The sequence below is a fragment of the Magallana gigas genome, chromosome 1 (assembly GCF_963853765.1).
Source record: "Magallana gigas chromosome 1, xbMagGiga1.1, whole genome shotgun sequence".
Lineage (NCBI taxonomy): Eukaryota > Metazoa > Mollusca > Bivalvia > Ostreida > Ostreidae > Magallana > Magallana gigas.
The window spans coordinates 44874766-45018944 of NC_088853.1; the positions used below are offsets into that span (position 1 = coordinate 44874766).

Consider the following 144179-nt stretch of genomic DNA (forward strand, 5'->3'; position numbering starts at 1 on the left):
TGATAATTTAAATAGTTGTCAACAAATGCTTGTATATACTTTCGAGGGGATTGAAGTTCGTGGACAAGGGTTACCCACAAAAGCCATGAACATCGGTGCCCCACGACAAATGATGATTCCACATTATTTAGATTCGTATTTTAGACGTGTACACATGCATACTGTAGCTGATGCCTATAATTAAGAGTGAAGATAATAGAACAATACAAATACCGGGTTGATATGATATCCTCAGATAATTGTTGGTAGAGTCAAATTAGAGCATAATGCTGTCTGAAAATTGCTAGAAAAAGCAGGTTTTCTGAATTATACTATGCTGGCACTGCATTTATGAAACACATAGAAAAGAAGGGGGTGAATTGAAATACATGTATCAGGAGGCTTTAACTATTATCACCTGTAACAGACAAGATATATAGAAACTTTAAAAATATATATTTTGTTGAGCTTCTAATTTATCACATGTTAAAAATTACATTACATTATAATAATTTATCTTTTTTAAATGATGTGGATATTAGTTATTTCTGAATTTAAAAATACTCAAAAGATAAGTTTCACTGGAATTTATAGCGTTATAAACTTCTTAGTGGTAACTGTCGGAACGTAACTGGATAATTGGGCGTTTATTGTAAAGTTTAATTAAAAAATATAAGTACTTGCATTAAAGTTTGTATCAACTATCGCTTCAGAAGTAATGAAAATCTTACAAACCATATAAATGTACAAGTTTTTAAATTCATCTACCATTTTTTGTCTTTTGAAATACTTGTATTAAAATGTTCAGATACATTGTTTATGTGTTGCACATCAATGCATCATGGTATAACATTGAAACGCGGTGATCTTACATACATAAACAAGACAAGTAACGATTTCAATATCTATAAAATTGTATAAAATAAATGGAAATAATACATAATGTAAATAACTTGATCATTTGATGCATATTTAATTTAATCAAAAATGAGAAAAAAATTTACATAAACGTCGATGAATTCTACAAGCAATCTGTGTTTACTGAATATTAACGGTGATCAAAAAGTAAACACCTCAATCGGCTCATAAGAGAGGAAACAAAAATTTAAAAAAACTTGAAGGGAATACCAGGTCAAATGTATACGAAAATAAAGACATTGTACTGCTTAATACAAAAGTTATTATCGCCACAATTAAAAAACTTATATGAATGTTCGCAAAAAATGTACCGAAATAAAAACATTAATAGTAACACTGTACTAATGAAAATGAAACTTTTAATTGCATCTAAAACATTCTATTACTTTTCACTTTAAATTAATCTATTCATTGTGTTAGTAATATATCCCACATTGTTTTCCTTACAAACCGCTTTAAATAATTCACACACAATAGATATATACATGTAAATATATATATAAACAATAAATGTAATCTATGAATTTCCTGTTTTGCGTACTTTTGCTAATTCATTGAAATAAAAGATCAATCATGCGTTGAAGGATTTGTATCATTGCATATATTTGAAAATCTTGCATTAAAATGTTGGGGTTTTTTGTAAAGAAAATCATTATGTACATTCATATGAATTCTATTTATACATACAGGTAAATTAATAATGTAAAACACTTGCATTTCGCTTGCCATATACGATTTCGATTTTGTAAATAAATTAAAATTAACAGCTAACTTTTTGCTCATTTTGGAAATATTCCATCACTTGGACCGCAGCAGCTTACCCGCACGCTAACATTGTATCAAATTTCTCTCATATAGCTGCTGTGATGCTGGCCTGAGATAGTTTTATGAACGAAAATGGAAATGTATGCTGTCGCCTATAACTTTATCAAATCCTGACACGAAGTTGATCAGCATAAGATAAGATATTTTGTCAATTTTTAAAACCCTTTTATACCTTTGATAAATAAATATAGCTACATACATTTTTCACCGATTCAAAATGCAAATTATTTTAATAAACATCAGATCCATTTTCAGTCAAACAATTGAGATCAGCCCCTGCTTCAACTAAAAGATCAAACACTTCCAAATGTCCACCCTGAGAAGCAGCAATCAATGGTGTAAACTCACCAGTTTCACCTGCTAGATTCACATCAGCCCCACACTTTAACAACACATCTACTACTTTTAAATATCCACCTTGACATGCAGCTGCTAGTGGCGTATTTTTTCGTCCTGTCATATTGACATCAGCACCAGCTTTTGTCAAAACATCAACTAAATTCAGATGGTTGTTCATGCATGCAGCTATTAAAGGTGTATAATCTCTATCATTGCTTTGTAGATTAACACCGGCCCCAGCATTTATAAAAACATTTACCACATCCAAATGCCCAGCAACACATGCACCTATTAGTGGGGTATATTCACCACACTTTCCTATTAGATTGACATCAGCTCCAGCCCTTATCAGAACATTGACCGTTTTCAAATCATTTTTTTCACATGCTGCTATTAGTGGGGTATACTGTCCATTTTTTCCCGTTAGATTTACATCGGCGCCTGCTTTAATCAATGTTTCAACTATACTAAAATGTCCTTCATAACATGCAACTACAAGAGCTGTCTTATTAAAAGTCTGAAAATTGACTACAGCTCCAGCATCTACACGAGTTTCAATTACATTATTATCATTACATGCAGCTGTTACTGGTGTATCATCTCCGTCTTCGATATTGACATCGACCCCAGCATTTATCAATTGTTTTACAACATCTAAATGTCCCTCATAACATGCAATGATTAATGGTGTTTTGCATCCACTCTTTAAATTGACATCAGCTCCTGCCTTTATCAATTCTTGAATTACATACAGATTACCATCATCACATGCTGCTGTTAATGGTGTATCATTTCCATCTCCTAAATTGACATCAGCTCCAGCATTTATGATCATTTGAACTAAAGATAGATTTTCGTAACCACATGCAATGATTAATGGTGTTTCGCATCCACTCTTTAAATTGACATCAGCCCCTGCGTTTAATAACTCTTCAGCTACACTAATGTAGCCACTGGAACATGCAACTGTGAGAGGTGTTTCACCTTTATGTTCAATATTAACATCAGCCCCAGCTTCAACTAACACTTTAGTTAGTTTCACATTTCCACTTGAACATGGGACCATGATTGGTATCGTATGTTTATCTTTTAAATTAACACATGCCCCTGCGTTTATTAGCTCGTCAACTACTCTTGAATGTCCTCCAAGCAGTGCGGCCGTTAAGGGCGTTTTATCTCCGTCGAGTAAGTTTACATCGGCACCAGCTTTTATCATTTCTTTAACAACACTCAAATGTCCCATATAACATGCCACAACTAATGGTGTCATAACTCCATCTCTTAAATTGACATCGGTTCCCGCTTGAATTATCTTTTTAACTTCTTCCAATTGTCCTTTCAAACATGCAATAGTTAGTGATGTTTCATGTCCACCTTTGTTAATGGCTTCAGATCCAGCTTTTACCAGCAATTCAACTATCTGTGAATGTCCATGATCAAATGCAGTCATTAGCGGTGTTTCCTTTTTATCAGCTAATGTTATATCAGCCCCCGCTTTAATCAACTCATCAGCAACTTTTACATGTCCTGCTTTACATGCCGATGTAAGAGGCGTTTCATCTTTATCTCTGAGATTGACATCGACCCCAGCATTTATCAATTGTTTTACAACATTCAAATGTCCCTCATAACATGCAATGATTAATGGTGTTTTGCATCCACTCTTTAAATTGACATCAGCCCCTGCCTTTATCAACTCTTCAAGTATAGTCAAATCACCATTATCACATGCTGCTGTTAATGGTGTATCATTTCCATCTCCTAAATTGACATCAGCTCCAGCTTTTAAGATCATTCGAACTAAATATGAATTTTTCCAACGACATGCAATGAATAATGGTGTTTTGCCTTTACCCTGTAAATTGACTTCAACCCCTGCTGCGTTTAATAACTCCTCAGCTACACTAATGTAGCCACTGGAACATGCAACTGTGAGAGGTGTTTCACCTTTATGTTCAATATTAACATCAGCCCCAGCTTCAACTAACACTTTAGTTAGTTTCACATTTCCACTTGAACATGGGACCATGATTGGTATCGTATGTTTATCTTTTAAATTAACACATGCCCCTGCGTTTATTAGCTCGTCAACTACTCTTGAATGTCCTCCAAGCAGTGCGGCCGTTAAGGGCGTTTTATCTCCGTCGAGTAAGTTTACATCGGCACCAGCTTTTATCATTTCTTTAACAACACTCAAATGTCCCATATAACATGCCACAACTAATGGTGTCATAACTCCATCTCTTAAATTGACATCGGTTCCCGCTTGAATTATCTTTTTAACTTCTTCCAATTGTCCTTTCAAACATGCAATAGTTAGTGATGTTTCATGTCCACCTTTGTTAATGGCTTCAGATCCAGCTTTTACCAGCAATTCAACTATCTGTGAATGTCCATGATCAAATGCAGTCATTAGCGGTGTTTCCTTTTTATCAGCTAATGTTATATCAGCCCCCGCTTTAATCAACTCATCAGCAACTTTTACATGCCCTGCTTTACATGCAGCTGTAAGAGGTGTTTCACTATTATGTATGCCATTGACATTGACCCCAGCATTTATCAATTGTTTAACAACATTCAAATGTCCATTGCCACATGCAATTACAAATGGTCTACGTAATTCCCAGAACAGATTAGTATTTGCCGAAGCTTGAAGCAATTCACTGGCAATTTTATCGTATCCATATTTGCACACAATAGTAAGGGGATCCATTTCCCCAGTCCGAAATTCTGAATAAGGAACTGTTTTTATGATATTTTCAATATCTATGTGCTGTAATAGTATTTTTACAGTGGTATTATCAGCCGAATAACAACCAAGACAAAGCAGGCGAAATTGTTCAACATCTTTTTTGTAGGAATTTTTAAAAAGATCATTGACGTTTCCATTTTCTGTTAGAATTTGATCTATTATGTACTGCAATATCTGATTATGCCCATGATATATCACCCAGTAAATTGCTCTAACGCGTTTTCCTTCGTGCAACAAAAGCTTCCAAATCTGAAAACTTTCAAATAATTGTTGTGAATTTGTCATTTGTGGCTGAAAGAAGGATGGATACATACCTTTATCTTCCTTCAACTCAGAAAGAAATATGGAATAAAGTTCTCTATACGACTTCCTCGCCATTACGTCAATGAAAGTCTGAAGCACAGACGGATGTTTCAGTGTTTTATTTTGAAAGACAAGCATCTCACCATTTTCTACGTCTCTAAACAAACGTTCTGCAAGCATCTGATAATGTGATTCTGAAATTATTATACACAAACCACTTGCCTTACGTTCTGTAGATTCTTCATTTTCACTTATTCTATTTTCAGATTCGTTCCCGTCTACTTTGATATAATTAGCAAAATAATCACTACTCATGTATTGTATCATAAGCTCTGGAAACTGACGACCAAAATGACATGCAACGATTTCAAACATGGAATCGTGAATAAAAGTGTACTCACTATCAAACTTGTTTGTATAGGTCCCTTCCATATCCGACAATGCATCAATAAATCTAAAACTGTCTGTTTCGCGGTGTACCTTACATCGTTTCAGTACACTGATTTTTTTCCCCTGAAAACTACTAGATCTATTGCTACTTCTATCATCGTCTAAAAAAGATTCGGATAGTTTGCTATCATTGAACATCAACAAAACAAGAGAAGCATACTGTATTTTGTTTCGTTGCTTCATTTTGTCCATTTCATCCAAAATGCAGGGATATGGGGTCATGAAAAAAGATGCTCCATAATTTCTAAATTCCTTTTTATACAATTTACATAGAAATGGAAACATTTTTGATGTTAAGGACAAATCGATTGAAGACAAAAGTTTTTTATCTAAATCGTACATGGTAAGCATATTGCATTTGTCTTCCTCAGTTAATAAATTCTCGTCGCTGTGAAGTTTGACTACATTCGCGCTCTCTGATAAAAATGTGTTTGTTAGATATTCATTTCTATAAACCACTTCTCTACATGTCATAAGAACTTTCGTTTCTTTCATCTCAGGCTTTTTAATTATACTTTCGTACTTACATAGTTTATTGAACTCAGACTCATCTAACCCAAGAACTCCTACCACATCATCAATAACAAACACTTGTAGGATTTCTGGATTACAGTGAGTTTCAATTTCGCATATATCTTTTATCGGTAGGATATCATATCCTTCCTCCTGTAGTTTCAGGGCTATATGACGAGCCGTGACCGATTTTCCCGAGCCTGGGACACCAACAAATGTCACGTAAGGTTTATCGACCACCTTGTTAAACATTGCTGGAAAGTTGTGAGTTTCCAAAAAAACTTTATCATCTTCTTTCCATCTGGTAACTTCTCTATCAAATAATTCTGAAAATTATATTAATGGTTTTTAGGTATGATATTTTAGATAATGGTTCTGCATATTTTGGAAGTCAAATCTGTTTCATTAATGTTTAATGAATTTAAAAGTTGTCAATAGATTTGAACAATCATAATCGACGAATTTATTTAACATGGTCAGAAGGTACATAACGTGATTCTATGAAAATAAATGTATCATATTGAATCAGTGTATGAGCTCAGAATTATGAACCTTTGTTTTTATAAAAATTATAATTTAGAATTTTTTAAAACAATTTTAAAAATAGATATACATTGTATGGCTCAAGTAAAGAATAAGACAAAAGTAGTTCTTTATTTTTGCGTAGTAATTTAAATTTAAAATTGATCGTGTTGATTTGTGTAGCAATACAAAAAATAATTATAATCATTTTTACATCATCATTTTTGCGTAGTGATACGTTTTTTGATAGTTTTTATGCAGTGATTATTATTGAAGGTTTAATTGCTCATCTAAAAGATTGAAGGATGAACCGGTCAATAGGTTAACCGATGGACGAGTAGACAGGTCAGCGGGTTGACAGGTAGACAGGTTGAGGGGTCGACGGGTTGACAGGTAGACTAGTTGACAGGTCGACCTGCCGACCGGATAGTACTGGATAGTACTTCAAGGATCATATTTTATATAGACAATAAAATGGGGTGAACGATTTCCAAGAAGTATTAAGGTGGAAGGCTACATCGTCACAATATGTCTGACGTCCGTTTGAAACGCAATTCCCTTCGTGATTAAAGCTTTCAACTAACATTGATTATCAGCTGTTATGTACAGAAAACGTGAAATCGAAATAATGTACTGTTTCCCTGCTATTGGCAATACATATTTGTCATGTCATCTGCAACAGACGATCACAAATATGTGACGGATGATGATAAAGGTGAGCAGATATAATATTTTCACTTGAACCATATATGCATGATTAATTTAAAACTAAAGTTCCGTAGTACCATCTCTTGTATTAATTGATCCCAACTTCCCAAATTTAAAACATTTGAAGTATAAGACTTGCATTGAAAGTTTGACACTTAACTAATGTATTTTAATTAAAATAGATAGAGCTAGGTAGCAATAGCAGTGGAAGCCCGGATTTGCAAGCCAAATGAGGGAACGACAGAATCTTGAAAAAGAGCATATTTTTAATTACCACACGTACATGTGTATCACTATGGACATCTAATGTATGTATAAAATATGCATATAGTTGTTATACCCGCACTTTCTAAAGAGAGTTCGGGTATATTGTTGTTACTCTGTTCCGTCCGTCTGTCACGTTTTACTTTCTCAAACTGCTCTTACATCTTATAAACCAGCAATCTAAACTCTTAGAGTTTGATTTGGGGTGTCATGTTGTTTTGTAAAAAGGTTTCAAAAGTTCTCTGGTAGTCCTGGGGGTCAAATCTACATATAAAGACTCAAGCTAGAATTTTCTTCCCCAAGGATGATTTGTGTCAATGTTGGTTGATACTGACTAAATGAAGTTTGAAAAGTTAAAAATGTTAAAACTTTACATCCATGTACGGATAGACAAATATACAGAAGGCACGCAAAAAATGATGAAAGAGTACTTCTAAAGTTCAGCTCTAGTGAGCTAAACTATTATATATGACTGTTCGGTGTTACTTGATCTCTGTTTTTCATGTTTAAAAGAATTGTTTTGCTGATACAAAAAATGTTTCTTACCTTTTCTTTTTTTGCAGACACAGGTATTTTCAATTTTTACTGTCCATCAAAAAGAAAATGTTTCTGAATTATCATTAAAAAAAATAGTAACAACTGCCATCAACAATAAGGTCAGAAGAGTTACACATCTTAAAGTTTGAATGTAATTACCTGATAAGTCGTCAAGTTTTTTATTCAAGTTCAGTAGCTGTTCAATATATTTAGCTTCTTGTTCTGGGTCCATGCAGCACATTGTTATTTTCTTCACCTCCTCCTGATAAACAGTGCACGTCCCTAAATACATTTCCAACTCTTTAACGATATCAAAAATAGCTTGCCATTCTTGATTAAAGTCAGAGCTTGAAATTGATATACTCGAATGATGGCCTTGATATTTGTTTCTTAATAAACGAATCCTTTCTATGTTTGCTGATTCGCTCCTATCTCCTGGATTAGGAACATTTCCCCATTTATGTGAATGTTGTGGAAATGTGCAAATATTACGAAACAAAATGTAAAGTAAAGTTAAGTCAAAGTCCGAATATTTTCCTGTATACACGATCTTTTCTTGTTCTTTGGTAAATGGAGACTTTTTAAATTTTGCCAAAAAAGTTTTAACTTTGCTAGGCAAGTCGGACGGATTCATATTTTTCTGAAGAACATCTTGAAGTACGTCAGTGCAGGGGCCTAGGATAATTCGGGCTAACCGAGCAAGATTTGTGGTCTCCACGGTTGATCCATACTTTGAGAGAGACATTTTTGTCCCGTTCACAGCATTAACAACTTCTTTTCTGCAATGAAAAAAAACCAAAATGAAGTAAATAAACAAAGACAAAAAATCATAAGACTGAATCAAGAATTATTTTTCGATACATTGCATATGGTATTGTTTACATTACTTTTAAATAGATGCTTATATAATAATACTAATTTTAAATTTTATTAATCGATGAACACAATAATTGCGAGTTCCACTGAGGATTATGGTCAATAACCACTATTGTCATGTTTTCCCATTTGTGACCACTCATATTAAAATGTTCCCCGACGGGCTCCTTGATTTTCTTGGTCTTTATGGTCGAGCGATGTTTGATGATTCTTCTGCAGAGGTCACGTGTTTCCCCAATGTATTGTTTAGAGCAAATCATACAACTGATGAGATAGATGCAGTTGTCTGTGCGGCAAGACGTGTTGCCCAATATTTTGTAGGTACGGCCCATATAATGAGGCTTTTTAAAACTGTCTGTGTTGATGCTGTGCTTGCACAACAGGGATCTGGTGTCTGAATAGGTTTTTAACCCGCTATTGGGCAACGGGTTATCTTATCTCACCCTAACTACTATGTCTGTTAAGAACAATCATGTCTACTAGAAAACAATGCAAGTAGGTAAAAAATGTGGTAGCAAGCCTCAAGAATGAACCGAATTTTATCATAGCTTTAAAGGATACCTATTTAGATTCAAATATAGGATGTTTGTTTTTGCACTGGTTGCATCTATTTATAGTAACAGCGCGTATTGCATTCTGGTTAATTTGACTTTAAAATCCAGAACATTTGAGAGAAAAAAATTGTCAAATTAGTAATTAATTATAAAATGTATCAACAATATTTGAAGGAAAAAAGCCTATATTCTTAAAGAAGTTCCAACAATTAATTGTTGCATATTTTGTTTCATATAATATCTATATACAAAATGATGACCCAGGGCGCGATTGTTGGTGGGATGCCAAGAAGTGATACTCTCATACGTTTTCTTACTAATATATAAATTCCACTTTTGGACTTTCAAGAACTAAAAAGAAATTCACATGTAAATTAACAAAAGCATTCCAATTTCAAATGAAATGAAAATGTGGTCGTTTTTTAAATTCTATTTTCCAAGCGATTTTCATCCACTGAAGTCAATATATATAAATAAAATTAAAAAAAAATACTTATCATGCTTTAATTTATAAAAAAAACCAATAGTTGTTTTCACTGTTTCCCATAAAAATCTTATTCATTACAGTTGCATTTCATTACTATTGTTAGAATTGTCTCTCCTGTTGCCCTCTTCTCTAATGTAGGTAAACACCTAGTCACAATGTTGACATAGCTAGAAGTTCAAGTTCAGACAGAAAATTTGGAAATGCTGTAAATGTTTAATGTATATTAATTATGTCATTGAATGGTTTTAATTGAACAGAAATTGTGCCATTTTGCTGAGTTATTATTAGACACAGTATAAAATATATAGTTTAATAATTTAATGTTTTATAAAAAGTTCATTCCCTAAAACGAACCCGTAATGTTAGAATTTAGGGTTCATCTATTTTACTTATTTGTTTTATACGATATAAAATAGTTTGGGGCAATTTACGCTTTATAAATCGCGGAGTGGTTTATAAAAAAGCGTAAACTGTTCCAAACCATTTTATATCGTATAGAACTTATAAATATTGAATTCATTGCTTATAATTTAATTTTTTTACTCTTCATTGTAGATAAAAACGGTCATTTGACCTTTAAAATGACGTAAAGTTGTACAAAATTCAAACGTAAGATCAGGCGTATTTATACCTTTTTGACGTTAGTCTTACCATGACGTAGGCAACATTCTTAATACGATGTAGCCAATCAGAAAGCGCGTTACAACCAGAATTAAATTATATTGCGTTAAAAAGTTTCACCACGTAAAATAAATCTTCGAACAAAAAAAGTCCACAATAGACTGTATATCATTATTTCTTTCTTTTTCAATTTTGAATCGTTAGTTACAAAATATAAAAAAAATATGTTTTTGTTGTTTAAAGCAGAGGCATAGCATATATACCAACAAGCCATGGCGTTAATCGTTTTGACCCCCCCAAAAAAAGATTGAAAGAAAGATAAGCATACAGTTATTAACTTTTCATGTATTTCTGTTACATGAGTACAATGTATAATGTTTTTATAATTGTTTCAAAATTTCTATACGTTCTTAACTTATTTTCTTGCGTTGTTTTAGATTTGGTATTTTTACTATAAACTAAACTCTTTGATTCTTCTTTTTACGTATTCAATTTTACGGATGATACCTTTTTTTAAGTAGAGGGGGTCCAGGGTTATTTAGTTTTTAAGAATGTAAGTATATCAAATATAAGTAACGAACTCTTCTCCATACCCCTCAATTAGCAGTTTACTTCCTCTTGGCAAATACATGTAGTAAGGTTGTATTTTTTCTTAAAATGAAATTAGAAGTTGTAAAGGTTAAAAGAAGGTATAAAGGTTCCCCCACCCCATCCGATCTTCACCTGCAGCATCCGGATATAGATATACATGTATCATAAAAAAATAATCCAAATATTAATATAAATTTTGTGTGATAATTATGGCCCCAGGTTCATGAAGCAGTCATCTAGACTTAACTCAAAATTTTTACATTGTCTTAGCAAAGAAAAAACGGTTGAAGATGGATCGGTTCAAAAGCTTGCAACTTGTCGGTAAAAATTCATCAAATTTACCCAATAAATGTATTTACATGGGCATGGTATGCAGATATTCAGTAAAGGGAGCTACGACATTAGTTCACCGTTTTACCGGTAAATGTAGTTTGATAGCACATTTCAACAAATATTCAATGGCAGTACCTCTCCGCTGGCAGACGAAGTAAGCAACCTTGTTGCATTTTACATGTATGTAGAGGTGGTGTGCTTTTTTTGTTAAAATGTTTGTTATAAGAAATTTTTTGCAATGAAGGTATACATTAGATTATGAATATATCATGAAAAATATAAATAAGTAAAGTCCTGGGGGTCTAGATACGTGGGGATGGGGAGATGGAGGGGGAGGGTGGTCGTAACTGTCATCAAGAACCTGTGCTAGAAGCAGTGTTAATTGGTGACCTTAATATTCCTTGATCATGCTGACTGAACAGAATTTGACAATACTTGTTCTTTTAAAACCGAACACACACGTAAATAAAACGCTTAAAAATGTTTTCATTCAACATGCACGATAGTTACAATATGGCGCCGTTTTAACAAGGAAGTATACAATTCATAGGATGTGGAGATATATATATATATATATATATATATATATATATATATATATATATATATATATATATATATATATATATATATATATATATATATATATATATATATTTATTTATATATATATATAGAGAGAGAGAGAGAAAGAGAGAGAGAGCAATACCAAACATTTTCTGCTTAAAGGGGGTCGTGTAAGGGTCCTTAGTTGCCATTTACATGTACGCGGTATTATTACTCCTCATTGCGCACAGAAATATTAATGACACTCAACTGATGCACTTCATCTTATAACAGAGCCTGCAGTTACCTAAAACAATGACTTTTCTGATGAGTTTTCATTTTCTGATCAAGGAAGTAATTTTGAGCTAAAACTAAAATAAAGCCCGTGTGCAGATTGAAAACGTTTGCTGCAATATCAATTGTTGATTTACATTGGAAGTATTCCTTTATCATGCTTACTGCACACATGTTGATACTACTTGTTTTTTCTAAAACAGAACACACACGTAAACAGCCATCCATCTAAAATAAAACGCTAAAAACGTCAAAGTAAGAGAGAGAGAGAGAGAGAGAGAGAGAGAGAGAGAGAGAGAGAGCAATGCCAAATATTTTTTGGTTCAAGGGGGTCACTTAAAGTTCCTTATTTACCATTTACATGTATGCAGTATAATTACTTTTCATCTTGCACAAAGATATTAATGACACTCAAATGATGCAGTTCACCATATAACAGAGCATGCAGTCTAGCCTGCCTCAAAACAATGACTATTTCAATGAGTTTTCATTTTCTGATCAGGGAAGTAATTTTCAGCAAAAAAATAAAATAAAGCCCGTGTGCAGATCGATAACCTATGCTGCAATGTTAATCGGTGACCTAAGTATTCCTTGATCATACTGGCTGCATAAATATGGATACTATTTGTTTTTCTAAAATAGAATACACATAAAAAGTCATCCATTTATAAAATCAAACGCTCTAAAAGGTATTTCATTTAACAGGATGGTTTTATTAGGCCGCCATTTTGACAAGGAAGCATACAAAGAAAATGTTTTTATCAAAAACCCTTCAAGTTCAGAAAGAGAGAGAGAGAAAGAGAGAGAGAGAGAAGGAGAGAGAGAGAGAGAGAGAGTTTGTATGTGTGAATGTGCGTGCATAAGCGATATCTACATATTTGATTACATAGTATACACAATCATACTACTCACAGTTAAAGAATAATATACATTCATATGCCCAAACGAACCCTGGTCGTTAGTTGATTTCGTTCCTTACAGTAAGCTATTACGAATTATCATTATTTCCTAATTGATGTGGTAGCCTTGATGTTGCAACGGAACATCTTAGCAAACCTGTAAAGAAAACAGATAATAACCATGTGATGAACATGTTATGTTAAAAAACAAAGTAAGAGATAAAAGTTATTGAATTTTAAGGATAGATCCTATTCGTTTTTAGGCGTACATTGAATTGATTTGTGTGTTACTTAATAATTACTTTAATTGAAGTAAAATGCTTGCTTATTATATATTTAGAGAGAGAAAGAGAGAGAGAGAGAGAGAGAGTATGTAAAAATGCCTACATTTTTAACTAAAGTTATAGTTCATATTATTGCTGATAAAAGAACAAGATATTTACACCCAACCAAAAAAAACTTACTTGATTAATTGTTTGGAACCTTAACAAGCAATTACAGTGCACAATCCCCTAAACGGAACAACAGCGAACCTGTAAATAAAAAGCTAATGATCATATGACCAACCTATGTTGCGGAAACCAGTCAAGAGATACTTAAATAACCATTATAAGTGGATTCATGAACTTTTCACGTGATGTTGTTCAGAGAGAGAGAGAGAGAGAGAGAGAGAGAGAGAGAGAGAGAGAGAGAGAGAGAGAGAGAGTTAAACATTGCCTTCCTTTCATGTGAAAGGTCGTCACTTATAGTTTAACGAGGCCGGGTCTAATTTGTTCTGCCCTAGATTTTTGAATGAAATTTTTTACTTTAATTTCTACTGATATAATTATTAATTTTAGATTAAAAAATAAGACATTTACCATACCGTTTGTTTAGGGGGTCATCTCAAAGTTTGTTAATTTTTAACATAGGACCCTATGGGATTTTGCTTGAAATGTATAAATTTTGAACATTTTTTACATTTTTTAAAAACTTCTGCCCTAGGGATTTCTTTTTTTGTTCTACATATTAAAGTTATTACTAAAAGGCATCAAATGGTCAAATAAAAAAAACCCTTTTACCTCCTGGTTTGTTCCAGGGGTCTTATCAAAGTTGTTTTTTGTATGCCCGATTTTCCAGTTTAACTGAAGTTTATTGAAGTTAAACTGCATTATTCTCTAAAAGGTGTTACAATCTTAATGTCGCAAATGGAACAAGAACCCTAAACCTCTAAATAAAAACCTAATGATCATGTGACCACCCTTTGTTTCGGAAACCAGTCAAGAGGTAGAGGAATGAGCATTGTACGTGGATTTATAACTTTTTCACGTGATACTGTTAATATGCACAAGGGTTGTTAGAAAAGTTCGCGGACAAAGTGAATTGCGGCAAAATTAGTACTTGTAGGATGGCGTATGTTTTATTAAATGACTATCAATTGAAAATAAGTATGCAAAAATCATATGATTTTAACATTTTTTTCAAAATATACAGCGACTTTTACTTTGCATGAATTACATAATTTTACGGAACACCATTTCATATTTTCACGACGTCGGGCACGGTGTTGGTGTTAATTTCGGTAACGTCAAAAACGTCATTTTCACTGATAACGTAATGATACATTTCATTAAGTACAGCATACGAAAAATTAAAAAACAAGAACTTTATATTAATTTTTTCTACGTTTCAGAGATTTTGTATTTAAGTATGCAAAAAACCATATAGATTGGATTTTTTTTTCATAAAAGATACAGCGGTTATTAGATTTTAATTTACTTGAATTAGATTTACGGAGCACCATTTCAAATTTCCACGACGTCAGTTGACGTCAAACAACTGCAAGTAAACCCTGTTACTCTTTTTCAAAGTAAACACCTTTGAGTTCCACACACGTTTTTTTAAGCCATTTAACTTATTTATAAAATGCATGTTCATACCATTATTTGTAAAGTTTTTGTACATTGTCTTTTGCGGAATACCGTTGAACATTTAGGTTCAAAAATCTCTACTTTAGATTTAAGGGAAAAAATCCATAGGTGCAAGGTCCGGGCTGTTTGTGGGGGTTTTGGTACTGCTAGAGCTCAAAATATCAGTTCTTCTATCTTTAAAAGTCTGTGATTTTAAGTGTTAACCTTTGTTTTAAGAAATAGCAGCATCTAAGGACCTTTTGGTTTCCATCGGAGATTTTCCTGCGTTCAAAATTAAATGAAGGCACGGCGCTTCAAGATGTCCGTTGAGGACAACGTTTTTGACTCATTTTTTGAGCGTTGTTCGTACAAATTAAGCGATAAAACGGTCATGAATTTTCCAATTTAATTGAAACTTTAAGAAAACGCCCTTCATAAGAAATATCGTTCATTTTTCTGCGCTCAAATGGTTCATTTTCTTAATAGGGAGAAATGCGTACAAAATATAAAAAAATAAAATTCTGACATGCTCCGTGAAGCATATCTTTTCAAAATAATTAAGCTGTATATTTGTTATGGTGCATTTGAAACATACAAATCTTTACGTATTTCATAGAAAATACGTCAAGTTTAAATCTAAAAAGTTTCGCTGGTATCATTCAAATAGTCCGCTCACAATCGAACTTGTCCGCGAACTTTTCTAACAGCCCTCATATTTGTGTTACTGTTACCTGTCCGTCTATGAAATTGATGAACCAGAAACAATAAGTTATGGCATTAAAAAGATATATTTTTGACGTAATGTAAATGTAAAAGTAAGTATTAAATGATATATTTTTGACGTCGTCGTGTCAATAGCTGCCGTCAGGGGAAAAGACAAATTGAATAACGCGCCTAAGCGCGTTATGATTATTGTCTGCTCAACTGAATGTAGTTATTGACACGACAACGTCAAAAATAAATCCTTTAATGCTAATATTTACATTCCCTTACTTTTGAAATCAATTACTTGCTTAAATAAATCAATACAAATTACAGATCAGGGAGGGAGTGAATTAGTAACAGGAAAAACAGCTGTTTTATAAAATTGGTTTAAACTGGCTATCACATGGACTTTTGCGTTGAGATCGATAAGCATAAAAAATGATCCATGAAAAAATAACTCTTGAAATTTAGCTCATAACAATAAAATCAATATTTTTGTTGAACAATTGTAAATCATGATGTTTTGACAACATGTAAGAGATATATTCTTTAACCGAAAACATAGAAATCATCGTTTGGAAACTTCTTATGTAAATTCAAACGCAGTAAATAGTTGTTGCATTTAGAGGCATATAAAGATCACAAAATTTAATGAAAAACACAATAAACTTCTTAAGTCTTAATACCTAGAGAACAGCTAATACAAAGATACGTTTTTAAATTCATGAACGGGAAAGGACAATTAATCTAAAAATAAAAGGACGTGTTTTCACTATCAAAATGATGCCGTTATATCATATTGGTAAACTTAGCAGCAATGTCTCTCTGAGACAGAAATCATTTTTGACCATACTGGCTGAATACATGTTGTTACTATTTGTTTTTTCATAAAAGAACACAAACAAGAAACAGTTATTTACCTAAAATAATGGATGCTTATACAAAGAACTAAAACACGAGAAACTAAAATATTGTTATGTATAATTTCGTGTTTACTTCTTTTACACTTCCTGGTCATGATTACAAATTAATACGTTTTCCGTTTTATATTTTAAGGAGCAAAGTTTTATACTGGAAGTAAAAAAATGTTTGTAAAAGATGTTTACCAGAAACTGATGTACATTTACAAAAATTAAGTTAAAGAACAAGACATGTGCACACAACCAAAAGAAAAAAAAACTTACTTGTTTTGCATTTTTAAAAGCAGCAATTTTGCCTAACAGATGGTGCAACCTTAATGTCGCAAATGGAACAAAATTACCGAACCTCCAAACAAAAAACCCATTGATCATGTGACCACCGAACGTTGCGGAAACCATGACGAGATACACGATTAAGCATCCTCAGTGGATTCACTGTCTGTTCACGTGATACTATTAACATGTATGTGTGTTACTGATGCCTGTCCGTTTATAATATTCATAAACCAAAACCAATATACATCTCATTTAGCAGCATAATTAAATGACACAACTACGAAAAATATTTTTTCAAAGGCCATCTATTATTTTATCGAAACGGAAAAAATAATAAAAGTTTCAAAGTGTAAGTTGCCATTGAAGTAATAGTATTACTCTCCGTCTATAGAAAACTCAAGGAAAGTGTTTTAATCGCAAAGTTATCCGTCTAGTCTAAGTGAAACCAAAACTTCTTAAGTCTTAATATTTAGTTACAACCAATACAAATATACTCTGTTTTAGTAAATGAACAGGGAAGTTAAATTAAACTACAAATGAAATTATGCTTGTCTTTTACATCAGTAACCTAAATTGCAATGCTAATCTTTAACCTTAATAATCCTTTATCATATTGGCTGAAAATATTTGGGTACTGCTTGTTTTCTATAACAGAACATACAGTCATCCTTTCAAGATTAAAAATAAAATATTTTCATTTATCGGGATGGTTTCAATTGGTCGCCATTTTTCAAGGAAGTAAAGAAAGGAAGTGAGTCTTGATTAAAAAAAACCCTTAAACTGTACAACCGCAGAGAGAGAGAGAGAGAGAGAGAGAGAGAGAGAGAGAGAGAGAGTATGTAAACAATGCCTACATTTTAGTTAAATATAAATATCGTATTACTGTTGAGGAGAAAACAAATTACTGTTGAGGAGAAAACAAAATATATGTTCAAAACCAGAGAGACATTTACTTGTTTAAGTGCTTTATATATTTACATTCAGCTTAACTGCTTATTCTCTAATTGGTGGCGCAACATTTATGTCGCAAATGGAACAAGAACAACCTCTAAACAAAAAGCTAATGATCATGTGATCACCCTACGTTGCGGAAACCAGTGAGGAAATACAAGATTGAGCATCAAAAGTGGATTTATGATTTTTTTTACGTGATATTGTTAATTGGTATGTGTGTTACTGTTGCCTCTCCATCTATGAATTTGATGTACTGGAAGCCATTCATTATAGCAATGAATTATATATTTTTGCCGTCTTCGTGTCAATAACTGCCGCCAGGGGAGCAGACAAATTGAATTACGCGCGTTAGCACCTAATGATAGTTTGTCTGCTCAACTGACGGCAGTTATTGACAAGACGACGTCAAAAATAAATCATTTAATGCCTATTTTTACATTCCACTTTTGAAAGCAATTACTTACTTACATAAACCAATATAAATTGCAAATCACGGACGGGGTTAATTAGTAACAGCAAGAACAGCTGTTTAATAAACCCGGTTGAAACTGGTTATTGCAAAGCCTTTTGCGTTGAGATCGATGAGCATGAAAATATAATCAACGAAAAATAACTCTTTAAATTTTGCTTACAACATAAACATCAATATTGTTGTTGAATAATTGTAAATCATTGTGTTTTGACAACATGTATACAATATATTTATTATAGAGGTTCGCTCCTTAGGTTTTGGGTAGCCATTTTGGGTAACCTCTAGTCTTAAAATTCTGCATCACATATAAATTCTATTTGAATATCTTTGTTTTACAAAGTCAAATATTTTTATATTAAATAAAATTGTTTTAAAAAATTACATTTTTACAGAGTTTAGTAAGGGGCTTTATTTTGTGACGGAAAGTTTTCAAGAAAGAAATGAACAATTTTCATAACTCACTTGTTTTAGAGTATTGTTACTTTAGCTTCATAATTCTCAGCGCAGACCAAACATCTAGATAGTTTGTGTATTACAATATATTCATGGTGTTCTGAAAACGTATTTAAACAATATTTCGATATTTCTATCGATATATTTTGACATATTTAGCTAACTTTTCACAGAAGTTAAGAAAAAATTAACTCCAATTTTGGTCTAAAATTAGCTTATTTCATGCTATATCTTAAATTTTCTAGATGTGACCCCTATTTGTTTTACTTTTAAATGAGACATTAAAGGTATGTCTATTTGTATGCAACGTTTTGGAAAGATGACATTAACCTATCTTTTTTTATTTGTGTTATGATAACTCCAAAATTTTGTAATATCTGTTATTGTGTTTATCATGTACTGGCCTCTAAAGCCACCAGTAAAACAAAAAAATTTAAACTTTGACCTCGATTTACTTTTATATTCACTACATGTGTTCAACGTCATACTGTATTAAAATCATAGCTAAATGATAGTTCAAACTTTAAGCATTTGTTTGATTTATTCAAATTATCAATTTCCATGTCAAAATTTAGCAAAAATGTCAGGAAAATTATAATTTCTGTTTGGGGCCTATATTTCCAAAAAATGAGATGTGACATGGGTCACAAATTAAATAAATGAACATTGTAGGTTCCCATCTTTATAGCCAGGTGGTTTTTTGGATGATTGACATTACTATTTCTTGAGGTGCCAACCTCCTTTATCGATAACATAGAAATCACTGTTTTTGGAACTACTTATGTAAATTATATGTAAATTCATACGCAGTGATTACATGTAGTTGTTGCATGTAGAAGCATTTAAAGATCACATATTTTAATGGAAAAACACATTATAATGTTAACACATCTCAGTAAGCAACAAAATTTTAAGACAATAATACAAAATAAATATAGTTTAGTCAAAAGCCTTCAAGTGTGTGTAATCCTTTAATATAAAGAGACAGAAAAAAAGTCTAAGTTGCCATTCAAGTGGTATTATTACTCAACGTCTAAAGAAGACTCAAGTAATGCGTTTAATCCTATCACAGGGCATTTTGTAGATAATAGCTAATACAAAGATACGTTTAAAAATTTATGAACAGGAAAATACAATTCAACTAAAAATAATAGGACGTGTTTTCATTTTCTAATCACCGAAGCAAGATAAAAAATAAAATGATGCCGGTACGTCACATTGGTAACCTAAGCAGCTATGTCACTCTGCGACAGAAATAATTCTTGATCATACTGGCTGCATACATGTGGATACTATTTGTTTTTTCATTAAAAAACACAAGCAAGAAACATTTGATTACCTCAAATAATGCTTATTCAAAAAACTAAAAGACGAAAAACTAAAATATTGTGATGTATAATTTCGTGTTTACTTCTCTTACCCTTCCTGGTCAGGATTGCAAATTGATACGTTTTCCGGTTTTTTTTAATGTGCAAAGTTTTATACTGGAAGAATGCAATGTTTGTAAAAGATGTTCACCAGAAACTGATGTACATTAATAAAAAATAAGTTAAAGAACAAGATATGTGCACACAACCAAAAAAAAAAACTTTCTTGTTTAATTGTTTTGCATGTTTACAAGCATTATCCTGAACAAAAAACTAATGATCATGTGACCACCGTACGTTGCGGAAACCATGACGAGATACACGATTAAGCATCGTCAGTGGATTCACTGTCTGTTCACGTGATACTTTTAACATGTATGTGTGTTACTGATGCCTGTCCGTCTATAAAATTGATAAACCATAGCCAATGTACATCTCATTTAGCAACATAATTAAATGACACAACTATAAAAGCATATTTTTTCAAAGGAAACGGAAAATTTAATATAAATGTTTCAAAGTCTAAGTTGTCATCAAAGTGGTATTATTACTCTCCGTCTATAGAAAACTAAAGGAATGTGTTTTAATCGCAGAGTTATCCGTCAAAGCAAAACTACTTATAAGTTACAACCAATACAAAGATACTCTGTTTTAGTTAATGAACAGGGAAGTCCAATTAAACTACAAATGAAATTATGCTTGTCAGTAACCTAAATAGTAATGCTAATCTGTGATCTTAATATTCCTTGACCATGCTGGCTAAATATATTTGGATACTGTATTTTTCTATAACAGAACTAACAGTCATCCTACTTATTAAAAAAAAAAATTTCATTCATCGCGATCGTTTCAATTAGTCGCCATTTTAACAAGGAAGTATACAAAGGAAGTGAGTCATAATGAAAAAAAAACCTTCAAGTGCACAACTGCAAAGAGAGAGAGAGAGAGAGAGAGAGAGAGAGAGAGAGAGAGAGAGAGAGAGAGTTATGCAATGCCTTCATGTTAAAGGGAGTCACCTAGGGTTTCTTTGCCATTAGGTTGTATTATTACTCACCTGAACAGAAATAAAACGGACTGCAAATATTCATAGACTCAAATACCCATAGAATACAATCTAGATATTTCGTTTACCTAACAAACTGATGTACATTTACAATGATTTAGTTACTTTTACTCAGTATTTTCAGTCAATTATTCAAATTATTAAAACACAGATGTGAGAATGATAAAAATAAATCTTCTTTTTAATGATTCACGGGAGTTATTAAAGTAGCGTTTATTGCAGAATAAATCTACTTAACTGACTTAGTTACAACCTTCATATCTCGCATGAATCACCAAATAGAACATTCTATCGATTAAACATATATATGACTTTATTAAATCTATTTCTGTTCTATTATGATTTTCAACTATAACAACCAAATGAGGGGACTTGGAGACTTTTTATAGAAAAAGGGTTTTTTAATGTTAGGCCATAGTTAGCTTGAGTTGTAATTTAAATATAAGTGTAAAAAAGCACAATTTTCACAATATAATTCATAAACCATACAAATATCCCTAATTATAATTTACACTTAGATAAGACTTTAACATATTAAATATTTAAAAAAGAAACATTTCATCTATGTATGCGATATATATATTTCTAAATTATATTTACGTATCTTTATTCATTGATTAAAAATGAACATGATTATTCAAAATGATACGTAATCATTAAACGTATTTTTAATCATTGATAAAAAAAAAGAACACGATTATTCTCATTGATTTGTAATAATATTAATTCATTATTCATTCAACGTATTTTTTATTATGATAAAAAGAGCATGATTATTCACAATAATTGATTTGTAATGATATTCATTCATTATTTATTCTACGTATTTTTAATCATTGATTAAAAAAAAATCATGATGATTCATAGTTATACGTCACGGTATTCAATTTTTACAGATGTATATACATAAAAACTTGATAGAAAAACCGAGTTTGGCTGTTTGCGTTACATTAAAGAACATAAACTATTAAAAACCAAATTTCAATTTAATGACACCGTCTAACATGTTACTGTATCTAATGTTGGGTTCATACAGTTATGACCATCATACTCTTCTGAGAGTACAACAAAAATGGTATATCATACCATTATATAAATTGCATTCAATAGTCACGTTGGTTTTATGATACTTGAGTCTAGATGGTTAAAGGTGCATTATTCATAAACTTATTGTTCTACAACCTATTTCTGATTCATGATCATGAAGTGCATCATCTTTGTTATCTCCAATCAGAAGAGTGTTTGCTGGAGAGAGAGAGAGAGAGAGAGAGAGAGAGAGAGAGAGAGAGAGAGAGAGAGAGAGAGAGAGAGAGAGAGAGAGAGAGAGAGAGAGAGGGGGGGGGAGGGGGGTATCGATGTTTAATGACTATGATAGTTTTTGTATAATATTGCCTTTATTACTTTGTTCCAAAATGGTAAAAATTTAAATAAAAATGGAAAAAAGCTTTAACGCTAAAAGTCAAATGTATCTTTTTTGACGCAGTTTGGATCTCTAAGCAACTGAAGTGACGATCCCTGAATCAGCGTACAGTCTACGTATTTTTCTAATCACTATTTCTAACACAAGAGAAAAAACAACCAATCACATGCTTCCATGTTGCGTCCAACTTATTCACTTTTACGACCAAATGCATGTATCTGGGTCGCAATGAGCGGCAGATATTGACTTATTTCTAGATCCTGCAATGGTTACCTTACGCATATCAGATTACATTGGAATCTAATCACATTGCTACCGAATTCCTCAGAGCAAATAGTTAATTCCACAGAACTTAAATTATGATTACTAAACATTGAGATATACATGTTCACATCCGGCTGATAATAGTTTTCTCCTTACATTAAATCAAATATTCCAAGTTTTATTTGGGGTGAAATGGTCAATTTCAGTCTAAAAAATGCTAATAAACTATCATACAGTCAGTTCAAACATTTCTTTTACAACATACACCATAGCATAGCATAGCATTGGAATCTCATAGATTCTCATTCGTCATAGTATACCATAGCATAGCATACAACATGATTTTAACTCAGTTTTAATTTTTTTCATTTGAAACAATAAATGTTCATATTGCAGATCAATAGTAAACTTTGGCTTCGAATCATTTTACTTCAAAATATGCGGAACTATTCTGTGTATGGAGGCGTTTTTGTTCAAATCTCATAGCATACCATAGCATAGCATAGAATACCATATCATTAAGCCCTTCATTTCAATTTCACATAGCATTGCATATAAATCTCATTGCAATGCATTGAAATCTCATGGCATATCATCACAACTGCATACCATAGCATAGCATGAAATTGTAAAATATATGTATGAAATGAATGTATTAATGAAGTGCAATGAACCAGGAACTCACCTAATTTTATCATATTTGACATAATTTCAAGGTCGACAAAGCTTTATTTTTTCCTCATATGAATTGGTTGTTCTAGGTAAAATTTTAGTAACGGAAGGAACCTACATGTTTCTGAAATTAAGAAATTATTTTTTTTTTCATGATGCTTAACAACAATAGACTTGATACAAAGAGTAATAAAGGCATACTATTTAAGTAAACTTTCTTTTAATGACTAACGGTAAGCGATTTTACGCTTTGTATTTTAATTTACTAAATGCGGGGAAGGGGGTTAAAAAAGGCAGGTCAATGACCTACTATTGAGTAAATGGTCATTGAATATTTTTTGAAAATTTAGAAAAATGAATATCTAAAAAAATTCAATTCAGTAAATAACAGCAAAAGCACCTGCGGGGTTCGAACTCGAGATGTACGGATCACAAGTCCGACACTTTATCTACTCGGCTAAAGAGTAAGTCGCATACTTTGTCGAGAAAACCATTTTAATAAAACGAAATGTCGTTTTTGATCAGAGGGCAGCCAATTTGTAATGATGTGTTATTCCACCTTAATGTAATATTCGTGAAAGAGAGGGGGAAAGGGTATATGTAGATTAACTTCCCTCCACTCAATATCTCAAAATTAAATGAAATTAAAGAAACGATAGACAGAAATGGGTTTTGTAAATAATTCAAAAGGTTTTGGGTTGGGGTTTTTGTTGTTGCATGTCAGAAATATTTCATCAATAATTATTTAGGTGGTAAAGAACTCTTTTTTACAATTTATGGGATAGTCGCAGCGAGAGAAACGGGGGAAGGGGGCATAATCTTTGTGCTTTTTGTTCCCTCAAGTAGAATGAATTTTTCAGAACTTTAAACCTTTGTTCGTTTTTATTGTTTGACATATTAATTTTAGAATTATGACTACGCATTTGTGTTGATACAGTCAGTAATTATTATAAAAAAAAAAAATAAGAACACATATGATTAGGAGAAAATATACAGTATTATGATTATCAAATACCGTGAAAAAAGGAATACTGTATTTTACTAGATCGATTTTCAAATTGCAAACACGTACACGGTCCCGCCAAAACGCTAATAGAAGAATGTACAAGAATTAAGAATATAAGACTTCAATTGCTGTAATATTGATATAATTCATGAACCTTCCATTGTTCTGACTATGTATTCTGCTCAATATGTCTCGATACTATTAGTTTTATAAGTTTTAATTTAATTTATAGATTAAATCAATCATATCTACCATTCTGTTATCTCCAAAGAGAGAGAGAGAGAGAGAGAGAGAGAGATAGAGAGAGAGAGAGAGAGAGAGAGAGAGAGAAAGGGGGCGGGGGCTTTTGTGTCTCTCTTTGCTGTTTAGCGGCATATTTGTTTGTTTCTGTCGTCAATATAACCTGAAGCATTCGGAATCGAATATAAGATTAAAGAAGTCTGTTTCTTTTGCGTCTAACCCGAGATCATGTTTAGTAGTGCATAAAAATAGCGGTACGTCAATTTCTCTAATATCTGCTTTCCAGGTAGGTGGGATGTCATCGTTTCCATCATTTCCGTCGTCGGAAGTTTCCGAGTCGTAATCAAATGGACTCTCATTGTCGGTCTCTCCTTCATCTGAGTCTGTGTCGGATTCACAAACAGTCATAACAGGCGTCTTTGAACAAATTCTGCTGAGACTCAAAAACCTTACAGGCCCCGCCGCCACCAAAAAATTACCGTACTCAGCCTCAATTCTCAACTCAAGTGTTGAGGACGTCCTCAACTGAGAAAATTCTCAAATCGCCGCCACCAACTACATTGAGTATGTACTAAGTAGAGTAGGATTTTTTTTTAAAAGTTCTCAACTCTATTGAGTACATACTCAGCTGATTTTTTTCATTGATTTAAGCGGTTTTGTGAAATGCAAATGGAAACAAAATATACAACGTATTGTAATTGTTACGTATGAAATGAATATTATTGTCTGCTTTGTTTATTTCTAAAATGATGGAGCTTGTGGAAATTCAAACGGCAAAAGAAACGAGTTTTAATAAGAAAAGGGGCACCAATTGGACCCCAGAAGAGGAGATACTTCTAATTGAAGAAGTATTAAAGTATGAGGAAACTCTTTTCGGCAAAATGAAGGGTTCGGGGAGTAAAGGGAAGCATGGTCAAGTGAAAGAGTCGACCTGGAGATCAATCGCCGAAACTCTGAATTTGTAAGAGCTTCTATTGTATGATATACCATTAACAGTATTTAGTTTTCTCAATTTTAAAGGAAACAATATCTAAATTCAACCTTACCGTTCCGTGTACTTGATGTTTTGGTGTCTAAATTAAAGTAATCTCCCCTGATTTAAGCAAAGGTGACGTGTCATTTCGACTCATGACCTTCTGAAATCGGACTTTTCGAACTATATATTTACTATATAAGTCTATTTTGTGTACGTTTATGATTATAGTATGGAAAATATACATGCTTTGGAAAACGTTTTAATGATATACTGTCTTCTGTAATCGTAACTCGAGCACTGGAAGTTCATTTAAATAAATATGTGCATGTTTGTTAAAAAGTCATACATGTACATGCTAAATACAATTATATATTTACAACAACTTCCACGGAACTTACTGAATGGTATAACTAATCTCGGCGTTAAAATTTTTTTATGCAAAATTGACTTTTTAAATTAGAAATTACAAGAACGACAGGGACAATAAAACAATTAAAAAGAAGTTCAACAACATCAAACAGCGAGGTATAAAATTTGTTGATTAAAAGTTGTTCTTTTGTTGTTCTTGCATGTTTCAGTTTATTCTGCTTATTGTAATGTTGTCACCGTTGATACGATTTCTATTTTACATGTACTATATTTAAATTTAATTTTTTTGTGTAATGAAACAAACAACCAATATTAAAAAGTAACCATTTGCTGTTAAAATTATCTTCGGTAAGAACTATTTAATTCTATTTTATTATGCATTCATAACAATATACATCTTCGCTAGCAAAGGGTTTTCTGTCTACTTTGGTTTATGGGGAACGGAGTGGACCGAAAACCCTTGGCTTGTGAAGATGAACATTATATTTAGAGAGAAAAATTGATTCGTTTCTAATACTATTATTTAAAAATGTGAAAAAAAAAATACAAGGGGTAAAGTGAACTTGTATCAGTAAAACTGACTTAATTACAACACTAACAAAATATATTTAATTTCTTTATGCATACAAAAAATAAAGTTAAATGCTAAAGTTTATTTTAAGTAGATGTAATTGTGTAGAGTTCAAAACAAAAATAAAATAACGAATTAAATATTATTGTTAAAAACGAATTGATACAGGCATATAGAAAATTGACATGATGCGATCTTACTGTTCTTAATTGATAAGGGTTTTAAGAAATATAAACTTACGCAGGTAAAGAAAAAATCAGTATGCTTAGAAGGCCTAAGACAGGAGGAGGTCCAGCCCCTCCTTCTTTAACAGCATCGGAGGACGCACTGATGCAAGCATTTGACGGACGGCCACAGATATGCGGTCTGACGGACGGTATCGACACTGACGCCAATGACGGTAATATGAACAACAAACTTCCAATTTTAAAATCATCTCATTACTTCACATTTACTCACATTCATTTTTTTTTTTATAAATCTATCACCGTGCAAAGTTCACTGTTTAATTATAACTTTATTTTGGACTTTTCTTTTAAAATTCAACATCTGTTTCGTAATATTTTCTCACAATTTATTTCTTACAAAGTTACTTATTTATTTAGTGATTTACACTTTTCGGACTCTTAATGTGATTTCAAAGAGACAGAGTGTCATGTCTCAAGGACTGTTAATCTCTTAAAACAACATTGTGCAATTATCAGTTTTTCATATCTTGGACATCAAAGACTCATCGAGTTTATTTAATTATTTTATATCTGTAAACCTTTCACTCAGCTTACTTATGTCATCACTTGTCAATTTATACTCATTGTTCAGATTCTTATAAATAATTATGTACAATTGTCAATCGGCAGTCTGGAATACGGCGGCCAGCCTCGGCCACGTCCGACTCACCCAGAGTCTTGAGTCCGGAGGCCACTACTGGCCATATCCGACTTGTTTGTAAAATGTCTGTCTGTTAAAATGTTTTAATGTTGCCATCGTTGAATCTCGGCCAATAAATACGGAATCCTTCATCACTTGGTTTATTTGTCTGGAACTGTATACTGGTGGACCTTTGGGAATACGGCAAACCTACCCTTCGTTATTACCCTACGGCCCACAGCGCGCCTACACCTTATACCCTTTTCGCCAAAATTCCCTCACCCGGTTCGTACTGCACACGACCGATGCAGATCCAGAAAAATTCCCTAGCACCGTGCAAATCTACGCGGTCACAATTGGTGGATGAATCCTAAGGGTAATTACAACGCCCGGGGCTGCTGCATATATTTTGCAGTAGTCAGATTCTGGACCTCTTCAGCCAGCGAGTTCCCCCATTGAACATCTCAACGTAACAACGATGGACAACAAAAGTTCCAGCCGCCATGAACTATGCAGACAGTTTTCTCTGTTCATCACCAGGAAACATCGGTCATCTGTAAAAACTTCAGCTGTCCTCAAACGTCCGTCACCGGTGTAAGAAAATCAAAGAACAGAGGAAGAAATGTGATATTCCATTCAAAACACGAGGACGTGTTTTCCCCGGAGCGGTGGGAAACTATCACCGTGCAAAATTCACTGTTTAATTATAACTTTATTTTGGACTTTTCTTTTAAAATTCAACATCTGTTTCGTAATATTTTCTCACAATTTATTTCTTACAAAGTTACTTATTTATTTAGTGATTTACACTTTTCGGACTCTTAATGTGATTTCAAAGAGACAGAGTGTCATGTCTCAAGGACTGTTAATCTCTTAAAACAACATTGTGCAATTATCAGTTTTTCATATCTTGGACATCAAAGACTCATCGAGTTTATTTAATTATTTTATATCTGTAAACCTTTCACTCAGCTTACTTATGTCATCACATGTCAATTTATACTCATTGTTCAGATTCTTATAAATAATTATGTACAATTGTCAATCGGCAGTCTGGAATACGGCGGCCAGCCTCGGCCACGTCCGACTCACCCAGAGTCTTGAGTCCGGAGGCCACTACTGGCCATATCCGACTTGTTTGTAAAATGTCTGTCTGTTAAAATGTTTTAATGTTGCCATCGTTGAATCTCGGCCAATAAATACGGAATCCTTCATCACTTGGTTTATTTGTCTGGAACTGTATACTGGTGGACCTTTGGGAATACGGCAAACCTACCCTTCGTTATTACCCTACGGCCCACAGCGCGCCTACACCTTATACCCTTTTCGCCAAAATTCCCTCACCCGGTTCGTACTGCACACGACCGATGCAGATCCAGAAAAATTCCCTAGCACCGTGCAAATCTACGCGGTCACAAATCACAGGTACTTATATTCAAACGAATATATATAGGCATCGATTATAAGCATATTGCTGTATTGTATTGACATTTTAATTTTCGCCGATTTACGAACAATTTCAAACACTGTTTCATTTATTAGTCCCCTACCGGTTTCATCGGAGGGGACTATAGCTTTCCTCTGCGTCCGTCAGTCCGTCTGTCCGTCCGTCCGTCCGTCCGTCCGTCCGTCTGTCTGTCCGTCCGTCCGTCCGTCCGTCTGTCTGTCCCACTTGAGTTTTCCACACTTTTTTTCTTTATGCATTTGAGGAATAATATGAAACTTGCTGAATAGCTTCAAAATGTCACACTACAGATCAAGTTTACACTTTTATAGCGTCTGATTGACATATTTTCGAGAAAATTAATTTTTTATATTCCAATTTTTTAATGTTCGGGTTCGTTATCGGGTTCGGTGTGTACTGAATAAACGAGGCCAGTATGTAATTAGTAATAATATCGTGCGTTACTTGTACCATTCCTTTTATCATTTCTAACAAACAAATAAATTCTGTAAAATAGTGTCAAACATTGTGTTGTAAATTTAATCGGCAGGGTTGTTTTTTTGGTATTATTACAATCGGGTTCGTTGTCCGGTTGGGCTGTTTAACTGTTTGGTTTGATTTGGGGTACAGAAGACGGTAAGAAATGATATTGTGCATAACAGTGCATTGTTTTCACAAATATTTACCAGCGAATACAGAATAGACTTGGCGAAATTACAGGAGATGAAATAAAGTATTATTTTACCTATTTTGTATATAATTTCTATATCAGCTATATAGTTTTAATTTCCTCTGTTCTTTTATCTCTGATTAAAGCATGACATCTCGTTTACAATAGCTCTGAAATAGTTGTGTGCTTGGAAGCTTTCATAGAATAATACAAACCGGTAGGGGACGTGTATTGCTTATGCAATACTCTCAGAATGCTTGTTATGTTTGTGAACTAATCTTGTGCTTTGTTTTGCTAAATTGAATACAACGCTGTATAAATGTAAGAAACCACAGAATCTGTAAATGACTTCTTCATTAATAATACAGTCTCAACTTTTGATTATTATCTTTTAAGAAGTGAACAGGCATAACCTACATTTGCCTGTCCACTTCTCAAAAGAGAATAAACTCTTGACCTGTATGTAGTGTGCGAGTTGAGTCTAAACAGAGAGAGAGGGGGTTTAGGGAACAATGAGAGAGAGAGAGAGAGAGAGAGAGAGAGAGAGAGAGAGAGCTATTATTTGCGTGGACCCTGAGGTCCACGCAGAAAATATGTAAGCGAGGTTAAACCGGATGCTATGGGGAAAATGCAACCTGCGCATGAGCCAGCCTGGTTACTGTGCGTAATGGGTAGCTTAGGGAACCAGGCTTGCACACGTTTATCTGAATCGGGATCGGGATTCCGTTCCATATGCACACTTATATAAGGACACAGACCACAATTATTTTTCCCTCTTATTCCTTTATACAAAAATAAATCATATAAAAAAGTCCACCGGCTCAAATGAGTTCAAATACAGCATACCTATAGAATGACACTAGTCCAACAACATATCCAAACTACAGGAATATCAATCGAGAGGGGACTGAGATATGGCCCCTAAAATAACCCCTACCATGAAAAATTCACTTTCACTTTGGAATTTGTGTAAACATTGGCCTCTTTACACCCTTTCTATTGCGCCTGTAAAGATAATTTTTCTAAATTTTTTCCTGCCTGTATTTTTTTTCAAACCTTCTTCTTTCCATCCATGCCATAAAAGGAACCAAATTCGACCATTTAGTACCCCTAGGAATTTTTGAAATAATACATACATTTTTAGAATGGAACTACTTGCGTGGTCAATGAGCACGGGGTAAAAATAGTGGTATGTGACCATAAGTTCAAAATTGTAAAGTTGTCGGTGAACAGTACAGTAACAAAGTATTCCTTTTAAAGAAATGATCGGCATGTGATATGAACTGTCAATATTATGAAATAAGTAAATGTTATGCCGAAACTAACAAGCATCAAATAGTATAATTTGCAATGCATTGTTGTTTTCCGAATACACATGTAACTTAACTTTACTTTTATAGTACGCGAGGCTAGAGTACTTCCCTATTAAAATTTATTACTTCCCTATTAAAATTTATTAAGCATTTAAGTATGATTGAATAATTATGTTACTGTATAAAATTTTAAATCTCAAGAAAAATGCATTAAAATATGAATTTACACAAAGCTGTCCCTGCATAGTTAACAAAGTAGTGCGAATCGTAATTTGTGAGCAAATAGTAGAATTCACCGAATGCCTGATACTATACATGCAAACTTCATTAATAGACAGATCATGATATTATTTAGGAGGTATGAAGCCTTTTAATTCTGAAATAAAAAGTCAGGGCTATAAATACATGTATACGTAAACAACGTACAAATTTAGTGGTTAAAAGAAGGAGGCTAGAGTCGGTGGAATCTCTGATAATCTTAAGTTATTATAAGGCTTTCACGTTTTCGTTTGAAACACACAAAATGGTCCACGTATTGTAGTCCTTTTTTAAAGGACAGTAACTTGTTTTACTTTTCTAAATATGCTAGGGTAACTATATCTAACTATACTTGTTCAAACATCTTGAGCAGGACTGTTTACGTAAAATACGTATCCACGATGTGGTTTCTAATGTTGACACCATCACCAGCTACGATGATGTTCCCGTTTCCACCGCGAAGTTGTACTTGATCTTGCGTAGAATCTACGACGTCACCCCTGTCTACACCAATATTGTGCAAGATTGCACAGGCAATGACGTATTTTGTTGCTTGATTTGGATCTGTCCTGTTTAAAATTATTGACCACAATATTTATAATTCCGGGTATATGCCGTATTTTGTTGAAAATATGCATTAAGGTGTAATATCCCTCTGCTATTAATTTTGCCATAAATTTTTTAAAAGTGTTCTTATTGATTTTCATCAAAGTCAATATCAGTCGATTCATATGAAACAAATTTTAAGTGATGAAGCGCTGCTAGATTTTTCAAAAATTGATAAAATGTCTAATCATGATATTAAGAAAACTAGACATAGTGATAAGGAAAAACAAAATTTTACCATCGCAGCATAAAATTAAAAATCCAAAATGTATATGAAAATAATATATAGTTATATACATTTTCAATTCATATTACAAAACATATTGAAGCGCTGCATTTTAGTTCAGAATAGCACTTTGTTGTATAGGTTTGCAACTAAAATTGCTTCAATCAACAAGAGTTATCTTTCTTTATCAGAGACTATTGAAGGTTTGACATACATGTTTTACATACAGTGCAAGAAAAATTGCCACAGTTTCTTAAATTTCAGAAAAGGTTTTCTTTTTTAAATTTGGATAAGATAATAGTAAATAGATATATATATTTAAGAAATCCTAAAAATGTAAACCAGAGCATTTTGTTATGTAACACAAAAAGGGGATCAAGTGAATAATCTTCCAGTAATTGGTATGATATCAATACAGGGATATACTGTCTTGAATCAAATGAGCTGAGATATTAGGGTTTTTTTTTCAATTTGTTTTCCCATATCTGCTTCCTCAGAATAGAAAAGCTTTATTCAATTTTAAACATTTGAAATGTTATAAGTTATAATTATACGATTTCAACTAAGTCTAGAATTTGTAATTGTCTAGGTCACATTTTTCCCAATTATAATTCATTCAGCTCTGCGAACGAGCTATAGATAGAGAAATAAAAATATTCAATCCAAATATTCTCTGGCCTAAAACATCAAACATGTACCGTACATGTACTGAACAAGTATATAAAATTTAGTTATATTTTAAAAAAAAGAATAAATCCATCGGGAGGGGGGAAGGGAGAGGGGGAGGAATAGTCATGTAGATATTGCCTCATAAATACTTTATCATTATGATACATTTCTTGTAATATTTTGTAAAAGTTTTCTTTACTTTTTTGCCCCCCTGCTTCAAAAGAGCCATGGGGTTCAGTTCTAATTTTCTTTTTCTATCTTTGAATTCAAATAAGTGTATCGCCTTCCAACATAAATTGGGACCATGCACCGCCTCCCTTGTTGTTACATGCATTAATAATTGTGAGTTAACAGAAACAAAGTGATATTATTTTCTACAGAAGTTATCTCTCTTATCAGAGGGACATTCCACCTTTTTTTTAATTAATTGCAAAACATGATTAATATCAATTCATGAAATATATATTTAACAATATGAATTATTTATATGAAACAAAGATGCCTGTATTTGGATATCTAATTACAGACTTTCGTATACCTAAGCACTCCTTGAAGACAAGAAAATCTGCGTTTCAGAATTCCAAATGTCTGTTCCACCATTACCCTAGTTTTACAGAGGGATGCATTAAACCTTTGCTGGGGGGCAGTGGACGGGTTTAGAAAAGGTGTCATTAGGTACCTTTTACAAGGATAACCAGAATCTCCCAAAAGAAATCCACTATGAACGCCTGTTCGAATGACATATTAAATTATTAACTCATTCGTATAGCTTTTGAATTAACTATTCTGTATTTGCATGTATCTGAATTATATATTTTCTTAGCCTAATACCATTCTCAAACTGCTGACACAAAGTCGACTCCACCCATGCGCGGATCCAGAAATTTTTTCCAGGGGGGGTCCGAAGGATAATTGTGTTTGCCAGGGGGGGGGGGTCCGAGGCATATTTTCGCGATAATTTTACTATGTAAATTTAATAAATTTTCATTTTCCAGGGGGGGTCGGGACCCCCCCGACCCCCCCGACCCCCCCTCTAGATCCGCGCATGCCACCCATTTCCGACTATCGTGCACGCTATCCGGGCCATTTTGCGCAAATACTTGTAATCTTATATTTGGCATCGCACACGGCCTGCAAACAAATACTAACATTGTTCAAAACAACATGTATTTCACTGTTATTCCTTCTTCATAGTGTACTAGTAATTTTTTATAAATTGACTCTACGCTTAATTTATATGAAAATAAAAACTCATTGTCATTGTAAATATAATTGCATGTACAATACATGTAACAACGGGAAAAGCTCGTATATGTAAAATATTTTTCACTGGGTGGGGGGGGGTACCTGTACATTCAATGAATGGAATCCTTTACGGTTGACGTAATCTGGCTCATTCTCGCTAGGAGCAATGATTCTTATAAAAGTTCCGTCAACGCACCCCAGAACATTGGGGAAGCCTATATAAGAAAAATTAAATAAAGTAAGACAGGTGTATGATTAAGGACCGATACACGTGATTAGAAATCCAAAAGATGGAACATATTGATTTCTAAGGCATCTGTGAACCATTGTTTATTTTTTTCTTATCAATTATTTTATAAGTTAACTTAAAGGAAATAAATATTAAACAACAAACACATTTAGGCCTACATTGATTTAAAATTGACATCTTGAGCTTATGATTTTTTATACCTTATAATATTAATTTTTACATGCATTGTACTTATGCTAACTTGACTGCCGTTATAAAATAGTTGCTTGTTTTTTTTTAATATGAAAGAGGGGAGTGAGTATGTATGGGAATAAAATCACTAGTTTATAAAGAAGAACATTATTATTAGTGCTTGTAATTTCGTGACATGTACATGTATGTGTTTGATCAAATCTTGATAGATCTGTAGGAAATCTATCATTGATAGCAGTACTTTGATTTTCATTGAAGAGTTATCTGTTCATTGCCAGTTGTCTTTCTTTATTATCAAAAGAGAAAGTACACTTAAGACGAGCATTGGGGACGAACTATAACTGTTTATATCTGTGAAAGGATGCATTTTATACCTGCTACTGCCAGAAATTGTTGTTTTATTTCCCTGGCACAATTACCCGTTGGAAAAGTGATGGAGTTTTTCAACAGATTAGTAATTATGGAATCTGTAACAGAACGGCAACATCTTCCGGTTGTTGTCTCTGATACTCCAATGCTGTCCCCTACCAGTCTGTGGTATGCCCCCGTTGCCAGAAACCTAAGGCAGGTAAGTAGCTGTAGAGTGGGTGGTAAGGCACAGTTCTTGGCAGTGTTGTGTACAATTGATGGGGCAATAGAGTCCAAAATGTACTGAATGGTTGCGGGACGGAACCTATATCTGTCAAAAATTTCATCATCTGAATACTCTTCTAGCGGATTTAACCTGTCTCGGATGACTCTTCTTGAAACTTTAACCTCGTCTAACATTTGCCGACGTCGGGCGGCGTCGCATATGTCGTCTGTGGACAGCCATTTTTATTGCTTGAGTATTTACTTGAGATAGGTATCTAGCTATCTCAAATATTTTGAGTACGTACTCAAAATTTTTATTTGAGTACGTACTCAAATATTTGGTGGCGGTGAATTGAGGCTGAGAATAGGGAGTTGAGTATTTTCTCAGAGTTGAGGCTGAGTTTTGTACTCAACTATGTTTGGTGGCGGCGGGGCCTGGCCGAAAGTAAAAAATATTACTCTGTTCACTTATAGATTCGCATTTTATCTAATGGATTAGGCAATCTAGCATTGAATGCTTGAAAAATAACAAGCTCTAGATCCATACATCAGCCAGGAGTGTCGCATAATGAAATTAGAATGTTACTGTGTTTGATCCACGGTAAACAGACAGCTTGTAAGTGACAGGAGTCTGGAGGTGCATATGTATACATTATGGCGGACATTACATTTTATATGGAGTATATAATGATTCGACATAGCCAGCACTGGTAAACATATATGTCACATATACACATTAAAATATTTATAAACATTCATAGTAAGCACAATGGCCTAGCGCATGCGTACCAATGGTATCATGGATTAATCGGAAAACCTTGGCGAGTACGGTGTTTGCATCAAATTCTATGTAATCGACCGAGACTTTCTGAATGCTATCAAAAAAGGCGAAGGCGAAAGTGCGAAGTTGCGAAGGCGAGAATGCGAAGTTGCGAAGGCGAAGGAGCGATACTACTATCGCTCCTTCGCCTTCGCAACTTCGCACTTTCGCCATCGCATCTTCGCGCTTCGCCGTCGCATCCTCGCACTTTCGCTCCTTCGCCGTCGCACTCTCGCACTTTCGCCTTCGCAACTTCGCACTCTCGCCTCTTCGACCTAAAGGCGAAAGTGCGAAGGTCGAAGTGGCCCCATCGGAACACCATAGTATCATCAGCGTGTTGAAACATTAAAGCCACCTTGTCAGACATTGGTATATGTATTCCTTTTATATTTGTGTTACTTCTCATTGCATGATACAAAGGTTCTGCTGATAAAACATATAATAAGGCAGATATTGGACAACCCTGTCTGGCCAATTTTTAACTGGAAAATAATTTGTTACAAAACCATTACATCTGACACTACTAAAAATGTCATGATAAAATATCTTTATCCACCTTTTAAAATAAGGTCCAAAACCAAATGTATCTAAAACATCAAATAAATAATCATGATTTACTATATCAAAGGCTATTTCTTGGTCTATTTTTACAATGTAGCCTTCCAAATTATCCATTTCTACTAAATCAATAATGTCTCTAACACTAACAATAGTATCTGCTATATCTTTTCCTAGTATACATCATGTTTGAGCATTTGATATAATATTTGGTAAAACAAATTTTAATCGATTTGCCATAACTCTAGAGCAATGATCTTATAATCAACATTAAGTAATTAATATATATATAAGCTAATGGGTCTATAATTTTTCAAACATCTTTTGTCTCCCTTTTTCTTGTACAATAAAGTAACAAGTTGCTGTCCTTTAAAAAAGGACTACAATACGTGGACCATTTGCATGTGTTTCCAACGAAAACGTGAAAGCCTTAAGATTATCAGAGATTCCACCGACTCTAGATCTGCTTTTAACCACTAAATTTGTACGTTGTATTACGTATACATGTATGTATAGCCCTGACTTTTTATCTCAGAATTTACAGGATTCATACTTCTGAAATAATTATGATCTATCTATGAATGAAGTTTGCATGCATAGTATAAGGCATTCGGTGAATTCTACTATTTGCGCACACATTACGATTCGCACTACTTTGTTAACTATGCAGTGACAGCTTTGTGTAAATTAAAAATTTCATATTTTGATGCATTTTTCTTGAGATTTAAACTTTTCTAGTGACATAATTATTCAATCATACTTAAATGCTTAAAAAAATTTAATCGGGAAGTTCTCTAGCCTCGCCTACTATAAATGTAAAGTTAAGTTACATGTGTATTCGGAAAACAACAAAACATTGCAAATTATGCTATTTGATGCATGTTGTAATTTCGGCATAACATTACCTTATTTCATAATACGGATAGTTCATATCACATGCCAATCATTTCTTTAAAATGAATACTTTGTTTCTGTACTGTTTACCGACAACTTTACAATTACAGTATTGATTTGAACTTAAATGTGCATATGACACAGAATCCCGATTCCGATTCAGATAAACGTCTGCTAGCCTGGTTCCCTGAGCTACCCATTATGCACAGGAACCAGGCTAGCTCATGCGCAGGCTGAATTTTCCCCATCGCCTCCGGTTTAACCTCGCTTATATATTTTCTGCGTGGACCTCAGGGTCCACGCAACACCCATATTCATGCTGTGTGATAACGATTCTTTTGTTTCTATTTCTTTATACAATTTAAACAAAATATCACTTAGATAAAACATTTTGTAAAATTCAACTGTTAATCTATCTGAGCCTGGACTATTGTTATTGGACATTTCTTTAACTGCTATTATAATTTCTTCATTGTTAATACAGTTTTCACATAACTCAAAATCATTCTCATCTAAACTTTTATCAACAAATGATAAAAAATGCTCCTTACTTTCTTCTTTAATACTGACAGAGGAGTATAATTTTGAGAAAAACTTATATTGAATATCTAGTAACGCTTCTGTATCATTTTTAATTACACCATCATCAACTAATTCTTTAATTGAATTGGATTTTTATCTAACTTTTTCCAAATTCAAAAAAATATTTTGTACATTTATCTTACTCATTTGCCCATTGAGCATTTGACCTTAACATTGCACCTTTTTTCAATATCAATTTTTTCTCCATTTGCAATATTCTCAGATAACCTTTTTATTTTGTTTTGTAGAGTAAAATATTAAACGAGGTACATGTAATGGTTTCAATTTTTTTTTATTACAATGGTTTATAAATGAAAAGGCATCACAATACAACTATGAAACAAGGTAATTACATTTGAATGTATAAACAAGAAATGGAACAATTTCAATTTCTTTGCAATTGTATAAAAATCAACAAGCATAATTAAGTTGAAGATATTTGAAACATATTTGATTTAATAAAAAATAAAAAATAAAAATGCATGTACGTAAATGAACTCTACAAGCAAACTTTGTTCATTTAATACATGCTGTAATCAAAGAGAAAACATAAAAATCAGTTTATTAAGAAGAAAAAATAAACGACAATCAATGTCACCATGCTATCAATGGTATTGAAAGATCATCTTAATGATACTTAATGCACATTAGATTTGAAATGTTTTCACATTAAAAATAAACAACATATTTTTGTTTGCATCATATTAAAAAAAATGGACAAAATAATCATCCATGTACATGTTAATAATCAGCTGGTGTTAAAAATGTTTTACAATAATGTTCAGGTAAAATGTAACTCCACCTTTCTGACTAAAAAAAACCTGAAATAATGTAAACTACTATTTCACATCAAATTATATACTGTGGATTTTTTTTTTAATCGATGGGGTCGATGTTTGTGAATACTCAATTTTTTTCTGGTTTGTGAAGACGTAATTTCGATGGTATTGTACTCATGATAATTTAAATAGTTGTCAGCAAATGCTTGTATATACTTTCGAGGGGATTGAAGTTCGTAGGCAAGGGCTACCCACAAAAGCCATGAACATCGGTGCCCCACGACAAATGATGATTCCACATTATTTAGATTCGTATTTTAGACGTGTACACATGTATACTGTAGCTGATGCCTATAATTAAGAGTGAAGATAATAGAACAATACAAATACCGGGTTGATATGATATCCTCAGATAATTGTTGGTAGAGTAAAATTAGAGCAAAATGCTGTCTGAAAATTGCTAGAAAAAGCAGGTTTTCTGAATTATACTATGCTGGCACTGCATTTATGAAACACATAGAAAAGAAGGGGGTGAATTGAAATATCAGGAGGCTTTAACTATTATCACCTGTAACAGACAAGATGTATAGAAACTTTAAAAATATATATTTTGTTGAGCTTCTAATTTATCACATGTTAAAAATTACATTACATTATAATAATTTATCTTTTTTAAATGATGTGGATATTAGTTACTTCTGAATTCAAAAATACTCAAAAGATAAGTTTCACTGGAATTTATAGCGTTATAAACTTCTTAGTGGAAACTGTCGGAACGTAACTGGATAATTGGGCGTATATTGTAAAGTTTAATTAAAAAATATAAGTACTTGCATTAAAGTTTGTATCAACTATCGCTTCAGAAGTAATGAAAATCTTACAAAACATAAAAATGTACAAGTTTTTAAATTCATCTACCATATTTTGTCTTTTGAAATACTTGTATTAAAATGTTCAGATAGATTGTTTATGTGTTGCACATCAATGCATCATGGTATAACATTGAAACGCAGTGATCTTACATACATAAACAAGACAAGTAACGATTTCAATATCTATAAAATTGTATAAAATAAATGGAAATAATACATAATGTAAATAACTTGATCATTTGATGCATATTTAATTTAATCAAAAATGAGAAAAAAATTAACATAATCGTCGATGAATTCTACAAGCAATCTGTGTTTACTGAATATTAACGGTGATCAAAAAGTAAACACCTCAATCGGCTCATAAGAGAGGAAACAAAAATTAAAAAAAAACATGAAAGGAATACCAGGTCAAATGTATACGAAAATAAAGACATGGTACTGTTTAATACAAAAGTATGTTATCGCCACAATTAAAAAACTTAAATGAATGTTCGCAAAAAAATGTACCGAAATAAAAACATTAATAGTAACACTGTACTAATGAAAATGAAACTTTTAATTGCATCTAAAACATTCTATTACTTTTACTTTTCACTTTAAATTAAGCTATTCATTGTGTTAGTAATATATCCCACATTGTTTTCCTTACAAACCGCTTTAAATAATTCACACACAATAGATATATACATGTAAATAAATATATAAACAATAAATAAAATCTATGAATTTCCTGCTTAGCGTACTTTTGCTAATTTATTGAAATAAAAGATCAATCATGCGTTGAAAGATTTGTATCATTGCATATATTTGAAAATCTTGCATTAAAATGTTGTTTTTTTTTTTGTAAAGAAAATCATTATGTACATTCATATAAATTCTATTTATACATACAGGTAAATCAATAATGTAAAACACTTGCATTTCGCTTGCCATATACGATTTCGATTTTGTAAATAAATTAAAATTAACAGCTAACTTTTTGCTCATTTTGGAAATATTCCATCACTTGGACCGCAGCAGCTTACCTACACGCTAACATTGTATCAAATTTCTCTCATATAGCTGCTGTGGTGCTGGCCTGAGATAGTTTTATGAACGATAATGGCAATGTATGCTGTCGCCTATAAATTTATCAAATCCTGATATGAAGTTGATCAGCATAAGATAAGATATTTTTTCAATTTTTAAAACCCTTTTATACCTCTGATAAATAAATATAGCTACATACATTTTTCAGCGATTCAAAATGCAAATTATTTTAATAAACATCAGATCCATTTTCAGTCAAACAATTGAGATCAGCCCCTGCTTCAACTAAAAGATCAAACACTTCCAAATGTCCACCCTGAGAAGCAGCAATCAATGGTGTAAACTCACCAGTTTCACCTGCTAGATTCACATCAGCCCCACACTTTAACAACACATCTACATGTACTACTTTTAAATGCCCACCTTGACATGCAGCTGCTAGTGGCGTATTTTTTTTCCCTGTCATATTGACATCAGCACCAGCTTTTGTCAAAACGTCAACTAAATTCAGCTGGTTGTTCATGCATGCAGCTATTAAAGGTGTATAATATCTACCATTGCTTTGTAGATTAACATCGGCACCAGCATTTATAAAAACATTTACCACATCCAAATGCCCAGCAACACATGCAACTATTAGTGGGGTATATTCACCCCACTTTCCTATTAGATTGACATCAGCTCCAGCCCTTATCAGAACATTGACTGTTTTCAAATCATTTTTTTCACATGCTGCTATTAGTGGGGTATACTTTCCATTTTTTCCTGTTAGATTTACATCGGCGCCTGCTTTAATCAATGTTTCAACTATTCTCAAATGTCCTTTATAACATGCAACTACAAGAGCTGTCTTATCAAAAGTCTGAAAATTGACTACAGCTCCAGCATCTACACGAGTTTCAATTACATTATTATCATTACATGCAGCTGTTACTGGTGTATCATCTCCGTCTTCGATATTGACATCGACCCCAGCATTTATCAATTGTTTTACAACATCTAAATGTCCCTCATAACATGCAATGATTAATGGTGTTTTGCATCCACTCTTTAAATTGACATCAGCTCCTGCCTTTATCAATTCTTGAATTACATACAGATTACCATCATCACATGCTGCCGTTAATGGTGTATCATTTCCATCTCCTAAATTGACATCAGCTCCTGCTTTTATGATCATTTGAACTAAAGATAGATTTTCGTCACCACATGCAATGATTAATGATGCTTTGCATCCACTATAAATTGACATCAGCCCCTGCCTTTATCAACTCTTCAAGTATAGTCAAATCACCATTACCACGTGCTACTGTTAATGGTGTATCCATCTCATAAATTGACATCAGCTCCAGCTTCTAAGATCATTTGAACTATATATATATTTTTCATACGACGTGCAATGATTAGTGGATTTCCTACTCCACTCTTTAAATTGACATCAGCTCCAGCCCTTATCAGAACATTGATCGTTTTCAAATCAATTGCTTTACATGCTGCTATTAGTGGGGTATACTTTCCATTTTTTCCTGTTAGATTTACATCGGCGCCTGCTTTAATCAATGTTTCAACTATACTCAAATGTCTTTCATAACATGCAGCTACAAGAGCTGTCTTATCAAAAGTCTGAAAATTGACATCAGCCCCTGCCTTTATCAACTCCTCAACTACTTTCAAATCACCACCATGACATGCTGCTGTTAATGGTGTATCATTTCCATCTCCTAAATTGACATCAGCTCCAGCTTTTAAGATCATTTGAACTAAATATAAATTTTTCTTACGACATGCAATGATTAGTGGAATTTCTACTCCACTCTTTAAATTGACATCAGCCCCTGCCTTTATCAACTCCTCAACTACTTTCAAATCACCATTATCACATGCTGCTGTTAATGGTGTATCATTTCCATCTCCTAAATTGACATCAGCTCCTGCTTTTATGATCATTTGAACTAAATATAAATTTTTCTTACGACATGCAATGATTAGTGGTGTTTTGCATCCACTCTTTAAATTGACATCAGCCCCTGCCTTTATCAACTCTTCAAGTATAGTCAAATCACCATTATCACATGCTGCTGTTAATGGTGTATCATTTCCATCTCCTAAATTGACATCAGCTCCTGCTTTTATGATCATTTGAACTAAAGATAGATTTTCGTCACCACATGCAATGAATAATGGTGTTTTGCCTTTACCCTGTAAATTGACTTCAACCCCTGCTGCGTTTAATAACTCTTTAGCTACACTGGTGTAGCCAGCTGAACATGCAACTGTGAGAGGTGTTTCACCTTCATGTTTAATATTAACATTAGCCCCAGCTTCAACTAACACTTTAGTTAGTTTTACATTTCCACTAGAACATGGGACCATGATTGGTATCGTATGATTATCTTTTAAATTAACACATGCCCCTGCGTTTATGAGCTCTTCAACTACACTTGAATGTTCTCCAAGCAGTGCAGCCGTTAAGGGCGTTACATCTTCGTCGAGTAGGTTTACATCGGCTCCAGCGTTTATCATTTCTTTAACAACACTCAAATGTCCCATATAACATGCCGCAACTAGTGGTGTCAGCACTCCATCTCTTAAATTGACATCGACTCCCGCTTGAATTATCTTTTTAACTTTTTCCAATTGTCCCTTCAAACATGCAATTGTTAATGATGTTTCATGTTCACCTTTGTGAATGGCTTTAGACCCAGCGTTTACCAGCAATTCAACTATCTGTGAATGTCCATGATCAAATGCAGTCATTAGCGGTGTTTTCTTTTTATCAGCTAGATTTATATCAGCCCCCGCTTTAATCAACTCATCAACAACATTAACATGTCCTGCTTTACATGCAGCTGTAAGAGGTGTTTTACTATTATATATTCCATTGACATTGGCCCCGGTATTTATTAACGCTTTGACAACATTCAAATGTCCATTGCCACATGCAACTACAAATGGTCTACGTAATTTCCAGAACAGATTAGTATTTGCCGAAGCTTGAAGCAATTCACTGGCAATTTTATCGTATCCATATTTGCACACAATAACAAGGGGATTCATTTCCCAAGACGCAAGTTCTGGATAAGGAACTGTTTTTATGATATTTTCAATATCTATGTGCTTTAATAGTATTTTTACAGTGGTATTATCAGCAGAATAACAACCAAGACAAAGCAGGCGAAATTGTTCAACATCTTTATTGTAGGAATGTTTAAAAAGATCATTGACGTTTCCATTTTCTGTTAGAATTTGATCTATTATGTACTGCAATATCTGATTATGCCCATGATATATCACCCAGCTAATTGCTCTATCAGGTCTGCTAATCAACATATCCTTGCAAATCCGTAAAAGCTCCATATCTTGTTCTGTCGATCTATTATATGTTTCGTTGTGTTCTTTCATCAGTGACCTAACGATTGAATACACAAGTTTATAACCTTTCTTCAACTCAGAAAGAAATATGGAAAAAAGTTCTGTATACGACTTCCTCGCGACTATGTCAATGAAAGTCTGAAGCACAGACGGATGTTTCAGTACTTCAATTTCAAAGGCAAACATCTCACCATTTTCTACGTCTCTAAACAAACGTTCTGCAAGCATCTGATAATGTGATTCTGAAATTATTATACACAAACCATTTGCCTTACGTTCTGTAGATTCTTCATTTTCACTTATTCTATTTTCAGATTCGTTTCCGTCTACTTTGATATAATTAGCAAAATAATCCCTACTCATGTATTGTATCATAAGCTCTGGAAACTGACGACCAAAATGACATGCAACGATTTCAAACATGGAATCGTGAATAAAAGTGTACTCACTATCAAACTTGTTTGTATAGGTCCCTTCCATATCTGACAATGCATCAATAAATCTAAAACTGTTTGTTTCGCTGTCTACCTTACATCGTTTCAGTACACTGATTTTTTTCCCCTGAAAACAACTTGATCTTTTGCTACTTTTATCATCGTCTAAAATAGATTCTGATAGTTTGCTATCATTGAACATCAACAAAACAAGAGAAGCATACTGTATTTTGTTTTGTCGTTTCATTTTATCCATTTCATCCAAAATGCAGGGATATGGGGACGTGAAAAAAGATGCTCCATAATTTCTAAATTCCTTTTTATACAGTTTACATAGAAATGGAAACATTTTTGATGTTGAGGATAAATCGAGTGAAGATAAAATTTGTTTATCCAAATCGTACATGGTAAGCAAATTGCATTTATCTTGCTCTGTTAATATATTCTCATCGCTGTGAAGCTTGACTACATTTGCGCTCTCTGATAAAAATGTGTTTGTTAGATATTCATTTCTATGAACAACCTCTCTACATGTCATAAGAAGTTTCATTTCTTTCTTCTCAGACTTTTTAATTATACTTTCGTACTTACATATTTTATTGAACTCAGACTCATCTAACCCAAAAACTCCTACCACATCATCAATAACAAACACTTGTAGGATTTCTGGATTACAGTGAGTTTCAATTTCGCTTATATCTTTTATCGGTAGGATATCATATCCTTTCTCCTGTAGTTTCAGGGCTATATGACGAGCCGTGACTGATTTTCCCGAGCCTGGGACACCAACAAATGTCACGTAAGGTTTATCGACCACCTTGTTAAACATTGCTGGAAAGTTGTGAGTTTCCAAAAAAACTTTATCATCTTCTTTCCACCTGGAAACTTCTCTATCAAATGATTCTGAAAATTGTATTAATGATTTTTAAGTATGATACATTGTATTTTAGATAATGTTTCTGCATATTTTTGAAGTCAAATCCGTTTCATGAATGTTTAATGAATTTAAAAGTTGCATATAGATTTGAACAATCATAATCGACAAATTTATTTAACATGGTCAGGAAGGTAGAGATCGTGATTCTATGAAAACAGATGTATCATATTGAAGCAGTGTATGAGCTCAGAATTATGAACCTTTGTTTTTATACAAGTGATAATCTAGATATTTATAAACAATATTAAAAATAGATATAAATTGTATGGCTTAAGTACAGAATATGACAAAAGTAGTTGTTTTTTGCGTAGTGATTTAAAATTAATTTTTATCGTGTTGATTTTTGTAGCAATACAAACAACATTATAATCATTTTTTTATTATCATTTTTGCGTATTGATACATTATTGATTTTGATAGTTTTTATGCAGTATTTTATGCGGGTTGACAGTTGGACGAGTTGTCAGGTCGACCTGCCGACCTGTCAACCCGTAAATATGGATTGATAGATAATGATATATTGAAGTTATTTAATTAGGTTATATATAAATTATTTCACATTTTAATAAAATTGGTAAATGATGTTCGCAAAAACCAATCTACTCATTAAACATCGAGTGAGTGAACTTGTTTTTGACTATAATTGAACTTTAGGGACTTTTAATGTACACATCAAATCAATTTATTCATTATTTTTTTTCTGGAAACTATATTTGTCTTATACTGAACTTGACCCCATTGTATTTTAATCTACAAGATGGATAGTACTTTTAAAGATAATATCTTATATAGAAAATATAAAGGGGTGAAAGATTTTCCAAGAAGTATTAGTGTAACATGGTGTGAAACCTTAAAAAGCACATAAGCCAACACTATCATCACAGAAGAGTGTCAAGTAAAATGCAATTATTTGAACAGGAGTAAAATTTAATGAATTGTAGCTTATTTGTACAAAAGACAAACACTATCTTATATCAAGAGGCCCTAGGGCAACACCACTCACCTGAACAATAATGATCATAACTTTGATCAACATAGGTTCAATAAGTTTAACGTAAAATATATACTAGAGACATGTAGTAGACTATATCTAAAATATTTAGACTGCTTTGTACATATTCGTATGTTAAGTATTGAGCTCCTTTGTGGGCACCGGTGTTGTTTCAACAATGTAGAATTGAAAATACAATATGATGGTTAGAATCTAAGAAAAAAAGATTTTCACTATCTCTTCCTATGTAAAATCACTTATTACATGTATAACCATACCCTACCACAGGGGATCAATATTTAAACACACTTAGATTAACATTATCTGAACATGTTTGTACACAAGTTTTAACTTTTCTGGTCTAATGTTTCTTAAAGGAAACCACTTTTAAAGAATTTTCTCAATTTATTCCAAAATAAAAACCCGATCCACGTTGTTTTTAAAACATCACCAACCGGATCACGATTTGAACGAATTGAATCTATATTGCATAATAATACTTTCACAAAAGTATCTATGGTTTCTGAGAAGTAGATTTGTTTAGATATGCCAGCAATTTTGAAATAATCGTCAATTATAAGAAGAGGGTTTGACCCTTTATAAAAACACTGAGCTAGAATTTTCTTCAGCCAAGGATAGTTTGTGTCAATGTTGGTTTAAAATTGACTTAGTGTTTTTTGCGGAGTTGAAAATGTTAAAATGGTACAGACATACGGACTGACAGACATACTGACGTCACGCAAAAATGATCACAATGTTCTTTTAAAGTTCAGCTCTGGGGAGCTAAACTTTTCGGTGTTACTTGATCTCTGCTTTTCATGTTTAAGAAAACTGTTTTTCTGATACAAAAAATGTTCCTTACCTTTTTTTTTGCAGACACAGGTATTTTCAATTTTTACTGTCAATAAAAAAATAAAATGTTTCTGACCTATCATTAAAAAATAGTTACAACAGCCACCAACAATAAGGTCAGAAGAGTTGCATGTTTTAAAGCTTTAATATAATTACCTGATATGTCGTCAAGTTTTTTATTCAAGTCCAGTAGCTGTTCAATATATTTAGCTTCTTGTTCTGGGTCCATGCAGCACATTGTTATTTTCTTCACCTCCTCCTGATAAACAGTGCACGTCCCTAAATACATTTCCAACTCTTTAACGATATCAAAAATAGCTTGCCATTCTTGATTAAAGTCAGAGCTTGAAATTGATATACTCGAATGATGGCCTTGATATTTGTTTCTTAATAAACGAATCCTTTCTATGTTTGCTGATTCGCTCCTATCTCCTGGATTAGGAGCATTTCCCCATTTATGTGAATGTTGTGGAAATGTGCAAATATTACGAAACAAAATGTAAAGTAAAGTTAAGTCAAAGTCCGAATATTTTCCTGTATACACGATCTTTTCTTGTTCTTTGGTAAATGGAGACTTTTTAAATTTTGCCAAAAAAGTTTTAACTTTGCTAGGCAAGTCGGACGGATTCATATTTTTCTGAAGAACATCTTGAAGTACGTCAGTGCAGGGGCCTAGGATAATTCGGGCTAACCGAGCAAGATTTGTGGTCTCCACGGTTGATCCATACTTTGAGAGAGACATTTTTGTCCCGTTCACAGCATTAACAACTTCTTTTCTGCAATGACAAAAACCAAAATGAAGTAAATAAACAAAGACAAAAAATCATAAGACTGAATCAAGAATTATTTTTCGATACATTGCATATGGTATTGTTTACATTACTTTTAAATAGATGCTTATATAATAATACTAATTTTAAATTTTATTAATCGATGAACACAATAATTGCGAGTTCCACTGAGGATTATGGTCAATAACCACTATTGTCATGTTTTCCCATGTGTGACCACTCATATTAAAATGTTCCCCGACGGGCTCCTTGATTTTCTTGGTCTTTATGGTCGAGCGATGTTTGATGATTCTTCTGCAGAGGTCACGTGTTTCCCCAATGTATTGTTTAGAGCAAATCATACAACTGATGAGATAGATGCAGTTGTCTGTGCGGCAAGACGTGTTGCCCAATATTTTGTAGGTACGGCCCATATAATGAGGCTTTTAAAACTGTCTGTGTTGATGCTGTTCTTGCACAACAGGGATCTCATGTCTGAATAGGTTTTTAACCCGCCATTGGGAAACGGGTTATCTTATCTCACCCTAACTACTATGTCTGTTAAGAACAATCATGTCTACTAGAAAACAATGCAAGTAGGGAAAAAATGTGGTAGCAAGCCTCAAGAATGAACCGAATTTTATCATAGCTTGAAAGGATACCTATTTAGATTTAAATATAGGATGTTTGTTTTTGCACTGGTTGCATCTATTTATAGTAACAGCTAGTATTGCATTCTGGTTAATTTGACTTTAAAATCCAGAACATTTGAGAGAAAAAAATTGTCAAATTAGTAATTAATTATAAAATGTATCAACAATATTTGAAGAAAAAAGCCTATATTCTTAAAGAAGTTCCAACAATTAATTGTTGCATATTTTGTTTCATATATCTATATACAAAATGATGACCCAGGGCGCGATTGTTGGTGGGATGCCAAGAAGTGATATTCTCTTACGTTTTCTTACTAATATATAAATTCCACTTTTGGACTTTCAAGAACTAAAAAGAAATTCACATGTAAATTAACAAAAGCATTCCAATTTCAAATGAAATGAAAATGTGGTCGTTTTTTAAATTCTATTTTCCAAGCGATTTTCATCCACTGAAGTCAATATATATAAATAAAATTTAAAAAAAAATACTTATCATGCTTTAATTTATAAAAAAAACCAATAGTTGTTTTCACTGTTTCCCATAAAAATCTTATTCATTACAGTTGCATTTCATTACTATTGTTAGAATTGTCTCCCCTGTTGCCCTCTTCTCTAATGTAGGTAAACACCTAGTCACAATGTTGACATAGCTAGAAGTTCAAGTTCAGACAGAAAATTTGGAAATGCTGTGAATGTTTAATGTATATTAATTATGTCATTGAATGATTTTAATTGCACAGAAATTGTGCCATTTTGCTGAGTTATTATTAGACACAGTATAAAATATATTTGAGTTTAATAATTTAATGTTTTATAAAAAGTTCATTCCCTAAAACGAACCCGTAATGTTAGAATTTAGGGTTCATCTATTTTACTTATTTGTTTTATACGATATAAAATGGTTTGGGGCAATTTACGCTTTATAAATCGCGGAGTGGTTTATAAAAAAAGCGTAAACTGTTTCAAACCATTTTATATAGTATAGAACTTATAAATATTTAATTCATTGCTTATAATTTAATTTTTTTACTCTTCATTGTAGATAAAAACAGTCATTTGACCTTTAAAATGACGTAAAGTTGTACAAAATTCAAACGTAAGATCAGGCGTATTGATACCTTTTTTACGTTAGTCTTACCATGACGTAGGCAACATTCTTTATACGATATAGCCAATCAGAAAGCGCGTTACAACCAGAATTAAATCATATTGCGCTAAAAAGGTTCACCTCGTAAAATAAATCTTCGAACAAAAAAAGTCCACAATATCATTATTTCTTTCTTTTCAATTTTGAATCGTTAGTTACAAAATATAAAAAAAATATGTTTCTGTTGTTTAAAGCAGAGGCATAGCATATATACCAACAAGCCATGGCGTTAATCGTTTTGACCCCAAAAAAAAAAAAGATTGAAAGAAAGATAAGCATACAGTTATTAACTTTTCATGTATTTCTGTTACATGAGTACAATTTTATAATTGTTTCAAAATTTCTATACGTTCTTAACTTATTTTCTTGCGTTGTTTTAGATTTGGTATTTTTACTATAAACTAAACTCTTTGATTCTTCTTTTTACATATTCAATTTTACGGATGATACCTTTTTTTAAGTAGAGGGGGTCCAGGGTTATTTAGTTTTTAAGAATGTAAGTATATCAAATATAAGTAACGAACACTACTCCATACCCCTCAATTAGCAGTTTACCTCCTCTTGGCAAATACATATAGTAAGGTTGTATTTTTTCTTAAAATGAAATTAGAAGTTGTAAAGGTTAAAAGAAGGTATAAAGGTTCCCCCACCCCCATCCGATCTTCACCTGCAGCACCCAGATATAGATATACATGTATCATAAAAAAATAATCCAAATATTAATATAGTTTTTGTGTGATAATTTTGGCCCCAGGTTCATAAAGCAGTCATCTAGACTTAACTCAAAATTTTTACATTGTCTTAGCAAAGAAAAAACGGCTGAAGATGGATCGGTTCACAAACTTGCAACTAGTCGGTAAAAATTGATCAAATTTACCCAATAAATGTATTTACATGGGCATGTTATGCAGATATTCAATAAAGGGAGCTACGACATTAGTTCACCGTTTTACCGGTAAATGTAGTTTGATAGCACATTTCAACAAATATTCAATGGCAGTACCTCTCCGCTGGCAGACGAAGTATGCAGCCTTGTTGTATTTTACATGTATGTAGAGGTGGTGTGCTTTTTTTGTTAAAATGTTTGTTTTAAGAAATTTTTTGCAATGAAGGTATACATTAGATTATGAATATATCATGAAAAATATAATTAAGTAAAGTCCTGGGGGTCTAGATACGTGGGGATGGGGAGATGGAGGGGGAGGGTGGTCGTAACTGTCATCAAGAACCTGTGCTAGAAGCAGTGTTAATTGGTGACCTTAATATTCCTTGATCATGCTGACTGAACAGAATTTGACAATACTTGTTCTTTTAAAACCGAACACACACGTAAATAAAACGCTTAAAAATGTTTTCATTCAACATGCACGATAGTTACAATATGGCGCCGTTTTGACAAGGAAGTATACAATTCATAGGATGTGGAGATATATATATATATATATATATAGAGAGAGAGAGAGAGAGAGAGAGAGAGAGAGAGAGAGAGAAAGAGTGAGAGAGAGCAATACCAAACATTATTTGATTAAAGGGGGTCGTGTAAGGGTCCTTAGTTGCCATTTACATGTACGCGGTATTATTACTCCTCATTGCGCACAGAAATATTAATGACACTCAACTGATGCACTTCATCTTATAACAGAGCCTGCAGTTACCTAAAACAATGACTTTTCTAATGAGTTTTCATTTTCTGATCAAGGAAGTAATTTTGAGCTAAAACTAAAATAAAGCCCGTGTGCAGATTGAAAACGTTTGCTGCAATATCAATTGTTGATTTACATTGGAAGTATTCCTTTATCATGCTAACTGTACACATGTTGATACTACTTGTTTTTTCTAAAACAGAACACACACGTAAACAGCCATCCATCTAAAATAAAACGCTAAAAACGCCAAAGTAAGAGAGAGAGAGAGAGAGAGAGAGAGAGAGAGAGAGAGAGAGAGAGAGAGAGAGAGCAATGCCAAATATTTTTTGGTTCAAGGGGGTCACTTAAAGTTCCTTATTTACCATTTACATGTATGCAGTATAATTACTTTTCATCTTGCACAAAGATATTAATGACACTCAAATGATGCAGTTCACCATATAACAGAGCATGCGGTCTAGCCTGCCCCCAAACAAAGACTTTTTTCAATGAGTTTTCATTTTCTGATCAGGGAAGTAATTTTCAGCAAAAAAAAAAAAATAAAGCCCGTGTGCAGATCGATAACCTATGCTGCAATGTTAATCGGTGACCTAAGTATTCCTTGATCATACTGGCTGCATAAATATGGATACTATTTGTTTTTCTAAAATAGAATACACATAAAAAGTCATCCATTTATAAAATCAAACGCTCTAAAAGGTATTTCATTTAATAGGATGGTTTTATTAGGCCGCCATTTTGACAAGGAAGCATACAAAGAAAATGTTTTTATCAAAAAACCATTCAAGTTCAGAGAGAGAGAGACAGAGACAGAGAGAGAGGGAGAGAGAGAGAGAGAGAGAGAGAGAGAGAGAGAGAGAGAGAGAGAGAGTTTGTATGTGTGAATGTGCGTGCATAAGCGATATCTACATATTTGATTACATAGTATACACAATCATACTACTCACAGTTAAAGAATAAGATACATTCATATGCCCAAACGAACCCTGGTCGTTAGTTGATTTCGTTCCTTACAGTAAGCTATTACGAATTATCATTATTTCCTAATTGATGTGGTAGCCTTAATGTTGCAACGGAACATCTTAGCAAACCTGTAAAGAAAACAGACAATAACCATGTGATGAACATGTTATGTTAAAAAACAAATTAAGAGATAAAAGCTATTGAATTTTAAGGGTAGATCCTATTCGTTTTAGGCGTACATTGAATTGATTTGTGTGTTACTTAATAATTACTTTCATTGAAGTAAAATGCTTGCTTATTATATATTTAGAGAGAGAGAGAGAGAGAGAGAGAGAGAGAGAGAGAGAGAAAGAGAGAGAGAGAGAGTATGTAAAAATGCCTTCATTTTTAACTAAAGTTATGGTTCATATTATTGCTGATAAAAAAACAAGATATTTACACCCAACCAAAAAAACTTACTTGTTTAATTGTTTGGAACCTTAACAAGCAATTACAGTGCACAATCCCCTAAACGGTGTGCGTTATGCAACCTAAATGTCGCAAATGGAACAACAACGAACCTGTAAATAAAAAGCTAATGATCATATGACCAACCTATGTTGCAGAAACCAGTCAAGAGATACTTAAATAACCGTTATAAGTGGGTTCATGAACTTTTCACGTGATGTTGTTCTCAGAGAGAGAGAGAGAGAGAGAGAGAGAGAGAGAGAGAGAGTTAAACATTGCCTTCATTTTATGTGAAAGGTCGTCACTTATAGTTTAACGAGGCCGGGTCTAATTTGTTCTGCCCTAGATTTTTGAATGAAAGAAGATAGGGGAATAAGATGGCGCAAATGCCCATTCGGTTTAGTAGTGAAATACAATTTTGAATTTATTTTCCCCAATTAAATCTATTCAAATATATTATCAAAAAAAACTTTGCAAAAGCAAAATTTCTGACTATAGTCAGTTTTTAATATATTTAACAAAAAATAAGAAAAAAAAATATTGTCGGAAATGTTGGTGGTATCGAACCCGTAACATAAAAACCGTAGATTTATAAGGTGAGTTTATGCCAGGTGCTTTAACCACTGAGCCATTTCAGACACAACAAAGTAGGCTTTTTAAATATTATGTCTGACTAAGGCTACGAACTACTGGACTTGTATTATTTTTTCAAAACGTTCAATTGTTGGGATACAAAATGATATTTTTAATGTATAGTGGGTCATCTCTCCACGTTTTTGTTGATTGAAATCGGTTTGTTTTCCAATAGACCTTAATTAGACTATGAGAAAAATATGGAGCACAGACCCACTCTATAAAAGAAAATGAAGTTCTAAAAAATGACAGTATTTGAATATTTTGATACGTACACGCCTGTTTGGGTCAACATATTCCAAGTATTGAGCATACCTACAGGTTAAAAATCAATGATTTGTTAAATATATATTGTTTTTAATGATTTAAAAAAAAACCATCAGATTTATTGATACTTTAATTTTTCAGTAGCCTGTCCGACCGCGTATGGGCATTTTACACGCCTTATTCACCCATCTTCTTTTTTGCTTTAATTTCTACTGATATAATTATTATTTTAAGATTAAAAAATAAGACATTTACCATACCGTTTGTTTAGGGGGTCATCTCAAAGTTTGTTAATTTTTAACATAGGACCCAATGGGATTTTGCTTGAAATGTATAAATTTTGAACATTTTTTACATTTTTTAAAAACTTCTGCCCTAGGGATTTCTTTTTCTGTTCTACATATTAAAGTTATTACTAAAAGGCATCAAAGGAATGAGCATTGTACGTGGATTTATAACTTTTTCACGTGATACTGTTAATATGCACAAGGGTTGTTAGAAAAGTTCGCGGACAAAGTGAATTGCGGCAAAATTAGTACTTGTAGGATGGCGTATGTTTTATTAAATAACTATCAATTGAAAATAAGTATGCAAAAATCATATGATTTTAACATTTTTTTTTCAAAATATACAGCGACTTTTACTTTGCATGAATTACATTTACGGAACACCATTTCATATTTTCACGACGTCGGGCACGGTGTTGGTGTTAATTTCGGTAACGTCAAAAACGTCATTTTCACTGATAACGTAATGATACATTTAATTAAGTACAGCATACGAAAAATTAAAAACAAGAACTTTATATTGATTTTTTCTACGTTTCAGTGATTTTGTATTTAAGTATGCAAAAAACCATATAGATTGGATTTTTTTTCATAAAAGATACAGCGGTTATTAGATTTTAATTTGCTTGAATTAGATTTACGGAGCACCATTTCATATTTCCACGACGTCAGTTGACGTCAAACAACTGCAAGTAAACCCTGTTACTCTTTTTCAAAGTAAACACCTTTCAGTTCCACACACGTTTTTTTAAGTCATTTAACATATTTATAAAATGCATGTTCATACCATTATTTGTCAAGTTTTTGTATAATGTCTTTTGCGGAATACCGTAGAACATTTAGGTTCAAAAATCTCTACTTTAGATTTAAGGGAAAAAATCCATAGGTGCAAGGTCCGGGCTGTTTGTGGGGTTTTTGGTACTGCTAGAGCTCAAAATATCAGTTCTTCTATCTTTAAACGTCTGTGATTCTAAGTGTTAACCTTTGTTTTAAGAAATAGCAGCATCTAATAAGAACCTTTTGGTCTCCATCGAAGATTTTTCTGCGTTCATACAAAATTAAATGAAGTCCCGGTGCTCCAAGATGTCCGTTGACGACAACATTTTTGACTCATTTTTTAAGCGATAAAACGGTCATAAATTTTCCAATTTAATTGAAACTTTTAGAAAACGACCTTCATAAGAAATATCGTTCATTTTTCTGCGCTCAAATGGTTCATTTTCTTAATAGGGAGAAATGCGTACAAAACATAAAAAAAATAAAAATCTGACATGCTCCGTGAAGCATATCTTTTCAAAATAATTAAGCTGTATATTTGTTATGGTGCATTTGAAACATACAAATCTTTACGTATTTCATAGAAAATACGTCAAGTTTAAATCTGAAAAGTTTCGCTGGTATCATTCAAATAGTCCGCTCACAATCGAACTTGTCCGCGAACTTTTCTAACAGCCCTCATATTTGTGTTACTGTTACCTGTCCGTCTATGAAATTGATGAACCAGAAACAATAAGTTATGGCATAAAAATGATATATTTTTGACGTAATGTAAATGTAAAAGTAAGTATTAAATGATATATTTTTGACGTCGTCGTGTCAATAGCTGCCGTCAGGGGAGAAGACAAATTGAGTAACGCGCCTAAGCGCGTTATGATAGTTTGTCTGCTCAACTGAATGTAGTTATTGACACGACAACGTCAAAAATAAATCATTTAATGCTAATATTTACATTCCCTTACTTTTGAAATCAATTACTTGCTTAAATAAATCAATACAAATTACAGATCAGGGAGGGAGTGAATTAGTAACAGGAAAAACAGCTGTTTTATAAAATTATTTTAAACTGGCTATTACATGGACTTTTGCGTTGAGATCGATAAGCATAAAAAATGATCCATGAAAAAATAACTCTTAAAATTTAGCTCATAACAATAAAATCAATATTTTTGTTGAACAATTGTAAATCATGATGTTTTGACAACATGTAAGAAATATATTCTTTAACCGAAAACATAGAAATCATCGTTTGGAAACTTCTTATGTAAATTACATGTAAATTCAAACGCAGTAAATAGTTGTTGCATTTAGAGGCATATAAAGATCACAAAAATTAATGGAAAACACAATAAACTTCTTAAGTCTTAATACCTAGAGAACAGCTAATACAAAGATACGTTTTTAAATTCATGAACAGGAAAGGACAATTAATCTAAAAATAAAAGGACGTGTTTTCACTATCAAAATGATGCCGTTATATCATATTGGTAAACTAAGCAGCAATGTCTCTCTGAGACAGAAATCATTCTTGACCATACTGGCTTAATACATGTTGATACTATTTGTTTTTTCATAAAAGAACACAAACAAGAAACAGTTATTTACCTAAAATAATGGATGCTTATACAAAGAACTAAAACACGAGAAACTAAAATATTGTTATGTATAATTTCGTGTTTACTTCTTTAACACTTCCTGGTCATGATTACAAATTAATACGTTTTCCGTTTTATATTTTAAGGAGCAAAGTTTTATACTGGAAGTAAAAAAATGTTTGTAAAAGATGTTTACCAGAAACTGATGTACATTTACAAAAACTAAGTTAAAGAACAAGACATGTGCACACAACCAAAAGAAAATAAACTTACTTGTTCAGTGTTTTGCATTTTTAAAAGCAGCAATTTCGCCTATCAGATGGTGCAACCTAAATGTCGCAGATGGAACACAATTACAGAACCTCTAAACAAAATATTATTCCAGGCCGGCAGGCCAGTCAATGTTAAAAAGTATATTAATATTTTTTAACATTGACATTTAACATTATTTTCTTTTCGACTTCATAGTTCTGTACAAACAGCTGATAATGCGAGAATATTCCACTGAATAAACAAATATATAAATTTTCTTTTTAAACCAATACTTTTTAGTAAATAAAAATACAAGGTTAACCTATTTAGTCAACATTTAGTAGGATAAAAAAGAGGGAAACATATTAGCCATGTAATTGTATCAGTAAAAGAAGATATCAGGAAGGTATCAGATCAATATCTAATAATAATAACTTCCCGGAAAACTTTAAACACGGAAAACATTTATCTTTATTTCCTTCTTTCTTGTTTAAGAATATTGATTACAAGTTTCTAAAAAATAATTTCTGTTAATCGGGAATGTCAAAAGTAAAAAAAAAAATATGCATGTTCCTGCTACTTATTCAAAATGCATTGGTGATTAAGTGTGCGTGTGACTCTGGTATAATTATCCCTAAACCACAGGGTTTTTAAGGCATTCAGAGTTCTATTCGCTTTTCGCTATTCACTATTCGAATAGAGAATAGAATTCTCTGTCTTTTCGCTATTCAAATTACCGTAATCATGCTAATAAACGTATATTAAAAATTCCATGTAAACTTTATTTTTTAATTATAAGACACAGTAATATTGTAAAAATTATTACTTGCTGACTGACCTAACCTGAACATTGACATAAAAAGCTAGCCTGGCGAGAAGGTAAGAATATCATCTATTTATTCTGTTGCATTGAGAATAGAATTCAAGAACTTATTTGTTTGTTAGAAACAATAAAAGGAATGGTCCAAATATTGCACGATATTATTACTGACAACATACTTTCCTCTTTTATTTGATACACACCGAGCCCGATAACGAACCCGAACATAAAAAAATTGTGGAATATAAAAAATTAATTTTCTCAAAAATATGTCAACAAGACGCTACAAAAGTGTAAACTTGATCTGTAGTTTGATATTTTGAAGCTGCTCAGCAAGTTTCATATCATTCGTCAAACGCATAAGAAAAAAAACCCAGTGGAAAACTGAAGTTGGACAGACGGACGGACGGACGGACGGACAGACAGACAGACAGACGGACGGATGGACCGACGGATAGACAGACGGACGGACTGACGGACGCAGAAGAAAGGGATAGTCCCCTCCGGTGAAAACCGGTAGGGGACTAATAATCACCAGTTTATGCGTAATACTGAATGTATAACATGGATCTATTAATGTCGGAAGATGCATGTAGGTACAACCCTTTTATTTTTATGTTTCGAGCGAAAATGCAAATTTAAAAGTTAAATCGATTACAATTTCTTCATGAAAATATGCACACTGGAGTATTTCTACATGTATTTACTATATTATTCCAGGCCGGCAGGCCAGTCAATGTTAAAAAGTATATCAATATTTTTTAACATTGACATTTAACATTATTTTCTTTTCGTCTTCATAGTTCTGTACAAACAGCTGATAATGCGAGAATATTCTACTGAATAAACAAATATATAAATTTTCTTTTTAAACCAATACTTTTTAGTAAATAAAAATACAAGGTTAACCTATTTAGTCAACATTTAGTAGGATAAAAAAGAGGGAAACATATTAGCCATGTAATTGTATCAGTAAAAGAAGATATCAGGAAGGTATCAGATCAATATCTAATAATAATAACTTCCCGGAAAACTTTAAACACGGAAAACATTTATCTTTATTTCCTTCTTTCTTGTTTAAGAATATTGATTACAAGTTTCTAAAAAATAATTTCTGTTAATCGGGAATGTCAAAAGTAAAAAAAAAAATATACATGTTCCTGCTACTTATTCAAAATGCATTGATGATTAAGTGTGCGTGTGACTCTGGTATAATTATCCCTAAACCACAGGGTTTTTAAGGCATTCAGAGTTCTATTCGCTTTTCGCTATTCACTATTCGAATAGAGAATAGAATTCTCTGTCTTATCATCTATTTATTCTGTTGCATTGAGAATAGAATTCAAGGGTCTTGCTAACACCCTATATCCCATACTTGGGCCTTGACAGGTGACCCCCAAGCAGGCTTGGGGCGAATTACATTGTAAAGTAATGCATTACATTACCATTACTTCATGAATTTGGGCATTAAATTACCATTACCATTACTTGATTTTCTTGAAGTAATGCATTACATTACCATTACATGAGTAAAGTAATGCATTACCATTACCATTACATGAGTAAAGTAATGCATTACCATTACTTTGTTTTAAAAAAGCAAAGCTAATAAAGAGTTTTTGCAAATGTTTCAAATATAAACAAGCATTCTGAGAGTATTGCATAAGCAATACACGTCCCCTACCGGTTTGTATTATTCTATGAAAGCTTCCAAGCACACAACTATTTCAGAGCTATTGTAAACGAGATATCATGCTTTAATCAGAGAAAAAAGAACAGAGGAAATTAAAACTATATAGTTGATATAGAAATTAAATATAAAATAGGTAAAGTAATACCCTTTATTTCATCTCCTGTAATTTCGCCAAGTCTATTCTGTATTCGCTGGTAAAAATTTGTGAAAACAATGCACTGTTATGCACAATATCATTTGTTACCGTCTTCTGTACCCCGAATCAAACCAAACAGTTAAACAGCCCAACCCGACAACGAACCCGATTGTAATAATACAAAAAAAACCCCTGCCGATTAAATTTACAACACAATGTTTAACACTATTTTACAGAATTTATTTTTTTATTAGAAATGATAAAAGGAATGGTACAAGTAACGCACGATATTATTACTGACTACATACTGGCCTCGTTTATTCAGTACACACCGAACCCGATAACGAACCCGAACATTAAAAAATTGGAATATAAAAAATTAATTTTCTCGAAAATATGTCAATCAGACGCTACAAAAGTGTAAACTTGATCTGTAGTTTGACATTTTGAAACTGTTCAGCAAGTTTCATATTACTCCTCAAATGCATAAAGAAAAAAAGTGTGGAAAACTGAAGTGGGACAGACAGACGGACGGACGGACGGACAGACAGACGGACTGACGGACGCAGAGGAAAGCTATAGTCCCCTCCGGTGAAACCGGTAGGGGACTAATAAGAAGCAATTAGAAGCATATTGCTGTATTGTATTGACATTTTAATTTTCGCCGATTTACGAACAATTTCAAACACTGTTTCATTTATTATGTTTGTGAACTAATCTTGTGCTTTGTTTTGCTAAATTGAATACAACGCTGTATAAATGTAAGAAACCACAGAATCTGTAAATGACTTCTTCATTAATAATACAGTCTCAACTTTTGATTATTATCTTTTAAGAAGTGAACAGGCATAACCTACATTTGCCTGTCCACTTCTCAAAAGAGAATAAACTCTTGACCTGTATGTAGTGTGCGAGTTGAGTCTAAACAGAGAGAGAGGGGGTTTAGGGAACAATGAGAGAGAGAGAGAGAGAGAGAGAGAGAGAGAGAGAGAGAGAGAGAGAGAGAGAGAGAGAGAGAGCTATTATTTGCGTGGACCCTGAGGTCCACGCAGAAAATATATAAGCGAGGTTAAACCGGATGCTATGGGGAAAATGCAACCTGCGCATGAGCTAGCCTGGTTACTGTGCGTAATGGGTAGCTTAGGGAACCAGGCTAGCACACGTTTATCTGAATCGGGATCGGGATTCCGTTCCATATGCACACTTATATAAGTTCAAAATTGTAAAGTTGTCGGTGAACAGTACAAAAACAAAGTATTCCTTTTAAAGAAATGACCGGCGTGTGATATGAACTGTCAATATTATGAAATAAGTAAATGTTATGCCGAAACTAACATGCATCAAATAGTATAATTTGCAATGCATTGTTGTTTTCCGAATACACATGTAACTTAACTTTACCTTTATAGTACGCGAGGCTAGAGTACTTCCCTATTAAAATTTATTACTTCCCTATTAAAATTTATTAAGCATTTAAGTATGATTGAATAATTATGTTACTGTATAAAAGTTTAAATCTCAAGAAAAATGCATTAAAATATGAATTTACACAAAGCTGTCCCTGCATAGTTAACAAAGTAGTGCGAATCGTAATTTGTGAGCAAATAGTAGAATTCACCGAATGCCTGATACTATACATGCAAACTTCATTAATAGACAGATCATGATTATTTAGGAGGTATGAAGCCTTTTAATTCTGAAATAAAAAGTCAGGGCTATAAATACATGTATACGTAAACAACGTACAAATTTAGTGGTTAAAAGAAGGAGGCTAGAGTCGGTGGAATCTCTGATAATCTTAAGTTATTATAAGGCTTTCACGTTTTCGTTGGAAACTCACAAAATGGTCCACGTATTGTAGTCCTTTTTTAAAGGACAGTAACTTGTTTTACTTTTCTAAATATGCTAGGGTAACTATATCTAACTATACTTGTTCAAACATCTGGAGCAGGACTGTTTACGTAAAATACGTATCCACGATGTGGTTTCTAATGTTGACACCATCACCAGCTACGATGATGTTCCCGTTTCCACCGCGAAGTTGTACTTGATCTTGCGTAGAATCTACGACGTCACCCCTGTCTACACCAATATTGTGCAAGATTGCACAGGCAATGACGTATTTTGTTGCTTGATTTGGATCTGTCCTGTTTAAAATTATTGACCACAATATTTATAATTCCGGGTATATGCCGTATTTTGTTGAAAATATGCATTAATTGCAAAACATGATTAATATCAATTCATGAAATATATATTTAACAATATGAATTATTTATATGAAACAAAGATGCCTGTATTTGGATATCTAATTACAGACTTTCGTATACCTAAGCACTCCTTGAAGACAAGAAAATCTGCGTTTCAGAATTCCAAATGTCTGTTCCACCATTACCCTAGTTTTACAGAGGGATGCATTAAACCTTTGCTGGGGGGCAGTGGACGGGTTTAGAAAAGGTGTCATTAGGTACCTTTTACAAGGATAACCAGAATCTCCCAAAAGAAATCCACTATGAACGCCTGTTCGAATGACATATTAAATTATTAACTCATTCGTATAGCTTTTGAATTAACTATTCTGTATTTGCATGTATCTGAATTATATATTTTCTTAGCCTAATACCATTCTCAAACTGCTGACACAAAGTCGACTCCACCCATTTCCGACTAGCGTGCACGCTATCCGGGCCATTTTGCGCAAATACTTGTAATCTTATATTTGGCATCGCACACGGCCTGCAAACAAATACTAACATTGTTCAAAACAACATGTATTTCACTGTTATTCCTTCTTCATAGTGTACTAGTAATTTTTTATAAATTGACTCTACGCTTAATTTATATGAAAATAAAAACTCATTGTCATTGTAAATATAATTGCATGTACAATACATGTAACAACGGGAAAAGCTCGTATATGTAAAATATTTTTCACTGGGGGGGGGGGGGGGGGGGTACCTGTACATTCAATGAATGGAATCCTTTACGGTTGACGTAATCTGGCTCATTCTCGCTAGGAGCAATGATTCTTATAAAAGTTCCGTCAACGCACCCCAGAACATTGGGGAAGCCTACATAAGAAAAATTAAATAAAGTAAGACAGGTGTATGATTAAGGACCGATACACGTGATTAGAAATCCAAAAGATGGAACATATTGATTTCTAAGGCATCTGTGAACCATTGTTTATTTTTTTCTTATCAATTATTTTATAAGTTAACTTAAAGGAAATAAATATTAAACAACAAACACATTTAGGCCTACATTGATTTAAAATTGACATCTTGAGCTTATGATTTTTTATACCTTATAATATTAATTTTTACATGCATTGTACTTATGCTAACTTGACTGCCGTTATAAAATAGTTGCTTGTTTTTTTTAATATGAAAGAGGGGAGTGAGTATGTATGGGAATAAAATCACTAGTTTATAAAGAAGAACATTATTATTAGTGCTTGTAATTTCGTGACATGTACATGTATGTGTTTGATCAAATCTTGATAGATCTGTAGGAAATCTATCATTGATAGCAGTACTTTGATTTTCATTGAAGAGTTATCTGTTCATTGCCAGTTGTCTTTCTTTATTATCAAAAGAGAAAGTACACTTAAGACGAGCATTGGGGACGAACTATAACTGTTTATATCTGTGAAAGGATGCATTTTATACCTGCTACTGCCAGAAATTGTTGTTTTATTTCCCTGGCACAATTACCCGTTGGAAAAGTGATGGAGTTTTTCAACAGATTAGTAATTATGGAATCTGTAACAGAACGGCAACATCTTCCGGTTGTTGTCTCTGATACTCCAATGCTGTCCCCTACCAGTCTGTGGTATGCCCCCGTTGCCAGAAACCTAAGGCAGGTAAGTAGCTGTAGAGTGGGTGGTAAGGCACAGTTCTTGGCAGTGTTGTGTACAATTGATGGGGCAATAGAGTCCAAAATGTACTGAATGGTTGCGGGACGGAACCTATATCTGTCAAAAATTTCATCATCTGAATACTCTTCTAGCGGATTTAACCTGTCTCGGATGACTCTTCTTGAAACTTTAACCTCGTCTAACATTTGCCGACGTCGGGCGGCGTCGCATATGTCGTCTGTGGACAGCCATTTTTATTGCTTGAGTATTTACTTGAGATAGGTATCTAGCTATCTCAAATATTTTGAGTACGTACTCAAAATTTTTATTTGAGTACGTACTCAAATATTTGGTGGCGGTGAATTGAGGCTGAGAATAGGGAGTTGAGTATTTTCTCAGAGTTGAGGCTGAGTTTTGTACTCAACTATGTTTGGTGGCGGCGGGGCCTGGCCGAAAGTAAAAAAATTACTCTGTTCACTTATAGATTCGCATTTTATCTAATGGATTAGGCAATCTAGCATTGAATGCTTGAAAAATAACAAGCTCTAGATCCATACATCAGCCAGGAGTGTCGCATAATGAAATTAGAATGTTACTGTGTTTGATCCACGGTAAACAGACAGCTGGTAAGTGACAGGAGTCTGGAGGTGCATATGTATACATTATGGCGGACATTACATTTTATATGGAGTATATAATGATTAGACATAGCCAGCACTGGTAAACATATATGTCACATATACACATTAAAATATTTATAAACATTCATAGTAAGCACAATGGCCTAGCGCATGCGTACCAATGGTATCATGGATTAATCGGAAAACCTTGGCGAGTACGGTGTTTGCATCAAATTCTATGTAATCGACCGAGACTTTCTGAATGCTATCAAAAAAGGCGAAGGCGAAAGTGCGAAGTTGCGAAGGCGAGAGTGCGAAGTTGCGAAGGCGAAGGAGCGATACTACTATCGCTCCTTCGCCTTCGCAACTTCGCACTTTCGCCATCGCATCTTCGCGCTTCGCCGTCGCATCCTCGCACTTTCGCTCCTTCGCCGTCGCACTCTCGCACTTTCGCCTTCGCAACTTCGCACTCTCGCCTCTTCGACCTAAAGGCGAAAGTGCGAAGGTCGAAGTGGCCCCATCGGAACACAATAGTATCATCAGCGTGTTGAAACATTAAAGCCACCTTGTCAGACATTGGTATATGTATTCCTTTTATATTTGTGTTACTTCTCATTGCATGATACAAAGGTTCTGCTGATAAAACATATAATAAGGCAGATATTGGACAACCCTGTCTGGCCAATTTTTAACTGGAAAATAATTTGTTACAAAACCATTACATCTGACACTACTAAAAATGTCATGATAAAATATCTTTATCCACCTTTTAAAATAAGGTCCAAAACCAAATGTATCTAAAACATCAAATAAATAATCATGATTTACTATATCAAAGGCTATTTCTTGGTCTATTTTTACAATGTAGCCTTCCAAATTATCCATTTCTACTAAATCAATAATGTCTCTAACACTAACAATAGTATCTGCTATATCTTTTCCTAGTATACATCATGTTTGAGCATTTGATATAATATTTGGTAAAACAAATTTTAATCGATTTGCCATAACTCTAGAGCAATGATCTTATAATCAACATTAAGTAATTAATATATATATAAGCTAATGGGTCTATAATTTTTCAAACATCTTTTGTCTCCCTTTTTCTTGTACAATAAAGTAACAAGTTGCTGTCCTTTAAAAAAGGACTACAATACGTGGACCATTTGCATGTGTTTCCAACGAAAACGTGAACGCCTTAAGATTATCAGAGATTCCACCGACTCTAGATCTGCTTTTAACCACTAAATTTGTACGTTGTATTACGTATACATGTATGTATAGCCCTGACTTTTTATCTCAGAATTTACAGGATTCATACTTCTGAAATAATTATGATCTATCTATGAATGAAGTTTGCATGCATAGTATAAGGCATTCGGTGAATTCTACTATTTGCGCACACATTACGATTCGCACTACTTTGTTAACTATGCAGTGACAGCTTTGTGTAAATTAAAAATTTCATATTTTGATGCATTTTTCTTGAGATTTAAACTTTTCTAGTGACATAATTATTCAATCATACTTAAATGCTTAAAAAAATTTAATCGGGAAGTTCTCTAGCCTCGCCTACTATAAATGTAAAGTTAAGTTACATGTGTATTCGGAAAACAACAAAACATTGCAAATTATGCTATTTGATGCATGTTGTAATTTCGGCATAACATTACCTTATTTCATAATACGGATAGTTCATATCACATGCCAATCATTTCTTTAAAATGAATACTTTGTTTCTGTACTGTTTACCGACAACTTTACAATTACAGTATTGATTTGAACTTAAATGTGCATATGACACAGAATCCCGATTCCGATTCAGATAAACGTCTGCTAGCCTGGTTCCCTGAGCTACCCATTATGCACAGGAACCAGGCTAGCTCATGCGCAGGCTGAATTTTCCCCATCGCCTCCGGTTTAACCTCGCTTATATATTTTCTGCGTGGACCTCAGGGTCCACGCAACACCCATATTCATGCTGTGTGATAACGATTCTTTTGTTTCTATTTCTTTATACAATTTAAACAAAATATCACTTAGATAAAACATTTTGTAAAATTCAACTGTTAATCTATCTGAGCCTGGACTATTGCTATTGGACATTTCTTTAACTGCTATTATAATTTCTTCATTGTTAATACAGTTTTCACATAACTCAAAATCATTCTCATCTAAACTTTTATCAACAAATGATAAAAAATGCTCCTTACTTTCTTCTTTAATACTGACAGAGGAGTATAATTTTGAGAAAAACTTATATTGAATATCTAGTAACGCTTCTGTATCATTTTTAATTACACCATCATCAACTAATTCTTTAATTGAATTGGATTTTTATCTAACTTTTTCCAAATTCAAAAAATATTTTGTACATTTATCTTACTCATTTGCCCATTGAGCATTTGACCTTAACATTGCACCTTTTTTCAATATCAATTTTTTCTCCAATTGCAATATTCTCAGATAACCTTTTTATTTTGTTTTGTAGAGTAAAATATTAAACGAGGTACATGTAATGGTTTCAATTTTTTTTATTACAATGGTTTATAAATGAAAAGGCATCACAATACAACTATGAAACAAGGTAATTACATTTGAATGTATAAACAAGAAATGGAACAATTTCAATTTCTTTGCAATTGTATAAAAATCAACAAGCATAATTAAGTTGAAGATATTTGAAACATATTTGATTTAATAAAAAATAAAAAATAAAAATGCATGTACGTAAATGAACTCTACAAGCAAACTTTGTTCATTTAATACATGCTGTAATCATAGAGAAAACATAAAAATCAGTTTATCAGGAAGAAAAAATAAACGACAATCTATGTCACCATGCTATCTATGGTATTGGAAGATCATCTTAATGATACTTAATGCACATTAGATCTGAAATGTTTTCACATTAAAAATAAACAACATATTTTTGTTTGCATCATATTAAAAAAAAAATGGACAAAATAATCATCCATGTACATGTTAATAATCAGCTGGTGTTAAAAATGTTTTACAATGTTCAGGTAAAATGTAACTCCACCTTCCTGAATAAAAAACCCTGAAATAATGTAAACTCCTATTTCACATCAAATTATATACTGTGGATTTTTTTTTAATCGATGGGGTCGATGTTTGTAAATACTCAATTTTTTTTCTGGTTTGTGAAGACGTAATTTCGATGGTATTGTACTCGCGAGAATTTAAATAGTTGTCAACAAACGCTTGTTTATACTTTCGAGGGGATTGAAGTTCGTGGACAAGGGTTACCCACAAAAGCCATGAACATCGGTGCCCCACGACAAATGATGATTCCACATTATTTAGATTCGTATTTTAGACGTGTACACATGCATACTGTAGCTGATGCCTATAATTAAGAGTGAAGATAATAGAACAATACAAATACCAGGTTGATATGATATCCTCAGATAATTGTTGGTAGAGTAAAATTAGAGCAAAATGCTGTCTGAAAATTGCTAGAAAAAGCAGGTTTTCTGAATTATACTATGCTGGCACTGCATTTATGAAACACATAGAAAAGAAGGGGTTGAATTATCAGGAGGCTTTAACTATTATCACCTGTAAGAGACTAGATATATAGAAACTTTAAAAATATATATTTTGTTGAGCTTCTAATTTATCACATGTTAAAAATTACATTACATTTTAATAATTTATCCTTTTTAAATGATGTGGATATTAGTTATTTCTGAATTTAAAAATACTCAAAAGATAAGATTCACTGGAATTTATAGCGTTATAATCTTCTTAGTGGAAACTGTCGGAACGTAACTGGATAATTGGGCGTTTATTGTAAAGTTTAATTAAAAAATATAAGTACTTGCATTAAAGTTTGTATCAACTATCGCTTCAGAAGTAATGAAAATCTTACAAAACATATAAATGTACAAGTTTATAAATTCATCTACCATATTTTGTCTTTTGAAATACTTGTATTAAAATGTTCAGATACATTGTTTATGTGTTGCACATCAATGCATCATGGTATAACATTGAAACGCGGTGATCTTGCATACATAAACAAGACAAGTAACGATTTCAATATCCATAAAATTGTATAAAATAAATGGAAATAATACATGATGTAAATAACTTGATCATTTGATGCATATTTAATTTAATCAAAAATGAGAAAAAAAATTACATAAACGTCGATGAATTCTACAAGCAATCTGTGTTTACTGAATATTAACGGTGATCAAAAAGTAAACACCTCAATCGGCTCATAAGAGAGGAAACAAAAATTTAAAAAAAAACATGAAAGGAATACCAGGTCAAATGTATACGAAAACAAAGACATGGTACTGCTTAAAACAAAAGTATGTTATCGCCACAATTAAAAAACTTAAATGAATGTTCGCAAAAAAATGTACCGAAATAAAAACATTAATAGTAACACTGTACTAATGAAAATGAAACTTTTAATTGCATCTAAAACATTCTATTACTTTTACTTTTCATTTTAAATTAAGCTATTCATTGTGTTAGTAATATAGCCCACATTGTTTTCCTTACAAACCGCTATAAATAATTCACACACAATAGATATATACATGTAAATAAATATATAAACAATAAATAAAATCTATGAATTTCCTGTTTAGCGTACTTTTGCTAATTCATTGAAATAAAAGATCAATCATGCGTTGTAAGATTTGTATCATTGCATATATTTCAAATCGTGCATTAAAATGTTTTTTGGTAAAGAAAATCATTATGTTGATTCATATTAATTCTATTTATACATACTTTTAAATCAAAAATATAAAACTCCTGCAATTTGTTTGCCATATACGATTTCGATTTTGTAAATAAATTTGAATTAAATGCTAACTTTTTGCTCATTTTGGAATATGTAATCTCTTTGACTGCAGCAGTTCACCTACGCACTAACATTTCATCAATTCCTTCTCATTAAGCTGTTGTAATATGCTGACCTGAGATAGTTTTATGAACGAAAATCGCATGTTTGCAGTCACCTATAAATTTATCAAATCATGAGCCAAAACAAAGTCGTCTGTATAAAATAAGTTATTATGTTCATTATTAAAACCTCTGCATACACGTAGCTCTGATAATCAAGTACGATTTGTACTCAAATTTAAAAATATCTACACACATTTTTTCGCGGTTTGATATGCATGTAAATATTATAAACATCAGCCCTTTTTTCAGTCAAACAAAATGAGACTAGCCCCTGCTTCAACTAAAAGATCAAACACTTCCAAATGTCCACCCTGAGAAGCAGCAAGCAATGGTGTAAACTCACCAGTTTCACCTGCTAGATTCACATCAGCCCCACACTGTAACGAAATATCTACTACTTTTAAATGCCCACCTTGACAAGCAGCTGACAGTGGTGTATTTATTTTTCCTGTCATATTGACATCAGCGCCAGTCTTTATCAAAGCATTAACTAAATCCACATGGTTATTCATGCATGCAGCTATTAAAGGCGTATAATCTCTATCTTTGCTTCGTAAATTAACATCAGCCCCAGCATTTATAAAAACATTAACCACATCCAAATACCCAACAACACATGCAGCTATTAGTGGGGTATATTCACCATACTTTCCTATCAGATTGACATCAGCCCCAGCCCTTATCAGAACATCGATTGTGTTCAAATTATTTTTTTCACATGCCGCTATTAGTGGGGTAAACTGTCCATTTTGTCCCGTTAAATTAACATCAGCGCCTGCTTTAATTAATGTTTCAACTACACTCATATGCCCTTCATTACATGCAGCTACAAGAGCTGTTTCATAAGAATTTTGAAAATTTACATCAGACCCAGCTTCTATAAGATTTTTAACTAAATGCAGATGATCTTCTTTACAAGCTGCTGTTAATGGTGTATCATCCCTATCTTCTGTATTGAGATCGGCACCGGCTTTAATCAAAATCTCAGCTATGTGTTTATGTCCTTTTTTACAAGCAGCTGATAAAGGTGTTCTTTTTGTATCTTGAAGATTAATATTAACTCCTTCTTTTACTAAAAACACAACAGTTTGCAAATCGCCCTGCAGGCATGCAGTTGTAAGTGGTGTTTTTCCACCACCTTCTAAATTGACATTAGCCCCAGCTTTAATTAAAAATTCAGCTACATTCAAATGTTTGCTAGAACACGCAGTAACAAGAGGTGTACTATGTTTATCTTTCAAATTAACACATGCACCAGCGTTTATAAGCTCTTCAGCAACATTTGAATGTCCTTGCAAACATGCAGCTGTTAAAGGCGTTATATCTTCGTTGAGTAAGTTTACATCGGCTCCAGATTTTATTAATTCTTTAACAACCCTCAAATGTCCCATGTAACATGCCGCAACTAGTGGTGTCAGAACTACAACTCTTAAATTGACATTGGCTCCCGATTGAATTATCTTTTTAACTTCTTCCAATTGTCCCTTCAAACATGCAATTGTTAATGATGTTTCATGTCCACCTTTGTGAATGGCTTCAGTCCCAGCTTTTACCAACAATTCAACTATGTGTGAATGTCCATGATTAAATGCTGTCATTAGCGGTGTTCTCTTTTTATAAGCTAAATTTATATCAGCCCCCACTTTAATCAACTCATCAACAACATCTACATGTCCTGCTTTACATGCAGCTGTAAGAGGTGTTTTATTTCCATCTCCTAAATTGACATCGACCCCGGCATTTATTAATTGTTTTACAACTTTCAAATACCCCTCATAACATGCAACTGTTAATGGTGTTTTTGTCCCACATCTGAAATTTTTATCAGCCCCTGCTTTTATCAACTCCTGAACTACATTCAAATGTCCAAAATAACATGCTGCCGTTAATGGTGTACAAATTCCACATTCTAAATTAACATCAGCTCCTGCATTAATAATCATTTGAACTAAAGTTAAAGTTCCCTTGCAACATGCAATGGTTAATGGTGTGACGTCTCCAGCCTTTAAATTGACATCAGCTCCTGCTTTTATTAATTCTTCAACTACATCGATGTAGCCACCGAAACATGCAACTGTGAGAGGTGTTACACCTTCATGTTCAAAATTAACTTCAGCCCCTGCTTTAATTAACACTTTCGTAACTTTCGAATTTCCACTAGAACATGATACCATGATTGGAGTCGCTTTTTTATCTTTTAAATTAACACATGCTCCTGAGTTCATTAGCTCTTCAACTACATTTGAATGCCCTCCCTGACATGCAGATGTTAGAGGTGTTTTATCTCCGTCGAATAGGTTTACATCAGCTCCGATTTTTAATAATCCTTTAACAACGCTCAAATGTCCCATGTAACATGCCGCAACTAGTGGTGTCAGACCTCCATCTCTAAAATTGACATCGGCCCCCGCTTGAATTCGCTTTTCAACTTCTTCCAATTGTCCTTTAAAACATGCAATTGTTAGTGATGTTTCATGTCCACCTTTGTGAATGGTTTCAGACCCAGCTTTGACCAGTAATTCAACTATATTTGAATGTCCTTGATCAAATGCAGCCATTAGCGGTGTTTCCTTTTTATCAGCTGGATTTATATCAGCCCCCGCTTTAATCAACTCTTCAACAACATCTTCATGTCCTGCTTTACATGCAACTATTAGAGGTGTTTTAAATTTATCTCCGAAATTGACGGTGACCCCGGCATTTATCAATTGTTTTACAACACTTAAATGTCCTTCAAAACATGCAGCTGTCAATGGTGTATTTGTTCCATATCTGCAATTGATATTAGCCCCTGATTTTATCAATTCTTCAACAATGTTTACATGTCCTTTTTCACATGCAGATATGAGAGGTGTTCTAGAATTATCTAAGCAATTGACATCAGCTCCTGCTTTTATCAACTCTTCGACAACTCTTAAATGCCCGTTGCCACATGCAACTATAATGGGTGAACATGAAGCACTAAATAGATTGACATTCGCCCCAGCTTGAAGTAATTCACTTGTGATGTTACAGAATCCGTACTCGCACGCAATAGCCAAGGGGTCGATATTCCAGTTCGTAATTTGTGAATATGTAACTGTATTTTTGATAATTTTACTATCAATGTGTTTTAATAGTATTTGTATAGTGGTTTGATCATCAGAAAAACAACCAAGACAAAGCAAGCGAAACTGTTCATCTATTACTTGTTCGTTGTATGGGTCAATGTCTGATTCAATATCTGAGTCACTTGCTGTCATGACGGATCGACTTATAACACCTGCAGTATCATATATCGCCCTTTTTTTATCAGAGACTGTGTCATCCTCATTGTAGGAATTTCGAAAAAGGTCAATGACGTTTCCATTTTCCGCTAACATTTGATCTATTAAATACTGCAAAATCTGATGATGCCCACAACCTATTACCCAACTTATTGCTCTAACGCCTTCTGCATTACTTTTACTGTTTACCAAAACTTTAAGCTCACCGCAGTTTTCTCCTTCCGTTATTGATTTAAGGTATGAAAACCAACCTTCAAGGTCTTCGATCTCAGAAAGAAAAATGGAATTCAGTTCGCTATACGACCTTATCATCATCTCTCCTATAAATGCCTGGAGCACAGATGGATGCTCCAGTGCCTCATTTGCAAAGACAGACATCTCACCATTTTGTACGTTCCTAAACAAACGTTTCGCAAACATCTGATAATGGGATTTTTTCAGTCCTATACACAAACTACTAGCCTCAGAAGATTCTTCATCTTTACTTGTTCTATTCTTGTTTTCGTACTTGTCTACCTTGATATAATTGTCAATATAATCGCTACTCATGTTTTGTATCATCAGTTCTGGATACTGACAACCAAAATGACATGCAACAATTTCAAACATGGAATCATGGATAAAAGTGAACTCACTTTCACACTTTTTTGTATAGGTCCCTTCCATTTCTGACAATGCATCAATGAATCTAAAACCGTTTGTTTGACGGTCTACCTTACATCGTTTCAGTACACTGAATTTCTTTTCCTGAAAAATATCATTTCTATTGCTACTAAAATCATCGTCTAAAATGGTTTCGGATAGATTGCTATCATTGAGCATCAACAAAACAAGAGAAGCATACTGTATTTTGTTTCGTTGCTCCAATTTGTCCATTTCATCCAAAATGTAGGGATATGGGGATATGAAAAAAGATGGCCCATGTTTCCTAAATTCGCTTTTATACAGTTTACATAGAAATGGAAACATTTTTGATGTTAAGGACAAATCGATGGAAGATAAAATGTGTTTATCTAAATCGTACATGGTAAGCAAATTGTATTTGTCTTGCACAGTTAATAAATTCTCATCGCTGTGAAGTTTGACTACATTCGCGCTCTCTGATAAAAATGTGTTTGTGAGATATTCATTTCTATAAATCGCCTCTCTACATGTCATAAGAACTTTCGTTTCTTTCATCTCAGGCTTTTTAATTGAACTTTCGTACTTACATAGTTTATTGAACTCAGACATGTCTAACCCAAAAACTCCTACCACATCATCAATGACAAACACTTGCGGGATTTCTGGATTACAGTGATTTTCAATGTCGCTTATATCTTTAATTGGCAGAATATCATATCCTTCCTCCTGTAGTTTCAGAGCTATGTGGCGAGCCGTGACGGATTTTCCAGATCCTGGGACACCAACAAATGTCATATAAGATTGATTTACCACTTTGTTAACCATTGCTGGAAAATTGTGAGTTTCCAAAAAAACTGCATCATCTTTTTTCCATCTGAAAACTTCTCTATCAAATAATTCTGAAAAATGTATTAAATGTTTTTAAAGTATTACATTTTATATAATGTTTCTGCATTGTTTGAAGTCGATTCCGTTTCATGAATGTCTGATAATTATTAATGTAGACAGTTGTAAGTAGATTTGAACAATTATCATCTGCAATTTTATTGAACTTGATTAAGACAAACACGATTTTATGATAACAGATGTATTGTAAATGTTTCATAGTGAAACTGTATGAGCTCAAAATTATGAACCTATGATTTCAATACAATTCAAAGTAGAATTTTTTGAACGATTTTAAAAATAGATAAACATTAAATATATTTAAGACTGCTAGATAGATAGTACGTTGAAGCTGTCATATCTAATCTTGAAAATATAACGCGCTGCAAAATTTCCAATATATTGTATGAAACCGTCAAAAGAAAATGCACACTAGCCGACGCTCTCACAGTAGAGTAACAAATAGAATGCACTAATTTTGATATTTGCCATCTCTATAAAATTTTTACTTATTTGTAAAAAAAAAATACAAACAATTTGATATAAACAAGAGGCCCTGGGGAAACATCACTCACCTAAACAATAAAGGTCATAACTTTAATAAACGCAGCTTTATTAGCTGGAGTAGTATCTAGAGAATGTAGTATTGTATATCATAAGGATATTTAGATGGTTTATATTTTCATATGTTGAAGTAAAGATCTAGTTAATAAAAGATGCAAATTTAATATATGATTTTTTTTAAATAATGCTTCATAACAATAGTTAGTTGGACAGGGTGTATTGGGACTTAAAAGTTTTGTAAATAAAAATGAAAAATCGTGTGTTAAACTGTTATTTTCTATGAAATATGAAGGATACCCTTGAGTTTTGGTCTATTTCTTATTAATGAAATATATCCAGAAAGCCTACACTCTCTTAAAAACGACATTAAACTAGTTCTTGACCTCCTCTTCAAATGATGTCAGGAATAATGGGAATACTTTTCCCATGATTTAATACAGAATGTCTAGAATTTATTTTTCATTTTATATATAATTACTTTCAAACCGTAAAGTACGCGAAAAAGTCATCAAATGAATTATGACGTTAGAATGGTTCTTGCACCAAAAAGACACTCTGTAATCATTTACTTGATCTTGTCCTTACGCTTTGAGCTCCTTTGTTGTCACCAGTGTTGTTTCAACAATTTTGAATTGAAAATATATCATGATGCCTAAACACATAAGAATATTAAAAATCGTAGCATTAATGTTCTTGAAAATGATATTTTTAAAGATTTCCCAAACAATTCAATATTGACATATTCTGAAGAGACCTCAGTATTAGTTTTAGGGGATGATCATGGTGTGGACAGTTAGAAATATGAACTTTATTGACGTTTTACCCCTACTTAGATCACAGTTTGAAGGGTTTATTACCTATATTTTTTTCTTATGATGCTTGCATAGTTAGATCACATATCGAAAGTCTGTAGTTGTCGAGTTTCTTTAAATTTTCTTTATAAATCTTTGAACTCCCTCTGATGGCCCAAAATCATCCGGGGTAACGGTTTAAACAATTACAATCAACACTAAGTAATATATACAAATGATACAGACCCTGAAACGTGCTACTACACCTCTAAAACGAACCGTACCGTTCCGTGCAATATATATATATATATTATACAAATATTGACTGGGGTTGAGGGCAACATCGATTATATTAGCCCCCGAGGGACGAAATATTGCCCGACGCGAAGCAGAGGGCAATATTTTCGTCCCAAGGGGGCTGATATAATCAATGTTGCCCGAAAACACAGTCAATATTTGTTTTGTTATATGAAGAAACGTCCGTTGTTTACTTGCCTTGACTGACTGTCTATTATGACGTCACCTGATTTTACTTCACAGGAATTCGCAAATCCTTATATCCGTTATGATAGCAAACCGTCGCATTGCGCGTCCGTTGTTTACTTGCCTTGACTGACTGTCTATTATGACGTCACCTTGTTTTGGAGTCGCGAAGAGTTATTTACGTCATCGTTTACGAATCAACTAATCAGAGGCGATTATTTGAAATAGAGGGAATGTTCTCTAGATATTATTCCTAGCCGGTCAATATCAAAAAAATATTGACCGGTCAATATTTTTCGGACGAGCTAATATTACAATTATTGACTATTCGTCTATATAGAATTATATAGTGAGAATATACTACTGAATATAACAAAATACAAATATTGACTGGGGTTGAGGGCAACATTGATTATATTAGCCCCCAAGGGACGAAATGTTGCCCAATGCGAAGCGGAGGGCAATATTTTCGTCCCAAGGGGGCTAATATAATCAATGTTGCCCGAAAACACAGTCAACATTTGTTTGTTATATGAAAAAACAAACCAAAATTAAGAAAGTACTTGAAAACAGATCGGTATTATTTTCTCGGCTCAACAAAGAATTTACGAATTTAATTCTGTGCAAAGTTCATTTCCAAATTATCCTCAGCATCAAACGGTCACTGGTGATATTCCGCCGACCGAAAGAATTAATATACAAATGTTCTACCTGATTTTACTTCACAGTAATTCGCAAATCCTTATATCAGTTATGATAGCAAATCGTTGCATTGCGTGTCCGTTGTTTACTTGCCTTGACTGACTGTCTATTATGACGTCACCTTGTTTTGGAGTCACGAAGAGTTATTCGCGTCATCGTTTACGAATCAACAAATCAGAGGCGATTATTTGAAATAGAGGGACTGTTCTCTAGATATTATTCCTAGCCGGTCAATAAAAAAAAATGTTATATTCAGTAGTATATTCTCACTATATAACTCTATATAGACGAATAGTCAATAATTGTAATATTAGCTCGTCCGAAAAATATTGACCGGTCAATATTTTTTTGATATTGACTGGCTAGGAATAATATCTAGAGAACATTCCCTCTATTTCAAATAATCGCCTCTGATTAGTTGATTCGTAAACGATGACGTAAATAACTCTTCGCGACTCCAAAACAAGGTGACGTCATAATAGACAGTCAGTCAAGGCAAGTAAACAACGGACGCGCAATGCGACGGTTTGCTATCATAACGGATATAAGGATTTGCGAATTACTGTGAAGTAAAATCAGGTAGAACATCTGTATATTATTTCTTTCGGTCGGCAGAATATCACCAGTGACCGTTTGATGCTGAGGATATTTTGGAAATGAACTTTGTACAGAATTGAATTCGTGAATTCTTTGTTGAGCCGAGAAAATTATGGCGATCTGTTTTTAATTACTTTCTTAATTTTGGTTTGTTTCTTTATATAACAAAACAAATGTTGACTGTGTTTTCGGGCAACATTGATTATATTAGCCTCCTTGGGACGAAAATATTGCCCTCCGCTCCGCGTCGGGCAATATTTCGTCCCTCGGGGGCTAATATAATCAATGTTGCCCTCAACCCCAGTCAATATTTGTATAATATTGACCGGTCAATATTTTTCGTACGAGCTAATATTACAATTATTGACTATTCGTCTATATAGAGTTATATAGTGAGAAAATACTACTGAATATAACAAAGCATATTATCATTTTATTTTCTATATTATTTTACAAATAATTAGGAAAGGAATTGTCATTTCTTTGACAAAATGGCTCGAGGCAAACACACTATAAACTAATTTAATGTTCATAAATTTATAACATTATCAACAGAAGAACCAACATTTGATTGAAACTGACCACTAAAAACAAATATGTAAACTACATGTATATAACAAGACTTGAGCTTTGAAGAATTTCAAAATCTGTATCTTGCTTGTAACTTTATTTACTTTCAAATTTTGACTTAGCATTAAAAATACCCATATTAACTATTCGAAACAAAACAATAATGAGATTAAACCTGCCCCCCTTCCCCCCTCGCGCAAATAAATCCCAGCCTCAAGGAGTTTGTATAAAGCATTGATACAGGGGCGTCGGAAGGTATCTCATATTGGGACGGCGAATTTGATCGATAAAGGAGGGGGGGGGGGTAAACCGGATTTGGCTTGAAATGAAGATATTTTACGATGTATCCAGTTATCCTTAACTTAATAAATTATATTGTCACTTATTTGATAGCAAAGCTAAATTGTACTTAATATTAGTTTATTTAGTTTGACGACATAAAATGTGTATCAAGATAACGCAACTCACATTTATATTAGAGAAGTTAATATGCATATATGAGCAACAATTTTGCCCTGTTGCTTTTATATATCACAGTACTGTTTATATATATACGACCTGGCTTTATATATATATATACACAATTCTTTATATATATTGGCAATTCCTTTATATATAAAGCTGCTTATTTTTATATATTCGAGTTTATCTTATATTTATGTGTGTGTATTTATATATACAATGACTTTTTCTTATATAGACTTTTCTTTTTATATATCTTATGTGGCACTAACAGGCTTCCGTAGAAATCCACTAAAGAGTTGATCAGGCGAAAGAGCTCTGGATTAAATTTGAGAGAAATGGATTATTGTGTTATCGTCTACTGATAATTGTTTTATATATATATATATATATATATATATATATATATATATATATATATATATATATATATATATATATATAATCAAAAAAGAAAAAGAAAATGAACAGTTCCAAAGTTTCTATTCACTAGCGCTTTCTGGATTTACATCCTTCTTCAGGTGAATGTACATAAGTTATCAAATTTATATTATACATAACTTATGTACATTCACCTGAAGAAGGATGTAAATCCAGAAAGCGCTAATGAATAGAAACTTTGGAACTGTTCATTTTCTTTTTCCTTTTGATTATTTATACTGTGTGATATCACCTTTCACTCATTTTGGATTTTATATATATATATATATATATATATATATATATATATATATATATATATATATATATATATATATATATATATATATATATATATATATATATATATATATATATATATATTCTTCTTTGGTGGATACAAATATCATTTTCAACGAATTCTCTCCATTTACTCCAAATTAAAAATGCGATCTCAATTGTCTCTAAACAAAACCAACGTGATCACGATTTGAACAAATTTGAATGTAGGATGCTTTCCCACAATTTTCTATTCATTTGGTTTATAAGGGGACGATTTAAAAAAAAAGCCAAAGATCTTTAATTAATTGTTGATATCCCTTTGGAAGAGTTCGATTTTTCTTCACCCAAAGCTGGTTTGTGTCAATGTTGTTTGAAATTGACTCAATGATTCTTGAGAAGAATTTGAAAAATGTTCAAAATTAACAGACATACGGACGGACAAAGATAGGGACGACAGACAAAGAATGATCATAAAAGCTCTTTTAAGGTTCAGCTTAGGTGAGCTAATCTATTTTCATGCTGGTTTTTGGTTTTACTTGATTTCCATTCTAATTTATGTGTTGTATGGGCTTGCTTTGCTGAATAATTAGAAAGGTTAAGCATTTGGACTTGTACGTCTACGGTGCGTATTGACTTACACGTATGTTTACACGTACATGTACAAACATTAATATTAGAGAGGTTAAGCATTTGAACGCGTACGTCTACGGGTACGTGTGGAGCTACAAGTATGTTTACACGTACACGTACTTAAATTCGGGGTACGTTTAATAACCTATACGTGTAAGCAAACGTCTAAAACCATTGGATTTAATATTTTCAACATGTTCAGTTTACTCTTACTGTTTATGAAACTATTCTCTAAATTTGATGAAACCAAAGCACAGTCGTCCTCAATTTGTCGTCTGCTTTAAATAAAATGATGCTTGATAAACACAAAGTCCATATTTTTATCTTAAAATGATACAAGTTTTCACCTTCGTGTACTTTTGAATCTACACGTTTTGTACAACTTGTAGATTTACGCGGTATGCAGAAATTATGACGTAATACACATTTAACAAGGGGATTCCCCTTATTACACGTACTCGTACACGTACACGTTCAAATGCTTAACCTCTCTATTATGTTTAATAAACTGTACGCGTAGGTGTAACAAAATTAGATTCAACTTTTTTCATGTTCACCTTTTTTTCACTGTTTTTGAAGTTATTGTATGACTTCGATGTAACCAAAAGCAAATTCGTTCTTAACTTATCGTCTGCGCATGCTTTACCTAAAACAACGTCAAATCTATATATTTATTAAAAATGTTACTAGTTTTTTTTTTTACCCAAGTGTAGTTTTGATTGTACACGTTTTGTACAACTTGTAGAAATACGTGGTATGCAGAACTTATGACGTAATACGCATAAAATTACGAGATTCCCCTCGTTACATGTAGTCGTACAGGTGCACACTTAAATGCTTAACCTCTCTTTTGAATTGTTCAAATACCTTTCCTTTTCTTACAACCACAGGCACTTTCTATGTTTGCTGTCAATTGGAAATAAAAAACTTGTTTCTGGCTTGTGACTTACAAATAGTGAAAAAACGTCATATACAATAAATTCATAAGTTGCACGTTATACAATAAGGTAATAAGAGTTTTATGTCCTATAGCTCAAGATATAATCACCTGAAATGTCGTCAATTTTTTTATTCAAGTCAAGTAGCTGTTCGACGTATTTAGTTTCTTGTTGAGGGTCCATGCAATACGATGTTATTTTCTTCACCTCCTCCTGATAAACAGTGCTTGTCCCTAAATACATTTCCAACTCTTTAACGATATCAAAAATATCTTGCCATTCTTGATTAAAGACAGAGCTTGAAATTGATATTCTCGAATTATGGCCTTGATATTTGTTTCTTAATAATCGAATCCTTTCAATGTTAGCTGATACGCTTCTGTCTTTTGGATTCGGAATATTTCCCCACTGTTTTGCATGCGGTGGAAATATGGATATATTACGAAACAAAGTGTAAATTAAAGTTATGTCAAAGTCCAAATATTGTTCTTTATACACGATCCATTCTTGTTCTTTGGTAATTGGAGACTTTTTGAGTTTTGGCATGTTAGCAATAAAAGTTTTAACATTGTGTGACAAGGCGGACGGAGTGCCATTTTTCATTAGAACTTCGCGAAGAACGTCAGTGCACGGGCCTAAGATAATTCTAGCTAAACGAGCAAAATTTGTTGTCCCTTCGGTTGATCCATACTTTGACAGAGACATTGTTTTTCCTGTTCACAGCATTAACAACTCCTTTTCTGCAGAAAAAATATCATTATGAAAGTAATTTAATATCGTTATTTTTCTTTAATACGTTGCATATCGTATTGTTAGAACAATAATTAAATCGATAATTAAAATATAAAACTAGTCTGAAATGTACTTTGGACAATCATTGTGAAATTGGTGAGTAACACAAACGTCAGAAGTATGTTTGTTATAACTTTTTACTTGTACCTACACTTTCTGAGGATGCTTCCTCGTAAGTTTTATCTTTTTGGCAAAATGTATTTTCAGAAGAAGGCTTGATAATGATGATTCTTATTAGTTTCCGTTTAACAATTCAACCACAATGGGGGCCTTTACCGAACATGATTGGTAAAACGTGTTACCGCTTTATCTGAGGATACTTAGAAGTTCCAGTTTTCCTAGACGATTGTTTTTCAGAGGAGTGTTTTAAAAAGAATAATCAAATATTTATTTCTCTATAAAACTTTACCCCCTTTCTTTTGTGGTCAAACCCTATCCAAGAGAAGCAGTATTTGAACAGATGCGAGTCTGCAATATCTGGAAATGCTTCCATACAAGTTTCAGATCGTCTGACGAAATAGTCTTTGAGAAGATTTTTTTAAAAAAGCAATCAAATGTAAAGATTTAACTCCCATTGTGACCCTCTACATCCTGAAAATCATCATTTAAACAAATTTGAAACTACACTTCCCAGGGATCCTTCCACACAAGACACCAAGTTTTAGATTGTCTAGCCAAATGAAATTTGGAAGATTTTTAAAAATGTCAACAATTTTCTAACCAAATGAAATTTGAGAAGATTTTTAAAAATGTCAACAATTTTCTAAAAATTATTCTTATCAATTTTCGCTTAAAATAGGATGTGAACCTTCATTTTATCATCCTTGAATATCTTTAACATAGAAATGCTTTGTGCCAAATTTGTTAACGATTTCTACAGTGGTTCGATACATGTTAAGACGTCAAATATGTGAAATGTATCCAGTTTACAGGCGGACGAAATGACACTGACAGACGTCGGGCAAAAAGTAATCAGCAAAGCTCACTTGACCTTTCAGCTCAAATGAGTTTAAAAAAAACCCAAACTGATCAGTGACAGTAAATCTTGAATACATAAATCTAATATGTTGAAATAACCTAATAACAAATAATTATGATATTGAAAAGAATATTCAGGAAGTAGTTAGAATTATTTTGTATCGTTTTTATATATATTGCCAATCAGATCGACCAATTACCAATCGATTGTTAGAAGACACGAAATACAGCTTGTTAAAATAAAATGTTCTTTTAGATAGCAATTATATGAATGTACATATTTTGTTTTGTTATTTATGTCTTAGGGTCGTTAAAGAAATAACGATCGAAGTCTGGATTCGTGCTTATATATGCTTTTATATGACATAAGACAAGAAACCTAGAAAACACAGACAACACATTCACAACATAACACTCACACACACACGTTGACGAAAGACAATTACATGTACCACCTATTGAACTAAATTACAAACATAATGGTTTTCCCAATTATAATACCGGTGATTTAACGACAGTGTCACTGAATATGATTTTACAATAATATGTTAAACAATGACCTCACCAGGTATCCAGGATTTTGAATAATAAATGGAATACCGAATCTTTGAAGATCAGGAGTACATTGGTACATGAAACTAACGCCGTAAAGGTTAGAATCTATGGGTACTGTATTTGGCGGGACTTGCGCTTATGTAGTGATCGAAGTTAGTAACGCATACACACTAATGACATAAAAGTCGTCTGTAATTGGTCAATGAGACATATATACCTGAACCTGGTCATTAAAACAAGAGACCATATGGGCCACATCGCTCACCTGAGCAACACTGGCTTTATATGGACGTTCAAAGGATATTGTGCCATGTGGCCCCTCGGTAGATTAACCAAAAATGAATATCCGAATTGTCACTTATTTTTTCATATACCTAATCTTTGACGTATTTACCTTCATGGAATACCATTTTTACCGAAAATAAGATCATATGCAATATAAATAACGAAGTTTTCAGTTGGTGTTCACGGTTAACTTCCAGTTCCCTTTAATTTATTCCCCCCATCACTTTATAAAACGGTTAAAATACATAAGAGCATAAATGTACATTTTCTCCCTCCACTACTGACTAGTAATTGCATTTTAAAAAATTCTATATGTGAAAGAAGAAAAGTGTACCTCAATGCACCAGTATGAATGCGCTCAATTCCTCAAATTAAAAACATTGAAAAATTTAATTGGCCCTCTCCATTATAGACGATTGTCATTTTCCAGGCATGAATTCATTTCGTATGACCTTTCATATCCTTACTCACTTGATTGAAGAAAATAAACTTAACTGAAAATGTTGTCACATATGTTAAAGAGCTATAATTCAAATTAATGTATTGGCAGGCATGTCGCTCTATTGTACCAAGGCCCATCCATTATTTTCATCTTTATTAAAAAACAACAAATGTGTATAAACAAAGATGATTTTCCATTGCAATAATTTTTAAGAACACCGATAATGCTTTTATCCTCATAATAATAATAATAATAATGTGTCAGGCCTATGGAAACTGTTTAAAAGGCATTGTTTTCATTTATTTGTGTTCAAAAAACTATCAAAAATTTGTGTAGATTTTATGCAATTCATCGTTGAAGAAGGGGCACCAGAAAGTAATTACAGCATATCATCCTTTTAGCAAGACATTTCTATTCATCAACCAAAATTTCAGTGTGAATCGTAGAATCATAAGCAAGATACGTAGCTTGGTTTGAGTCATGTTTTTGTTTACATGAGTTTATTACATTCAACTTAAGAATTTAAACTTGATATTTCCTATTCAGCATAGCTGCATTTAACATATAAACAAACTAAAGGATGACCTCAGCTTTGTGTACAAACATATAGTAGCATTGTGCGCAAAGCTCTTAATCTTGCTTATAACTCGAAGCTTGACTTTCAGGTTAGTAAAATTATACTACCTGAAGATGCTTCCACACAAGTTACAGCTTCTTTGACTAACTGGTGTTTGAAAAGATTTTAATGATTTTTCTCTATACATTTGTATCTAAAAATTGGGGCCCACCGTACCCCCGGGGATCATGGTTTTGACAAGCTTGAATCAACACTACTTGAGGATGCTTCCACACAAGTTACAGGTATTTTGGCCGATTGATTTTTGAGAAGAATTTTTTTAAAGATATTTCTCTGTATATTTCACCTCAGATGAGCTAACAATTATTTATGTCTCTGCTACATGTACACGCACTTATTATTTCCATCAGCAAAATTAATCTCCGTTTAGACTGAATAGACGAGAAAATACCTACAACTAGCCAAAAACACATTGCAGTAATCAACTATTACGCAAAAACAATACTGTTTTACCGTAAGAATTTGTATTTTAGTTGTTAAAGTACCGTACCTGTTAATGTATCTTATTTTCCGCAGGTAACAGTCAGCTGTCTTACTTTTCGATGTCTATATTTGATTGGTACGTAACAATTACAAAATACAGGCGATAGTTTCCCTAAGTTACAAACCGTAATTCATGAACACGAAACGAAATTCAAAACAAGCTAAAACCATTGTCAAAGGTGAAAAAGTCAACGCATTGGAATATTTAATCTCAATTTACTTCACAAAATCGGCATTAATGTATCTTGCACGTTTCAAATATTCCTTTCGCACGCAAACTGTTCCACAACAACCAAATTCACCTTTGTCAGATTGACCCATTTCTTATACGTTCAGAATGGCCGCTTCTTTGTTTAAAAAAGGGTTTTGAGATATGGAATACTGAACCCGAAGTTAAACTGATTGACCCTCATTCTCTCTGTCATATTATCATTTCCGTATATTACTCAAATTTGAAACAGAATTAGCCCTTAATTTTTGCAATTTATATTTTCCTTCCCATAAGGATAATTTATGCTAAACTACGTTGAATTGGAGTCAGTAGTTCTTGAGAAGAAGATTTTTAAAAATGCACCCCCCTTTTTCTACAGTTTCGAGGTTTTCTCAGCTTTGAATAAAGATAGGTCTTTCATTTCTGCAATTTATATTTGCCTTACCATAAGGATGCTTTGTGCCAAATTTAGTTGAAATTGAATAAGCGGTTTTAGAGAAGAAGTTCAAAATGTAAAAAGTTTACAGACGGACAGACGGACGACGGACAAAATGTGATCAGAATAGCTTACTTGAGCTTTCAGGTGAGCTAAAAAACCATGTGACTTATCACAGCATTCACACATGCACTCATACATACAGCAATGAGTTCTATCAGCAATGCGCGCTGATGAACATTAAATAAATCAATATATATGAACTGTGACATTTAGATCGTTTTTTTTCAATTAAAAGGAAATGTATAAATAGCAGATTCTTTTATTAAATAGTTTTGTGCAATCCGCGTACGATGTTACGTTAGCAATACAAATATGTTACTTCCATAATTACTAAAATAATCGGCTTTAAATATCAGTTAATAAAATCATTATCTTTTTATTTTCTTTATTACCCATAGCTTGCAATGGTATAGGATAGTAAAGAATCGATTGGATATTTCTTGTTTGAAGGATAGAGGAAGATACAAAACAGAGGATTGTTGTTAATTTTCATGTTAACGGCATTGTTTTTTGTAATAAAAATCAACTTTAAAAACAGAAATTCAAGATTAATGTTGGAAATTTTAAAACTAATGTAAGACGCATAAAGAAAAAAAATAATAACAACACTACACAACAAATATTCACGTTTCTATAACATTCATTGTAACAAACGGAACCTGTTAGTTTTGTTAAATAAAAAAAATAATGTAAACAAAATTGAAAGTGCCTAAATGTCACTTGGTTTTTCGTGTGCACCTGTGTATATGGAGAAAATTAGATGAAAGATGATGAAAGCTTAAGCATTAGATGTGGTGAATCTCCGAACTTTTTACGTGCCAATGTAGTTGTTAAGGTGTAACTGTCGCCTGACCGTCCATGATATTGATGAATCCAAAACAATATTTATTTCAGTCAGCAAAATAAAACACGTCTGCCAAATAAATAGTTTTGTCTGTGTTCATCAATCGTTGTACGCTTTAATGGTAAGAGAAAAAAATCCAAAGAAATGAAAAAGGCCATGTCTCTAAGCTGTCAATGAATTTTGAACGATAATTTGACTTCTTAGGATATTAAACGGAATGTCAAAAATAGTTTCCTTTTCTCTTCCTTCCCTAAAGTTATAAAAGATATTGGTAAAATATTATATTAGCCATGACGTCAATATATATATTTCACTAAAATTTGAAGTCATTACTATAATTCTTGACAACTCTTTTATTGTTTAATGTTTTAAAAAACTTTACAGAAACAAAACAAGAAGTTAATGATTACGTTGACTCTATTAAAATATGCCAATATTTGAAAAACTAAGGTTTTAATTATTTTAATACAAAGATCTTCAATTGTCTTTAAAGTGGTATTAATACTCACCGTCTACAGTCTACAAAATATTTAAATTACTGAGTTTTTTAAAATTACAAAATAGCCATTCTATCTGGTCTATGGCATAAAAAGGGCCCATGTATTGTTTGAATATATAGCACAAGCAAAATCAAAAAGTGTTATCAAATTCTGAACAGGTAAGTAAAAATGCTTAAAATAAAACGATACCCGTGTGTCACAGCAATAATCTAATCAGCAATGCCAATCTGTGACCTAGATAATACTTGATCATGCTTGTAGTGAAAAAAAATATTTAAGCTGCAAACAAACTGATAATGATCATGTGACAACCTTGTATGGATTTTATTGAAATTTTAATGGCATTTAAACAATATGTTATATCTAATCACAGAGCATCCAGATTAGTCTATGTCTAAACAATAACTTGTAATTAGAGCATAACAATACACATAATTTCATTTAAATTTCTGAACTGGGAAGTGCAACTATGCTTAAAATAAAATGATGCAAATGTGTTGAATCGCTTACCAAAGCAGAAATGTCAATCTGTTGGTTACAACAAAGTAGTTAATTTTATAATTCTGTACTCCAAGCAATACATTTTTAATTGTTCAAAACAGGACAAAAAAACCTGACATTGTTGAAATGTTACATCATCTATCATTCAAATATAAAGTTGAAAAATATAGCTATCAAATCATGTGAGATTACAACATTTAATAAACTCTGGGTAAATTGGAAAAACATATTTGAGATATAAGTTTAACATGGTACATAAATGTTCTATTTATATATGTGTGTGTATATGCGTGTGTATATATATATCCTCTATGTTTGCTCCGAAAAGAATGTAGTATGTAAGGGAGAGAAAAAGTGTGAAAGTGAGAATGTCATAAAATTCTTATATATATTACCGTCTTTATGAAATCAAATATGATTGTGAAAATGGAAAAAAAAATTAATTATAAAAAAAAGAAAAGAAATGTCAGTAGTGTAGTAGTGTAAACAATGCATACATTTTTGGTTTAAGTATAAAAATCACGATACTTACATTTAAATGACACGATATATGCAGGCACAAAAATACCATCAATCCTTACTTCTTTCCTCCCTTAAATGAAGCTATGCCCAATTATCTTCTAATAGATACGACAACGTGACTTTCGCATATGTCACAAGATACTGAACATATAAACAAAAAGATAGTAATCATGTGACCACTCTATGTGAAGAAACAAGGCAGTATATATGTGATTAGCGTTGTAAGGGGTTGATCCTCAAACTTTTTACTTGACAATGTGAATTGTTTTGTTGTTACTGTTGCCTGGTCTTCCATTAAATTGATAAACCTATATTTCAGTGAGCAACAGTATTATTAAACATCTACCAAATAAAATGTTTTGTCACTGCTAGGAGAATGGGTTCCAGAGGTCGTGAGTTCAAGCCCCAGCCGGGGCAGAGGTGGAGCTCCAATAAGGTGAATTTCTCTGTGCTTTATATATATATATATATATATATATATATATATATATATATATATATATATATATATATATATATATATATATATATATATATATCGATAGATAGTTAGATTGATATAGACAATCTTGTTAAATTTCACATGGGAATCGCCACTAGCAATGTTGATATCGTGAAATAAACAATAGAAAAAGTTGACGCGGATATTTTCACACATTACAAACTAATATACGCAAGTATAAGCAGCTGTACGATAAATCACATCTACGTCTCTGGTATATCACACACGGATAACTTTGGCATGGAAACAATGTTATAACTGGAGCGTCACCAGCGCCATTTTGAACCGTGCGAGAAATCACTTCTGCAATACCATTAAGCCTTAATAGATCACTAAATACGGAATATAGATAACATTTACCCTTGATCACATATACCGTGTCCCTTTAGTTAATTGTTGAAGTCGCAGAATATTGTAAAATTGGACGGACGGGGTCGCAATTCATGTAAACATCTTCTTTCCAAAACAGTGGACAATCATGAATGTTTGCAACATGACTACGCATGCGCAGACTAGCTAATATGCACAACTTGCCACTACGCATGCCTAAACTAAAAATACCTAATAGTGGAAAATTACCACGCGGTAAACAAAAACATACAAGTAAAGTGATCAACATGCATAAACTATTTATGGACATATATGTGTTTAATGAGATTAAAATTAATGATATACTCTTGTACTTAACTGTATCATCCACGACATATATGTTATACAAAAATAGTAACTTTGAAAAACGTGTTTGTGGTTCCAGTTGAGATCGCTGTATCCGTTGGTTCCGTCGACTCTTCCTGTATTACAATTTAAAATGAAAATTCAAAATATCGATGTTATGAAATTTCATTTTTTTTTTCTGGAAATAAACTTAAAAACCAAAATATGCAATTACCTCAAAGAATAAAAAAAGTATATTGAATCGTGTTGATTTCATTATTTTTGAATAACGATTAAACTATTCATTTATTTTTTAATTTAAAGTTAAACAGTTTGACCACCAATAGAAACATAATTTTTTTGCTCTTAAACACTATGTGGGAAGATCGATGACTTAAACGTACCTTCTTTTCAGCGTGGTAACAACAACAGCTATTGAAACAACAAACAAAACCTCCAAGGATCCACCAATAGCAGTAGATATGGTGTTGGAATCAGTTTTATCAAAACATTGCAAAGATACTTGAAGGTTTTGGAATTTATGATGTTGATATACTTAAAGAATTGAGTTTGTCCTAATAGTTATAATCAAACATGGATTTCAGATGAATATAAATATGGATGGACTTTATTGTAATGATTAATTTTAATCTATTATTCTTTTATTATACAAAAAGAGAAAACCGAATCACTAATTAACATACCCTCTTATTCAAATTAATAAACATTTAATATCTTGTTCAAAAGTGTCTTTGTTTCTCCTTTACATTGATAAAGAACAGATATATGCATGATGATATTTATAAGCAAAGGAGAAAAAACCCAATAAGATTTACACATGTTTGTAATACAATTTTCAAGGATTCTCCATCTAATAAGAAATGGCACAAATCTTATATTGATTGCATATATGACTCATCTTTTAAAGAATTCAGTTATTGATTTTTTAGCAGATGATTTCATTTGGTAAAATTTGGCTTTGTAAATATTATCGATATATTGACATTATCATTTAACCTTGTATAATCAAAAATGACTTCACATCAGAATCATGCTTAATGAACGATGAATAAAGTATGTCTGATAAATGGAAAAAAAAGCTCTCGATGAACTTATTTCATTTCAATAAACATTGAATAAGTTTATCTTAACTTTGTTTACATGCAAGATTAGAACATATTATCTTAACGAGGCCGAGTACAGAACGAGTACGCACGCTTTGGCGTAGCGTTTCATTTGTATTGTGACGTCATCTTTTTGCTTTGTTGACGCCATGGCGTGATAGTTTCAACTGCAGATATTCAGCAAAATTTGTTGAAAATAGCTCGTTTGATGCGTTTAATAGATATTATATTGTGGAATAAACATAAATGCCTCGAAGTATAAGCTATATTTGGGCTCGGGTTGAAATCGTGAAGAGGGTTCAGCAAGCCTAGTCCTCTGTCACGTTTTCCTAACCCGCCTAAATATAGCTTAATTCAAACATTTCAAAACAGTAACCATGGGTTTAATATTAATTACCTTAAATATGTGATGTTATATATTTATTACTTAAATATGTCTAAATGTTTTAATAATACTATAAAGATCACCATTTTTGTCTTTGTCAAATAAAAAATAGCCATTATCTGACAAACTAGGAAATTGGGCATACAAAAAAAACCAACTTTGATAAGACCCCTAGAACAAACCAGGAGGTAAAGGGTTTTTTTTATTTGACCATTTGATGCCTTTTAGCAATAACTTTAATATGTAGAACAGAAAAAGAAATCCCTAGGGCGGAAGTTTAAAAAAATTGTAAAAAATATGCAAAATTGATAAATTTCAAGCAAAATCCCATTGGGTCCTATGTTAAAAATTAACAAACTTTGAAATGACCCCTTAAACAAACGGTATGGTAAATTTCTTATTTTTATTATGTTAAAATACTAATTATATCAGTAGAAATTCATGTAAAAAATATCATTCGAAAATCTAGGGCAGAAAAAATTAGACCCAGCCTCGTTAAATCAGAACTGAAAATGTATGGAAACTTGTTTTATCTAAAATAAGCAAGTTGATTCAATTCAAGGGCGTACTCATGGAGAAAAGAATTTTCTTTAAAATGATAATTGTCTATAAATTTTGAACTTGTATGTACACATATTTGATTACACATATTTTGATCGCAATATATGCACTAAGACATATAGTACAAATCTGAAATAAGGAAATGCATCGATGATTTGAAACATACATTAATTCTTTATACCATTGAACAGCTGTCATTCATTTAATCACATGTTTGGTTGAGACACCTGCTGCTGCACGCCCATTTCCATTTAGGTCCATAGCACGGAGCAGAAAACACCCACCAGAAAACTTTATTCAAGACGTATCATTCATTGCTGTGCATTTTAAGTGGTTTGGTTTAAAACCATCGCCATTTGAATTTTCCATTTTAATTCAGTTACCTTGTCATTTACTATTACTGCTAGAATTACTACTGATCTTTATTACTGTAAACATCTACTTTACTGTAAAGATCTACTTTGTATGCCAAACTCTGTAAAAGGTCCATGACGATTTCAATCCATTGCGAAACTACTTTTTTATCGCCAGATTTCTATACCTTTGTAGCCCAAAGAGTATAGCTTGGGTCTGTCGACTTGAAGTCTTCGAGTTACAATATCGCAGGGACTTTTTTTTTATCTGTATTAATATAAGTACTTTGTTTAAAGTAGCCCCCCCCCCAAGGACTCTTTTTTCACCTTTTTCTAACCGAACACCTGCTAGATTTAAGAAAGTTTATTTAAGTTGGATTTTGTATGCGAAACTTTTCTTAATTGTCTGGAGTACCTTTAACCTTTTAGACTTTATGTCAACATATAATAAAAATGTTGCTAATAAAACTGTTTATTTATCCAGAAATACTCAGAATCAATGAAGTACACCTGCCTAAAGTGAAGATATACATAAGATATACGGTAATTCACTACCTTGGGGCGCCATCTGCGCCCCGGTCGGTGCTCGAACTCACGACCATCGGAACCCGCTTTCTTGGCGGTGGGCGGCTTTCAGATTCTAGCTTCAACCTCAATCTCAAACGACTGTGTAGTGAGCGGCTCGCAATGCTAGGTCCCGTTCATCATCGAAAGCAAGATTTTTTTCGTCTTGTCTAGGTGGCCGAGTGGTTATTGCACTGGGTGCGATCACTGCTAGGAGAGTAGGTTCAGAATGTATAGCTGCAGGTCTGTAGCCCCCAGTCTGAAAAATTGGAATGGGCGACCTGTGAGCTGCAACTGCACAGTTCCTTACAACTATTTGAGACCAAACTAAAAAAAAAAACATTGAAAAAATAATGTCATCTTTCTGAATGTTTCAGACTGGGAATTACAGAAATGCAGCTATCGAAAGTTGTGAGTTCAAACCCCACCTGAGCCGCAGGAGAAAATCCAATCAGGTGAATATATCTGTTCCAATAGATGCATAGCTATTTCTTCACTATGTCAGATTGAGAGTTGTTGCAATGTTTGTGCCTCTTATACATGTATGTATATATCCATATAGATATTCGCTCCTCTCAGATTGCATGTCGTTTAATTAAGGATACTAGACACACCTGGGAAAAGATCTGCATACGAAACCAAACTTCTAAATTACTTAAAGATATGGAGTTCTAGTGATTTGAAAATGACAGAAAAAAATTCAATTTAGGGGGGGGGGGATGAATTTCTTAAATTGTACCACTATTCAAAAAAATAAATGTACCTGCGGTATTCGAACTCGTTACCTGCAAATCAGTAGATTAAAGCTATACCCATTGCGCCACAGATATAGACGATAAATTTAGGTTATTTCCCTGGCACAATTACCCGTTGGAAAAGTGATGGAGGTTTTCAACAGATTAGTAATTATGGAATCTGTAACAGAACGGCAACATCTTCCGGTTGTTGTCTCTGACACTCCAATGCTGTCCCCTACCAGTCTGTGGTATGCCCCCATTGCCAGAAACCTAAGGCAGGTAAGTAGCTGTAGAGTGGGTGGTAAGGCACAGTTCTTGGCAGTGTTGTGTACAATTGATGGGACAATAGAGTCCAAAATGTACTGAATGGTTGCGGGACGGAACCTATATCTGTCAAAAATTTCATCATCTGAATACTCTTCTAGCGGATTTAACCTGTCTCGGATGACTCTTCTTGAAACTTTAACCTCGTCTAACATTTGCCGACGTCGGACGGCGTCGCATATGTCGTCTGTGGATAGCCATTTTTATTGCTTGAGTATTTACTTGAGATAGGTATCTAGCTATCTCAAATATTTTGAGTACGTACTCAAAATTTTTATTTGAGTACGTACTCAAATATTTGGTGGCGGTGAATTGAGGCTGAGAATAGGGAGTTGAGTATTTTCTCAGAGTTGAGGCTGAGTTTTGTACTCAACTATGTTTGGTGGCGGCGGGGCCTGGCCGAAAGTAAAAAATATTACTCTGTTCACTTATAGATTCGCATTTTATCTAATGGATTAGGCAATCTAGCATTGAATGCTTGAAAAATAACAAGCTCTAGATCCATACATCAGCCAGGAGTGTCGCATAATGAAATTAGAATGTTACTGTGTTTGATCCACGGTAAACAGACAGCTGGTAAGTGACAGGAGTCTGGAGGTGCATATGTATACATTATGGCGGACATTACATTTTATATGGAGTATATAATGATTAGACATAGCCAGCACTGGTAAACATATATGTCACATATACACATTAAAATATTTATAAACATTCATAGTAAGCACAATGGCCTAGCGCATGCGTACCAATGGTATCATGGATTAATCGGAAAACCTTGGCGAGTACGGTGTTTGCATCAAATTCTATGTAATCGACCGAGACTTTCTGAATGCTATCAAAAAAGGCGAAGGCGAAAGTGCGAAGTTGCGAAGGCGAGAGTGCGAAGTTGCGAAGGCGAAGGAGCGATACTACTATCGCTCCTTCGCCTTCGCAACTTCGCACTTTCGCCATCGCATCTTCGCGCTTCGCCGTCGCATCCTCGCACTTTCGCTCCTTCGCCGTCGCACTCTCGCACTTTCGCCTTCGCAACTTCGCACTCTCGCATCTTCGACCTAAAGGCGAAAGTGCGAAGGTCGAAGTGGCCCCATCGGAACACCATAGTATCATCAGCGTGTTGAAACATTAAAGCCACCTTGTCAGACATTGGTATATGTATTCCTTTTATATTTGTGTTACTTCTCATTGCATGATACAAAGGTTCTGCTGATAAAACATATAATAAGGCAGATATTGGACAACCCTGTCTGGCCGAATTTTTAACTGGAAAATAATTTGTTACAAAACCATTACATCTGACACTACTAAAAATGTCATGATAAAATATCTTTATCCACCTTTTAAAATAAGGTCCAAAACCAAGTGTATCTAAAACATCAAATAAATAATCATGATTTACTCTATCAAAGGCTATTTCTTGGTCTATTTTTACAATGTAGCCTTCCAAATTATCCATTTCTACTAAATCAATAATGTCTCTAACACTAACAATAGTATCTGCTATATCTTTTCCTAGTATACATCATGTTTGAGCATTTGATATAATATTTGGTAAAACAAATTTTAATCGATTTGCCATAACTCTAGAGCAATGATCTTATAATCAACATTAAGTAATTAATATATATATATGCTAATGGGTCTATAATTTTTCAAACATCTTTTGTCTCCCTTTTTCTTGTACAATAAAGTAACAAGTTGCTGTCCTTTAAAAAAGGACTACAATACGTGGACCATTTGCATGTGTTTCCAACGAAAACGTGAAAGCCTTAAGATTATCAGAGATTCCACCGACTCTAGATCTGCTCTTAACCACTAAATTTGTACGTTGTATTACGTATACATGTATGTATAGCCCTGACTTTTTATCTCAGAATTTACAGGATTCATACTTCTGAAATAATTATGATCTTTGAATGAAGTTTGCATGCATAGTATAAGGCATTCGGTGAATTCTACTATTTGCGCACACATTACGATTCGCACTACTTTGTTAACTATGCAGTGACAGCTTTGTGTAAATTAAAAATTTCATATTTTGATGCATTTTTCTTGAGATTTAAACTTTTCTAGTGACATAATTATTCAATCATACTTAAATGCTTAAAAAAATTTAATCGGAAAGTTCTCTAGCCTCGCCTACTATAAATGTAAAGTTAAGTTACATGTGTATTCGGAAAACAACAAAACATTGCAAATTATGCTATTTGATGCATGTTGTAATTTCGGCATAACATTACCTTATTTCATAATACGGATAGTTCATATCACATGCCAATCATTTCTTTAAAATGAATACTTTGTTTCTGTACTGTTTACCGACAACTTTACAATTACAGTATTGATTTGAACTTAAATGTGCATATGAAACAGAATCCCGATTCCGATTCAGATAAACGTCTGCTAGCCTGGTTCCCTGAGCTACCCATTACGCACAGGAACCAGGCTAGCTCATGCGCAGGCTGAATTTTCCCCATAGCATCCGGTTTAACCTTGCTTATATATTTTCTGCGTGGACCTCAGGGTCCACGCAACACCCATATTCATGCTGTGTGATAACGATTCTTTTGTTTCTATTTCTTTATACAATTTAAACAAAATACCACTTAAATGTGGCAAAAACATTTTGTAAAATTCAACTGTTAATCTATCTGAGCCTGGACTATTGTTATTGGACATTTCTTTAACTGCTATTATAATTTCTTCAATGTTAATACAGTTTTCACATAACTCAAAATCATTCTCATCTAATCTTTTATCAACAAATGATAAAAAATGCTCCTTACTTTCTTCTTTAATACTGACAGATGAGTATAATTTTGAGAAAAACTTATATTGAATATCTAGTAACGCTTCTGTATCATTTTTAATTACACCATCATCAACTAATTCTTTAATTGAATTGGATTTTTATCTAACTTTTTCCAAATTCAAAAAATATTTTGTACATTTATCTTACTCATTTGCCCATTGAGCATTTGACCTTAACATTGCACCTCTACATTTTTCTAATTCAAACTCTGACAGTTCACATTTCAACGCCTCACTTTTTTCAATATCAATTTTTTCTCCATTTGCAATATTCTCAGATAACCTTTTTATTTTGTTTTGTAGAGTAAAATATTAAACGAGGTACATGTAATGGTTTCATTTTTTTTATTACAATGGTTTATAAATGAAAAGGCATTACAATACAACTATGAAACAAGGTAATTACATTTGAATGTATAAACAAGAAATGGAACAATTTCAATTTCTTTGCAATTGTATAAAAATCAAAAAGCATAATTAAATTGAAGATATTTGAAACATATTTGATTTAATAAAAAATAAAAATAAAAAATAAGTAAATGAACTCTACAAGCAAACTTTGTTCATTTAATACATGCTGTAATCATAGAGAAAACATAAAAATCAGTTTATTAAGAAGAAAAAATAAACGACAATCTATGTCACCATGCTATCTATGGTATTGAAAGATCATCTTAATGATACATAATGCACATTAGATTTGAAATGTTTTCATATTAAAAATAAACAACATATTTTTGTTTGCATCATATTAAAAAAAATGGACAAAATAATCATCCATGTACATGTTAATAATCAGCTGGTGTTAAAAATGTTTTACAATCTTCAGGTAAAATGTAACTCCACCTTTCTGAATAAAAAAAACTGAAATAATGTAAACTACTATTTCACATCAAATTATATACTGTGGATTTTTTTTTAATCGATGGGGTCGATGTTTGTGAATACTCAATTTTTTTCTGGTTTGTGAAGACGTAATTTCGATGGTATTGTACTCGCGAGAATTTAAATAGTTGTCAACAAACGCTTGTATATACTTTCGAGGGGATTGAAGTTCGTGGGCAAGGGTTACCCACAAAAGGCATGAACATCAGTGGCCCACGACAAGTGATGATTCCACATTATTTAGATTCGTATTTTAGACGTGTACACATGCATACTGTGCATGATGCCTATAATTAAGAGTGAAGATAATAGAACAATACAAATACTGGGTTGATATGATATCCTCAGATAATTGTTGGTAGAGTAAAATTAGAGCAAAATGCTGTCTGAAAATTGCTAGAAAAAGCAGGTTTTCTGAATTATACTATGCTGGCACTGCATTTATGAAACACATAGAAAAGAAGGGGGTGAATTGAAATATCAGGAGGCTTTAACTATTATCACCTGTGACAGACAAGATATATAGAAACTTTAAAAATATATATTTTGTTGAGCTTCTAATTTATCACATGTTAAAAATTACATTACATTATAATAATTTATCTTTTTTAAATGATGTGGATATTAGTTATTTCTGAATTTAAAAATACTCAAAAGTCAAGCTTCACTGGAATTTATAGCGTTATAAACTTCTAAGTGGAAACTGTCGGAACGTAACTGGATAATTGGGCGTTTATTGTAAAGTTTAATTAAAAAATATAAGTACTTGCATTAAAGTTTGTATCAACTATCGCTTCAGAAGTAATGAAAATCTTACAAACCATGTAAATGTACAAGTTTTTAAATTCATCTACCATATTTTGTCTTTTGAAATACTTGTATTAAAATGTTCAGATACATTGTTTATGTGTTGCACATCAATGCATCATGGTATAACATTGAAACGCGGTGATCTTACATACATAAACAAGACAAGTAACAATTTCAATATCTATAAAATTGTATAAAATAAATGGAAATAATACATAATGTAAATAACTTGATCATTTGATGCATATTTAATTTAATCAAAAATGAGAAAAAAAATATATAAACGTAGATGAATTCTACAAGCAATCTGTGTTTACTGAACATTAACGGTGATCATTAAGTAAACACCCCAATCGGCTCATAAGAGAGGAAACAAAAATTTAAAAAAAAAACTTGAAGGGAATACCAGGTCAAATGTATACGAAAACAAAGACATGGTACTGCTTAATACAAAAGTTTGTTATCGCCACAATTAAAAAACTTAAATGAATATTCGCAAAAAATGTACCGAAATAAAAACATGAATAGTAACATTGTTCTAATGAAAATGAAACTTTTAATTGCATCTAAAACACTCTATCACTTTTACTTTTCACTTTAAAATAATCTATTCATTGTGTTAGTAATATATCCCACATTGTTTTCCTTACAAACCGCTTTAAATAATTCACACACAATAGATATATACATTGTACATGTAAATAAATAAATAAACAATAAATAAAATCTATGAATTTCCTGTTTAGCGTACTTTTGCTAATTCATTGAAATAAAAGATCAACCATGCGTTGAAAGATTTGTATCATTGCATATATTTGAAAATCTTGCATTAAAATGTTGTTTTTTTTGTAAAGAAAATCATTATGTACATTCATATAAATTCTATTTATACATACAGGTAAATCAATAATGTAAAACACTTGCATTTCGCTTGCCAAATACGATTTCGATTTTGTAAATAAATTAAAATTAACAGCTAACTTTTTGCTCATTTTGGAAAAATTCCATCACTTAGACCGCAGCAGCTTACCTACACGCTAACATTGTATCAAATTTCTCTCATATAGCTGCTGTGATGCTGGCCTGAGATAGTTTTATGAACGAAAATGGCAATGTATGCTGTCGCCTATAAATTTATCAAATCCTGATATGAAGTTGATCAGCATAAGATAAGATATTTTTTCAATTTTTAAAACCCTTTTATACCTCTGATAAATAAATATAGCTACATACATTTTTCAGCGATTCAAAATGCAAATTATTTTAATAAACATCAGATCCATTTTCAGTCAAACAATTGAGATTAGCCCCTGCATCAACTAAAAGATCAAACACTTCCAAATGTCCACCTTGAGAAGCAGCAAGCAATGGTGTAAACTCACCAGTTTCACCTGCTAGATTCACATCAGCCCCACACTTTAACAACACATCTACTACTTTTAAATGTCCACCTTGACATGCAGCTGCTAGTGGCGTATTTTTTTTTCCTGTCATATTGACATCAGCACCAGCTTTTGTCAAAACATCAACTAAATTCAGATGGTTGTTCATGCATGCAGCTATTAAAGGTGTATAATCTCTATCATTGCTTTGTAGATTAACATCGGCCCCAGCATTTATAAAAACATTTACCACATCCAAATGCCCAGCAACACATGCAACTATTAGTGGGGTATATTCACCCCACTTTCCTATTAGATTGACATCAGCTCCAGCCCTTATCAGAACATTGACTGTTTTCAAATCATTTTTTTCACATGCTGCTATAAGTGGGGTATACTGTCCATTTTTTCCCGTTAGATTTACATCGGCGCCTGCTTTAATCAATGTTTCAACTATACTCAAATGTCCTTCATAACATGCAACTACAAGAGCTGTCTTATCAAAAGTCTGAAAATTGACTACAGCTCCAGCATCTACACGAATTTCAATTACATTATTATCATTACATGAAGCGGTTATTGGTGTATCATCTCCGTCTTCGATATTGACATCGACCCCAGCATTTATCAATTGTTTTACAACATCTAAATGTCCCTCATAACATGCAATGATTAATGGTGTTTTGCATCCACTCTTTAAATTGACATCAGCCCCTGCCTTTATCAACTCTTCAAGTATAGTCAAATCACCATTATCACATGCTGCTGTTAATGGTGTATCATTTCCATCTCCTAAATTGACATCAGCTCCAGCTTTTAAGATCATTTGAACTAAATATAAATTTTTCTGACGACATGCAATGAATAATGGTGTTTTGCCTTTACCCTGTAAATTGACTTCAACCCCTGCTGCGTTTAATAACTCTTCAGCTACACTGGTGTAGCCAGCTGAACATGCAACTGTGAGAGGTGTTTCACTTTCATGTTCAATATTAACATCAGCCCCAGCTTCAACTAACACTTTAGTTAGTTTCACATTTCCACTTGAACATGGGACCATGATTGGTATCGTATGTTTATCTTTTAAATTAACACATGCCCCTGCGTTTATTAGCTCTTCAACTACTCTTGAATGTCCTCCAAGCAGTGCGGCCGTTAAGGGCGTGTTATCTCCGTCGAGTAAGTTTACATCGGCTCCAGCTTTTATCATTTCTTTAACAACACTCAAATGTCCCATATAACATGCCGCAACTAATGGTGTCATAACTCCATCTCTTAAATTGACATCAGTTCCCGCTTGAATTATCTTTTTTACTTTTTCCAATTGTCCTTTCAAACATGCAATAGTTAGTGATGTTTCATGTCCACCTTTGTAAATGGCTTCAGATCCAGCTTTTACCAGCAATTCAACTATCTGTGAATGTCCATGATCAAATGCAGTCATTAGCGGTGTTTTCTTTTTATCAGTTAATGTTATATCAGCTCCCGCTTTAATCAACTCATCAGCAACTTTTACATGTCCTGCTTTACATGCCGATGTAAGAGGTGTTTCATCTTTATCTCTGAGATTGACATCGACCCCAGCATTTATCAATTGTTTAACAACATTCAAATGTCCCTTAAAACATGGAATGATCAATGGTGTTTTGCATCCACTCTTTAAATTGACATCAGCCCCTGCCTTTATCAACTCTTCAAGTATAGTCAAATCACCATTATCACACGCTGCTGTTAATGGTGTATCATTTCCATCTCCTAAATTGACATCAGCTCCAGCTTTTAAGATCATTTGAACTAAAGATAGATTTTCGTCACCACATGCAATGATTAATGGTGTTTTGCATCCACTCTTTAAATTGACATCAGCCCCTGCCTTTATCAACTCTTCAAGTATAGTCAAATCACCATTATCACACGCTGCTGTTAATGGTGTATCATTTCCATCTCCTAAATTGACATCAGCTCCAGCTTTTAAGATCATTTGAACTATATATAAATTTTTCTTACGACATGCAATGATTAGTGGAATTTGTACTCCACTCTTTAAATTGACATCAGCCCCTGCCTTTATCAACTCCTCAACTACTTTCAAATCACCACCATGACATGCTTCTGTTAATGGTGTATCATTTCCATCTCCTAAATTGACATCAGCTCCTGCTTTTATGATCATTTGAACTAAAGATAGATTTTCGTCACCACATGCAATGAATAATGGTGTTTCGCATCCACTCTTTAAATTGACATCAGCCCCTGCCTTTATCAACTCGTCAACTACATTTAAATCGCCATTATCACATGCTGCTGTTAATGGTGTATCATTTCCATCTCCTAAATTGACATCAGCTCCAGCTTTTAAGATCATTTGAACTAAATATAAATTTTTCTGACGACATGCAATGAATAATGGTGTTTTGCCTTTACCCTGTAAATTGACTTCAACCCCTGCTGCGTTTAATAACTCTTCAGCTACACTGGTGTAGCCAGCTGAACATGCAACTGTGAGAGGTGTTTCACCTTCATGTTTAATATTAACATTAGCCCCAGCTTCAACTAACACTTTAGTTAGTTTTACATTTCCACTAGAACATGGGACCATGATTGGTATCGTATGATTATCTTTTAAATTAACACATGCCCCTGCGTTTATGAGCTCTTCAACTACACTTGAATGTTCTCCAAGCAGTGCGGCCGTTAAGGGCGTTACATCTTCGTCGAGTAGGTTTACATCGGCTCCAGCGTTTATCATTTCTTTAACAACACTCAAATGTCCCATATAACATGCCACAACTAATGGTGTCAGCACTCCATCTCTTAAATTGACATCAGTTCCCGCTTGAATTATCTTTTTTACTTTTTCCAATTGTCCTTTCAAACATGCAATAGTTAGTGATGTTTCATGTCCACCTTTGTAAATGGCTTCAGATCCAGCTTTTACCAGCAATTCAACTATCTGTGAATGTCCATGATCAAATGCAGTCATTAGCGGTGTTTTCTTTTTATCAGTTAATGTTATATCAGCCCCCGCTTTAATCAACTCATCAGCAACTTTTACATGTCTTGCTTTACATGCCGATGTAAGAGGTGTTTCATCTTTATCTCTGAGATTGACATCGACCCCAGCTTTTATCAATTGTTTAACAACATTCAAATGTCCCTTAAAACATGGAATGATCAATGGTGTTTTGCATCCACTCTTTAAATTGACATCAGCCCCTGCCTTTATCAATTCTTTAAGTATAGTCAAATCACCATTATCACACGCTGCTGTTAATGGTGTATCATTTCCATCTCCTAAATTGACATCAGCTCCAGCTTTTAAGATCATTTGAACTATATATAAATTTTTCTTACGACATGCAATGATTAGTGGAATTTCTACTCCACCCTTTAAATTGACATCAGCCCCTGCCTTTATCAACTCCTCAACTACTTTCAAATCACCACCATGACATGCTTCTGTTAATGGTGTATCATTTCCATCTCCTAAATTGACATCAGCTCCTGCTTTTATGATCATTTGAACTAAAGATAGATTTTCGTCACCACATGCAATGAATAATGGTGTTTCGCATCCACTCTTTAAATTGACATCAGCCCCTGCCTTTATCAACTCGTCAACTACATTTAAATCGCCATTATCACATGCTGCTGTTAATGGTGTATCATTTTCATCTCCTAAATTGACATCAGCTCCAGCTTTTAAGATCATTTGAACTAAATATAAATTTTTCTGACGACATGCAATGAATAATGGTGTTTTGCCTTTACCCTGTAAATTGACTTCAACCCCTGCTGCGTTTAATAACTCTTCAGCTACACTGGTGTAGCCAGCTGAACATGCAACTGTGAGAGGTGTTTCACCTTCATGTTTAATATTAACATTAGCCCCAGCTTCAACTAACACTTTAGTTAGTTTTACATTTCCACTAGAACATGGGACCATGATTGGTATCGAATGATTATCTTTTAAATTAACACATGCCCCTGCGTTTATGAGCTCTTCAACTACACTTGAATGTTCTCCAAGCAATGCGGCCGTTAAGGGCGTTACATCTTCGTCGAGTAGGTTTACATCGGCTCCAGCGTTTATCATTTCTTTAACAACACTCAAATGTCCCATATAACATGCCACAACTAATGGTGTCATAACTCCATCTCTTAAATTGACATCAGTTCCCGCTTGAATTATCTTTTTAACTTTTTCCAATTGTCCTTTCAAACATGCAATAGTTAGTGATGTTTCATGTCCACCTTTGTAAATGGCTTCAGATCCAGCTTTTACCAGCAATTCAACTATCTGTGAATGTCCATGATCAAATGCAGTCATTAGCGGTGTTTTCTTTTTATCAGTTAATGTTATATCAGCCCCCGCTTTAATCAACTCATCAGCAACTTTTACATGTCCTGCTTTACATGCCGATGTAAGAGGTGTTTCATCTTTATCTCTGAGATTGACATCGACCCCAGCATTTATCAATTGTTTAACAACATTCAAATGTCCCTTAAAACATGGAATGATCAATGATGTTTTGCATCCACTCTTTAAATTGACATCAGCCCCTGCCTTTATCAACTCTTCAAGTATAGTCAAATCACCATTATCACACGCTGCTGTTAATGGTGTATCATTTCCATCTCCTAAATTGACATCAGCTCCAGCTTTTAAGATCATTTGAACTATATATAAATTTTTCTTACGACATGCAATGATTAGTGGAATTTCTACTCCACTCTTTAAATTGACATCAGCCCCTGCCTTTATCAACTCCTCAACTACTTTCAAATCACCACCATGACATGCTGCTGTTAATGGTGTATAATTTCCATCTCCTAAATTGACATCAGCTCCTGCTTTTATGATCATTTGAACTAAAGATAGATTTTCGTCACCACATGCAATGATTAATGGTGTTTTGCATCCACTCTTTAAATTGACATCAGCCCCTGCCTTTATCAACTCTTCAAGTATAGTCAAATCACCATTATCACATGCTGCTGTTAATGGTGTATCATTTCCATCTCCTAAATTGACATCAGCTCCAGCTTTTAAGATCATTTGAACTAAATATAAATTTTTCTGACGACATGCAATGAATAATGGTGTGTTGCCTTTACCCTGTAAATTGACTTCAACCCCTGCTGCGTTTAATAACTCTTCAGCTACACTGGTGTAGCCAGCTGAACATGCAACTGTGAGAGGTGTTTCACCTTCATGTTTAATATTAACATTAGCCCCAGCTTCAACTAACACTTTAGTTAGTTTTACATTTCCACTAGAACATGGGACCATGATTGGTATCGTATGATTATCTTTTAAATTAACACATGCCCCTGCGTTTATGAGCTCTTCAACTACACTTGAATGTTCTCCAAGCAGTGCGGCCGTTAAGGGCGTTACATCTTCGTCGAGTAGGTTTACATCGGCTCCAGCGTTTATCATTTCTTTAACAACACTCAAATGTCCCATATAACATGCCGCAACTTGTGGTGTCAGCACTCCATCTCTTAAATTGACATCGGCTCCCGCTTGAATTATCTTTTTAACTTTTTCCAATTGTCCCTTCAAACATGCAATTGTTAATGATGTTTCATGTTCACCTTTGTGAATGGCTTTAGACCCAGCGTTTACCAGCAATTCAACTATCTGTGAATTTTCTTGATGAAGGGCATTTATTAGCGGTGTTTCCTTTTTAACAGCTAGATTTATATCAGCCCCCGCTTTAATCAACTCATCAACAACATTAACATGTCCTGCTTTACATGCAACTGTAAGAGGTGTTTTACTATCATATATTCCATTGACATTGGCCCCGGTATTTATTAACGCTTTGACAACATTCAAATGTCCATTGCCACATGCAACAACAAATGGTATACGTAATTTCCAGAACAGATTAGTATTTGCCGAAGCTTGAAGCAATTCACTGGCAATTTTATCGTATCCATATTTGCACACAATAGTAAGGGGATCCATTTCCCAAGTCGCAAATTCTGGATAAGGAACTGTTTTTATGATATTTTCAATATCTATGTGCTTTAATAGTATTTTTACAGTGGTATTATCAGCAGAATAACAACCAAGACGAAGCAGGCGAAATTGTTCAACAGTTACTTTTTCTACATCTGATTCAATATCCGAGTCCCCTGCTGTCATGACGGCCCCCCTTTCAACATCTACAATATCATATGACATTTTCACTTCACCATGTTTTTTGTAGGAATTTTGAAAAAGATCATTGACGTTTCCATTTTCTGCTAGAATTTGATCTATTATGTACTGCAATATCTGATTATGCCCACGATATATCACCCAGCTAATTGCTCTAACGCGTTTTCTTCTATTCAACAAAAGATTCCAAATCTGATAAAGTTCAAATGGTTCATCATATGTTTTTTTCATCTGTGACTGAACGACGAATGAATACTTACCTTCATTATCTTCTTTCAACTCAGAAAGAAATATGGAATAAAGTTCTGTATACGACTTCCTCGCGATTAGGTCAATGAAAGTTTGAAGCACAGACGGATGTTTCAGTGCTTCATTTTCAAAGACAAGCATCTCACCATTTTCTACGTCTCTAAACAAACGTTCTGCAAGCATCTGATAATGTGATTCTGAAATTATTATACACAAACCACTTGCCTTACGTTCTGTAGATTCTTCATTTTCACTTATTCTATTTTCAGATTCGTTCCCGTCTACTTTGATATAATTAGCAAAATAATCACTACTCATGTATTGTATCATAAGTTCTGGAAACTGACGACCAAAATGACATGCAACGATTTCAAACATGGAATCGTGAATAAAAGTGTACTCACTATCAAACTTGTTTGTATAGGTCCCTTTCATATCCGACAATGCATCAATAAATCTAAAACTGTTTGTTTCGCTGTCTACCTTACATCGTTTCAGTACACTGATTTTTTTCCCCTGAAAACAACTTGATCTTTTGCTACTTTTATCATCGTCTAAAATAGATTCTGATAGTTTGCTATCATTGAACATCAACAAAACAAGAGAAGCATACTGTATTTTGTTTCGTTGTTTCATTTTATCCATTTCATCCAAAATGCAGGGATATGGGGACGTGAAAAAAGATGCTCCATAATTTCTAAATTCCTTTTTATACAGTTTACATAGAAATGGAAACATTTTTGATGTTGAGGATAAATCGAGTGAAGATAAAATTTGTTTATCTAAATCGTACATGGTAAGCAAATTGCATTTATCTTGCTCTGTTAATATATTCTCATCGCTGTGAAGCTTGACTACATTTGCGCTCTCTGATAAAAATGTGTTTGTTAGATATTCATTTCTATGAACAACCTCTCTACATGTCATAAGAAGTTTCGTTTCTTTCTTCTCAGGCTTTTTAATTATACTTTCGTACTTACATATTTTATTGAACTCAGACTCATCTAACCCAAAAACTCCTACCACATCATCAATAACAAACACTTGTAGGATTTCTGGATTACAGTGAGTTTCAATCTCGCTTATATCTTTTATCGGTAGGATATCATATCTTTCCTCCTGTAGTTTCAGGGCTATATGACGAGCCGTGACCGATTTTCCCGAGCCTGGGACACCAACAAATATCACGTAAGGTTTATCGACCACCTTGTTAAACATTGCTTGAAAGTTGTGAGTTTCCAAAAAAACTTTATCATCTTCTTTCCATCTGGAAACTTCTCTATCAAATAATTCTGAAAATTGTATTAATGGTTTTTTAGTATGATATTTTAGATAATGTTTCTGCATATTTTGGTAGTCAAATCTGTTTCATGAATATTTAAAAAAATTGAAAGTTGTAAATAGATTTGAACAATCATAATCGACGAATTTATTTAACATGGTCAGGAAGGTACATAACGTGATTCTATGAAAATAAATGTATCATATTGAATCAGTGTATGAGCTCAGAATTATGAACCTTTGTTTTTATAAAAATTATAATTTAGATTTTTTTGAAACAATTTTAAAAATAGATATACTTTGTATGGCTCAAGTAAAGAATAAGACAAAAGTAGTTCTTTATTTTTGCGTAGTAATTTAAATTTAAAATTGATCGTGTTGATTTGTGTAGCAATACAAAAAATAATTATAATCATTTTTATATCATCATTTTTGCGTAGTGATACGTTTTTTGATAGTTTTTATGCAGTGATTATTACTGAAGGTTTAATTGCTCATCTAAAAGATTGAAGGATGAACCGGTCAATAGGTTAACCAATGGACGAGTAGACAGGTCAGCGGGTTGACAGGTAGACAGGTTGAGTGGTCGACGGGTTGACAGTTAGACTAGTTGACAGGTCGACCTGCCGACCGGATAGTACTGGATAGTACTTCAAGGATCATATTTTATATAGACAATAAAATGGGGTGAACGATTTCCAAGAAGTATTTTAAAGGTGGAAGGCTACATCGTCACAATATGTCTGACGTCCGTTTGAAACGCAATTCCCTTCGTGATTAAAGCTTTCAACTAACATTGATTATCAGCTGTTATGTACAGAAAACGTGAAATCGAAATAATGTACTGTTTCCCTGCTATTGGCAATACATATTTGTCATGTCATCTGCAACAGACGAACACAAATATGTGACGGATGATGATAAAGGTGAGCAGATATAATATTTTCACTTGAACCATATATGCATGATTAATTTAAAACTAAAGTTCCGTAGTACCATCTCTTGTATTAATTGATCCCAACTTCCCAAATTTAAAACATTTGAAGTATAAGACTTGCATTGAAAGTTTGACACTTAACTAATGTATTTTAATTAAAATAGATAGAGCTAGGTAGCAATAGCAGTGGAAGCCCGGATTTGCAAGCCAAATGAGGGAACGACAGAATCTTGAAAAAGAGCATATTTTTAATTACCACACGTACATGTGTATCACTATGGACATTTAATGTATGTATAAAATATGCATATAGTTGTTATACCCGCACTTTCTAAAGAAAGTTCGGGTATATTGTTGTTACTCTGTTCCGTCCGTCTGTCACGTTTTACTTTCTCAAACTGCTCTTACATCTTATAAACCAGCAATCTGAACTCTTTGATTTGGGGTGTCATGTTGTTTTGTAAAAAGGTTTCAAAAGTTCTCTGGTAGTCCTGGGGGTCAAATCTACATATAAAGACTCAAGCTAGAATTTTCTTCCCCAAGGATGATTTGTGTCAATGTTGGTTGATACTGACTCAATGAATTTTGAAAAGTTTAAAATGTTAAAACTTTACATCCATGTACGGATAGACAAATATACAGAAGGCACGCAAAAAATGATGAAAAGGTACTTTTAAAGTTCAGCTCTAGTGAGCTAAACTATTATATATGACAGTTTTGCTGATACAAAAAAAATGTTTCCTACCTTTTCTTTTTTTGCAGACACAGGTATTTTCAATTTTTACTGTCCATCAAAAAGAAAATGTTTCTGAATTATCATTAAAAAAATAGTAACAACTGCCATCAACAATAAGGTCAGAAGAGTTACACATCTTAAAGTTTGAATGTAATTACCTGATAAGTCGTCAAGTTTTTTATTCAAGTTCAGTAGCTGTTCAATATATTTAGCTTCTTGTTCTGGGTCCATGCAGCATTGTGTTATTTTCTTTACCTCCTCCTGATAAACAGTGCACGTCCCTAAATACATTTCCAACTCTTTAACGATATCAAAAATAGCTTGCCATTCTTGATTAAAGTCAGAGCTTGAAATTGATATACTCGAATGATGGCCTTGATATTTGTTCCTTAATAAACGAATCCTTTCTATGTTGGCTGATTCGCTCCTATCTCCTGGATTCGGAGCATTTCCCCATTTATGTGAATGTTGTGGAAATGTGCAAATATTACGAAACAAAATGTAAAGTAAAGTTATGTCAAAGTCCGAATATTTTCCTGTATACACGATCTTTTCTTGTTCTTTGGTAAATGGAGACTTTTTAAATTTTGCCAAAAAAGTTTTAACTTTGCCAGGCAAGACGGACGGATTCATATTTTTCTTAAGAACATCTTGAAGTACGTCAGTGCAGGGGCCTAAGATAATTCGGGCTAACCGAGCAAGATTTGTGGTCTCCACGGTTGATCCATACTTTGAGAGAGACATTTTTGTCCCGTTCACAGCATTAACAACTTCTTTTCTGCAATGAAAAAAACCCAAAATGAAGTAAATAAACAAAGACAAAAAATCATAAGACTGAATCAAGAATTAATTTTCGATACATTGCATATGGTATTGTTTGCATTACTTTTAAAGAGATGCTTATATTATAATACTAATTTTAAATTTTATTAATCGATGAACACAATTATTGCGAGTTCCACTGAGGATTATGGTCAATAACTACTATTGTCATGTCTTCCCATTTGTGACCACTCATATTGAAATGTTCCCCGACGGGCCCCTTGATTTTCTTGGTCTTTATGGTCGAGCGGTGTTTGATGATTCTTCTGCAGAGGTCACGTGTTTCCCAATGTATTGTTTAGAGCAAATCAACTGATGAGATAGATGCAGTTGTCTGTGCGACAAGACGTGTTGCCCAATATTTTGTAGGTACGGCCCATAATGAGGCTTTTAAAACTGTCTGTGTTGATGCTGTGCTTGCACAACAGGGATCTGGTGTCTGAATAGGTTTTTAACCTGGCATTGGGCAACGGGTTATCTTATCTCACCCTAACTACTATGTCCGTTAAGAACAATCATGTCTACTAGAAAACAATGCAAGTAGGAAAAAAATGTGGTAGCAAGCCTCAAGAATGAACCGAATCGTATCATAGCTTTAAAGGATACCTATTTAGATTCAAATATAGGATGTTTGTTTTTGCACTGGTTGCATCTATTTATAGTAACAGCTAGTATTGCATTCTGGTTAATTTGACTTTAAAATCCAGAACATTTGAGAGAAAAAAATTGTCAAATTAGTAATTAATTATAAAATGTATCAACAATATTTGAAGAAAAAAGCCTATATTCTTAAAGAAGTTCCAACAATTAATTGTTGCATATTTTGTTTCATATATCTATATACAAAATGATGACCCAGGGCGCGATTGTTGGTGGGATGCCAAGAAGTGATACTCTCATACGTTTTCTTACTAATATATAAATTCCACTTTTGGACTTTCAAGAACTAAAAAGAAATTCACATGCAAATTAACAAAAGCATTCCAATTTCAAATGAAATGAAAATGTGGTCGTTTTTTAAATTCTATTTTCCAAGCGATTTTCATCCACTGAAGTCAATATATATAAATAAAATTAAAAAAAAATACGTATCATGCTTTAATTTATAAAAAAAAAACAATAGTTGTTTTCACTGTTTCCCATAAAAATCTTATTCATTACAGTTGCATTTCATTACTATTGTTAGAATTGTCTCTCCTGTTGCCCTCTTCTCTAATGTAGGTAAACACCTAGTCACAATGTTGACATAGCTAGAAGTTCAAGATCAGACAGAAAATTTGGAAATGCTGTGAATGTTTAATGTATATTAATTATGTCATTGAATGGTTTTAATTGCACAGAAATTGTGCCATTTTGCTGAGTTATTATTAGACACAGTATAAAATATATAGTTTAATAATTTAATGTTTTATAAAAAGTTCATTCCCTAAAACGAACCCGTAATGTTAAAATTTAGGGTTCATCTATTTTACTTATTTGTTTTATACGATATAAAATAGTTTGGGGCAATTTACGCTTTATAAATCGCGGAGTGGTTTATAAAAAAGCGTAAACTGTTCCAAACCATTTTATATCGTATAGAACTTATAAATATTGAATTCATTGCTTATAATTTAATTTTTTTACTCTTCATTGTAGATAAAAACGGTCATTTGACCTTTAAAATGACGTAAAGTTGTACAAAATTCAAACGTAAGATCAGGCGTATTTATACCTTTTTGACGTTAGTCTTACCATGACGTAGGCAACATTCTTAATACGATATAGCCAATCAGAAAGCGCGTTACAACCAGAATTAAATTATATTGCGTTAAAAAGTTTCACCACGTAAAATAAATCTTCGAGCAAAAAAAGTCCACAATAGACTGTATATCATTATTTCTTTCTTTTTCAATTTTGAATCGTTAGTTACAAAATATAAAAAAAATATGTTTTTGTTGTTTAAAGCAGAGGCATAGCATATATACCAACAAGCCATGGCGTTAATCGTTTTGACCCCCCCAAAAAAAGATTGAAAGAAAGATAAGCATACAGTTATTAACTTTTCATGTATTTCTGTTAAATGAGTACAATGTATAATGTTTTTATAATTGTTTCAAAATTTCTATACGTTCTTAACTTATTTTCTTGCGTTGTTTTAGATTTGGTATTTTTACTATAAACTAAACTCTTTGATTCTTCTTTTTACGTATTCAATTTTACGGATGATACCTTTTTTTAAGTAGAGGGGGTCCAGGGTTATTTAGTTTTAAAGAATGTAAGTATATCAAATATAAGTAACGAACTCTACTCCATACCCCTCAATTAGCAGTTTACTTCCTCTTGGCAAATACATGTAGTAAGGTTGTATTTTTTTAAAAATGAAATTAGAAGTTGTAAAGGTTAAAAGAAGGTATAAAGGTTCCCCCACCCCCATCCGATCTTCACCTGTAGCACCCACATATAGATATACATGTATCATAAAAAAAATAATCCAAATATTAATATAAATTTTGTGTGATAATTTTGGCCCCAGGTTCATGAAGCAGTCATCTAGACTTAACTCAAAATTTTTACATTGTCTTAGCAAAGAAAAAACGGCTGAAGATGGATCGGTTCAAAAGCTTGCAACTTGTCGGTAAAAATTCATCAAATTTACCCAATAAATGTATTTACATGGGCATGGTATGCAGATATTCAGTAAAGGGAGCTACGACATTAGTTCACCGTTTTACCGGTAAATGTAGTTTGATAGCACATTTCAACAAATATTCAATGGCAGTACCTCTCCGCTGGCAGACGAAGTAAGCAACCTTGTTGTATTTTACATGTATGTAGAGGTGGTGTGCTTTTTTTGTTAAAATGTTTGTTATAAGAAATTTTTTGCAATGAAGGTATACATTAGATTATGAATATATCATGAAAAATATAAATAAGTAAAGTCCTGGGGGTCTAGATACGTGGGGATGGGGAGATGGAGGGGGAGGGTGGTCGTAACTGTCATCAAGAACCTGTGCTAGAAGCAGTGTTAATTGGTGACCTTAATATTCCTTGATCATGCTGACTGAACAGAATTTGACAATACTTGTTCTTTTAAAACCGAACACACACGTAAATAAAACGCTTAAAAATGTTTTCATTCAACATGCACGATAGTTACATTATGGCGCCGTTTTGACAAGGAAGTATACAATTCATAGGATGTGGAGATATATATATATAGAGAGAGAGAGAGAGAGAGAGAGAGAGAGAGAGAGAGAGAGAGAGAGAGAAAGAGAGAGAGAGCAATACCAAACATTTTCTGCTTAAAGGGGGTCGTGTAAGGGTCCTTAGTTGCCATTTACATGTACGCGGTATTATTACTCCTCATTGCGCACAGAAATATTAATGACACTCAACTGATGCACTTCATCTTATAACAGAGCCTGCAGTTACCTAAAACAATGACTTTTCTGATGAGTTTTCATTTTCTGATCAAGGAAGTAATTTTGAGCTAAAACTAAAATAAAGCCCGTGTGCAGATTGAAAACGTTTGCTGCAATATCAATTGTTGATTTACATTGGAAGTATTCCTTTATCATGCTTACTGCACACATGTTGATACTACTTGTTTTTTCTAAAACAGAACACACACGTAAACAGCCATCCATCTAAAATAAAACGCTAAAAACGTCAAAGTAAGAGAGAGAGAGAGAGAGAGAGAGAGAGAGAGAGAGAGAGAGAGAGAGAGAGAGAGAGAGAGAGCAATGCCAAATATTTTTTGGTTCAAGGGGGTCACTTAAAGTTCCTTATTTACCATTTACATGTATGCAGTATAATTACTTTTCATCTTGCACAAAGATATTAATGACACTCAAATGATGCAGTTCACCATATAACAGAGCATGCAGTCTAGCCTGCCTCAAAACAATGACTATTTCAATGAGTTTTCATTTTCTGATCAGGGAAGTAATTTTCAGCAAAAAAATAAAATAAAGCCCGTGTGCAGATCGATAACCTATGCTGCAATGTTAATCGGTGACCTAAGTATTCCTTGATCATACTGGCTGCATAAATATGGATACTATTTGTTTTTCTAAAATAGAATACACATAAAAAGTCATCCATTTATAAAATCAAACGCTCTAAAAGGTATTTCATTTAACAGGATGGTTTTATTAGGCCGCCATTTTGACAAGGAAGCATACAAAGAAAATGTTTTTATCAAAAACCCTTCAAGTTCAGAAAGAGAGAGAGAGAGAGAGAGAGAGAGAGAGAGAGAGAGAGAGAGAGAGAGAGAGAGAGAGAGAGAGAGAGAGAGAGAGAAGGAGAGAGAGAGAGAGAGAGAGAGAGTTTGTATGTGTGAATGTGCGTGCATAAGCGATATCTACATATTTGATTACATAGTATACACAATCATACTACTCACAGTTAAAGAATAATATACATTCATATGCCCAAACGAACCCTGGTCGTTAGTTGATTTCGTTCCTTACAGTAAGCTATTACGAATTATCATTATTTCCTAATTGATGTGGTAGCCTTGATGTTGCAACGGAACATCTTAGCAAACCTGTAAAGAAAACAGATAATAACCATGTGATGAACATGTTATGTTAAAAAACAAAGTAAGAGATAAAAGTTATTGAATTTTAAGGATAGATCCTATTCGTTTTTAGGCGTACATTGAATTGATTTGTGTGTTACTTAATAATTACTTTAATTGAAGTAAAATGCTTGCTTATTATATATTTAGAGAGAGAAAGAGAGAGAGAGAGAGAGAGAGAGAGAGAGAGAGAGAGAGTATGTAAAAATGCCTACATTTTTAACTAAAGTTATGGTTCATATTATTGCTGATAAAAGAACAAGATATTTACACCCAACAAAAAAAAACTTACTTGATTAATTGTTTGGAACCTTAACAAGCAATTACAGTGCACAATCCCCTAAACGGAACAACAGCGAACCTGTAAATAAAAAGCTAATGATCATATGACCAACCTTTGTTGCGGAAACCAGTCAAGAGATACTTAAATAACCATTATAAGTGGATTCATGAACTTTTCACGTGATGTTGTTCATAGAGAGAGAGAGAGAGAGAGAGAGAGAGAGAGAGAGAGAGAGTTAAACATTGCCTTCCTTTCATGTGAAAGGTCGTCACTTATAGTTTAACGAGGCCGGGTCTAATTTGTTCTGCCCTAGATTTTTGAATGAAATTTTTTACTTTAATTTCTACTGATATAATTATTAATTTTAGATTAAAAAATAAGACATTTACCATACCGTTTGTTTAGGGGGTCATCTCAAAGTTTGTTAATTTTTAACATAGGACCCTATGGGATTTTGCTTGAAATGTATAAATTTTGAACATTTTTTACATTTTTTAAAAACTTCTGCCCTAGGGATTTCTTTTTTTGTTCTACATATTAAAGTTATTACTAAAAGGCATCAAATGGTCAAATAAAAAAACCCCTTTTACCTCCTGGTTTGTTCCAGGGGTCTTATCAAAGTTGTTTTTTGTATGCCCGATTTTCCAGTTTAACTGAAGTTTATTGAAGTTAAACTGCATTATTCTCTAAAAGGTGTTACAATCTTAATGTCGCAAATGGAACAAGAACCCTAAACCTCTAAATAAAAACCTAATGATCATGTGACCACCCTTTGTTTCGGAAACCAGTCAAGAGGTAGAGGAATGAGCATTGTACGTGGATTTTACCTTTTCACGTGATACTGTTAATATGCACGAGGGTTGTTAGAAAAGTTCGCGGACAAAGTGAATTGCGGCAAAATTAGTACTTGTAGGATGGCGTATGTTTTATTAAATGACTATCAATTGAAAATAAGTATGCAAAAATCAGATGATTTTAACATTTTTTTCAAAATATACAGCGACTTTTACTTTGCATGAATTACATAATTTTACGGAACACCATTTCATATTTTCACGACATCGGGCACGGTGTTGGTGTTAATTTCGGTAACGTCAAAAACGTCATTTTCACTGATAACGTAATGATACATTTCATTAAGTACAGCATACGAAAAATTAAAAAACAAGAACTTTATATTAATTTTTTCTACGTTTCAGAGATTTTGTATTTAAGTATGCAAAAAACCATATAGATTGGATTTTTTTTTCATAAAAGATACAGCGGTTATTAGATTTTAATTTACTTGAATTAGATTTACGGAGCACCATTTCAAATTTCCACGACGTCAGTTGACGTCAAACAACTGCAAGTAAACCCTGTTACTCTTTTTCAAAGTAAACACCTTTCAGTTCCACACACGTTTTTTAAAGTCATTTAACATATTTATAAAATGCATGTTCATACCATTATTTGTCAAGTTTTTGTAAAATGTCTTTTGCGGAATACCGTAGAACATTTAGGTTCAAAAATCTCAATTTCTACTTTAGATTTAAGGGAAAAAATCCATAGGTGCAAGGTCCGGGCTGTTTGTGGGGGTTTGGGTACTGCTAGAGCTCAAAATATCAGTTCTTCTATCTTTAAACGTCTGTGATTTTAAGTGTTAACCTTTGTTTTAAGAAATAGCAGCATCTAAGGACCTTTTGGTTTCCATCGGAGATTTTCCTGCGTTCAAAATTAAATGAAGGCACGGCGCTTCAAGATGTCCGTTGACGACAACGTTTTTGACTCATTTTTTGAGCGTTGTTCGTACAAATTAAGCGATAAAACGGTCATAAATTTTCCAATTTAATTGAAACTTTAAGAAAACGCCTTTCATAAGAAATATCGTTCATTTTTCTGCGCTCAAATGGTTCATTTTCTTAATAGGGAGAAATGCGTACAAAATATAAAAAAATAAAAATCTGACATGCTCCGTGAAGCATATCTTTTCAAAATAATTAAGCTGTATATTTGTTATGGTGCATTTGAAACATACAAATCTTTACGTATTTCATAGAAAATACGTCAAGTTTAAATCTAAAAAGTTTCGCTGGTATCATTCAAATAGTCCGCTCACAATCGAACTTGTCCGCGAACTTTTCTAACAGCCCTCATATTTGTGTTACTGTTACCTGTCCGTCTATGAAATTGATGAACCAGAAACAATAAGTTATGGCATTAAAATGATATATTTTTGACGTAATGTAAATGTAAAAGTAAGTATTAAATGATATATTTTTGACGTCGTCGTGTCAACAGCTGCCGTCAGGGGAAAAGACAAATTGAATAACGCGCCTAAGCGCGTTATGATTATTGTCTGCTCAACTGAATGTAGTTATTGACACGACAACGTCAAAAATAAATCCTTTAATGCTAATATTTACATTCCCTTACTTTTGAAATCAATTACTTGCTTAAATAAATCAATACAAATTACAGATCAGGGAGGGAGTGAATTAGTAACAGGAAAAACAGCTGTTTTATAAAATTGGTTTAAACTGGCTATCACATGGACTTTTGCGTTGTGATCGATAAGCATAAAAAATGATCCATGAAAAAATAACTCTTGAAATTTAGCTCATAACAATAAAATCAATATTTTTGTTGAACAATTGTAAATCATGATGTTTTGACAACATGTAAGAGATATATTCTTTAACCGAAAACATAGAAATCATCGTTTGGAAACTTCTTATGTAAATTCAAACGCAGTAAATAGTTGTTGCATTTAGAGGCATATAAAGATCACAAAATTTAATGAAAAACACAATAAACTTCTTAAGTCTTAATACCTAGAGAACAGCTAATACAAAGATACGTTTTTAAATTCATGAACAGGAAAGGACAATTAATCTAAAAATAAAAGGACGTGTTTTCACTATCAAAATGATGCCGTTATATCATATTGGTAAACTAAGCAGCAATGTCTCTCTGAGACAGAAATCATTTTTGACCATACTGGCTGAATACATGTTATTACTATTTGTTTTTTCATAAAAGAACACAAACAAGAAACAGTCATTTACCTAAAATAATGGATGCTTATACAAAGAACTAAAACACGAGAAACTAAAATATTGTTATGTATAATTTCGTGTTTACTTCTTTAACACTTCCTGGTCATGATTACAAATTAATACGTTTTCCGTTTTATATTTTAAGGAGCAAAGTTTTATACTGGAAGTAAAAAAATGTTTGTAAAAGATGTTTACCAGAAACTGATGTACATTTACAAAAATTAAGTTAAAGAACAAGACATGTGCACACAACCAAAAGAAAAAAAACTTACTTGTTTTGCATTTTTAAAAGCAGCCATTTTGCCTAACAGATGGTGCAAGCTAAATGTCGCAAATTGAACAATATTACCGAACCTCTAAACAAAAACCTAATGATCATGTGACCACCGTACGTTGCGGAAACCATGACGAGATACACGATTAAGCATCGTCAGTGGATTCACTGTCTGTTCACGTGATACTATTAACATGTATGTGTGTTACTGATGCCTGTCTGTTTATAATATTCATAAACCATAACCAATATACACCTCATTTAGCAGCATAATTAAATGACACAGCTACGAAAAATATTTTTTCAAAGGCCATCTATTATTGTATCGAAACGGAAAAAATAATAAAAGTTTCAAAGTCTAAGTTGCCATTGAAGTAATAGTATTACTCTCCGCCTATAGAAAACTCAAGGAAAATGTTTTAATTGCAGAGTTATCCGTCTAGTCTAAGTGAAACCAAAACTTCTTAAGTCTTAATATTTAGTTACAACCCATACAAATATACTCTGCTTTAGTAAATGAACAGGGAAGTCAAATTGAACTACAAATAAAATTATGCTTGTCTATTACATCAGTAACCTAAATTGCAATGTAAACAATGCCTACATTTTAGTTCAATATAAATATCGTATTACTGTTGAGGAGAAAACAAAATAAATGTTCAAAACCAGAGAGACATTTACTTGTTTAAGTGCTTTATATATTTACATTTAGCTTAACTGCTTATTCTCTAATTGGTGGCGCAACATTTATGTCGCAAATGGAACAAGAACACCAAACCTCTAAACAAAAAGCTAATGATCATGTGATCACCCTACGTTGCGGAAACCAGTGAGGAAATACAAGATTGAGCATCAAAAGTGGATTTATGATTTTTTTTTACGTGATATTGTTAATTGGTATGTGTGTTACTGTTGCCTCTCCATCTATGAATTTGATGTACTAGAAGCAATTTATTATAGCAATGAATGATATATTTTTGCCGTCTTCGTGGCAATAACTGCAGCCAGGGGAGCAGACAAATTGAATTACGCGCGTTAGCACCTAATGATAGTTTGTCTGCTCAACTGACGGCAGTTATTTACAAGTCGACGTCAAAAATAAATCCTATTGTAATGTCCTATGTAATGCCTATTTTTACATTCCACTTTTGAAAGCAATTACTTACTTAAATAAATCAATATAAATTGCAAATCACGGAGGGGGTTAATTAGTAACAGCAAGAACAGCTGTTTAATAAACCCGGTTGAAACTGGTTATTACAAAGACTTCTGCGTTGAGATCGATGAGCATGAAAATATAATCAACGAAAAATAACTCTTTAAATTTTGCTTATAACATAAAAATCAATATTTATTTTAAATAATTGTAAATCATTGTGTTTTGACAGCATGTATACAATATATTTATTATAGAGGTTCGCTCCTTAGGTTTTGGGTAGCCATTTTGGGTAACCTCTAGTCTTAAAATTCTGCATCACATATAAATTCTATTTGAATATTTTTATTTTACAAAGTCAAATATTTTTTCTATTAAATAAAATTGTTTTAAAAAAATACATTTTTACAGAGTTTAGTAAGGGGCTTTATTTTGTGGCGGAAAGTTTTCAAGAAAGAAATGAACAATTTTCATAACTCACTAGTTTTAGAGTATTGTTACTTTAGCTTCATAATTTTCAGCGCAGACCAAACATCTAGATAGTTTGTGTATTACAATATATTCATGGTGTTCTGAAAACATATTAAAACAATATTTCGATATTTCTATCGATATATTTTGACATATTTAGCTAACTTTTCACAGAAGTTAAGAAAAAATTAACTCCAATTTTGGTCTAAAATTAGCTTATTTCCTGCTATATCTTAAATTTTCTAGATGTGACCCGTATTTGTTTTACTTTTAAATGAGACATTAAAGGTATGTCTATTTGTAAGCAAAGTTTTGGAAAGATGACATTAACCTATTTTTTTTTATTTGCGTTATGATAACTCCAAAATTTTGTAATATCTGTTATTGTGTTTATTATGTACTGGCCTCTAAAGCCACCAGTAAAACAAAAAAATTTAAGCTTTGACCTAGATTTACTTTTATATTCACTACATGTGTTCAACGTCATACTGTATTAAAATCATAGCTAAATGATAGTTCAAACTATAAGCATTTGTTTGATTTATTCAAATTATCAATTTCCATGTCAAAATTTAGCAAAAATGTCAGGAAAATTATAATTTCTGTTTGGGGCCTATATTTCCAAAAAATCAGATGTGACATGGGTCACAAATTAAATAAATGAACATTGTAGGTTCCCATCTTTATAGCCAGGTGGTTTTTTTGGATGATTGACATTACTATTTCTTGAGGTGCCAACCTCCTTTATCGATAACATAGAAATCACTGTTTTTGGAACTACTTATGTAAATTATATGTAAATTCATACGCAGTGATTAGTTGTTGCATGTAGAAGCATTTAGAGATCACATATTTTAATGGAAAAACACATTATAATGTTAACACATCTCAGTAAGCAACAAAATTTTAAGACAATAATACAAAATAAATTAATAGTTTAGTCAAAAGCCTTCAAGTGTGTAATCCTTTAATATAAAGAGACAGAAAAAAAGTCTAAGTTGCCATTCAAGTGGTATTATTACTCAACGTCTAAAGAAGACTCAAGTAATGCGTTTAATCCTATCACAGGGCATTTTGTAGATAATAGCTAATACAAAGATACGTTTAAAAATTTATGAATAGGAACATACAATTCAACTAAAAATAATAGGACGTGTTTTCATTTTCTAATCACCGAAGCAATTTTAAGATAAAAATAAAATGATGCCGGTACGTCACATTGGTAACCTAAGCAGCAATGTCACTCTGCGACAGAAATAATTCTTGATCATACTGGCTGCATACATGTGGATACTATTTGTTTTTTCATTAAAAAACATAAGCAAGAAACATTTGATTACCTCAAATAATGCTTATTCAAAAAACTAAAAGACGAAAAACTAAAATATTGTGATGTATAATTTCGTGTTTACTTCTCTTACCCTTCCTGGTCAGGATTGCAAATTAATACGTTTTCCGGTTTTTTTTTAATGTGCAAAGTTTTATACTGGAAGAATGCAATGTTTGTAAAAGATGTTCACCAGAAACTGATGTACATTAATAAAAATTAAGTTAAAGAACAAGATATGTGCACACAACCCAAAAAAAACTTACTTGTTTAATTGTTTTGCATGTTTACAAGCATTATCCTGAACAAAAAACTAATGATCATGTGACCACCGTACGTTGCGGAAACCATGACGAGATACACGATTAAGCATCGTCAGTGGATTCACTGTCTGTTCACGTGATACTTTTAACATGTATGTGTGTTACTGATGCCTGTCCGTCTATAAAATTGATAAACCATAGCCAATGTACATCTCATTTAGCAACATAATTAAATGACACAACTATAAAAGCATATTTTTTCAAAGGAAACGGAAAAATTAATATAAATGTTTCAAAGTCTAAGTTGTCATTAAAGTGGTAGTATTACTCTCCGTCTATAGAAAACTAAAGGAATGTGTTTTAATCGCAGAGTTATCCGTCTAGTTTACGTCAAAACAAAACTACTTAAGTTTAACTATTAAGTTACAACCAATACAAAGATACTCTGTTTTAGTTAATGAACAGGGAAGTACAATTAAACTACAAATAAAATGATGCTTGTCAGTAACCTAAATAGTAATGCTAATCTGTGATCTTAATAATCCTTGATCATGCTGGCTAAATATATTTGGATACTGTATTTTTCTATAACAGAACTAACAGTCATCCTACTAATTAAAATTTTTTTTAAAATTTTCATTCATCGCGATCGTTTCAATAAGTCGCCATTTTTACAAGGAAGTATACAAAGGAAGTGAGTCATAATGAAAAAAAAAACCTTCAAGTGCACAACTGCAAAGTAAGAGAGAGAGAGAGAGAGAGAGAGAGAGAGAGAGAGAGAGAGAGAGAGAGAGAGAGAGAGAGAGTTATGCAATGCCTTCATGTTAAAGTCACCTAGGGTATCTTTGCCATTAGGTTGTATTATTACTCACCTGAACAGAAATAAAACGGACTGCAAATATTCATTGACTCAAATACCCATAGAATACAATCTAGATATTTCGTTTACCTAACAAATTGATGTACATTTACAATGATTTAGTTACTTTTACTTAGTATTTTCAGTCAATTATTCAAATTATTAAAACACAGATGTGAGAATGATAAAAATAAATCTTCTTTTTAATGATTCACGGGAGTTATTAAAGTAGCGTTTATTGCAGAATAAATCTACTGAACTGACTTAATCGGTTTATGTATTTTTATGCAATGTTACAACCTTCATATCTCGCATGAATCACCAAATAGAACATTCTATCGATTAAACATACTAGTATATATGACTTTATTAAATCTATTTCTGTTCTATTGTGATTTTCAACTATAACAACCAAATGAGGGGACTTGGAGACTTTTTATAGAAAAAGGGTTTTTTAATGTTAGGCCATAGTTAGTTTGAGTTGTAATTTAAATATAAGTGTAAAAAAGCACAATTTTCACAATATAATTCATAAACCATACAAATATCCCTAATTATAATTTACACTTAGATAAGACTTTAACATATTTAATATTTAAAAAAGAACCAGTTCATCTATATATGCGATATATATATTTCTAAATTATATTTACGTATCTTTATTCATTAATTAAAAATGAACATGATTATTCAAAATGATACGTAATCATTAAACGTATTTTAAATCATTGATAAAAAAAAGAACACGATTATTCTCATTGATTTGTAATAATATTAATTCAGTATTCATTCAACGTATTTTTTATTATGATAAAAAGAGCATGATTATTCACAATAATTGATTTGTAATGATATTCATTCATTATTAATTCTACGTATTTTTAATCATTGATTAAAAAAAATCATGATGATTCATAGTTTATGATCATTGATTAAAAAAAATCATGATGATTCATAGTTATACGTCACGGTATTCAATTTTTACAGATGTATATACATAAAAACTTGATAGAAAAACCGAGTTTGGCTGCTTGCGTTACATTAAAGAACATGTTACTGTATCTAATGTTGGGTTCATACAGTTATGACCATCATACTCTTCTGAGAGTACAACAAAAATGGTATATCATTCAATTATATAAATTGCATTCAATAGTCACGTTGGTTTTATGATACTTGAGTCTAGACGGTTAAAGGTGCATTATTCATAAACTTATTGTTCTACAACCTATTTCTGATTCATGATCATGAAGTGCATCATCTTTGTTATCTCCAATCAGAAGAGTGTTTGCTAGAGAGAGAGAGAGAGAGAGAGAGAGAGAGAGAGAGAGAGAGAGAGAGAGAGAGAGAGAGAGAGAGAGAGAGAGAGAGAGAGAGAGAGAGGAGGGGGGAGGGGGTATCGATGTTTAATGACTATGATAGTTTTTGTATAATATTGCTTTAATTACTTTGTTCCAAAATGGTAAAAATTTAAATAAAAATGGAAAAAAAGCTTTAACGCTAAAAGTCAAATGTATCTTTTTTGACGCAGTTTGGATCTCTAAGCAACTGAAGTGACGATCCCTGAATCAGCGTACAGTCTACGTATTTTTCTAATCACTATTTCTAACACAAGAGAAAAAACAACCAATCACATGCTTCCATGTTGCGTCCAACTTATTCACTTTTACGACCAAATGCATGTATCTGGGTCGCAATGAGCGGCAGATATTGACTTATTTCTAGATCCTGCAATGGTTACCTTACGCATATCAGATTACATTTGAATCTAATCACATTGCTACCGAATTCCTCAGAGCAAATAGTTAATTCCACAGAACTTAAATTATGATTACTAAACATTGAGATATACATGTTCACATCCGGCTGATAATAGTTTTCTCCTTACATTAAATCAAATATTCCAAGTTTTATTTGGGGTGAAATGGTCAAATTCAGTCATAATACATGCTAATAAACTATCATACAGTCAGTTCAAACATATCTTTTACAACATACACCATAGCATAGCATAGCATTGGAATCTCATAGCATAGGATTTGAATCTCAGAGATTCTCATTCTCATAGTATACCATAGCATAGCATACAACATGATTTTAACTCAGTCTTCATTTTTTTCATTTGAAACAATAAATGTTCATATTGCAGATCAGTAGTAAACTTTGGCTTCTTATCATTTTACTTCAAAATATGTGGAACTCTTCTGTGTATGGAGGCGTTTTTGTTCAAATCTCATAGCATAGCATAGAATACCAAATCATTAAGCCCTTCATTTCAATTTCACATAGCATTGCATATAAATCTCATTGCAATGCATTGAAATCTCATGGCATATCATCAAAACTGCATATCATAGCATAGCATGAAATTGTAAAATATATGTATGAAATGACTGTATTAATGAAGTGCAATGAACCAGGAACTCACCTAATTTTTTCATATTTGACATAATTTCAAGGTCGACAAAGCTTTATTTTTTCCTCATATGAATTGGTTGTTCTAGGTAAAATTTTAGTAACGGAAGGAACCTACATGTTTCTGAAATTAAGGAAATGATTTTTTTTTCATGATGCTAAACAACAATAGACTTAATACAAAGAGTAATAAAGGCAGACTATTTAAAAAAGCAGTTCAATGACCTACTTATTGAGTAAATGGTCATTGAATATTTTTTGAAAATTTAGAAAAATCCCTAAAAACATTAAGTTTTCATTCACAATTTTTATAAATATTCCAGTCCAAATTTCCTCTATCAGTTTTCAAATCCCTGTCCATTTTTGATTCAATTTAACAAAAAATTGAATGATGATAATACTGAAACATTTATAGCATTAAACTAAGTATATTGACCTAAGTCTGCAAGCATACAACTTATATGAGGTTAATGATCAAAATTTGAGATATGGTGTCTTTTATCGTTTTTAAGCATTTTTCAATATTTTTGTAGCGAGTGCAATTCGATTATCTAAATAAAAAAGTCGGATAAAACAAACAGAAAACATGCAAAATTAATTTGACCAACACATAAAAATCTTAATTTTGAATATTACCGTACTACTAAAAATACTTCAGTGGAAAACAAAATCTGAAAATTTTAGTCCGAATTTTTCTGTCTTGCTAAAAGTCCAACTTTGTTTGAGCTATTCCATAAAATGGTGAGAATGTCGAATGGTATGTCAATAATAATTCATTTCATAAATACTCTAAGTGTTTAGAACCTTTTCCCATTGTCCTTTACAAAAATTTAGATTATTGATAATCAAAATTTGTACATGACAACAAATTTTGATTATCAATAATCTAAATTTTTGTAAAGGACACCATGACCCTGAACTTTATAACAATCCAAATTTGAGAACTCTAACCCTGAGTAAACAACGTCCATAAGGCGGCTGGTTTTAGTGCTTTTACAGCACCTGGTTTTTTCGTATTTACAGTATTTACAGGCAAACCTCAGAATTTTTCTATGGACCTACTGACTTCGTGGTTTTATTCCTGCATTTATGGTTTTCGTTGTGTCATGTTGTAAATTTTGAATTTACCGGGTGGCAGTAAATACAAAATTTACAACATGACAACTTGTAAATTTTGTATTTACTGCCACCCGGTAAATTCAAAATTTACAACATGACAGTTGTACATTTGCTTGCTCTGTCTTACAGTACAATAAAACAGTTTCATATCAAGTTATATGTATTGTTGTTAATTTGATATCCGAATTTTTCCATTTTAAGAGAATGGAAGTGGAAGGGGGGGGGGCATTTATGGTTTAAATTTGAGTATTTTCCTATGTCTTTATTCAGAACTCTTCTGCCTAAGGAGATCAATACAGTCTTAAAATGGCCGCGACCCTCCAGCCCTCCTAACTAATGTTAACGTGAGGGGTGAAATATACATGTAAAAGCGCTGTTGTCGACCTTGTGAAGGTGATCGAAGTTGAGAGTCGAAAAATTGATAAAATTTGGCACCGTCAGGAATGAAATAATAATAAAAAAAAAAGGTTATTTGCTTTGAATAAGGTAATGTTGATATTGTCCTTTTTCTCATTTCATAGAGTTAAATACTTAAATTGGTATAAAAAAAAGTAAAAAGTATTTGATTTCTCATCGTATTGAAAAGTGGCATTTATCCTTTCAAACTGAATTCAATGATTTAAATTTTTAAAGCCTACAGGTAAAAACTAAATCGAAGCACCCTGATATGTTAATGTACCGTAGTTTCACTACATTAATTTGAATTTGCACCGTACAAAATGAAAAAAAAAACCCAGATGACATAATTGATACATTTTACTAAATCAACGGAAAATAATGTTCCTAAATATATGACTGAAACCACTATACATATACTCTATTTTTGTGTGAAGTCCAGGCGGGTGCGGTTTTAAAGTAGACATATTTACATGAAAGAAACAATGAGTTTGAAGGTTGATATAATTTTTAAAAATAGGGAAAAAGATGAATACACAACTGCGAAGAACCGTTTCGATCTCTGGTGAGCAATTTAGCCATTGAGTCTCTCTCTCTCTCTCTCTCTCTCTCTCTCTCTCTCTCTCTCTCTCTCTCTCTCTCTCTCACATACTGTACTTATAAACATATACATGTATTACGATGCTTTTGGAAACCACCAAACCCAAACTCAAAATATGATGAAGGAAAGACGCATTAATCAAAAATAAATTCTCTCTCTCTCTCTCTCTCTCTCTCTCTCTCTCTCTCTCTCTCTCTCTCTCTCTCTCTCTCTCTCTCTCAGCAGTAAAGCACAAAAACTTCAAAGCTGGAATCAAATTACTCCCGATGTCCTTTTTTGTCAGTTGAGAAACATTTAAACACATCTCTCAGACGCTTAAGTAAACATTGAATTCGTATGAATCTACTCGTTTCAAGATAAAACGATACACAATAAATAGCTGGTTTGTTTAAATAATTTAAAAGGTGACAAAGAAACCGGTATCTTGACAAAACATAAAGGTTTTCTCGAAATTCTGATGGACAGAGTTTAATTCGAATTGGGACCGTTAAAATGGCTGATCATGACAGGGCGCGGATAAGTATCGATCACTGAATTATAAAACGGGGACAGCTTAAAATTTTACATGTATCGCTCGTAATTCCATTTCAGTGTTTATATTAAAATTTATCCGTCAATATTTGCGAAAACGATTAGCTGTCTATTCCGGAAACTCTTGCGATTTTGGTTCAGTTTGTACAATGCATCGATGTATCATTACATGTATATCATTAATCAATATTTATACGTCAAAAACCGAACGCATTGTTTCGCTGTTATATTTTTCTTTTCTTTGTTTATAATCCCTCAAGCTGTGACGTAACTCCCTCTCTGTTTGCTTCTCATTATTGTTAAATAAATAACCAGATTTTATAGGGTTTTAAATCCCGTCGCATTGCCCCTAATAAATAATAAAAAAAAATAGCCCCGTCACTTCTAGAGGGGGGTTTTAAAAACACAATGTGCATTAATGATCAATGTCTTTAAAATTACAGAAGTTTTTTTTTTGTAAAGATGTAACATAATGCTTGTAAAGATAACGCACTTGTTCGTCGTGTACGGTTTGGTCACGATTCCAGTTTAACGTGTTTTAAAGTTTTCTGCAAGTTGTTTGGGACTACAGAAAATTTGGAAGAGATATTTTCATTCTTACTAATCGTAAGTACATGTATATTGGTTCTCTGAGAGAGAGAGAGAGAGAGAGAGAGAGAGAGAGAGAGAGAGAGAGAGAGAGAGAGGAGAGAGAGAGAGAGAGAGAGAGAGAGATGCGTCTTTCCTAGATCTTATTTTGAGTTTTGGTGTTATAGCATCGTTATATGTTTATAAGTACAGTATGGCACTATACAGAGAGAGAGAGAGAGAGAGAGAGAGAGAGAGAGAGAGAGAGAGAGAGAGAGAGAGAGAGAGATACGTCTTTCCTAGATCTTATTTTGAGTTTTGGTGTTATAGCATCGTTATATGTTTATAAGTACAGTATGGCACTATACACAGAGAGAGAGAGAGAGAGAGAGAGAGAGAGAGAGAGAGAGAGAGAGAGAGAGAGAGAGAGAGAGAGAGAGAATACACTTAACTAGCCGTTTTAAGAACAAAGCCGGCTAAATTTGATATTTGTATATAATTTGCATGATTAAATTTCCGTTTTAAATGAATTTTAAATATATATTTCGACAGAACACATATTAAATATCAAAGTGATTTCTTTCTTTTGTTCGCTCCCGCTCGAGTATTATTTGTATATACAATGAATTATCTTTTCCGGACTTGTTTAGATTATTTTTAAAAATTGTAGCATATGTATGAGGATTAAGCTGAGATCTTGTACATCAAAATATGCTTCGTGTAAATTGAAGACAAAAGTGTGCATAAAAATATACATGTATGCACAAATAGTTCATGGAAACGTTTTTTAAGATAAACTTCGCCTCGCCATCTATGAGATTGATCAACCCAATATATTTCCGTAGTGAGTCAGTAACTAACCTAATAAGTAATAATATATGTCCTTAAAACAAATATAGAATCATGCCTTTTACAAAAGAAGAAAAAAAGTAGATTTTTTTAAAGTAAAATTCAATCAAATACGACGCACTTAACATTCTAAACCTTTAAATGGTTTTATATGTCTGAATTCTTTGTTTAAAAAAACGACTGTAGTATATTTCCCTTAATTTTGTTTAGAAAAGAAAAAAAAAAGAGAAATTCTATATATACATATATATAAATAATATATTTAAAAAGTACTAAATAAAATAAAATAAACATTACTATACATCGTAAAAGTGTTGGATCTTATTGATTCGAGGCCAGTTAACTGAATGTATGTATCTAAACACTAAAAATAGGCATTAGCTAACGACACGAATAAATAAAATTGACAATTTCAATTGCTCGTGCGGTTAGCCTTTTAAGAGCTTTAAATTTTAAATATACATATATACATGTACATTTATACATGGAGACAAGTATTGTTAAACAGCTTAACATAAAATAAAATTCAACCCCCTAAACAACGCTGTCATGTTTGTTCCTAAGATAAATGTATAGCATTAATCCGCTTAATATATATATTTTTTTATCATTTGAAGGTTGGTGGTTAAATATGTAAGAACATAATAAATAATAGATATTTATACACATGTATGTTAGAAAAAGATGCTGTGAGTTTATTTTAGAGTAGATATTTGTGAATCTTTAGATTAGCAATACATGATCTTGTTACTCAATACTCATGTCTTATGACAGGAAATCATAAATATGCCGGTGGATTTTTTTTTCTATTACATGTATTTATATATGACAGTGTAACATGTTTGATGACATTTATTATATTCTTTTTTATTAGAATGTGATATATTTTTTCCAATTGGAACTCAATTCAGCCACGAATACACATTAATAGTTTCACCCCCCCCCCCGCCCCTTCGCAAATAGTTATCGAATTAAATTGTTTTCAGAAATAAAGATATTAAAGTTAACACATAGGCACAAAACAAATCCCTCTAGAAATTTTTCCCAAAATGCAAAAATGCCATTTCATGGAGATGATATGATATGGGGATGGATGGGGAAAGACGGGTGCTTCCTACAATATACATATAAGAACTGGTATCATTTCTGACTGTTCATATTTACCCGATGAGAGAAGTGGGGATGTCAATGTGTATTTTAATTAACTTATAATATGAATATTTACTACATGTGCAAACTTGGGGGCGTGAGGGGGGGGGGGGGGGTCTAGTTCGCCTAGAACCAATTTAACAAGAGCTTAGAGTTTGGGTAGTTTTGTCAAACGGCAATGTGACGTAGGCCTGTCTATTTCATTGTAGGCCACTCAGCCTTGGCTTATTGAAATCAAGAAGATTTGTCTGGCTTTTGAGCTAACTTGTTTTGACGCAAGAAATAGATAATTACGTCCTACTGAAAGTCCAAGGCCTGTTAAAAGTGGTTTTATCTCTACATGTGTTGAGGGGAGGGGGGGGGGGGGGGGGGTCCCTCAGTCCTTACTGACTCATCGTATCATTGAACTGATTAGTTATATTATTTTCAGTTAATTGTTTTGAATTAATACTGTTGAGTTATAACGTATGGCGCAGTTTTTTTTCTTATTTTAAAAGACTAGTGTAATATATTTACAGTTTAGAACATATTTGATGCGTGAAGTATTACCAGCATTAAAATTCAATATTTACTTTTGTGTCTGGGAGATGTGTTTACCTGCTTCTCAACTGACAACTGGCAACGGGAGTGATTGGATTCCAGTTTTGAATTTTTGATGCTTTGCTGTTTCTATTTGGTTTTTTTTTTGGGGGGGGGGAGAGAGAGAGAGAGAGGAGAGAGAGAGAGAGAGAGAGAGAGAGAGAGAGAGAGAGAGAGAGAGAGAGAGAGAGAGAGAGAATAAGCGTAATGAAATACCGATATATAACCAATATTTTTTAAGATCGATAAGCTGCGACCAAATGATCTATAATTTGTTTTTCTCCCACAGTTTAGAATTTTGTGATGTGATCTCTACAGACAACATGGGTGGTGGATCCAGTATTTTCACAAAACAAGAGCTGGACGACTATCAGGTACTGTAATAGCATAATATTACATGTCAGAAAATGTAATAGATGATTCACTAGGTGTTGTAAATGTACATTTAGTAATGAGTGTTTGTGAATATAATTTATCGAATTTTTTGGTTTCATCAATATTCTTGGGCATCAATTTTTGTGGATATAGTGAAAATTCACAGTTTCAACTACTACATTCATAAACAATTCGTTCAATGAACATTTAATTTCGTGGATTAACTCATCAACGAAACCCACGAAAATTGGTATTCAACGAATATTAATGAAACCACAGAACTCTGGATGTAGTTAACATGAGCCATAGCATTAATGAGTTCATATTACGCAAAAAAAGGTAAAATACGCTGTTTATTTCTATTTTAGGAACTTACATATTTTACGAAGAAAGAGATACATCAGTAAGTCCGATTTTTTTGCGGTTTTTTTTTCTTGCTCAGACTTTGCTCCAAAGTATATATTTACATTATTGCATATTGTGGTATTCCATGTTTAGGGGAAACACCATAAATGGCAAAACTTTTTTCGTATTGAGGTGTGGGGGGGGGGGGGGAGTTTTATCTTTAAGACTATATACTAAGTTCATGTTGTTCAAATCTGGCATAAGCATAAGATTTGAAAATTGGGGGGAAGGGGGGAGGGGAGGGGGTCATTTCTGGTATGGGGGAACAATTCTTTTTTAAATCAATTGTCTGATGAAAAGTCTAATAGAAACACTTTTATTTTCATTTCATTTTCCCCGTTGATAATTCATATCACAAGTCTACACCGACCGAACCTTAAGGTCAATGTACGTTTAGGGGGTTTTTTGCTTTGATTTTTTTTCTGGCATGTAAAAAATCATACCCCCTTTCTAATAATGCAAAGGGCGTTTTATTAGGTAGAAGGTATATTTTTGATGTGAGAAGAAGTGTAACGTCATATGCCTGCATTTTTATATTCTTTCACTATAGTGTATACAAACGTTTCAAAAGCCTGGCGCCGAACCCGGAAGCTGTAACCAAGGCAACCAAATTGTCACGTGACGAACTTTATGCACTTCCAGAGATAAAAGTAAGGGTTTGATCAAAAGAAAAAAAATATAAACCCAAATATTGATATTGAAAAAGGATAAAAAAAAATTTAGAGATCCACTCTCCAAACCCCGAAACCTCGTAAACAAGTAAAAAAACTTATTTGAATGAAACACTTTTCACTAATCTGACCTCATAAGAAATATCTTAAATTGGACACACGCTCTAATACTTATTACAGGAAAACATGCTTATAGTGAAGCCCTAGGGACGGGCAATTTTACTTCGTCAAGTTTACAACATTTAATAGAGTCACGGGGAATGAAAATCACTTCGCTGTAAGGGTCAATTCTTCATAAGTGTGTTCGCTATAACCGTGTTTTACTGTAGTTTGTTTGTATGTCATACGAGCAATGAGGCCACAGTATTTAAATAAACTAGAATCAGGATTGTGATTAAACTAAAAACTAAAAGCCACTTTGATGGTTTTTTTCACTATCTATTTTGTTTAACCGAGACTGGGTTCTGCATGCATTTCCTTGATTTCCATCGCCGTTTATTTCTGGTAACTTTTTGGTTCAAAGATTATAGATTTTTGATAATTCCTATTTAAAGTTGCCAATCTAAAATATTCTTCCTGATACAAAATGAAATTAACCTGTATATTTTATTTCATGTTTAGGTTAACCCTTTCAAAGACCGCATTGTGCGGGTCTTCTCATCTTCCGGTGACGACAGTATGACGTTTGAGGACTTCCTGGATATGATGTCAGTTTTTTGCGACCACGCCCCCCTGGCAATCAAAATAGAATACGCTTTCCGAATTTATGGTACAGTACAATCAGCAGATCTTGAGCAAAAATTTGGTTCTAACAATGCAATAAATTTTGTTTAGTATTATAATAATTATAATTCTTTTGGGCTGAGCGTTGATCAAAGTGAAGTAGAACAGGATTGTGTCATAAAAACATTTTAAAAAAGTCAATATAATTTCTTAATATAAATGAAGAAAAAATATAACTTCAATGTTATAGAAAATGTACTTAGAGTTGTCTTTATTGGCAGATTTCGATGAGGATGATTCCCTTGGTCGCGAGGACTTACGTAAGTTGATTGACAGATTGACGGGTGAAATGAAGTTAGGAGAATCTGACATGGAGCAATTAATCCAAGCAGTAAGTCGGTCTCAAAATACTCGATCGGCGAAAATCTACATCGCATTTATTTAAACCAGGCAGAAAGAAGCTGTATAAACTATTTTAACAGCTTTGTTATGCATTACGGTATCACTAAATCTATTTGAGGTTTTACGACATTGACTTTTCATATATTCTTATAACATAGAACTAAATAAATGAAAGGCTATCCCCCATATATCTAAAAAAAAAAATTGATGTATATAATTACATTTAATAGGAATGGGATCTAAAGAAATTGATGTATCTAATTACATTTAAAAGGAATGGGATATGAGTTTGTAAGAAGTAATGTGCATGTTCCACTACTTATCTTCTTATTTTGATTTTTTAGGTAATTGAGGAGTCAGACTTGGACAATGATGACGGATTGTCATTTGCAGAATTTGAGCACAAAATGACAAAAAATCCAGAGTTTGTTACGTAAGTATCACGTCATCAAAACGATTTCAAATCAATCCTTATGTTTTTATTGATTTGTAAAGAAAAGAACGATATAAAGCCTCTAATCATTATTCCTTGTCAATGAAACGAAAATTCAAAATTCATAGGCGGATTCCAGAGAGGGGGGGGGGTGTTCGTAATCCGCCATCCCAATCCTTCCAGAAATTCACAATTTTTTAAATTTAAATTTCAAATAGTAGAGAAACCAGATAAAGACATTTGAACCAACAGCCCTGCTGACAAAAACTTATCTTGTACCCTTCATGAACGGAACAATTTCTATTAAAATCTTTATCGTGTATAATGATTATAAATGCAATTGAACTCATAATTCTTTTATTCGGAAAGTATTCATGGAAAAATGATAGAATTATAAACTAGTATACCAATTTAAGCAATGAAAGTTGGGATCAAAAATGGTTGCGATGCTGAAGACTTTGTAACCTCTTTTATTCTTTTTTTTTTTACAATTGCAGGAGCTTCAGGATAAGAATGTAAGACTAGCTTCTACTGTGTGGGCGACAGGACAAATATTTTTAGAAATGATGAAATTAACGTTTATAATATATACAGGGGCTCGCTAATATACATGTAGTTAGTGTAACTATATTGATTTTATGATTATGGTCAAAAGTGATCCCATCTCCCAAAAAGAGCTGTGCATAATGAAATCTAGACAGACAGTATTCATCGAAACAATGTAGACTAGATGTGCACATATAATTTCAAGTATTGTGATTTTTCATATCATATTTTCTTGCTAATAATTGTTAACTGCCATTTAACTACATGACTGTATCTTCTAACAACTTTTTACATATCTTTTAACTACTGTAATAATCTGTTTCCCATAAAATTGACTAAGAAGTATGCAAATCAAATGAAAAATGTAGCTGCTTTATTATAAAGCTGCCTTTCCTCTGATTTTTTATGAATAATTTACAAATAGACAGAGTACTACAAAAATGTATGTCAGTGCCTTTCTCAGAAATATTGAGAGATTGTCCACATATCATCATGTTGTCTTTATAGTAAGCAATCGCGATGAAAAATTGGAAATGCTCCAAAAATGTGTCTCGATGATCAATCAAATTTAATAGGAAATTATGCATGTTTATTCGTTTTAATAGCTATAGGTCCATGCTGGAAACCCAAGCCCCAAGGATGGAAAAATAAAAAAAATTGTTTAATTAACTATGCACTTTTCATCAGAGAAACAAGTTAGTATAATTATACGTCCATGACTTTTGTGATCAATTTGTAAATGATCATTATAAAATGTTCCATACATTTGTTTGTTATTTACATGTACATTGCTTTGTAAACCAGAAATTTAATATAAAATCGATATGGTTTGTTGAAGTTTACTCGAAATAAATTCCAATTTGTTAGATGAAAAGTTTTATTTCTTTAATTCAAGATCAATAAAGAGCATTTTAAGGAGGTCGCTGGTCAACAAATTACCAATCAGACCTGCCTTAAACTTTTATACGTGATTTTTTTTTAGCCAAAAACTAAGTGAAGAAAAAATTCAAATATTTGAACTTCAATTTTAGTACATTCTCTTACATCTTTTTACAGAGCTCTTTTGTCTAAAGAAGATAAACATAGCTTTAAAATGGCCACAGCAATCCAGCCCTCTTAAATCTACTTTATGTCAAACACCTGCCAAAGAACAGCCTTTTGATCATGTCTTGTTTCATTATGTTTAATCTAAAACAACATCCGGTTCAGCGCCACCTTCTTGATAATAACTTAACTCGCCCCCTAAGCATTTGGGACCCAGTCTTTGCATTAGCTTTACATTTGAGGCAGTTCTACTGATATCTAAGAAGGAGACGTATATGGTGCAAATATTTCTTATTTGGCAAATAAGGAACGATTGCAATGTCTCTCTGACACTGAAACCATTCTGATTTTCGAAATGCTCAATGACATGATCAAAATGAGAGAATATTTTAAACACTGAAAAAATTACTTTTCAAGTACTTTCAAGGTGCAAGTACCGGTAATATCAATGAAAACAACACAGACCAGCCATGATAATGTACATGTAACAAAGTTTATTTACAGATTAACAATCACAACAGTTGCTTCAATACCAGTCCACTTTTTACATCACTCTCTCCAATCAGGCCGAATTTCATCTTTTATTTCTCTTACTACCAGGGGGTTTGTTTAACTGAAACGGTTGTTCACCTCCCGCTGAGGGAAAACCCTGAGGTGTTCCAAATGCTGGTGTCTGAACTGTCTGAGGTGTTCCGAACAGTGATGGGGTGGTAGTGGTTGTTGGAGCAGGGGTCCCAAAACCTAGTTAACCAAAATAAAAAGAACTGATTCGTCATTCACAAAAAAAACAACAACAAATGACTGAAATCCTATAATTTTATAAATGAATGAAACAAGTTAAAACTGATAGCTGAAGTTTGCAAACAAAAAATATTTTTTTAAATTCAACTTAAATCAGGATATGAAACACAGAATTTATTCCTTTTTTTAAAAATTGGTGTTTTATGTATATGACCAAATACCGACCACATTAATTCATCCTCCTCCCTTTATGACCATCCAACAAACAAGTTAAAGAGGGAATAGCGCTTGAATATATATATAAATGTGAAAAGGAATGCAATATGATGATAAAAAAGCTGTGTACATTGTGTAAGCATGCATGCTCTAGGAAAGAGAGGACACAAAACCAGATTGCTCCATAAGGAATTCAATATACATATGTACTAAATGTACAATTTTTTTTTTCTTTTCGTAATACACTTACATTGGGTGTTCTTACTATCTTAAACTGAAAGAAAATCATTGTGAATCTGTTACAATTGTTACTTTAGCAGCCCAATGCTTTTTTTTATCCTAATCCATTTTCATTCCTTTTTATCTAGTATAAACTTTATAATAAAGACTAGCTCTGAACTATGCATCTAATACATCTAAACTCAGCCATCAAATCTGAGGAATTTTTGCAAAGACATCTTGAAAAGTTAATGTCTTAAGCATCAAGATGCATCCAGAGAAATGGCTGTAAATTTTATTGTTATTGGTTATAGTTGTCAAGCACTTTTTAATACAATGTGAACCAATCACCCAAAAAGCATAGAATATGAAACATCTAATTAGGAGCCACAAACATAAAACCATCCAATCAGAGACCAGGAATAGATGCCCCAATCAGAGGCTGTCTTACAGAACAGGGCTTGGGATGAGCCGTAATGATGGACTGATTTGCTTACCACCACTAACCTAATGGGCGAACTGTTGCAGTGTTCAAGCCAGTAAAGCCTGAACTTGTGGTGGTGGTGGTGGCGGCGGTAGAACCGAATCCTGTGGAGAGAGGAAAAGAAATGTGTCACATGACTAGCAACCTCGCTTTTCAGTAAACGTGCACTGGACATATCAACAGGTGCCCCTGGTTGTACATTTGCATGTAAATCAGTTACATGTAAAATGGCATGCTTTTATATTCTCTAACTTTTTTCAAAAGAACATTATGAGATGGACAGTTGCTACAGTTGGAAGTTCTAAATATTACAGCAATTCAGTGGACCTATCAGTCATCTACACTTTCTTAGAAATATATAGTGGAAACATAAAAATAAACAGTGTCACAATGGACCCCCCCCCCCCCCAATATTTTCATGCATGAAGATATTGAAGTTTAATGAACATGCTAGTGTGTTGAAAGCCTTCACCTTAGTCCTTATTCTAAACCTCTTGATAATTTTTTCAACTTTTCCTTGAATTGACCATAGATTCTCAAAATTGAGCAATGACAGAAAATTCTGGCAGACAATTATAAAAACCTTGTGACATGCCTCAGATAAACAGATTCATTGATACAAAGTTTCAGATGATTTTCCTTTCAATATTTATCACGAATTTAATAAATTTCCTAAATTCTGAAGGTAATTCACAAACTTATTTACCGGGTAATAATCTGCTGATAATCGGAGATATAAAAAAAAAGATGAAAATGCCGTGATAAAATTTCTGTTAGCTTTTCCTAGGCTTAGTGTTGAACAGTAAAAAATGTATAATACTAGTGCAAAACACTATATAGAAAAAAAACCCATAAGAGATTTGTAGATTCTAGAAAGGATCATTTAGTATTATTATATAGTCTGTGAATGAATGTCCAATGAATAATGTAATATTATTCTCTTTTCCTAGAGGTTTTATCTGCTTAAGATTCAAAACTATACGAATATAAATCATAAATGATTGTTTGTTTATTAATCCGTGAAACAAGATAGAATTTGCTATACACTTTAAATACTGTATACAGAATAATATTCGCCCTCGTCTTATTTTCACCCCCTTTCGCCCTCGTTGTCATCAGGTGAATTTCGATGTCTTTAATTATTTTTCTTTAAGCACAACTGTGTCTGGGCGAATTCAATATGGAGCAAAACTGTTTTCAAGAGTAGAAGGGCGAAAATTACATGGGGCGAAAATAACCCTGTATACAGTATGTGTTGGATAATAAGGGCTGTTTGTTTTTTTTCAAATGTTTATAAATGTTTTACATCAGCAATTCGCTACAAAAAAAGTTACAAGTATGAAAGCAGAAAAGCCAATAAATTTTACCTCTGGGTGAAAGAAATAGTGTCACTGTACATTATACATTTCCACAGATATTATTCACACAGCAAGTGAAATCATATTTTCATAAGAAAAACCCTGAACCTGTGTTTTATCACTTCACACAAAGACAAAATCACATTGTCTCCGTTAAAGCTAGTGCTTTATAATTTAAAATCGTGATTAGCTTCACTCCAGACTTACGGGAAGGAAAAATTAATTTTGAAAGTTAAAATTGGGCATAAAACATGGATATACTGTACCGCCAAATGCTGGGGGCGGCACTGTGGTAGAACTGCTTCCTAAACCAAATCCTACAAAATACATCAAATAGAGGCATGACCAAATATAACTTATAAACTTAATTCTTGTACAAGAATCAAAATATAATAAAATAAGAGTTCAACTATTTTCTATCCAAGAACAAGTATTTAGTGAAACTCAAAGCAAACAAAACCAAAAAAATAAAAAAAATGGAAAAATTACCAAATGCGGGAGCTGTAGTCGTCGTGGCTCCAAATAACCCAGTCGACCCGAATCCTCCCGTGGTCTGTCCCAGGGTCCCTAGACCGGCCACTGGGGGTGCCGCTGCAGGTGGCTGCTGGGATTTGGTGAGGGCTGACGCCATGGCAACTGCAGCCGCATTGGAAAGTCCGGAGAACGGACTGGGACCAAAATGTTCCGGGAGGACCTTGGGTTTGACCGCTTTCTTCTCTCGTTCGAAGATGTTTTTGGTGTCGTGCAGGAAGATCTTCCTGTAGTTTAGGTAGTGTTCTTTCTGGGTCTGCAACACACAGGTTAAAAAATAAGAGCTTGAAAATAGACAAAATGTTAGACAAAATGCATTATGAACTACATGCAAGATTATTTATTGTTTATTTTGTACACAAGTTCACAGTATATATCACCTTTGCATGACTTCATATACATGTAAAATAAACAGCAAAGATTTTGTTAATGGTATAGATATTGTAAGATAAAAATCATAATTCATAATGAGCTAAGGTTGTTGCATTGTAGTTCACATTTAGTGGCAGATTGGGGGAAGGGGAAGTAATATGGAATTGGGGACATTCACCAAGATGTTGAAGGTGGTTGTTTGGGCAAAGATACCTTACAATTAATTTGCATCATTAATATTATCCTGAATATTTATCATCACGCATTCCTTTATTAAAAAAAAAAGGCTTAATTGCAAAACAAATTCGTTGCTGCTAACCAGTTGCCCCAGGTAAATTGTGAAGTAATCGTCACAAATAAATCTTTGTTTACAGAAATAAATTTACGCGATAATAAATTTAATATTTGAGCGATGTATTGATAACACATGATTATTTCAGTAATACATGTACAGTATATATGTATCCGTACCTTGACTGCCTCGTGGACCTGATGTAACTGGGCGGCAAGGGCAATGAACGTCTCGTGTAGCTTTCTGAGCAGCTCCACCAGCTCTGTAAACATTGTCAGTTAATACAAGTAAAAATTAATGTAAACATACTACATTCTGCGTCAGTCATATAAGTAAAGATAAATATCATATAAAATACTGTAAACACTGCATTTAGCATGTGGCCGAAACTGATTTTTAAACAGTTTAGTGTAGATTTGATCGAGTGCATCTCTGTATGCACCAACATATTTTCAATGTAACATAACAGATATGTGTGACATTTAGCTACATGTACGCAGAAGAGCAAAGTGAACCCATTCTTCCCACCTTACACATGTTACATTCATTATATTATATTTCTATGGAATCATTTTTATTTGTAATTGTGGGGGTTAATGTTTGTGGGTGGCCACAATTTTTCTTGTTTGTGGGGACATAATTCTGTAGGTAGTGTAATCTGGATGATTTTAATGAATATTAATCTAATTATTGTGTATACATTTGTGGGGATGTAAATAAGTGGGCAAGGGTTACCCACGAAAGTCACAAACATGGGTCACCCACGAACAATGATGATTCCACAGTACTCATTTTATACAACAAGTAAAATGTATACTATTTATTTTGACAGTAAGGAATAATTAATAGAAATTGTTTTTAAAAAAGAGCTGGCAGTAACTTTATCCTTACCCTCGGGGGACAGGATGCTGGGCTGACTGATGGAATGAAGGTGACCTTCCAGGGTCTCAATTTGTTGTCGATACGACAGCATCTGGGTCTCAAAATTCTCCACTAGTCGCTGGAAATACCTGGAAAAATGCACTTTGGAAATCAATTTTTTTTTCTATTTAGAGACCCTTTGAAGGGTTCTATACAAAATGTTAAAATATTCTTTATTTTTTTATTTACAGTACTTTTCATTCATTTGTGATCACTTCTTCTTCAAAGAGTTGTATGTAATAAAATCCGCCCCCCTTTATTTTCACCACATTTGCCCTGTTATCGAGAAAAAATACAATGGGGCTTATCTAAAACATACAGCTAAATTTTTGTTCTAACACAATGATGTGGCTAAATCTAAGCATAGTTGGGCAAAATAAAATTAAGTGGAAAATAATCTTGTATGCAAAACAATAAGACTGTAATGCCAATTTTTTTCCAATTCAAAAATCTTCTCTTTAATACAGGGTTTGATGCCTGATTCTAGTGCACATGACATGTACCAACACTTACTCTGTGGGTGCCGTGTTCTCATACTGCAGCCCTGCAGGAATGTCCTTTGTTCTCTGGGCCATCTCTGCATTTTTCAATTCCTTAAAAAAGACTATATTGTAATTCACTTCATTCCATTGAAAATTCACCAGTATTAAAAAGAAAATGAAGTGTTTTGATATCTAAGGCAGCTATTTCCTTCATCAAACAAATTGCACAAAACACTGATAGTCCATCTAAACATTGTGAATATTGTCTCTAAATGACTACAATCATCTAGCCTATGTAATATACTGTGGTTTCATTAATTTTTGTGGGTATCAATTTTCGTGGATTTTCTAAAAACCACAGTTTCGAGGATACTGAATTTCGTGGCCAATGATCCTATCAATACAAAATGTTAGTTGAAATTGAACTTCAATGAACATTTAATTTTGTGGATCAACTTAACAACGAAATCCACAAAAATTGGTATTCAACGAATACTGATGAAACCACAGTATTTGTTAACAAAATCCTCCCCCCTTCAGCCTCGTACTCACATCATTTTTTACCACAATCACAAGTGACATCTCAAGACCTGACACATCTGTTTCTCAAATTCATTCTTCCATGGGTTGTATCTATTTCAAAATCACTACTAATAACCATTCCCCCTTTTAATTTATTTCTAGATTTCCTCCCCCCCCCCCCACACACCCACTTCCCTGTATCCCCACACACCCTACTCCTCTCACCTGTATCATGAGTTGGCTCTTCAACTAGATGGACATTGTGACTTTTCCTCTTACCTTGGTATATTCCTGTCCTTTAACATATCTACCCACTCTTTCCTGACCCCCACCCCTCACCTGGGTCATCTCTTTCCTGACCCCTCCCCACTTCTCACTCGGGGCATCTCTTTCCTGACTGCCTCCCCCACCCCTCACTTGGGTCATCTCTTTCCTGACCCCTTCCCCCACCCCTCACCTGAGTCATTTCTTTCCTGACCCCCCCCCCCCCCCCTTCACCTGGGTCATCTCTTTTCTGACCCCCTCATCCACCCCTCACCCAGGTCATCTCTTTCCTGACCCCCTTCCCCACCTTTGTAGATTTCCTTACCCCACACACCCTAGCTCCTTACCTGGGTCATCTCTTTCTTGAGTTTCTCCACCGCACAGGCGTTCCTCTGTAGACCGTTGGAGACGATGGACAGAAGCTGTTTGAGGGAGGCCACGTCCTCCTGTACTTTGTACATGGGCTTACATGACATGCGGGAAATCCCCTCCTGGACGGTCTTCTCCTCCTTAATGTAGGTCCTGTAAAATCACAGAACCATTGTGGGAATAGAAATGCATTGTGGATACTTTCACTTGTTGTAATAAAAATTGTTGTAACAGGAACATCTCAAAAAGGTTTTTCACTTTATAAAACTACAGATGCATTGTGTGAGCACTTTCCTTTCATATACTTTTGAATGATTTAAAAAGATTTTCTTTTGAATAAACATATATATGACAAAAAAAAAAAGCTTTACAAAAAGTAATTTACTCATTATCCCAACTTTCCAATCCTCAAGAATCATAGTTATCTTTACAAATACATTAGCCTTTATTGTAAGATAACCTCTCTGATATGTAGTACATGTAGCTGATTGGGGAACTTACTTGAAATCCTCCACAGTTTTGACAATTTCTGGAGGAACCTGGCTTTTCTTTAGAGTTTTTCCATCTCTGTATAAGCACAATAAAACTAACAATCATTTCATGATAACATTACTTTTATTATATCACAATAATGAGGTTTCATTATTCATTCTTCAGTTGATCCATGAAATTAAATGTTTAATTCATCAAAAGCACCGCCAAGGGAAACTGTTCTTGTACATTTCCTGTAAATCTTTTTTTCATTCATTTAAATTTGATGCTGACAGGTATATTGAATGAAAATCACAAAAAATCATGTTTGTCGCACAAATGTAATAAAACTTATGAATGGAAAAGTGTGAAGATAATCTTAAACCAAATTATAGGATTCCAGTTCCATTGTATGCCAAAATACCATGAGTTAACCATGACATTCTGGATGCAGAGTTTCCGGGTTTTCAAATCAGGTTGAAAAAAACTCTGAAAGGCGACATCTTAATAAGGTTTATAATTATAATTAACTTATATAACTTATAACTGAATATATTTATACTATAAGACAAATATATAGTACATACCCTGCTTTGGGATCAGCAGCAGAACCTCCTGAAAAATTTATTTTTAAAATAAGCATGCAAGTATCACAAAGTCCTAGCTATGATTAAAATTTTGCATTCTATATGACATTTATTCAATTTGCCAGAATCATACATTTTTTTTTTTAAAACGATGATTTAGTTTTCTACATGCACATTTACTGAAGTACATCTTATTAACATGAACCATTCTTCATGACAAAATCAGTAATAAATAATCCAAAATCATTTAACATGTACAGTAAAACAGGCTTATAACAAAGTGACTGGGACGGGTGATTTTGCTTAATTCGTTATATCCATCAAGTTTAAGCATGTGATAAAGTCAAAGTGAATGAAAATCACTGCACTGTAAGCATCAATTCATTATAAGTGTTTGCTATAACCATGTTTTACTATACATTTGTAACAAAAAGTTTGCACTGATATATAATTACTAGACACACAGTTACTTTAAAAGATGAGAAATAAATACAGTATGATAGACAGTATTTACCGGCGGCGGTGGTGGAGGTTTTTGGATCCACTCCCCCAAGCCCCACGGTCTGTGAGGTGGTGGCAGGGGTCCCAAACACGCTGCCTGTGGCCGTCGTGGCTCCCAGTATTCCTGTGTGAGAGAAAAGGCAATGGACATTCAACTTCATTCTTGAAACACTCTAACAGTGCATTTAGCAAATTTATGTTTTAGAAATAAGTGTCAACAAAAATCAACAAGGTAATAGGTGATAAAGGTGTGAAATAGTTTTTGATTGGGAAAATTTCTATTACAGCATGGCTTATACCATAAAATATAAAATGCATTTTTTAAAATTTGAGAACAATGAAGCAGTATGTAAATAGATGTGTAAATAGATGTATAGGTAAAGCACCGCGTACCTAGTAATGAATATTTTATAATTCCATACAAAGCAAATACAATTTAAAACTCCAAGACTATCCTGATACCGCAGGGCAAATATTCTACTTTGTCACCCTCGAAACCATGTTATAAATATTTAATATACAAATAAAATAATATATCCAAGATTTCAGTCTGTTATCAGATTCAGGTGAACTCTGCCTTCAACTATTTACCTGCAGGTTTGGCGGCTGGTGTCTGTGTGTTGAATAGTCCTCCCAGGGTTGAGGTGGTGCTGGTAAGGGTGGGTTTAACTGCTCCCCCGAGCCCCAGACCCAGACCCATCCCTCCCCCGCCAGTAGCAGTGCTGCTGGGGATGGGCATGGCAAACCCCATCGCTGGAGCCACTGTGGCCGTGGTCCCAGGGGCTGTGCTGGTGGTTCCTGGAAAGGCTGGGGGTAAGGTGGTGGCTCCTATTTTGAAGCCTCCACTTTGTGTTGATGCTGTGCTAGTTCCTAACGCAAAACCTGTTAAAAAACCCCAGAGGAAATCATTGTTTTAGTAGACCTGCTGTCATTCAAATGTAATATAATTGAACTTTGGTATCTTAAACAAGGATTCCTCAAATACAATGCATATTTCATAGTGATTTGTAAGTCCAACAACAATTTTACCCTTGATATCTTGAATACTCCAAGTTTTTAACAAGTCCCATCTACCTTGAGGTAATGAGGTTTGACTGTACATTTATATAGTTCTTGATGTTGGATATTTTTATGACTTTTATACAATGGGTGTAATAAAATCCTAAACAATATTAATATTGGAACAGATCAGTTACTACTGGTAGGAACATCTACTGATATCAGTACAACGGTACTTTACTTCACCAAACACTGTCCACTTGTGAAAACTTTGTCACATGAAAATCTTACTTCCTCTGCCTCACAACATGGAATATGAATATGCCTGAATGTCATGAAAGCAAATGCAGTTCCAATTCCAATATTCATTGAAAGTGTATTTTTCATTACCATGGTTTACTGTAGGTCACTGACCACTCACCTGCGGTGGGGGCTGCTGTAGAGGACTGTGTGGAGGGAAACGATGGTGTGGTGCCTCCCAATTTAAAGCCACCTAAATTCACAAAAATATCAAAGTCCTGAGAGAACTTTAAAAATATGTAACGGAGAAAAAAAAATAAATCGCCCATTTGGTAGTTCAAAACTTTACAAGTAAATGCAAACAAAAGTTAATAATTGACAATAAAACCTGAAGTAACAATTATTAGAGTAAATCAAATGTATTGACTTTTACAGGTTTCTGTAGTTAAACGGCAAAATAACACATGCCTTCTAAAGTAAAACAACAATTCCGAGGAAGCAAAGAAAATGTCTTTTGATGTTACCGTTAACCATCTTTTTTTCCATACAACTTTATTTTGCGATTTACCGGAGTCAAACTTGGTTCGCGGATTATAATGTTTGCCACCGAGAAGTAAATTATCTTAAAACTAATTTCACCAGAGGCTTTAAGGACTGGTTCGCAGAGCAAAATATTTGCACCGATGAGACTCCTGCCAACCTTGCGAAAATTTCTCACACACGTAAAATAGTTGGTTTACGGTACTTGATTATCACAGTTTGTTATAAATCAAAGTTCCTTTTAATCTTATTATTAGGGGAGGGGGTCTTACTGTAAATTCCTTATCAAACGTAAGGAATTAATATCCACGTAAAATCGCGAGAAGCCCGTCTCGTGAATTTTAAAATCTCGCTTTGAATTTTCGATCATATGTAAACTACATAAAACTATGATAA

At 33.1% G+C, this 144179-nt stretch overlaps 5 protein-coding genes, 2 long non-coding RNA genes and 1 pseudogene across 24 annotated transcripts in view; 2 read left to right on the forward strand and 6 right to left on the reverse strand.

Moving 5' to 3' along the window:
- Window positions 1–978: 978 nt before the first annotated feature.
- On the reverse strand, window positions 979–120095 carry LOC105330604 (serine/threonine-protein phosphatase 6 regulatory ankyrin repeat subunit A). 13 transcript variants are annotated; one of them, XM_066068111.1, is made up of 10 exons: window positions 116792–116878; window positions 113491–113559; window positions 113022–113165; window positions 107971–108590; window positions 107822–107860; window positions 47521–48140; window positions 8120–8158; window positions 4128–6405; window positions 3165–3836; window positions 979–2876 (listed from the first exon to the last, which is right to left on the reverse strand). In XM_066068111.1, the coding sequence occupies exons 6-10, from the start codon at window positions 48104–48106 to the stop codon at window positions 1952–1954; spliced, it is 4500 nt and encodes a 1499-aa protein (XP_065924183.1). In that variant the 5' UTR covers window positions 48107–48140; window positions 107822–107860; window positions 107971–108590; window positions 113022–113165; window positions 113491–113559; window positions 116792–116878; the 3' UTR covers window positions 979–1951. The 13 variants fall into 13 exon arrangements, with proteins under 13 accessions (XP_065924183.1, XP_065924180.1, XP_065924156.1 ...); XM_066068108.1 differs by having other exon boundaries at window positions 3165–5310; window positions 5518–6405; window positions 116792–116877; XM_066068084.1 differs by having other exon boundaries at window positions 3165–6405; window positions 116792–116877.
- Window positions 25651–27404, forward strand: LOC117687389 (uncharacterized). Its single transcript, XR_010708246.1, has 3 exons — window positions 25651–25973; window positions 26449–26513; window positions 27173–27404. It is a non-coding gene; the product is annotated as an uncharacterized lncRNA (long non-coding RNA).
- Window positions 34034–35674, reverse strand: LOC136270498 (uncharacterized). The gene is made up of 3 exons (XR_010708248.1): window positions 35043–35674; window positions 34329–34441; window positions 34034–34112 (listed from the first exon to the last, which is right to left on the reverse strand). It is a non-coding gene; the product is annotated as an uncharacterized lncRNA (long non-coding RNA).
- Window positions 38369–42106, reverse strand: LOC136270507 (ankyrin repeat domain-containing protein 29-like). Its single transcript, XM_066068123.1, has one exon. The coding sequence runs from the start codon at window positions 42028–42030 to the stop codon at window positions 41008–41010; it is 1023 nt and encodes a 340-aa protein (XP_065924195.1). The 5' UTR covers window positions 42031–42106; the 3' UTR covers window positions 38369–41007.
- Window positions 59264–63756, reverse strand: LOC117684256 (putative nuclease HARBI1; annotated as a pseudogene).
- On the reverse strand, window positions 66449–73657 carry LOC136270506 (serine/threonine-protein phosphatase 6 regulatory ankyrin repeat subunit A-like). Its single transcript, XM_066068120.1, has one exon. It carries the CDS (start codon window positions 73595–73597, stop codon window positions 69128–69130), a length of 4470 nt encoding a protein of 1489 aa, XP_065924192.1. The 5' UTR covers window positions 73598–73657; the 3' UTR covers window positions 66449–69127.
- A 6244-nt stretch (window positions 120096–126339) lies between the features above and the next one.
- On the forward strand, window positions 126340–133488 carry LOC105344101 (calcium and integrin-binding protein 1). Of its 2 annotated transcripts, none has more exons than XM_066068165.1 (8): window positions 126340–126541; window positions 129365–129449; window positions 129819–129853; window positions 130406–130505; window positions 131148–131295; window positions 131531–131640; window positions 131996–132084; window positions 132582–133488. In XM_066068165.1, exons 2-8 carry the CDS (start codon window positions 129399–129401, stop codon window positions 132601–132603), a joined length of 555 nt encoding a protein of 184 aa, XP_065924237.1. In that variant the 5' UTR covers window positions 126340–126541; window positions 129365–129398; the 3' UTR covers window positions 132604–133488. The 2 variants fall into 2 exon arrangements, with proteins under 2 accessions (XP_065924237.1, XP_034319529.1); XM_034463638.2 differs by having other exon boundaries at window positions 126341–126537.
- A 657-nt stretch (window positions 133489–134145) lies between these two features.
- LOC105344104 (nucleoporin p58/p45) overlaps window positions 134146–144179 on the reverse strand; it is a 12978-nt gene continuing 2944 nt past the window's right edge. The window contains exons 4-17 of one of the 5 annotated variants that reach the window (XM_066068156.1): window positions 143425–143496; window positions 142596–142886; window positions 142018–142128; window positions 141504–141531; window positions 140947–141012; window positions 140424–140598; window positions 139322–139401; window positions 138779–138897; window positions 138067–138149; window positions 137182–137479; window positions 136959–137009; window positions 135358–135438; window positions 134882–134905; window positions 134383–134415 (exon numbers count right to left, since the gene is read on the reverse strand). In XM_066068156.1, coding sequence (XP_065924228.1) covers window positions 134901–134905; window positions 135358–135438; window positions 136959–137009; window positions 137182–137479; window positions 138067–138149; window positions 138779–138897; window positions 139322–139401; window positions 140424–140598; window positions 140947–141012; window positions 141504–141531; window positions 142018–142128; window positions 142596–142886; window positions 143425–143496 — 1460 coding nt within the window. In that variant the 3' untranslated portion in view covers window positions 134383–134415; window positions 134882–134900. Of the gene's footprint in view, window positions 134416–134881; window positions 134906–135347; window positions 135439–136958; window positions 137010–137181; window positions 137480–138066; window positions 138150–138778; window positions 138898–139321; window positions 139402–140423; window positions 140599–140946; window positions 141013–141503; window positions 141532–142017; window positions 142129–142595; window positions 142887–143424; window positions 143497–144179 lie in introns of all 5 variants that reach the window. The other 4 variants (XM_066068153.1, XM_066068143.1, XM_066068149.1 and 1 more) reach the window with 4 other exon arrangements.

Coding starts and splice junctions, on each gene's coding strand:
- LOC136270507 (XM_066068123.1), bottom strand. CDS start 42,030: ATGTCAATTTATAGTGGATGCAAAGCATCATTAATCATTGCATGTGGT.
- LOC136270506 (XM_066068120.1), bottom strand. CDS start 73,597: ATGGTTAACAAAGTGGTAAATCAATCTTATATGACATTTGTTGGTGTC.
- LOC105330604 (XM_066068075.1), bottom strand. CDS start 108,556: ATGTCTCTCTCAAAGTATGGATCAACCGTGGAGACCACAAATCTTGCT. Junction 107,861..107,970: donor AAAACTTGACGACTTATCAG/GTAATTACATTC, acceptor TTTGATGGACAG/TAAAAATTGAAAATACCTGT. Junction 106,151..107,821: donor TGTCTGCAAAAAAAGAAAAG/GTAGGAAACATT, acceptor TACAATTTTCAG/AATTATTTGATAGAGAAGTT.
- LOC105344101 (XM_066068165.1), top strand. CDS start 129,399: ATGGGTGGTGGATCCAGTATTTTCACAAAACAAGAGCTGGACGACTAT. Junction 129,854..130,405: donor ACGAAGAAAGAGATACATCA/GTAAGTCCGATT, acceptor CTTTCACTATAG/TGTATACAAACGTTTCAAAA. Junction 131,641..131,995: donor TGGAGCAATTAATCCAAGCA/GTAAGTCGGTCT, acceptor TTGATTTTTTAG/GTAATTGAGGAGTCAGACTT.